This window comes from Odontesthes bonariensis, chromosome 9 (genome assembly GCF_027942865.1).
Source record: "Odontesthes bonariensis isolate fOdoBon6 chromosome 9, fOdoBon6.hap1, whole genome shotgun sequence".
Taxonomy (NCBI): Eukaryota; Metazoa; Chordata; class Actinopteri; order Atheriniformes; family Atherinopsidae; genus Odontesthes; species Odontesthes bonariensis.
Window position 1 is genome coordinate 713,051 of NC_134514.1, and position 142,489 is coordinate 855,539.

General features: G+C 46.4%; 5 protein-coding genes across 13 annotated transcripts in view; all 5 read left to right on the top strand.

Annotated features, from left to right (window-relative positions):
- Positions 1 to 12,792: 12,792 nt before the first annotated feature.
- On the top strand, positions 12,793 to 36,338 carry ece2b (endothelin converting enzyme 2b). 2 transcript variants are annotated; one of them, XM_075472700.1, is made up of 18 exons: positions 12,793 to 12,879; positions 14,386 to 14,521; positions 16,194 to 16,409; positions 16,559 to 16,683; positions 16,784 to 16,930; positions 17,406 to 17,471; positions 17,550 to 17,738; positions 20,424 to 20,566; positions 22,111 to 22,225; positions 25,306 to 25,416; positions 25,521 to 25,619; positions 26,215 to 26,292; positions 26,371 to 26,474; positions 27,185 to 27,295; positions 28,084 to 28,151; positions 31,026 to 31,216; positions 31,800 to 31,895; positions 33,500 to 36,338. In XM_075472700.1, the coding sequence occupies exons 1-18, from the start codon at positions 12,793 to 12,795 to the stop codon at positions 33,674 to 33,676; spliced, it is 2,259 nt and encodes a 752-aa protein (XP_075328815.1). In that variant the 3' UTR covers positions 33,677 to 36,338. The 2 variants fall into 2 exon arrangements, with proteins under 2 accessions (XP_075328815.1, XP_075328814.1); XM_075472699.1 differs by having other exon boundaries at positions 22,111 to 22,224; positions 25,302 to 25,416.
- A 1,021-nt stretch (positions 36,339 to 37,359) lies between these two features.
- Positions 37,360 to 67,267, top strand: ano7 (anoctamin 7). Of its 3 annotated transcripts, XR_012770279.1 has the most exons (24): positions 37,360 to 37,506; positions 40,443 to 40,555; positions 42,202 to 42,259; positions 43,523 to 43,650; positions 45,455 to 45,699; positions 45,811 to 45,868; positions 49,402 to 49,512; positions 49,639 to 49,804; positions 49,876 to 49,966; positions 50,095 to 50,191; positions 54,881 to 55,024; positions 55,107 to 55,244; positions 55,332 to 55,430; positions 55,522 to 55,624; positions 56,893 to 57,004; positions 57,158 to 57,212; positions 57,537 to 57,634; positions 59,024 to 59,172; positions 59,298 to 59,503; positions 61,114 to 61,259; positions 61,344 to 61,434; positions 62,162 to 62,281; positions 62,383 to 62,586; positions 66,689 to 67,267. XR_012770279.1 is itself a non-coding variant. In XM_075472701.1 (23 exons), the coding sequence occupies exons 2-23, from the start codon at positions 40,466 to 40,468 to the stop codon at positions 62,533 to 62,535; spliced, it is 2,658 nt and encodes an 885-aa protein (XP_075328816.1). In that variant the 5' UTR covers positions 37,361 to 37,506; positions 40,443 to 40,465; the 3' UTR covers positions 62,536 to 67,267. The 3 variants fall into 3 exon arrangements, 2 of the variants coding, with proteins under 2 accessions (XP_075328816.1, XP_075328817.1); XM_075472701.1 differs by having other exon boundaries at positions 37,361 to 37,506; positions 62,383 to 67,267; XM_075472702.1 differs by having other exon boundaries at positions 37,361 to 37,506; positions 40,446 to 40,555; positions 62,383 to 67,267.
- A 2,313-nt stretch (positions 67,268 to 69,580) lies between these two features.
- On the top strand, positions 69,581 to 92,772 carry eif4h (eukaryotic translation initiation factor 4h). Of its 3 annotated transcripts, XM_075472704.1 has the most exons (8): positions 69,581 to 69,691; positions 75,378 to 75,565; positions 79,892 to 79,956; positions 80,246 to 80,342; positions 84,224 to 84,307; positions 85,239 to 85,421; positions 88,613 to 88,728; positions 92,593 to 92,772. In XM_075472704.1, exons 1-8 carry the CDS (start codon positions 69,627 to 69,629, stop codon positions 92,596 to 92,598), a joined length of 804 nt encoding a protein of 267 aa, XP_075328819.1. In that variant the 5' UTR covers positions 69,581 to 69,626; the 3' UTR covers positions 92,599 to 92,772. The 3 variants fall into 3 exon arrangements, with proteins under 3 accessions (XP_075328819.1, XP_075328818.1, XP_075328820.1); XM_075472703.1 differs by lacking the exon at positions 92,593 to 92,772 and having other exon boundaries at positions 88,613 to 88,767; XM_075472705.1 differs by lacking the exons at positions 84,224 to 84,307; positions 92,593 to 92,772 and having other exon boundaries at positions 88,613 to 88,767.
- Positions 92,773 to 99,619: 6,847 nt separating this feature from the next.
- rffl (ring finger and FYVE-like domain containing E3 ubiquitin protein ligase) lies at positions 99,620 to 115,985 on the top strand. Of its 2 annotated transcripts, none has more exons than XM_075472707.1 (8): positions 99,620 to 99,912; positions 103,062 to 103,242; positions 103,323 to 103,520; positions 105,286 to 105,552; positions 107,229 to 107,433; positions 109,718 to 109,741; positions 109,820 to 110,030; positions 113,707 to 115,985. In XM_075472707.1, the coding sequence occupies exons 2-7, from the start codon at positions 103,063 to 103,065 to the stop codon at positions 110,002 to 110,004; spliced, it is 1,059 nt and encodes a 352-aa protein (XP_075328822.1). In that variant the 5' UTR covers positions 99,620 to 99,912; position 103,062; the 3' UTR covers positions 110,005 to 110,030; positions 113,707 to 115,985. The 2 variants fall into 2 exon arrangements, with proteins under 2 accessions (XP_075328822.1, XP_075328821.1); XM_075472706.1 differs by having other exon boundaries at positions 99,622 to 99,912; positions 109,820 to 110,020.
- Positions 115,986 to 124,521: 8,536 nt separating this feature from the next.
- wdr62 (WD repeat domain 62) overlaps positions 124,522 to 142,489 on the top strand; it is a 53,535-nt gene continuing 35,567 nt past the window's right edge. For all 3 annotated transcript variants that reach the window (XM_075472708.1, XM_075472710.1, XM_075472711.1), the window contains exons 1-4: positions 124,522 to 124,778; positions 127,152 to 127,243; positions 127,325 to 127,445; positions 141,551 to 141,718. In XM_075472708.1, coding sequence (XP_075328823.1) covers positions 124,674 to 124,778; positions 127,152 to 127,243; positions 127,325 to 127,445; positions 141,551 to 141,718 — 486 coding nt within the window. In that variant the 5' untranslated portion in view covers positions 124,522 to 124,673. The remainder of the gene's footprint in view (positions 124,779 to 127,151; positions 127,244 to 127,324; positions 127,446 to 141,550; positions 141,719 to 142,489) is intronic.

The following is a 142,489-nucleotide window of genomic DNA, read 5'->3' on the forward strand; positions in this document are numbered from 1 at the left end:
CAGGGCAAAACTTCATTTTCATGTGCATTTTCTTTTTTAATGACGTGGAAAACTAAAGTATTTCCATTACACTCTATTCTACACTGACATTTTCTACATTTCAAAGAGAAAATGTTGCACTTCTCTGCCCTTACAGTCGTTTGAATGCTGCTACTGATTACTTTGCTGTTATTATTATTTAAAAACCAAATATGGGATCAAAATATTATTTGGAGGAGTCTTTTCTATATTGTGGCTCTGCACATCAACGCAGCAACATTTCAGAGACCACAACCCCAGTTGGAAGTAAATGCAACCACATTCCACAAAGGGCAATAACATTTAGTTTTTTTAGGCAAAAGGGAGAGAGGGCAGCTCTTTAATAAAAGTGGGACCGAGATGTTGTGTGTGTGTGAGGTGTAACTAATGATGGAAAAAGAAGTAAAAACAATTAACTAAATACATAGAATCCTATAAAATGTGTGTTTGTGTGTGGAAAAGGTACTCCTTGTACAGTATGTGTCTTTGTTAATAATAAAATTGCATCAAGAAATTTTTGCTCCTAAATTTTTTCACTAGGAGCACCTGTGCTCCAAGTGAAAAAGCTAAGCGTACAGCCCTGCTTAGCCACTACATCATCAGAAAGGTTCTGTTTTCTGCGTTAAATAAGATCATATTTTATCCTTCGGTAAGAACAACAAGACCCATTAGTTGTGTTCTGTTTAGTGTTTGTAATGATCTATAAAAAGTAAAGGAACTATTTCAGTCTTTATTGAACCAGGATGTGTTCAAACATTTCTTTTGCAAAACCGACAAATTATTCAAAGTTTACATGAAACCAAAAGTTAAATAAGAACTTCTTAACAAAACCTAAAAGCACAAAGATAAATACAGCAGGTTAAAAATGCCAAGTTAAAGCTGATCACTCCAAACATTTTAAAGTTTCTCCTAACCCCTTAACGCCTGAATTTATATAGCTGCATATAAAAAAATGTTTTGTGTGTGTTTTAGCCTTTAAGTAGATGGTAAATAATACTGAGATTATTAATTTCACTTTTGCACAAAAAATAAATAGAAATTTTGGTATGACAACAGGCATCCTGGTCAATTTGGTATGTTGGGTATGTAATTTGGTATGTTTGGTATGTAATTTGGTATGTTTGGTGTGTAATTTGGTATGTTGGGTATGTAATTTGGTATGTTGGGTATGTAATTTGGTATGTTGGGTATGTAATTTGGTATGTTTGGTATGTAATTTGGTATGTTGGGTATGTAATTTGGTATGTTGGGTATGTAATTTGGTATGTTTGGTATGTTTGGTGTGTAATTTGGTATGTTGGGTATGTAATTTGGTATGTTTGGTATGTTTGGTGTGTAATTTGGTATGTTGGGTATGTAATTTGGTATGTTGGGTGTGTAATTTGGTATGTGTAATTTGGTATGTTGGGTGTGTAATTTGGTATGTTGGGTATGTAATTTGGTATGTTTGGTGTGTAATTTGGTATGTTGGGTGTGTAATTTGGTATGTTTGGTATGTTTGGTGTGTAATTTGGTATGTTGGGTATGTAATTTGGTATGTTGGGTGTGTAATTTGGTATGTTGGGTGTGTAATTTGGTATGTTGGGTATGTAATTTGGTATGTTTGGTGTGTAATTTGGTATGTTGGGTGTGTAATTTGGTATGTTGGGTATGTAATTTGGTATGTTGGGTGTGTAATTTGGTATGTTGGGTATGTAATTTGGTATGTTGGGTGTGTAATTTGGTATGTTGGGTATGTAATTTGGTATGTTTGGTGTGTAATTTGGTATGTTGGGTATGTAATTTGGTATGTTTGGTATGTAATTTGGTATGTTGGGTGTGTAATTTGGTATGTTGGGTATGTAATTTGGTATGTTTGGTGTGTAATTTGGTATGTTGGGTATGTAATTTGGTATGTTTGGTATGTAATTTGGTATGTTTGGTGTGTAATTTGGTATGTTTGGTATGTAATTTGGTATGTTTGGTATGTAATTTGGTATGTTTGGTGTGTAATTTGGTATGTTGGGTATGTAATTTGGTATGTTGGGTGTGTAATTTGGTATGTTGGGTGTGTAATTTGGTATGTTTGGTGTGTAATTTGGTATGTTGGGTGTGTAATTTGGTATGTTGGGTATGTAATTTGGTATGTTGGGTGTGTAATTTGGTATGTTGGGTATGTAATTTGGTATGTTGGGTATGTAATTTGGTATGTTGGGTGTGTAATTTGGTATGTTGGGTGTGTAATTTGGTATGTTTGGTGTGTAATTTGGTATGTTGGGTGTGTAATTTGGTATGTTGGGTATGTAATTTGGTATGTTGGGTGTGTAATTTGGTATGTTTGGTATGTAATTTGGTATGTTGGGTATGTAATTTGGTATGTTGGGTATGTAATTTGGTATGTTTGGTGTGTTTGGTATGTTTGGTATGTAATTTGGTATGTTGCTTATTTGCAACACCAGGCATAATGGTCAATAATAAGATAACAACAACACAGTAATATAACAGTGAAAAAACAATGTTTTTTTATTCACCCTTTTTTTTTTTTTACATATTTATTTATATAAATCTGCAACAGGAAATAAGTCCGTCACTTTGCGGTCGTAGTGAATCTGGACTAACCGGCATCGGGGGAATAAAGATGCTATCTCAGCTGGTTGATTGAGTCAAACGGTTTGTAGCATATATGCGACAATAGGCGTTAAGGGGTTAAAAATCTAAACTGTTAAATATATTTCTGATTTATCTTTCACTGTTGCTAACGTTAACACCGCGTGCTTTGGATCTCTGTTTGTCTCCGAGCCGACCCGGTTTGGAGGCTGCGGGCAGCAAACTGTGGCTGCTTCAGGTTCCTTCCTCAGAACAACTGCGCCGCCTGTTTCTGATCACAGAGGATGAACTCCAGTGTCTGCAGGCGGTTTTCTGCAGTCGTTATTTCATCATCAGTGCAGCTTAAAGGGGTCGGCTTAAAGGAAATTAGAAATAAAAGAGTTGTTTTTCTCCAAAAGTCACGAGGAAGTTACAGACGAGCTGTTCTGACCTCCTGAGGAGAGGCTGCGAGTTCAGGCTGCTCAGGCTGAATCTGGACCGCAGAGCGCCTGAGGAGACGAGCTCAGGGGACAGAAAAGCCCTGAGGTTGGGTTTGATGCTGATATGTCCGAACGGAATCGGTTCACAGAAAAAAGATGATGACGGTGCAGCTCCGACCCGACATGTGGAGCAGTTTGTCCCGAAGCAGCAGACGTTCAGAGAGACTCTGAGAGTTTGAGTCTTCCTTCAGCGTCGAGTGACACATCAGAGCAAACGTTCCTCTGAGGTCGGCAGAGTCCGACCAGACGCTTTCAGGCCTGTCGATTGGTCTGAAGTTCAGACACAAATCAGAGAGAAATCAGACACAAATCAGAGAGAAATCAGAGAGAAATCAGACACAAATCGGACACAAATTTACAAAATTCAGACAGAAATCAGATACAAATCAGAGAGAAAAGCCGAGAAAATTCAGATAGAAATTCAGAGAAATCAGAAGCTTTCTGATGGAAAACCGACTGAAAGTCATCAGAAACATAAAGAGTGTGTGTGTGTGTGTGTGTGTGTGTGTGTGTGTGTGTGTGTGTGTGGGCTGGGCAGGGTTTACCATTTCCTGTCGGCAGCTCTGTGACTTCCTGTCTTAAGACGCCCAGTTTCCATCTGAGCAGCAAAACAAACCAAAGAACCAGAGAACGTCCCAGCTGACCTTCAGCTGACCTTCAGCTGACCTTCATCCTCCTCCTCTTCCTCTCCGTGGGTTCACCTCCATCTTTTCCATCTCTCCTTCCTCTGGTCTGTTCATCATCCGCCTCATCAGATGTGATGCCTTTAGGCGTCTTTAGTTCCGTCTGACTCTGCAGTGACGCATACTCATCGATCAGACAGTATGCAGAGCGTTTACCCACAATGCATCTCGCTCCTGCCCGAGCCGAAATCAGCCGGCCTGAAGCTGATTTCCCTTAAGCTCTAAACTCTGTAAACTTTAGCAACATTTGAAACATTTTCAGGTGAGAAAGTAGTCGTTTAGATCCCCAACGTGTTGAAAACCTGACAAAATACCGGCTATTTACCATTTAGTTCCCACGAATTCGGCGCTACTAAAGCTAGCCGCAGTGAGCTAACGCACTTCCTGTTATTTTCACAAAATAAAATACCCGTTGCCTTTTATCATAGGGAAAGCCATTACCATACAATTGGTGCTTTTGTTTTGAAAACAGGAAGTGAACCTACCCTCGTTGTAGCTAGCTTGAAACTGCCGTTTTGACAGGAAATGACGATCGGCGACGTCACGTTACGTTGCATCTTGGGTAGTTTGAGTATGAGTAGTAACCTCATGATGCATACCCAACATTTAGGAGAATCTAGTACGCATCCGGGAACTTAAAAAAAGTTAAAGTTAGTAGGAGTAGTAGGAGAAGTAGGAGAAGTATGCGGTTTGGAACACAGCCAAAGGGCCGGATCTCAGCTTAGATGTGATGCCTTCAGGTGTCTTTAGTTAACATTACTCAGACTGTGTTCTCAGCCTCAGACTCAGGAGGAGCTGTAATAACTTCCTAACGCCATCACCGGGTCAGCAGGTTAATGTGTTCAGCTCGGGGGGGCACAGGGAGGTTCCTGCTAATCAAAGTCTTTGTTCCCAACGGGAAATGAAACTTCCACCTCAAACCGAAGCATCAGAAACACCTTCAGGCTGGGATGAAGAGTCTGAGCGCGAGTCCAGGTTCTTTGTCAGAGGACTGAATCCCCCACAGAGTTAAAGGTGAGGACGTTTACAGGGTGAAACGTCTCTGAGGTGAGTTCAGGAACTCCATCCCAGAAACCGGCTTCATCCATTCGCTGTGGCTCTCAGAGTCTGGATGTGACATCGATGTTTTCTGCAGAGTTTTAATGAGAAACAACAAAGGATTCAGTTAAACACAGAAAGGAGTAACTGAGGAAACAGCTCATAGAGTAAGATGAGTAACAGTTAAAGGGTTCAAACTGAGGCTGAAAACAGCAGAACTGTCAGGTTATGTCTCATAATTAACTTCCTTTGTTTCTGTGGACGCCCGGTGTCTGTTTGGACTTCCTGGTTCTGGTGATGGAGCTTCTCTGTGGCAGACTGGAGCAGCCTCCCGTTGGCTGTCAGCTCCTCTCTTTTCCCAGGCCTTCCACTCGCTCAGCGGTGGCCAACCCGCGGCTCTTTGTCTGCTTTCATGCGGCTCTTACGTTCATATCAAAATTTGTGTTTGTGGGTTTTTTTATGTTCGCTTCGTTCGAGCGGTCTCCAACCTTTTTTGCTCCATGGACCGGTTTAACGTCAGCCCATATTTTCACGGACCGGCCTTTCAGGCGTGGCAGATAAATTCTACAAAATAAAATGATACGACTGTTACGTCCACTTGGTGACCCAGTCAGCAGACAATAACACGACAACCAATGAAATCAAACAAGTCTCAGTGAAAGTGAACAACGTGGTTTATTAAAACAAAAAGACACACTGACGTGGGGGAGGATGGGATAAAGAGATTGTGCCAAAACAAATGAAATTAATATAAAAAAAGGAGGCCTACCTAAACTACCTCTGAAGAAAACAAAGTGCAAACAAAATGGCTAACTGGCTTCTCTAGCAAAAGAACATCTCAAAACATTACAGGAGTGGCACAACCAATAAACCTAGTGAGGGAACAATTTTCACCTACGTGCATGAGCAAATGTAAAGGGTTCCCCAACTTACCCAGACCCAAAACCTCCCACCACACACAGTCCAAATTAAGAGTCAGAGACACCACTTAGCCAGACGAGGACAGCAACAAGCACAAGCAAAAACCAAAAAGGGACCAAAGGTCTGGGATGTCCTCCATTTTAAGGCCTCTCCTGTCACCATAGGCCAGCTGGCGAGGTAGAGAGCCAATGAGCAGCCGAGCCTGCTTGCACAGGTGAGCTGTAAGCACCTAAAAGACACACACACACACACACACACACACACACACACACACACACACTCACACTCACACTCACACTCACACACACACACTCACACTCACACACACACACACACACACACTCACACTCACACACACACACACACACACACACTCACACTCACACTCACACTCACACACTCACACTCACACACACACACACACACACACTCACACTCACACTCACACTCACACACACACACTCACACTCACACACACACACTCACACTCACACTCACACTCACACACACACACTCACACTCACACACACACACACACACACACACACACACACACACACACACATGCCTGGCATGTAACAGACTCTGTGGTATTTAGTAAATATAATAATAAACTTGAATCCACTGTGTACTGGTATGTAACTTTATTAGCAGCGTCCTCCTGACGTAACATCCTCTCTGGTCGCTATGGTAACGCTTAAACACGCAGCTTTCTTTTTCTTAGTGGTCACAGCCTCTTCTTCTGTCTCCTCGCTGGGAAGAAGCTTTCCAAACACGTCTGTTTTTGACTCATTTTGCTCGGTTCGTGGGTTTAATATCAGCGCTGATGTGACCGAGACGAGAGTTTAGAGTCAAGAACAGACGGACGGAACGGACAGAATTTGGTCATTTTTCTGAATAATGTGGCTCTTTGTGGTAAACAGTAAAAAATGCGGCTCTAAAGGCTGAGTTATACTTCTTTTAACTGCCCTTGTGCTTGCGTTTATACTTCATTTTGCTTTGTCGGCGGTTGCGTGTGCTGCGTGGCGATTCACCGCCAGGACAGTAGGTGGAGCAGCGGGTTTTTTCAATGACAAGCCTACTATGATGAAAGCAAATTCACCGCCAGGACCTCTTCAGCAAGTCTCTCTTCAACTGGATTCATCACAGACATAATATATAATATATTATATATATTATGTCTATGGGATTCATGCTTCTTCTTCTTCTTCTTCTCTTTCTACCTTGGCGTTTGAAAACAGCGGTCTTTTTTTAGGGGATGAAACCGGAAGATGAACACGCCGCCGGATGTGATGTAGATAGTGGCTTGTGCACGCGTCTTGCATGAAGTTTAGAAAATTGAGGTGACACACTCAACCGCGCCAGGGCTTGGGTTGCGTCTTGCGTTACCGACTATAAACCAGGCTTTAGTCTCTGACCGGTTGACCCCCCCTGCACTCGCTGAAATGGAGTTTACCTTGGCTTACTACTTTTATTGTTATTTTATTGTTATTTTATTGTTATTTTATTGTTATTTTATTGGTAATTTTATCTCAAATTGTATTTTTTATCCGTGATGAAGTTGTTCTTTTTGCTATTTTATTGACGACTCTCTTAATCTGTGATGCAGCTGAGGCTGTTTTAAGCTGCTTTAGAAATACATTTTTTTATTTAATTTAATTGAATGGAAGGGGTGGGGCCGGGAAACGTGACGTCACTAAGGACGTCAGCCAATGAGATGAATGAATGAATAAATGGGAGTCCCTGTTGCTCAAAGTGGTTTGTTTCACAGCCACAGAGTGCACGCCAACACACGCGCGCAGCAGTGTCCCGGTGTGTGAGTATCTCCTCTGCAGGTTCAGTGCGTGCGTCCGCCATGCGCGGAGAGGCGCGAGGCTCACGCACAGCTGAGCTCAGCACCACGCGCTGAATCTTTCAGGTTGTTTGTTCTGAGATAAGTTGTTGTTCTTGTTGTTTTCATGCCTGAACAATCCGAGCTGATTAATGAACGCGCACAGCCGCGTGTCACGTGGACGCAAACGGGTCAGAGAGCAGCTGGAATATGATTGGAAATATGGTGGTTTCCATCTTCTTTTCTGTTTCCATCTTCTTTTCTGTCGCTTTCTTTCACGTTTTAGATCCAGATAAGTGTTTGTATGGAAGTTTTTCTGTGCCATCAGAGTTTGAATACGAATTTCTAATATAAGAATCTTTACAACATCAAAATCAGACAAACCAACAGCGGAAAATTAAATTCAGTGGAAAAACAACCAGACTTAACATCCGGGTAAACAGGGAGAATCCCCTTCTTCAAAGATTCAAAGTCTGATTTTCATGCTGTAAAAATTCGATATTAGAAATTCGTATTCAAACTCTGACGGCACAGAAAAACTTCCATATGTTTGGGACAGATTTATTGAAAGAAGATTTAATCTCCGGTCAGAAATGTGCAAAAACAGCTCATTTCTTCATGGCTGTGACAGGAAAACAGGAAATAGGTGCAGTGATTCAAGAGGAAACTCTCCTCCAATTTAAACACGATTAAAGTTTAAAAACTGTGTGCCCTCCTATTGGTCGAGGCAGGAACTGCGTTTAAAAAAACAAAGTTTCTTTTAGCTCTGACCATGATCCTTTTTTACCTTTAAACAAGTCATTTTACTGCCTGAAGTCATTAGAAAATGACCAAATTCTGTGATAAGTTGTGTTTAATCATGAGAAAAGGAAACTGTATTTCAGCTCAAACCATAAACTTCCATCTGCCCCTCCTTCCTCCCCGTGAAGATGTTTTAACAAACATCTGGAGTAACAAACATCTGCTCTTAAATCAGGTGTTTTTCCTTCGTAGAGTTGGAGCTTTACAGGTTGGATCATCAGTCTTGTTTTCTGTTGGGCTGCCCAGATGTTTTTCGACTTTGCAACTACTTTTCACCTGATTTTTTTTTTTTTTTTTTTTTTTTTTTTTTTTTTTTTTTTTTTTTTGAGGATCAGATTTTCTCTTTTATTGGTGTCCTCATAATCGTAAATTTCTGGATTAATTTCTGCTGAAGTCAGAATGTTATACCTGGTACTGATGTAACTTCCTGTTTTACTCCTAAAACACTCACAGAAAGTGTTAAATTAGCATTTGGTCCCGTTTTAAGTCGCTCGTGGTCGTCACAGGTATTTATCGGCTACAGCTCTGATCAGCATTGAGGGGAAATGTTCACTGAGGAGGCTGCATGGTCCATGCATGGAGTTTGTGCCTCCATTTTTCTGCAGGCGCTGTGCGACCCCACCCTGTGGGGGTCCACGGGCCCCCTCTGGTTGGCCCGTGGACACATGCGGACACCAGACAAAAAAAGACGAGCAGAAGAGCAACATCATTTTGAGGAGGCTTACGATACAAAACAGGATTTTTCAGGCGATTTCAAAGTTGTTCCAGCGTCGGAATGAAATCAAGGAGAATCCCCGCGTTCCCTGGGCTCTCGTGGTCATTAAACTCAGTCCAGGCTGCTTTAAGGCGGTTTTTATCAGATCAAAGTCCAACATGTTTAATTTCAACACGTCTTTAGAGACTCATGTTGGAAGGTTTCCTGCTCGGTAACAGCAGGTTTCCACGCTGCCGTCTGGTTCTGGACAGATGGAGGATTCGGTCAATGTTTGAGCGGTTTTCAGCAGCCGGTGTGTTTGGGGTTTGAGCGGTTTTCAGCAGTCTGTATGTTTGGGGTTTGAGCGGTTTTCAGCAGTCTGTATGTTTGGGGTTTGAGCGGTTTTCAGCAGTCTGTATGTTTGGGGTTTGATCGGTTTTCAGCAGTCTGTATGTTTGGGGTTTGAGCGGTTTTTAGCAGCCGGTGTGTTTGGGGTTTGAGCGGTTTTCAGCAGCCGGTGTGTTTGGGGTTTGAGCGGTTTTCAGCAGCCGGTGTGTTTGGGGTTTGAGCGGTTTTCAGCAGTCTGTATGTTTGGGGTTTGAGCGGTTTTCAGCAGTCTGTATGTTTGGGGTTTGATCGGTTTTCAGCAGTCTGTATGTTTGGGGTTTGAGCGGTTTTCAGCAGTCTGTATGTTTGGGGTTTGAGCGGTTTTCAGCAGTCTGTATGTTTGGGGTTTGAGCGGTTTTCAGCAGTCTGTATGTTTGGGGTTTGAGCGGTTTTCAGCAGTCTGTATGTTTGGGGTTTGAGCGGTTTTCAGCAGCCGGTGTGTTTGGGGTTTGAGCGGTTTTTAGCAGCCGGTGTGTTTGGGGTTTGAGCGGTTTTCAGCAGCCGGTGTGTTTGGGGTTTGAGTGGTTTTCAGCAGTCTGTATGTTTGGGGTTTGAGCGGTTTTCAGCAGCCGGTGTGTTTGGGGTTTGAGCGGTTTTCAGCAGCCGGTGTGTTTGGGGTTTGAGCGGTTTTCAGCAGCCGGTGTGTTTGGGCTCTCTGTGTTGGGCGTACGGAGGCTGAGAGCAGACAAAAGAGCAGCCTGACACACAGACAGATGTTATATAAGCTGCAGTGAACTCCATTAGAGCTGAATGGAGATGATTCACACACATTATCTAATTACACACAGTGACATCACCCTCCACTCGGAGATATAACACACACTCCCGTCTCTTGGCAACAGCTCGCCGACTCCCCCTTCCTCCCCCTCTGCGTGCGTCATCAATTAAAGAGAAAGCAGCCGGGCGAGAGGCGCTGACGGAGGCCGAGGCAGCCGGAGAGGGAGGCGGGTTTCAGAGGGTCCTGAGGAAGGAAACAGTTGGAAACCTTTAGTTTCCTGCAGGACACTGAGACTCTGCGGGCGTTTCCACTCTCTGCACGGCTCTGAGGCCGAGCTGCAGAACCATCAGAACCGGCCCGAGCTCAGGAGGTCCAGCTGTTTGAATCTGGTCAATGTGAAACGGTCTGACAGCTGAGCGCTCTGATATCTGACGGAGTCTCAAAGTTTCCACGAAATTAGATTTTTGTGATCTGTGTTGGACCAAACGGCACCAACTACAGCTTACAGCGCCCCCTCTGGTGACGCCACACAGCCGAGTTTATTCACTTCAAACCATCGACGGAAACGCGTTTGTTTTCCAGAAAGATTGCTTCAGATTTCTGAGAAAGAAATCATAATTAAATCACCCAAAAAAAGTGTTAAATTAGCATTTGGTCCCGTTTTAAGTCACTCAGATATTTATTGGCTACAGCTCTGATCAGCATTGAGGGGAAATGTTCACTGAGGATGCTGCATGGTCCATCACAGCGAAATGACACAGTGTTCAAAGTTTGTGCCATTTTATAACATTTTTGTTGTAAATCATCTGTCTCCCAAAACGCTGACGGACAGTTTCTGTTCATTTTGTGGCTTTTCTACAAGCTGAATTGTGATTTTAATAGCGGTAATCTATCTTTGTGATGTGTGGCAGCTGTTAATCTGTGTTTTCTTTATCGGACGTCCTCCTCAGTTGTTCCCCTTCAAACGCCGAGTCATCAAAACGCTTCTGAAAACCTAAATCTCTTATTTTTCAGAGATAAAAAGCATTTAGGAGCTGAAACATTTGACTTCTGCCCTCGTGTTGGTGGTCTGAAACATGATTAAATCATTTAGAACTGCGACACATCTGCTCTAAATGAGTGAACCCCGGCTTCAGGATGAGATGTTGTTTGTGTGTTCATTTGTAAAGTTTTCCTTTGTTTGGACTCATTAAGGCTCCTGAAGCCTGTTTTCCCAGGACTGTTGGGGGGCTTTGTTAAAGCCGTATTTCTGAGCACAGAAGTCCGAACTGAACACAGAACTGCTGGTTGTGGTGAAGCTGCTGTGTTTATGCGGCTGCCCCACGGGGGCAGAAAGACAGCCCTGCAGGGGCATTAAACAGGAAGTTCAGGTTTATTTGGTCACAGTGACGTTTGTCCTCACGCTGAGCCGAGGCTCAGAGCCTCGCCGTCTGCATCTCTTCCAACCTTCCTGCTGTTGGTAGGAGGCTCTCAGACAAAGATGCCCTCCTGATTTTAAAAAGGCTGACGGACCCCCAAACCTGTCGTTTCATGTTTGCTTTGTGAAAGAAATGTTCTCAGTTTGGGTTTCAGACTCGTGCATGAAAGCATCACGGTGTGAAGATGTGGAGGCTGCTCATCCTTCTCTGAACGGGTGCTGTGATGGAGCAGACCCCCACGGGTCTGAACCGATCCCCGAGGGTCTGAACCGATCCCCGAGGGTCTGAACCGCCCCCCCGAGGGTCTGAACCGATCCCCGAGGGTCTGAACCGATCCCCGAGGGTCTGAACCGCCCCCCCCGAGGGTCTGAACCGATCCCCGAGGGTCTGAACCGCCCCCCCGAGGGTCTGAACCGCCCCCCCGAGGGTCTGAACCGATCCCCGAGGGTCTGAACCGATCCCCGAGGGTCTGATTTTTACACCAAACAAACCAGCAGGGTTGTTCTGTCTCCGGCCCAGAAAAAGGGATATTTTTCTGACTGTTTTCACCTGCAGAGTACAGCTGTGGGGGGGGACTGATGGAGGATAAGAACATTTGAGCTGCTGTGGACCCGGGTCGGTCTCAGTTCTGCCTCTCAGACACAACATGATGAATAATGGATGCAGAGAGATCGATGGAGTTATTGCTGTCACAGTCCTCACTTTAGCTCAGAGCCCCCAGAGAGCAGCAGAACCTTGTCCTGCTGCTGGTTCTGATGGTTCTGGTCCTGCTGCTGGTTCTGATGGCTGTGGCTCTGGTTCTGGTCCTGCTGCTGGTTCTGATGGCTCTGGTTCTGGTCCTGCTGCTGGTTCTGATGGCTGTGGTTCTGGTTCTGGTCCTGCTGCTGGTTCTGATGGCTGTGGTTCTGGTTCTGGTCCTGCTGCTGGTTCTGATGGCTCTGGTTCTGGTCCTGCTGCTGGTTCTGATGGCTCTGGTTCTGGTTCTGGTCCTGCTGCTGGTTCTGATGGCTCTGGTTCTGGTCCTGCTGCTGGTTCTGATGGCTGTGGTTCTGGTTCTGGTCCTGCTGCTGGTTCTGATGGCTGTGGTTCTGGTTCTGGTCCTGCTGCTGGTTCTGATGGCTGTGGTTCTGGTCCTGCTGCTGGTTCTGGTCCCGATGGTCCTGAAGCCCTGCTGGGTCTCCAGATGTGTCCCTGACTTGTGTCTGTTTCTGTCTGCAGATGTCCAGCTACAAACGAGCTACGTTAGAGGAGGACGAGGGGTCCGACACCCCAGCTGAGGCGGCCTCGTCTCCCGACAGAGTGGAGGTCAGTGAACGCAGCACACACAAGTTAAACTCTCTAAGTCATCCCAGGTGGCCCCAAGCCGGGGGGGCCCCTCAGTGGGGGTCCACCACCAACAGAGAGCAGCAGCCGGGGGGTCTGGGGGGCTGCCAGGTGGGCTGAGGGGGGAGTCGGCTGCACAATAACACATCTAACCTTACTCTCTGAGACGCCTGCAGCTGGAAAGACGAATATTAAACGTGTCTGATTAATGCAAAGTCAGCAGGAAATGAAACCCGTAAAAGCAGAAAGACGAGCAGCAGCTCAGGACAGATGTGGACATATGTGGACAGTAGCTGTTATTATACACCAGTTTCAGCTTCTCTTTACACTGAGTTTTATTTGTTTTATTTATTTTATTCATTTATATTATTTATTTTATTTATAAAGCGCTTTTCATACATTAAAATGTAGCACAAAGTGCTAACCACCCTGCCCATTTGCCCTTTGACCCAAAATGGCCGCCTCCTACATTTTAGAGCATACCTCCAAGAGACTTTTGTTCTTGATTTGAGGCGATCTACATGCACACCGAGACATTCTCTGAGTGGACTTTCCTTTGGGTGGACTATCCTTTGGGTGGACTTTCCTTTGGGTGGACTATCCTTTGGGTGGACTATCCTTTGGGTGGACTTTCCTTTGGGTGGACTATCCTTTAGGTGGACTTTCCTTTGGGTGGACTTTCCTTTGGGTGGACTTTCCTTTGGGTGGACTTTCTTTTGGGTGGACTTTCCATTGGGTGGACTTTCCATTGGGTGGACTTTCATTGGGTGGACTTGGACTTGGACTTATCTTTGGGTGGACTTTCATTGGGTGGACTTGGACTTATCTTTGGGTGGACTTTCATTGGGTGGACTTGGACTTGGACTTATCTTTTGGTGGACTTTCCATGGGTGGACAGCTTTTTATTTAGTAAATAATGACACAGTGTAATGTGTTGTTGATCTGAGGTTGTATTTACTGAGTTTTGACACCTGCTGGTTTCATCATGTCCTGATGCATGAAACGAGCAGAAAGAAAGCGCATCTTCTCTTCCACAGATGTCCAAATGGAAGTGACTCAGAGTATTTGCAGTCCTGGATCCAGGCTGCGCCCTGTTTCCCAGCAGGAAATGTGTCGGTAGACCATAATGAGTCCCATAATGAGTCCCGTTTGGTCAGTTAACGCTGTCCAAATGATCTTAATTTGATTATTGCTGCTGCCTTAAACGCTTCTCATGAATTCTGCTTCGTCAAACTCAATTTGAAGGTTTCCTGTTTTTCCGTTTGAAAGGAGAGGACAAACAGTTTGTTCCAGATGTTGACCCTGACTGCCCCGGTTCAGTCCACATTTGCCCCCTCGTGGACCATAAATCCATCTTCCACCCATCCATCGGAGGCTGTAAATGTGTTCATGAAACCGGTTTAAAACCAGAGTTCTGAGGGAGGGTTTTACAGAACCAGGTTCTGGTGGGACCCGGTTCTGGTGGTCTGAGGTGTCTCTCTGTCCCAGGTGGGCTTCAGGAAGGGGGGCGTGGACATCCTGGGCCGGAGGACTCAGCTGGAGGTTCTGCTCTCCGTCATGCTGCTGGCTGCCCTGCTGGCTCTGCTGGCCTGCCTGGTGCTGCTGGGCCTGGGATTCAGTTCAGGTAACTCCTCCCCTCTTCTTCCTTGTCCCTCCATCCCTCCTCCCCTCTTCTTCCTCTTCTCCAGGGTTTCCGCGGAGTCATAAAAAGTCATAAAACGTCATAAATTTAATAATAAGTCATAAAAACATCCAGATTTTCCATACAAGGTCATAAATTACATTTCGCCACGTCTTAAATTTAAATGCTCGTTCATTCATTCATTCATTCTACCATCGCCTCTCCACCTCGAGCCCATACGCTGGTGGTGGAATTCATTCGTTTCGCCTGTTGCAGTAGCCTACTGTTGCAGTTCTGCCTGAGGAATCTGGGTGGTATCGCGTGAACTTCAAGATCCATGCGCCAGTGTAGCACTTCCATAGAAACCCCCGCGAACTTCAGAGCTTCACTGCCGGTGTTCTGATCATGTAGCCTTGGTCTATGGTCGCAAGGTCTACTTAGCCTAGCTCGTATTGTGTCTTATCTTTGACTGTCTTAGTGGATTAGTGAACCTATCGGCGTATCACAATGGGAAAGTGCACATTTAACGTGTTATGGCTAGAAGACGGTGCGTTTAAGAATTAGCTTAAGCCCGTCGCGAACAATAGATAGCAAGCCTATTGCACTCTGTGCAAAAAGACATTGGAGCTCTCCAGTTTAGGCATTAAAGCCTTGAACTCGCATGCTAAATCAGAGCAGCATAAAGTCTGTGTACAAGGTTTGCAGCGGGTGCAGGCCATCACTCAGTTTTGTTCTCCGTCACTACCCGGTCCAAGCTCAGCACAGCATTCCGTTAGTCTCGCTCCAGCCGCCACACACGGTGCTTTCGGATCAACATCCACGTCGAAAGCGGAGGTCCTGTGGGTGTTGAACACCGTTATGTCGTACAGCGGGAACGAAGACATTGCCGAACTTTTCCGAACAATGTTCCCGGACTCAGAAATAGCCAAGACCTTTACGTGTGGGAAAGATAAGACCTCGTACATCACACGCTTTGGCTTGGCAGAGTACATTAAAAAAGACCTCGTCTCCAAAATCACGGGGCCTTACGTCCTCATGTTTGAGAGCTTGAATCAGACAAGCAAGAAAAAACGCGTTCGGTTTTGGGATGAGGACAAGGTGCATTCTCGCTACCTGGGTCCCCACTTCATTGGCCATGCCACAGCCCAGGATTTGCTACAGCACTTTAAAGTAAGTAGTTGTAACAGTTATTACAGCTGTACATGGTACAGTGGTTTACAGTTGTTAAGTGAATAAAAAAAAGATTTTTCAAAGGAATCGACTAAAGTTATTTCTTGTAATTCGTGTAGGTCATAAATTTAAATTATCATGGTCATAAAAAGGTCTTAAATTTGACTGACTAAACCCTGCAGAAACCCTGTCTTCTTCCTCATCCCTCCTTCCCTCACTGCTTTTACTTTCCCTCCTGATGTCGTTCTCATGAACTCTTTTCTTTCTTCGCCGCTCGCCCACTTTTAGCTCTTCCTTTCCTTCCTCTCTCCTTTCCTTTCCTCTCAGACTTTCCTTTCTTGTTTTCCTGTCTCCACCTTTCCTCTCCATCTGCCCTCCTCGCCTCGACTTGTTTTCCTTCTCTCCCAGCTTTTCATATCTCCTTTTTATTCTCAGCTTCCCTTTCTCCCTCTTTTCCTCCCCCTCTCCTCTCCTTTACACTCTTGTTTCTCCCTGTTGTCTGCAGACAGTGGGCGTGGCCTGTGCCTGTCGGAGGCGTGCGTCACGGTGGCGAGTCAGATGGTGGAGGCGATGGACCGCGGCGCCGACCCGTGCCAGGACTTCTACCAGTTTGCCTGCGGCGGCTGGATGAGGAAGAACCCGCTGCCCGATGGGCGCTCGCGCTGGTCCACCTTCAACAGCATCTGGGAGCAGAACCAGGCGCTGCTGAAGCACCTGCTGGGTACGGAGGGAGTTAGGGAGGAGGCAGGCGGGGGGAGGGACGGACGGGTGGAGACACAGACGGGTGGAGACACAGACGGGTGGAGACACAGACGGGTGGAGACACAGACGGGTGGAGACAGCACCAATGCTTCTTCTTCTTCTCCTCAGAAAACGGCACATTTAACGGCAGCAGCGAGGCGGAGAGGAAGACGCAGTCCTACTATCTGTCCTGCCTCAACACGGCCCGGATCGAAGAGCTGGCGGCGCAGCCTCTGATGAACCTCATCGCCAAGGTAACCGCCGGTCTCTCTCTCTCTCCCCCCCCCCCCCGGGATGTTTCGTGCAGCAGCACAAAGATCCCAAAGATGGACTCGTGTGATCGTGTGTCCGCAGATCGGCGGCTGGAACATGACGGGTCCCTGGGACAAAGACAACTTCCTGGAGGTTCTGATGGTGGTCTCGGGTCCGTACAGAGCTCAGCCGTTCTTCAGCGTCGGAGTCAGCGCCGACCCCAAAAACTCCAACAGCAACGTGATCCAGGTAAACCAGAACCAGAGGAGGGGCATCCAAAGCTTGGTCATTAGAGTTTAATACCAGAGTTTATCCAGGGGGAAAGAACTCTGCTCCCTCAGATTAATCCAACAGTTCTGTTCAGGCAGAAGAAATTAAAAGTTTATGAAATATGAAACTTCAGAAAAGATAAAAAGACCATTTTCAAACAGTTTCTGAACGCATCAAATGTGAAACCTTAAATCTTTTAAAGTTCTACACCTTTAAAAAAGGGTAAGGTAGGGGTTTAGGTTAGGGTTAGGGTTAGGTAAGGGTTATGGGCTAAGGGGGTTAGGTTAGGGTTGGGGTAAAGGTTAGGGTAAGGGTTATGAGGTAAGGGGGTTAGGTTTAGGGTTCCTGCAGACCTCAGCAGGAACATCCTGTGACTGAGTCATCAGATGTTTGTTGGAGTGAGTTTACTCCTCATGGTCCTCAGCTGTGACCCACCTGTCGATCTCCTCTGCAGGTGGACCAATCGGGGCTCTTCCTGCCGTCCAGGGACTATTACCTCAACAAGACAGCCAATGAGAAGGTGAGAGGCGGGTGTTGGTTTGTGTTGGGGAATGACCCGGCTGCCTGCGGGTCCGGACTCACGGGGCTCTGGTTCCAGGTTCTGGTGGCCTACCTGGACTACATGGTGGAGCTGGGGATGCTGCTGGGCGGCGAGCGGAGCTCCACTCAGCTGCAGATGCAGCAGATTCTGGACTTTGAGACGGCGCTGGCCAACATCACCGTCCCACAGGACCAACGGCGGGACGAGGAGAAGATCTACCACAAGGTCACCATCGCCGAGCTGCAGGTGAGCAGGAGCTTTAACAGCGCCACCACACACCTGTCCTCAGTTTAGGCCCACGCATCATCTGCACCATAACCACGTTCACCCTCATACGCACATCTGGATCATCTGGGGGTTCCAATCAAATTTAATCTGTTAAATTCCAAAGTAAAACAACAGGTTGCTCTGAAACTTCTCTCTGATCCTGAGCTGCACGAGGCGACTGTGGGGAGAAAAAACTCCCTTTGAACAGGAAGAAACCTCCATCAGAACCAGGAACCATCTGCCTGGACCAGCTGGGGCTGAGAGGACAGGAAAGAGGGGACAACAAGCAGCGTAACACCAGGCCAGAGATGCCTGTGCTGTGTTCGAAACTGCATACTGCGTACTACATACTGCATATTGTATACTGCATACTGTATACGACATACTACATACTGCATACTCATGGATCAGACAGTATGCAGAGCGTTTACCCACAATGCATTTCGCTCCTGCCCGAGCCGAAATCAGCCGGCCTGAAGCTGATTTCTCTTAAGCTCTAAACTCTGTAAACTTTAGCAACATTTGAAACATTTTCAGGTGAGAAAGTAGTCGTTTAGATCCCCAACGTGTTGAAAACCTGACAAAATACCGGCTGTTTACAATTTTGTTCCCACGAATTCGGTGCTACTAAAGCTAGCCGCAGTGAGCTAACGCACTTCCGGTTATTTTCACAAAATAAAATACCCGTTGCCTTTTATCATAGGGAAAGCCATTAGGATACAATTGGTGCTTTTGTTTTGAAAACAGGAAGTGAACCTACCCTCGTTGTAGCTAGCTTGAAACTGCCGTTTTGACAGGAAATGACGATCGGCGACATCACGTTACGTTGCATCTTGGGTAGTTTGAGTATGAGTAGTAACCTCATGATGCATACCCAACATTTAGGAGGATCTAGTATGCATCCGGGAACTTAAAAAAGTTAAAGTTAGTAGGAGTAGTAGGAGAAGTAGGAGAAGTATGCGGTTTGGAACAAAGCCCTGCTGAGAGGGAGAGAAACACAAGTTAATGACAACAAAGATGTCACATGTTCATGGAGACGTGCATCATGGGAGCTCCCCCAGCAGCCTATAGCAGCTTTAAGAGCTTTATATGTGAGGAGAGATGGTGACTGAATCCTCCACATGAGGAACCATCAGAGTGATGAGTCAGCCGGCTCAGGTCCAGGTTTTAAGGTTCAGAGAAGCTTCGTGTTTTAATCTGTTCTGATGGAAACGTCTGAGAATAAAACCAGAACCAAAGCGCCACAGACTCGTTCAGGTGTGTGAGCAGCATCCTCTCTGCTGCAGCTCTCTGTCCTTCAAGCCTGCGGATGCTTCAGGGGTCACCATGGCGACGGTTGCCATGAGCTTGTTGCTATGTGCCTGCATCTCTGAGCGGTGGTTAGATAACAGGTTGTTATATAAACATGGAGGCAGATAGGAGGAGGATGCAGCACCAGTACTCTTCCTCAGGTTTATTCTTTAAAGTGTCACATGTGGCTGTTGCCACGGTGACGGCACCAGCTGAGGGTGGCGTTTCCTCACCTTTAAAACGCCGAACCAGACGCACATCGGGTGGAACGATCACATCGGATTAATCCTCAGTGGGGAGGGTGCTCTTTGCTGCCCCCTGCAGCTGTGAAAGGCAACTACACTGCTGCATAAACAGATGTTCCTCTGGGCCGTGCACAGCCGTGCACGTGGAGCTGTGGTCGTGCTTCAGAGGCTGACAAAGACGCCATCAGCAGCCACCAAAGTGTCAAGAGATAACAAGATTGAGACGGCGTATATTTCTGCTCTGATATCAGTGAGGAGCCAACATGAAATGTTCTCATTTATCTGGGAAACAGCTGGATGAACTCTGACCCGAGTTCTGCTGAGTCATGAACTCTGACCCGAGTTCTGCTGAGTCATGAACTCTGACCCGAGTTCTGCTGAGTCATGAACTCTGACCCGAGTTCTGCTGAGTCATGAACTCTGACCCGAGTTCTGCTGAGTCATGTCCACATTGGTCTATCCTGGCCTGGGTAATTTAACTCTTCCTGCTCTGGTGAAAGGAGAAGCTGGAGGTAGAGGTGAACTGGGGGTAGTACCACCAGCCTCTGGCTCTGAGCCAGTCAGGCTCTGTCTCTCATGATTTCATCTAAATGTAATGCCTGAGAAGGCATTCATTTAACCTTAACCGTTACTAACAGCAGCTTTTACAATCAGGCAAATGGCGCTAACATGATAGGCAGTGTTTGTTAGTTAGTTAGCTGCAGTGTTAGCCGAGGACATGCTAACGTTGCTAACGTTGCTGGGTTCAGATTCACCGACGTTAATCATTCATTCATAGTTATTGCATGTTGGTAGTATTTCCTCCCTTTGGTGAAATATTCACTTTGCAAGTTGCCCTGTTGTCGTCTTTTTTAGGGATGTGCAACCAAACTTTCGAGCGTTTGTACCGCTTGGGCGCCATGTTTACTGTTGGCTGCTGGCTGCGCTGGACTCGCCACGCAACGTTGCGTGGTGACGTCATTCGCACCCGCTGGAATCGATAAGGGAATCGTTTGCAAAATCGCCAAAACGATTCCAAGGAATTGAAACACTGGGAACCGGTTCTCCATTCCCATCCCTAGCAATCAGGTTCTGGTTCCTGCTGCTTTAGAGGCTCACGGGTCTTGTCTCTTCCTGTTTGTCGTTGCAGCTGCTGGCGCCGGCCGTAAACTGGTTGGAGTTCCTGACGTTCTCTCTGTCTCCTCTGGAGCTGAACGACACCGAACCCGTCGTCCTGTACGCCAGAGAGTACCTGCTGCAGGTGTCCGAGCTCATCAACAAGACCGACCGCAGGTGAGCCGCCAGCTTTAGTCCGACAGCAGAAATGTTCCTGCCGGCGGGCAGAGGAACGCCTTTAAAGGGACAGTTCGCCTCTTCTGGCATGAAGCTGTGTAACATCCCATATCAGCAGCATCATTTCTGAACATCTTCTTACCCCCTGCTGCGTCCTGTGAGCAGAGTTCCAGCCTCGTTTTGGTGTTGATGAAGGTAGTCCGGCTAGTTGGCTGGGGTTTAAAAAATAAAGCGTTTTGCTTCTCAGAACAAAATGCGTTCAACAGAGTAATACATTTGCATCACAAAATGGTTCTCCAGGAAAAAGTCAGAGCTCACAATCTCTTGGCCCTATTTTCTCTCCCTTCGTATCACTGCCTGCTGTGCAGACCGAGCAGCAAACACCGTAACAGGCGCGGCTGTGGGCAGGCGGCAGCAGGCAGTGATACGAAGGGAGAGAAAATAGGGCCAAGAGATTGTGAGCTCTGACTTTTTCCTGGAGAACCATTTTGTGATGCAAATGTAAGAAAATGTTCATAAATGATGTTGCTGATATGGGATGTGTAGCATATACGCTAGTAAAATATGTATTGTATTAATAACGTATGGCTGATATGTATACCCAGGCTAGTATCAGAAGGTTAGATTCTACTCAAGGAGAGAGGAGACGAGACTGGAGATAGGTTGCAAATAAAAGGTACCATGTATTGAGACAAAACAACATTAAACATTTAGAATCATTGAATAAATGAATGAAATGGCCATTCATAATAGATAGTCAGTTCACTGGACAAAACAAGATCCAACGTATAATTACAAATAAATAATGGTGTAAATGTTCAACAACATGTGGCTGTGGCGTGACACCACATGCCAAAGAGTCCAGCCTTTGCACAGCTCTGAATGAGCTAAACTGTTCATACAAGCCCCAAAATCCAAGGGAAGGGTTCGTGAGGGAAGTGTGTGTTTGTGTGTTGGGGCTGTAGAACAGTGTAAGGTGTGAGAGGGGACAAGTTTGCTGCAAGAGCCTCCTACCAGCCCACGGAGGTAGGTGCAAGTCGGTTGAGCTCAGAGGCTAGTTCAGGTTCTTTTAGCTCGCCATCAGGGACCTGGTCAATTCCACGCGTTTTGTTAAACCAACACTCCTAAACAGCACTTTGGGACATGGTAGCTCGGCTCCTGCAGCAAACAAATCAAGGCTTCTCTCGTATTTCCCGGCACTTCCTGACTGAGGTAATATAGCCGGCTAATTGGCTGGCTACGGTCACGTGACCGGTACGCAGAGCACGGGGGAAAACAAAGATTGTGTAAACAGGATGAATCACTTGGTTGAAAAATATAATTGAGTAAAATGATATATACACTACAGATTTTTACCTGTTACAGATGTCATACAGCTTCATATCAAAAGAGGCGAACTGTCCCTTTAAATGAGGGAAGCTGCTCCCTGTGAGGAGGCCCAGCTCTGAGCTGAGGCTCTGAGAGAGGGAAGCAGTCAGAGAGCATCATAAATCAGGGATTCCTGGGCCTGGTTTAATGTTTAATGCCTCCATGTTGTCTCTCAGTCTGCTGAACAACTACATGATGTGGACGCTGGTTCAGAAGAACGTCGCCACTCTGGATCAGCGCTTTGAGAACGCTCAGGACAAGCTGCTGGAGAGTCTCTACGGGACCAAGAAGGTACTTCCTGTTCTGCTCCAAGTGTTACAGACTCTGATCCAGATGTTTCTGCTGATCCAGATGTTTCTGCTCACAGCAGGTACAGCTCCTGTGGTCGGTAGTCCTCCCTCAGCTGGTTCGGACTCCAGTATAACCAGTGTGAATGTTTTCCACCCGGCTGTAATGGTTCTGGGTTGGTGGTACCAACTGGTCTGCTGTTACTGGTTTTACTGGTTCTTTATGCTCCTGGGTGGCCTACAGTGGGTTTGGACCAGATGTAAACCATCATCCTGGTTCTGATTTAAATCTTTCTCTGTCCCGGTTTAACTCTTCTGCTAACTCTCGCTGGTTTTACCAAACCGTGTCTGGTTAATGTTAACTGGTTCTAACCGGTTGTGACTGGTTCTGGATCCTGGACGGCTGCATGTGATGTGTGTTGATGGGTAAACTGGTTCTTACTGGTCTATCTGGCTCTGGCCTGCTGTAACTGGTTCTAGCCAGCTGTAACTGGTTCTAGCCAGCTGTAACTGGTTCTAAATTGCTCTAACTGGTTCTAACTGGTTCTAACCGGTTGTAACTGGCTGTAACTTGTCTGGACTGGTTCTAGCTGGCTGTAACTGGTTCTAGCCGGCTGTAAATGGCTGTAACTGGTTCTAGCCAGCTGTAACTGGTTGTAACTGGTTCTAGCCGGCTGTAACTAGCTGTAACTGGTTGTAATTGGTCTGGACTGGTTCTAGCTGGCTGTAACTGGTTCTAAATTGCTGTAACTGGTTCTAAATGGCTGTAACTGGTTATAACTGGTTCTAACCGGTTGTAACTGGCTGTAACTTGTCTGGACTGGTTCTAGCCGGCTGTAACTGGTTCTAAATGGCTGTAACTGATTCTAACTGGTTCTAACCGGTTGTGACTGGTTCTGGATCCTGGACGGCTGCATGTGATGATGGGTAAACTGGTTCTTACTGGTCTATCTGGCTCCGGCCTGCTGTAACGGACCCTTTTTGTAACGGGTTTTAAACGGTTATCCCAAGTCGGAACTAGTTCAGATCGGTTCTAACTGGTCAAAGCAGGTTGTAATTGGTTTAAACTGGTTTGTATGATGGCTACCCCAATCGTACAGACTTTCATTACTGGCTTAAACTTGGTAAAACTAGTTCTAACTGGCTAAAGCTGGTTCTACTCATGTGGAACACTGGTTCTTACTCCATGAAATGGTTTTAACTGGTTTTGAACCCAATGCAGCTACATTTCCAGTGACAGTGGGTAACGTGCTTCATGTTGGTTGTAATCAGCTCTTTGGTGAACTGGTTCTAACTGTCTGACTGGTTATTTGAACCCCGGTTGACTATCTAATTTGGTTCTTAAGGGTGTACCACAGCCCAGAGCTGCTCTACTTTTGGTCTTCTTTAAAGGAGTTTACCTGCTTTGGGTTTCAAGATGTTGGACTAAAACAGAAGTAGGTTCTTCTTTCCATGCTTTAAACAAGTTGTAACTGGTAATAACTGGATAAAACTGGTGGGATTCATTATTCCAGTGCTGAAGGACCTGCTGCTTCGCCTTCAGCACGGGAAGAAATCCAACTTCTTATTGGTGAGCTGTTCCAGCTGGTGTGGACACCCTTAAACTGTCTCTGCTTCTTTCTTACTGGTCTGGACTGGTTCTAGCCGGCTGTAACTGGCTGTAACTAGCTGTAACTGGTTCTAGCCGGCTGTAACTGGCTGTAACTAGCTGTAACTGGTTCTAGCTGGCTGTAACTGGGTGTAACTTGTCTGGACTGGTTCTAGCCGGCTGTAACTGGTTGTAACTGGTTCTAGCTGGCTGTAACTGGTTCTAGCCGGCTGTAACTGGTTGTAACTGGTTCTAGCCGGCTGTAAATGGCTGTAACTGGTTCTAGCCAGCTGTAACTGGCTGTAACTGGTTGTAACTGGTTCTAGCCGGCTGTAACTGGTTGTAACTGGTTCTAGCCGGCTGTAACTGGCTGTAACTGGTTGTAACTGGTTCTAGCCGGCTGTAACTGGCTGTAACTGGTTCTAGCCGGCTGTAACTGGTTGTAACTGGTTCTAGCCGGCTGTAACTGGTTGTAACTGGTTCTAGCTGGCTGTAACTGGTTGTAACTGGTTCTAGCCGGCTGTAACTGGTTGTAACTGGTTCTAGCCGGCTGTAACTGGCTGTAACTGGTTGTAACTGGTTCTAGCCGGCTGTAACTGGTTGCAACTGGTTCTAGCCGGCTGTAACTGGCTGTAACTGGTTGTAACTGGTTCTAGCTGGCTGTAACTGACTGTAACTGGTTCTAGCTGGCTGTAACTGACTGTAACTGGTTGTAACTGGATCTAGCCGGCTGTAACTGGTTCTAGCCGGCTGTAAATGGCTGTAACTGGTTCTAGCCAGCTGTAACTGGCTGTAACTGGTTGTAACTGGTTCTAGCCGGCTGTAACTGGTTGTAACTGGTTGTAACTGGTTCTAGCCGGCTGTAACTGGTTGTAACTGGTTCTAGCCGGCTGTAACTGGTTCTAGCCGGCTGTAACTGGTTGTAACTGGTTCTAGCCGGCTGTAACTGGCTGTAACTGGTTCTAGCCGGCTGTAACTGGTTGTAACTGGTTCTAGCCGGCTGTAACTGGTTGTAACTGGTTCTAGCCGGCTGTAACTGGCTGTAACTGGTTGTAACTGGTTCTAGCTGGCTGTAACTGGTTCTAGCCGGCTGTAACTGGTTGTAACTGGTTCTAGCCGGCTGTAACTGGCTGTAACTGGTTCTAGCCGGCTGTAACTGGTTGTAACTGGTTCTAGCCGGCTGTAACTGGTTGCAACTGGTTCTAGCCGGCTGTAACTGGCTGTAACTGGTTGTAACTGGTTCTAGCTGGCTGTAACTGACTGTAACTGGTTCTAGCTGGCTGTAACTGGTTGCAACTGGTTCTAGCCGGCTGTAACTGGCTGTAACTGGTTGTAACTGGTTCTAGCTGGCTGTAACTGGCTGTAACTGGTTGTAACTGGTTCTAGCTGGCTGTAACTGACTGTAACTGGTTCTAGCTGGCTGTAACTGACTGTAACTGGTTGTAACTGGTTCTAGCCGGCTGTAACTGGCTGTAACTGGTGATGTTTCGTTGCAGTCCTGCACCCCACGCTGGCAGACCTGCATCGGGAACACTGATGACACTCTGGGCTTCGCTCTTGGGGCGCTGTTTGTGAAGGCAACGTTCGACAAACGCAGTAAAGAGATTGTAAGCCGCCGCCTCTGTGCATAAACATGAATCCCATCCAGGACCCCCAGCTGGTCCTGGATCTGCTCTGCTTAACTTCAGCTCACCTGTCTACCTTTCATCAGGCCGAGGAAATGATAAATGAGATCCGCTCGGCGTTTAAACACGCTCTGGACCGGCTCAGCTGGATGGACGACCAAACGAGACAAGCTGCGAAAGACAAGGTACGTGAAACCAGCTGCTCGTGAACCAGAACGGTGGCCTGCACCAAACACCGTTTTATAGACTGAAACTATCAGCCACATCATTAAAACTACTGTCAGATGGTGGGGGTATCCGTGGCAGCTAGAGTTATTCTAACCCACTGGAAAACACAAACTGCTCCAAAAATTAAGGAATGGGCTAATAAAATGACAAAAATGGCTTCTTATGAATGCATGCTCAGCAAGCTTAAAAATAGGGACAAAACTATAGTATCAGTGTGGGATCATTTCTGGTCATATATCACAATAAATAGTTATTAGATTGGAAAATAAGCCTAACAAAATGTTAAATATGTGTTGAATATATTGTTACTGGTACCTGGGAGGTGCATTTAATGATGTATGTTTTTTTTTTGTTTGTTTTTTTTTGGACATGCACTTGGTTTTTCATGTGGCAGCCCCGGTTCCAACTGACTTTTTCTTTTCATCTTCAGAATGTAAACATGTGGTCTGTGATACTGTATTTGTGTTGTACCAACTAAAACACTAATAATAAATATTTGAATTTAAAAAGAAAAACTACTGTCAGATGCTGATTTTCCTCTTTGGTCTTCAGGCAGATGCGATATACGACATGATCGGCTTCCCTGAGTTCATCCTGGATTCCAAAGAACTGGATGATGTTTATGACGGGGTGAGTGACGGCTATGTTGTTGTTCTGCTGCCCCCTGCTGTCCAACAGCGTCACTACAACGTCTCCCCTCTGTTTCAGTACGAGGTGTCGGACGACAGCTTCTTCCAGAACATGTTGAACTTCTACAACTTCTCGGCCCGAGTGATGGCCGACCAGCTGAGGAAGACTCCCAACAAAGACCAGTAATCCACCCGAGCCGCTGACACCAACACACACCTGATCAGGGGTCCTATTCACATAGCTGTCTGTGAAATGTGCCGGTTCAGTTCAACTTCAGATAAAGAAAACGCATTCTGTAATTTATGGTTTTACTCACAAAACAAAGTGTTTGAGGACACGAGTACAGAAACTACACCTGGAGTGGTGTTTTCCATCAACTTGGGCTCCACCTATGTCGGGTCCTGACTCCACCCTAACCCAGCGGTCGGGTCCTGACTCCGCCCTAACCCAGCGGTCGGGTCCTGACTCCACCCGGGCCGGTTATATGGTCGGGTGGAGCCTGGTGATATGGGGGGGTCTTCTTGCTTTCTTGTAACCCGTGTTAAAGATGTTGTGTACAGGCAGTATTTGTGGGTCGGACCCCTGAATGTTTGGATGCTTTGTTGAGACCTCATATTAACTCCTCTCCTCCCCTCCTTGTCTCCTCTCCTCCCCTCCCCTCCTTGTATCCTCTCCTCTCCTCCCCTCCTTGTCTCCTCTCCTCCCCTCCCCTCCTTGTTTCCTCTCCTTGTTTCCCCTCCTTGTTTACTCTCCTCCCCTCCTTGTTTACTCTCCTCCCCTCCTTGTTTACTCTCCTCCCCTCCTTGTCTACTCTCCTCCCCTCCTTGTCTCCTCCCCTCCCCTCCTTGTTTCCTCTCCTTGTTTCCCCTCCTTGTCTCCTCTCCTCCTGCAGGTGGAGCATGACTCCCCCCACAGTTAATGCCTACTACATGCCCACTAAGAACGGCATCGTCTTCCCTGCTGGGATCCTACAGGCTCCTTTCTACGCCCACGACCACCCCAAGTCCGTTTACCTCCACCCGTCTGCCTGTTTCACTCGCTGACTCCATTATTTAACTCCTTTATGTCAACAATAAAGCCTGGTTTATAGTCGGTGACGCAAGCCGCAACGCAAGCCCTTGCGCGGTTGCAAGCCCCCCCTTGCGTGCTTGCGTGTGTCACCTCAATTTTCTAAACTTCACGCAAGACGCAAGCACAAGCCACTGGCTGTGTTCGAAACCGCCTACATACTGATCGATCTGACAGTATGCAGAGCGTTTACACACAGTGCACTTCACTCCTGCCGAGCCGAAATCAGCCGGCCTGAAAAGCTGATTTCCCTTAAGTTATAAACTCTGTAAACTTTAGCAACATTTGAAACATTTTCAGGTGAGAAAGTAGTCGTTTAGACCCCCAAGGTGTTGAAAATCTGACAAATTACCGGCTATTTACAAGAAGAAGAAGCATGCATCTATGGAAGAGAGACTTGCTGAAGAGGTCCTGGCGGTGAATTTCCTTTCATCGTAGTAGGCTTGTCATTGAAAAAACCCGCTACTCCACCTACTGTCCTGGCGGTGAATCGCCACGCAGCACACGCAAGCGCCGACAAAGCAAAATGAAGTATAAACGTCTCGAGCCATTAACATACGCGCAAGACGCAAGCGCAAGGGCAGTTAAAAGAAGTATAACTCAGCCTTAACTCTGCTGTTGCACCACCGTGTGAACCAGGATGTTAGATTCAGGGAACCCGTCTTCATGATGTTCAGTCTGAAGCTTCGAGTTTAAACCAACGGTGTGCTGTTGTGTTTTCAGGGCGCTGAACTTTGGTGGCATCGGGGTGGTGATGGGACACGAGCTCACGCACGCCTTCGATGATCAGGGTGAGTCCAAACCTCTTTCCTGTTTCCTGTCACATGATCAGTCCTCTCTGGACGTCCTGATGAGACCGTTTGAAAGAACAAGGTTCTAGCCGGTGTTCGAAACTGCATACTGCATACTGCACACTACATACTGCATACTATATACTGCATACTGCATACTATATACTGCATACTATATACTGCATACTATATACTGCATACTGCATACTATATACTGCATACTATATACTGCATACTGCATACTATATACTACATACTGCATACTACATACTGCATACTACATACTGCATACTACATACTGCATATACTATATACTGCATACTGCATACTACATACTGCATACTGCATACTACATACTGCATACTGCATACTACATACTGCATACTGCATACTACATACTGCATACTACATACTGCATACTACATACTACATACTGCATACTACATACTGCATACTATATACTGCATACTATATACTGCATACTATATACTACATACTGCATACTACATACTACATACTGCATACTACATACTGCATACTACATACTGCATACTACATACTGCATACTGCATACTGCATACTGCATACTATATACTGCATACTGCATACTATATACTGCATACTACATACTGCATACTACATACTGCATACTATATACTGCATACTATATACTACATACTGCATACTACATACTACATACTACATACTGCATACTACATACTGCATACTACATACTGCATACTGCATACTACATACTGCATACTATATACTGCATACTGCATACTACATACTGCATACTACATACTGCATACTACATACTGCATACTACATACTACATACTGCATACTACATACTGCATACTATATACTGCATACTATATACTGCATACTATATACTACATACTGCATACTACATACTACATACTGCATACTACATACTGCATACTACATACTGCATACTACATACTGCATACTGCATACTACATACTGCATACTATATACTGCATACTGCATACTACATACTGCATACTATATACTGCATACTGCATACTACATACTGCATACTATATACTGCATACTATATACTACATACTACATACTGCATACTACATACTGCATACTACATACTGCATACTACATACTGCATACTGCATACTACATACTGCATACTATATACTGCATACTGCATACTACATACTGCATACTACATACTGCATACTACATACTGCATACTACATACTGCATACTACATACTACATACTGCATACTACATACTGCATACTATATACTGCATACTATATACTGCATACTATATACTACATACTACATACTGCATACTACATACTGCATACTACATACTGCATACTACATACTGCATACTGCATACTACATACTGCATACTATATACTGCATACTGCATACTACATACTGCATACTACATACTGCATACTATATACTGCATACTATATACTGCATACTATATACTACATACTGCATACTACATACTACATACTGCATACTACATACTGCATACTACATACTGCATACTACATACTGCATACTGCATACTACATACTGCATACTATATACTGCATACTGCATACTACATACTGCATACTACATACTGCATACTACATACTGCATACTGCATACTGCATACTATATACTGCATACTATATACTGCATACTGCATACTACATACTGCATACTACATACTGCATACTGCATACTACATACTGCATACTATATACTGCATACTACATACTATATACTGCATACTATATACTGCATATACTACATACTATATACTGCATACTACATACTGCATACTATATACTGCATACTATATACTGCATATACTACATACTATATACTGCATACTACATACTGCATACTATATACTGCATACTACATACTTCCATACTACATACTTCCATACTACATACTCATCGATCAGACAGTATGCAGAGGGTTTACCCACAATGCATTTCGCTCCTGCCCGAGCTGAAATCAGCCGGCCTGAAGCTGATTTCTCTTAAGCTCTAAACTCTGTAAACTTTAGCAACATTTGAAACATTTTCAGGTGAGAAAGTAGTCGTTTAGATCCCCAACGTGTTGAGAACCTGACAAAATACCGGCTGTTTACCATTTTGTTCCCACGAATTCGGCGCTACTAAAGCTAGCCGCAGTGAGCTAACGCACTTCCTGTTATTTTCACAAAATAAAATACCCGTTGCCTTTTATCATAGGGAAAGCCATTACCATACAATTGGTGCTTTTGTTTTGAAAACAGGAAGTGAACCTACCCTCGTTGTAGTTAGCTTGAAACTGCCGTTTTGACAGGAAATGACGATCGGCGACGTTACGTTGCATCTTGGGTAGTTTGAGTATGAGTAGTAACCTCATGATGCATACCCAACATTTAGGAGAATCTAGTATGCATCCGGGAACTTCTCGCTTACTCAAACTCGCATACTAACTCAGAAAGTTAGTAGGAGGAGTATGCGGTTTGGAGCGCAGCACAAGTGTTCTTCCTCTGAAGGAAGCAGACACCAACGGCTTTATTTTACCCCACAGCTCCATCTGGTGGCCGTAGTGATGATGTTCCAACAGCAGACTTCCTTTAGTGTGTGTAGTATCAAATCAAATTTATTTATATAGCACATTTCATGTACAAACAATTCAAAGTGCTTTACATAAAATAAAAGCATTGCAGCAGGGAGTGTAAGAAGCATTAAAAATACATAAAAGAATATAAAGTAAATGAGAAGCAGCTCCTAAACATAAACATTGGACCCTCCGTTCTGTCCTTTGAGTCGGCAGCTCTCAGGTTGATCGACTTTTTTGTTCCTGACGTCTTCTTTCCGTCCGACAGGTCGTGAGTACGATAAAGAAGGCAACCTGAGGCCGTGGTGGCAGAACTCTTCGGTGGAGGCGTTCCGTCAGAGAACGGAGTGCATGGTGGACCAGTACAGCCACTACACCGTCAACGGGGAGCATGTCAACGGCAAACAGACGCTGGGCGAAAACATCGCAGACAACGGAGGCCTGAAGGCGGCGTACCATGTGAGCGCGCACGCCAGCCGCCCTGCTCACACTGCAAATTATTTGGTTCTTACCAAGAAAAAAAACCTTACATTTAGAAGTGCTAGATATTTTAAGTCTTCAACTTAACAGTATAATCTTATATCAAGCAAAACTTTACTTTTTTGTCTCAAACAGGCAGGGAATCATAAAATGAGACAATTAACACTTAAAATAAGATGTAATTACGTTTCTCCTCCAAAGTCTCATCAAAATAAATCTTTGTTTTAAGATTCAATAACAAGCTCAACATGCTTGATTCAAGAGTCACAGAAAATATCTGAAAACGCACTTTATTGCTTGGATTTTAAGCATATGACACATGTTTGTTCACAAAACTGCCTTTGTTAAATCTAGAAACCAGACTCCTACAATCTTAATTTAAGAAATCTTGCCGAGTCAAATTATCTTGCTGCATGGACAGATGTTTTCACTTGTTTTGAGTACCTTGTCCCTTAGTTTTAGTGTTTTTTTTATCTTGTTTGAAGACCCCTATTTTTTGCAGTGCACTGCTGCGGCTTCATTAAACCACAAACGTGTTGATGTTTGGATGTTTGTCCTGCAGGCGTACCGGTCCTGGATGCAGAGGAACGGGGACGAGAAGAGACTCCCTGCTGTCAACCTGACCAACGATCAGCTCTTCTTCGTGGGATTTGCCCAGGTGAGCTGACACAGACAGCAGCTGAACTACCTTTTATTTATGACGAGTTGTTAAAGGGACAGTTCGCCTCTTTTGACATGAAGCTGTGTAACATCCCATATCAGCAGCATCATTTCTGAACATCTTCTTACCCCCTGCTGCGTCCTGTGAGCAGAGTTCCAGCCTCGTTTTGGTGTTGATGAAGGTAGTCCGGCTAGTTGGCTGGGGTTTAAAAAATAAAGCGTTTTGCTTCTCAAAACAATATGCGTTCAACAGAGTAATACATTTGCATCACAAAATGGTTCTCCAGGAAAAGTTAGACCTCACAATCTCTTGGCACTATTTTCTCTCCCTTCGTATCACTGCCTGCTGCCGCCTGCCGACAGCCGCGCCTGTTACGGTGTTTGCTGCTCGGAAGCAGGGGACTGCTCGCTCTGCACAGCAGGCAGGATTAAAGGGATTGAAGCTCGCCTTGAGCTGAGGCTCTTAGCCTCGAGGCTAGCTTCCATCCAGCTCAGCTTCTTAGCCTCGAGCTAGCTTCAATCCAGCTCCGGCTCTTAGCCTTGAGCTAGCTTCCATCCAGCTCAGGCTCTTAGCCTCGAGCTAGCTTCAATCCAGCTCAGGCTCTTAGCCTCGAGCTAGCTTCCATCCAGCTCAGGCTCTTAGCCTCGAGCTAGCTTCCATCCAGCTCAGCTTCTTAGCCTCGAGCTAGCTTCCATCCACCTCAGGCTCTTAGCCTCAAGCTAGCTTCAATCCAGCTCAGGCTCTTAGCCTCGAGCTAACTTCAATCCAGCTCAGGTTCTTAGCCTCGAGCTAGCTTCAATCCAGTTTAGGCTCTTAGCCTCGAGCTAGCTTCAATCCAGCTCAGGTTCTTAGCATCGAGCTAGCTTCAATCCAGCTCAGGCCCTTAGCCTCGAGCTAGCTTCGATCCAGCTCAGGCTCTTAGCCTCGAGCTAGCTTCAATCCAGCTCAGGCTCTTAGCCTCGAGCTAACTTCAATCCAGCTCAGGTTCTTAGCCTCGAGCTAGCTTCGATCCAGCTCAGGCTCTTAGCCTCGAGCTAGCTTCCATCCAGCTCAGGCTCTTAGCCTCGAGCTAGCTTCCATCCAGCTCAGGCTCTTAGCCTCGAGCTAGCTTCAATCCAGCTCAGGCCCTTAGCCTCGAGCTAGCTTCCATCCAGCTCAGGCCCTTAGCCTCGAGCTAGCTTCCATCCAGCTCAGGCCCTTAGCCTCGAGCTAGCTTCCATCCAGCTCAGGCTCTTAGCCTCGAGCTAGCTTCAATCCAGCTCAGGCTCTTAGCCTCGAGCTAGCTTCAATCCAGCTCAGGCCCTTAGCCTCGAGCTAGCTTCCATCCAGCTCAGGCTCTTAGCCTCGAGCCTAAACCTCTGAGCCAATAAAAACCCTGGCCCTGGATTATTGCCCTAAAACCTGCCCAGAATACACCGTGTGGGTGTGAACATCAGCCGACCCGTGCATCCCACATCTGTGAGCAGCTGTTCGCCACATCGTACAGTTGCAGATGTTCGTAGAATATGAAGCTTTGGCTAACACCAACCAGGTTACAACTGGGCTGCTGACCTTCCCTGTTGCTAGGCAACCAGTCCTCAGAACTCTCCCGTCTCTTCCAGGTGTGGTGCTCCGTCCGGACGCCAGAGAGCGCTCACGAGGGCCTGGTGACCGACCCCCACAGCCCCCCCAGGTACAGAGTCATCGGCACGCTGGCCAACTCTCCGGACTTCAGCCGCCACTTCAACTGTCCCGAGGGGACGCCCATGAACACCGGGCGGCGCTGCGAGGTCTGGTAGACGAAGAGGACGGGGTCTTCCCTGGGGGGGACGGGGGGGTGATTAGGTCCGGCTGCTGATTGGCTGGTTTGTTAATTAGTGACGATCAGACTCACTTCCTGTCTGGAAACCAAACGGACTCAGTGGACTTCTGACGTGGCGAGCTGGTGATGATGATGGCGTGACGCCACAGTGTCGCTGATTTCTGTTTTCACCGTTATTGATTATTAATATTAATGGGCTTTAGTGCGTGTGAGTGTGTCAGAGCTCTGTAACTTTGTCTGTCCGATGACATCACTGTGATGACATCACTGTGATGACCTCATACCACCTGTCCCCACCCCCCCGTGTGTGAGGACGCCAACTCGGTTAAGGTGGAATATTAAAGATTAAATTTAAAGGTTTAAACTGATTATTTGCTTGGTTCCATGAAGGTTTTATGTCTTAAACCTCTGATTATTCTCAGTGATGACCAGCGACAGGTTAATCAGGGTCAGAACCGCTGTGATCTCTGGATGTATTCCCACATTTCTCCGGTCCCCGTGCTGTAGATGTTACGGCCCTTTAATCCACCTTAAACCCATGTTCGTGTTGTCGTTAAAACCGAGAGAAGAAGCAACTAAATCATTCAAATTCGACTTTATTTTCAAACTGAATAAACAATTTTTTTGCCTTAAAACCTGAAAACTGGAACATTTTTAAAGAGTTTATTTCATAGAATAACAGATTAACCTTTAGAGCGTGCCATAAAAAACCAAACCTGGCGCCAGAACTGAACCAAACCCTCAGACTCAGAGCCTGGAGAGCTTTAATTTTCAAGCGCTAAACAAATTGTACGGGGGGGGCGTAAACGAGTCGAGGCTGTTCGAGGACTCAAAGTAAACATATTAATAAAGGAACCTGCATTTCACCCTGGAATCACCATGACAACGCTGTGTAATGTGTGTGTGTGTGTGTGTGTGTGTGTGCGCGCACGCTTGGCCTCCTGATGACATCACTGCTCAGTACCTGCAGCTTCCTGTGTTTTGGTGTTTGAAGAAGCTGCTTCCTGCCAAAGATGTGTGTGTGTGTGTACATAGGTACAGGTGTCTTTGTGAGGACCGTGTGCATCACCCACAGGGGCGCCGAAAAGTGGGCTAAAAGGAGAAGGATTCTAGGGGCCCATGATTAAGAGGGGCCCTAATAAAATTATAATACTGACAAAAAATAATGACGCTAAGTTATTAACTAACTTATAATCACAAATATATTTTATTTACAATTTACTGGTAACAATAACTTTATTTGTTTTGGAAACATTACGTTTATGTTTTGTATTTTTCAGGTAGCCTAATTTAGAGTTTAGACTCAGAGTATCAGTGTTGCAGCAAATAAATTAATTCCATTGGATTCCTCGTGCTCAGTGTTACCTACCTCAACTGTCATGTTTTTCTTTTTTCACAAATATGGGAACGATAGTCAGAAATACCATTAAAAGTAAAATAGCATCAGAAATTTTCGCCGACCTCCTGGCCGGCTGTTTGGGGGCCCAAAATCCCGAGCGGCGCCCCTGATCACCCAGCATGTCAGGACTTTGTCAAAGTGGGGACATTTCATCCGGTCCCCACTTTGAGTCGGCCTCTACAACCAGGTTTACTTCAGGGTCCTGAGGATGCTTCGGTTTCAAAAGGGTCCTCAGAAAGGCAGTAAAGCAGTGTGTGTGATCCTGTGTAGGACGGACATCTTTGTGAGGACCCGTTTGAGCTTTAAAGGGTTAGTTCGCCATTTTGCACATTAAGCCCTGTTTTTAGGTAGTCTGGGGTGAATTATAGATGTTCTGATCACAATTTGGACATTTGGTGCTGAACGGAGCATTTAGGTATCCACTGCTGCAGCCCCCCCACCTTTGCATTGAGTCAATGACCACTCAAGCAAACAATCATAAAACGGCATTAAACTTTCGTTTGCAGAGACATGGAACTCACCGTGTGGTCTGTGGCGAAAATCGCAGCGAAATGTGCCTTCTAACAGTTGTTTTAGCATTTGGTGGACCTATTTTTCCGGACACCGTTGAATAGCAGCAGCAAGACATCCAGCCACTAGGTGGCGATAGTGCGTTGTTTGTGTACAATACAAATCAATGAAGACGGACAATAATGGTAATATAACTTCTCTGGAAGCGTATTTCGCGGTGATTTTTCGAGCCAACGTATCGCTGTCCACCACTGACCACACGGTGAGTTTCATGTCTCAGGGCTTAATGTGCAAAATGGCGAACTAACCCTTTAAACCACCCTGGAAGCGTTTCTCAGGAAGGTGAAAGTTCAGTTTCATGCGAGGCTTCACGTCGGTGACGGTCCTCACAGGTACAGACAAACGTGTGCGGTCAGAGCTGTGTAACTGTGTGTGTGTACAGTAGAAATGATGTAGAATAAAACCTAGTTCGTTGTAATCTGTGTTCTGTCCTGAAGGGGGCGTCGGCCCCCTCCTGCTCGTCCAATCAGAGAGCTGCGCTGCAGACGGCTGTCAGAGGTTTTATGGTTTAATTTTCATGTCAGAGAATTTGTAGAAATCAGATGTTTTCTATCAGAATGAAGATAAACAACGAACCCCTCAGTTCTGCTCCGGTTATAAAAACTACACGTCCCATGATGCACTTCACTTAATGTCAATGGTATTTTAATAAAAATACAAACTGCTTTCAGCTGAATGTTTGTTTTTGTAAAGTCAGAATATTATAACTGTTTTATTTTCTGTTTAATGGGATAAAGAAGCTGCTGCTAAAGATGAATCTGTTCGGTCCAGAACTCATTAAAGATGAATCTGTTGGGTCCAGAACCCATTAAAGATGAATCTGTTGGGTCCAGAACTCATTAAAGATGAATCTGTTGGGTCCAGAACTCATTAAAGATGAATCTGTTGGGTCCAGAGCTCATTAAAGATGAATCTGTTGGGTCCAGAACTCATTAAAGATGAATCTGTTGGGTCCAGAACCCATTAAAGATGAATCTGTTGGGTCCAGAACCCATTGAAGATGAATCTGTTGGGTCCAGAACCCATTAAAGATGAATCTGTTGGGTCCAGAACTCATTAAAGATGAATCTGTTGGGTCCAGAACCCATTGAAGATGAATCTGTTGGGTCCAGAACTCATTAAAGATGAATCTGTTGAGTCCAGAACTCATTAAAGATGAATCTGTTGGGTCCAGAACCCATTAAAGATGAATCTGTTGGGTCCAGAACCCATTAAAGATGAATCTGTTGGGTCCAGAACTCATTAAAGATGAATCTGTTGGGTCCAGAACTCATTAAAGATGAGCCATCTTTTTTTACTCATGCAGACGAGCTCCAAGCTCAAACTTCCTCCTCCTTTTTCCTCCATTTTGTTCCCGTCCATCTTGATTCGGCCGCTCCAACAGGTTAACGACTCACTTGTTGCCATGGTTACTCATCATAACAGATGTAAAAAAAAGTCCTTCCAGCAGCAAAGCACCCAAACCAGCTCAGAGAAAGGTTTCATAAATCTGAGTTTTCACAGAAAAAAGCTCTAAAGAAGAAGCAGTAGAGACTCAGGATGTGCACAGGTCATCTGGACCTGCAGCTGCGGTCAGAACCAGCAGGGGGCAGCATAGCCTGCGGCATCAGCTGACTGTGCTGTTCTGTAACAGCAGCCACAGCTTTAGTTTACTGTTGGTCTGAACTTTACTGTGAAGGCGGGACCAACACTGTCCAGGTACACTGGGGGCGCGGCTTAGCAGAGGGGCGTGGTTTGCCCAAGGGGCGTGGCTTCAGCCTGAGCCTGCACACTCGGAAGCTCCACCAGCTGCAGCAGAGCCGGAGCTGCACCTGAACCGGCACCGTCTGCACGCGCAGGTGAGTCAAACCGCACGGGACGCGCGCACGCGCGCAGTGACTCTGCCACGGAGGCTGTTTGGATTCTGTGAGATAAATAATGAATTATTTTATTTTACTGGATTAAAACTTCCACAGAAAGTTTCGGTTTGTTCTCCTGTTCAGGATCAAACTGCAGAAAAAGTTTAACTTTGTTTTATTCTGTTTCTGTTCCGTGAACCGAAGTTAAAATGTAGAAAATCCCATCAGCAAACTGAAGGATCAGTGTTATTAATCATTATTATATTTGATCTTATGTTATCTTATTTGGTTTTGTTGTATTTTATTGCTTTCACTGTTCTTTTATTGTTTTTATTCGTTTTTACTTCTTCTCTTTATTTATTACCTGCTGTAAAGCACTTTGGTACATTGTAAGGATAAAGGGCTGAATAAATAAAATATATTTACATTAATAATTTATCTGTGATGATAAACCTTATTGATCCAAACAGCTGATTCAGCTTCAAACCGACTCATGCAGAACATTTTAGGCAAAAAATTAATCTAAAAACCATAAAAGGATGAAAACAAGAATGATCCAGAAACGGTGAAAGGAATAAAGAAATATATCAATATATGAAATATTTATAATAAAATAAAATATATGGAATATATATAATAAAATAAAATATATGAAATATATATAATAAAATAAAATATATGAATATATGAAATATATATAATAAAATAAAATATATGAAATATATATAATAAAATAAAATATATTAAATATATATATAAAATAAAATATAAAGAACTGATGGAAGCAGAGGGAAAATGAACCTTAAAGGTTAGAAATGTTTTCTTCTTTATATCCAGTGATGGGGATCTATTGATCAGTCTTGATTTATTGATCAAGTCTTCAGCTCAAAGAAGCTCACAGAAAGATTTCTGTCTGATGGAAATATGAACTTTGAACCCTTTAAACACACAGTTCATAGCTTTAATGGCTCCATCAGTTCATTCAGACTTTTCCTCCAACACGCTGAGGCTGAGCTCTGATTGGCTGCTTCTCATCCAGGACTTCATCACCTGTTCACACCTGAAGACTCTGCTCCTCTTCAGGTTCCTGATCAGGTTCCTGATCAGAGATCCATACCTGTGAGAGCTCTGCTTCCTGAGCAGCCGGTTCCTTTAGGAAACGTTCCTTCAGCCTCAAACAGGAAACTTTCAAACCAACAAGAATCATTCTTATTGGTCAAAAGGTTTCAGCGTATCAGACTCCATCAGGTGATGTTTAACACCACTCAGAGGAGAACCTGAACACAGAAAATGATCTGAAAACGATTCATCCCGACCGCAATATCAAGTAAATTTTACTTACCATAAAACAACAGTTTTGAAGATATTAAGTAACATTTACTTAATTACATCTAAGTTTTAATAGAATAGAAGTACTTTATTCATCCCAGCTGGGAAATTACTTTGCAGTTGCAGCATACAGACAAGGTTATAAATAAAATTAAATAGAATATAAAAATGCTATAAAACGTTAAAATGCCGTAAAATATAAATGCAACTTAAAAATTATATTTATATATTTAAGTTATATTTATTTAAACAAATGAAGTAAAGTCTACTTGTTTTTCATAGGCAGGAACATCATTTTACTCAAAATGTTAAGTAAATGTTACATATCTGTAGTATTTGCTGTTATGAAGTAACTTAGTACAGTGGTTCCCAAACTGTGATACGCGTCCCCCTAGTGGTACGCGGAGGTACTGCAGGGGGTACGCAGCAGAGTTTTTTTTTTATTTATTTTTTTATTTATCAAGGCGTCACACTTTTATGGAGGACTGTTTATGAAGGAGACTCCAGTTTTGTGATGAATTTTACATGAGTTGGGCCTGTTAATGTATTCTTAAAAAGAGAGAGAAATGAGTTATGTTCATGTATTCTTAAAGGGATATGCCACCCCCAGGCCAAATTAAGTGTATCCCCGCATTCCCGAGACGTAAATAAGTGTGTGGGAGCGTTTTCCTGGCGACCCAGGCATTGTCCGAATCTCACTGACCACTGCTTGGTTGCACGTAATACATACATGCTAGCGTCGCCAGCGTCGCCAATCGAAATATTTCGCCCAACGTGAATTATTTTACTTGATTTACCTTCTAATTACTGTGTGAGTGGTGTACTTTCACATCGAGTGCAAATGACTGTGTAAATCTACACGCAAGGCTTGGTTTGCTCATGTCGGTTTGGGAACTAGTTTCCAGTGCGGTAAACACAGCCGAAGCACACTCCCCGCTACGTCTTTGGGAATCCCCCGGCTGCTTCACGCTGGTTTGTTTGAGGAAGTCGGGCCTGGGGGTGGCATATCCCTTTAAAAAAAAGAGAAATGTTACCTGTTTAAGTTAGATAACAAAGGAAGATTATTTTGATTTAGTATTTATGCTATTTTGGTTAATTATTTATATTTCAAGAAAATGTTTTTTATTCTTATGTTGAAGTCAACTGATTTAAAAAAAAAAAAGAGAGAAAGCCTGAGAATTTTATGTTCAAGTTAAGGATATTAAATAAAATGATTTTCATGTAATAACCACTGTGTTGCTCTACTTTTGGAGAATCATCGCACGCGTTGTATGTGTGAGGGGAACTCAGGCCAAAAAAGGTTGGGAACCACTAACTTAGTAGATTTTAACGATACACTTTCAGAGTAAAGTTCATGTAGTATTTCTATGTTTATGTACATACAACTATTAAACATTTAAATTGTATGAGGAGACCTAAGTAAAACTTACTCTTCCCCCATAATTCATGTATTACGTTAATAAAATATTTAATTTTACTTAAGAAGCTCCAGTTCTTACTGAATATTAAAAATACAAGTTAGAAATTATGACATTTACTCTAATAGAGTTTACTTCACCAAAAAGTCCCTTTTTGCTGAGGAACACGTTTGAGTTTGTGTGTCCCAGCAGAAGGACGAAGGTGGGGGAGGATGAGGAGGAGAGGGGAGCCGGGCGAAGACGGCGCTACGCTCATCGCCATGGAAACCAACCTGGAAAACGACTACGGCAGCATCACCGAGGTACCCCCGACCCTACAGAGTAAAAAACTACTCGAGTACTGAGTAACTGTTGAGTAACGTCTGATTTATTTGTTAACACAAGCATTCAATCAGACAGACAAAAATACTAAATAATCATCTTTAGGCAAATTAGAGTTCATCCCATTGATCAAATAAATTAAAATGAATTCATTAATTACAAAATAGCTTAAATTAAAATAATCCAGGTAAATTCAAGAACTTGAATAACAAATAAAAGAGACTTAGGAAATGTTTAAAACATATGGAACCCATATGTAACCTAAAAAACAAACATTCACCTATCCATGGGGGGAAAACGAGTTTAGGAAACTTAGCGCTACATGTTTCCTCAAGTTAGATGTTGAGTTTCTGCTGAAATGTGCGTTTGTTTTGGTTGCCACAGAAGACACATAATGTAGCTGCTGTTTCTCACTCTTTGTAAGGTAAACATGCTTTCAGTATGAGGCCTCGTCTGCGTCTTCATTTCCCACCGTTGGTTCTGACATTTTTCATCTGTTTCTTTCTTTGTTTGCTACGACTGCTAATGCTAAAGCTAACCCGTCCCGCCGCTGAGATCGAGTACGGTCACGTGACCAGACTGCACGGCTGCGTCTGATTGGTGGAACACAGTCAGGTGGTAGAGCCTTTGGCGGAAGTCTCTCTCTCTGTCAGAATAAAACATTAAAATGAGGCGTACGCGGGGGGATAAAAATAATGAGGCGTAGAATACCAAAGAGGTAAGAAGAAAAGTAACCAGCTCATTGTAGCCTAATGTAGCGGAGTAAGAGGACAGTTTCTGCTGCACACATCTACTCAAGGAAAAGTAAAAAGTATAGAGATTTAAAACTACTCCTAAAAGTATAATTATTTCAAAAACTTACTCAAATGTAACTCGTTACTACCCACCTCTGTCTAACATCCAAGCTTCTGGATTCTGTTTAATTACTAATACAAATAATATGGTTGGATGTAAAAACAGTGAAGCAGACGGTAAAGTTTCACAGAAAATGACCAAATTTAAGATTCAAAGATTCAAAAAGCTTTTACTAAAGTAAAATAAAATAAATTAAATTAAATAAAATAAAATAAAATAACTGAAAAGTTTGAAGAGATTAAATGATTGAAACATATTTGGTAAAAGTTCTCCATAAAGACTGAAACAGCTCGTTATCAGTGCAGCTGGGAGGCTGGGAGACTGAAACGGTTTCTTTATGTCACATCTGAAGGAAGATGATTGATTTTGTTTGGCTGCCGCGGGAAACAGGAAGTGTGTGAGGACGGGAGACATGGCGGCTCCAGATGTTTGTTCTGGGCTCCCTCCCTTCATCGTCCCCGTGTTTGTCGTCAGCCTCATCAGCAACAATGGAGGCATGAAGTGGCAGGAAGAGTGAAATCTGCCCTCATTAGCTGCACAAACACTCAGAAACACACCAAATGTTCTTGAAGGCAGAGCAGATACAGGGATGATGACATCATCAGCCATTAAACCGAATGTCTGATTTCCATCTCAGGAAGGACAGAAACAGTAATGAGACGGGAACGATCACACATGCATTCAAAGGGGCAAAAAGGGTAATTTTCAGCTGTTTCTGTGTTGGTCTTTAGTCTGGGGGAGGTTCATGTTGTTGTTTGTTGTTGTTTCCCAGAATGCACCAGCTCAGCCTCGGGACAGGAACGTGTTCAGCGATGGAGCGACTAAAGTCGGTGAGGCTGAACTCGTTGGTTCCTCAACTGCGTTCCCACTGACTTGTGGGGCCCCTCAGGGCTCCATTTTGGGCCCCGTTCTCATCTCATTGACTGTGTTCAAAACCGCATACTTCTCCTACTTCTACTACTCATACTAACTTTCTGAGTTAGTATGCGAGTTTGAGTAAGCGAGAAGTTCCCGGATGCATACTAGATTCTCTGAAATGTTGGGTATGCATCATGAGGTTACTACTCATACTCAAACTACCCAAGATGCAACATAACGTGACGTCGCCGATCGTCATTTCCTGTCAAAACGGCAGTTTCAAGCTAGCTACAACGAGGGTAGGTTCACTTCCTGTTTTCAAAACAAAAGCACCAATTGTATGGTAATGGCTTTCCCTATGATAAAAGGCAACGGGTATTTTATTTTGTGAAAATAACAGGAAGTGCGTTGCTCACTGCGGCTAGCTTTAGTAGCGTCGAATTCGTGGGAACAAAATGGTAAACAGCCGGTATTTTGTCAGGTTTTCAACACGTTGGGGATCTAAACGACTACTTTCTCACCTGAAAATGTTTCAAATGTTGCTAAAGTTTACAGAGTTTAGAGCTTAAGAGAAATCAGCTTCAGGCCGGCTGATTTCGGCTCGGGCAGGAGCGAAATGCATTGTGGGTAAACACTCTGCATACTGTCTGATCGATCAGTATGTAGTATGCAGTATGCAGTATGTAGTATGCAGTATGCGGTTTTGAACACAGCCATTTGCTGTGTCTTTGCTTCCTCTGTGGTTAAAAAGAATAAAAACTTTCTTTATTTTGCAGATGATTCACAGGTTTATCTTCCATCTTTTATCTCTGTAAACTGTCTTGGAGATCATGGATGGAGCCCAGTTTCCTTTACGTGAACACGAACACAAAGGAAATAATTGTTTTTGGGTTGTGCCTCAGGTGTAAAGAACCTTTAAATGTGACAAACCAATCAGAACAAGCTTTTCAGTTCATCCTCCTACGTGACTTTCAGATGGTTGTTCATGCTTTTATCAGACAAAGACACAAACTGTTCTTCACTGGAACAAGTCAAAACTGGTTTAGAGTTTCTGTAAGTCAAATCTGACAAAAGTGGTCCAAATAAACTAAATATTAGTGCTTAATGACTAACTTCATGGTAAAATCCCTCGGAAATACATTCAGCATTTGAGACAATGTTTGATATTTTATGAAGAATGTTTATGGAAGCTGTAAAATAATCGATTCTGAGTGGAATTGGTGCTATTTGCTCAGATTTTGTGTTGGTGTGGGAGGAGCCTCGGAGCTCAAAGGAGGACGGCTCTGGTGTTAGCCCCGCCCACAGGAAATGGAGGGAGGAGTTTCTGAAGAGACTGAGACATGCTGGACTCCTGCAGGAGAAGGTGAGGAAAACAAACTAACCTGAAAGTGAAGTCAAACATTCAATGATCACTTCTTCCTTCTGTTGTTAAAGCCAGCAGTTGTGTGACAACAGGTGTGTTTACTCAGGTAATCGAGGGGAAGAAGCGTTTACCTCGATTACACATCAGTGCTGCAGAGTTTGTTTCAGGTGAAAACACAGAACTCAGAGGTTTAACATTTCAAAACAAACACGAAGAAGGGCTCAACTGTAAGAGTTGGAGTCTGAGGACAAACAGGACGAACAGGTAAGGCTGAACCTGGAAGTCCTGTCAGAAAACTTAGTCTGCAAGACATGTCTGCTGAAGACAGTTATGTCATTTTTATCAAGGTCCTGTTTAAAATACAGCTTTTATGGCATTTTCAAAATGGCCTCGTTAAGTGCTTTTCAATGCATTGTCCCATTGCATTGTGGGTATTTTCAAACTTCCCCTCACTATCAGTTTAAAGGAGAAAAGCAATCAGATTTATAACATGAAGCTGTTATAACAGGGCAGCCATCTTGGCTCTGCCCTCATAAGCAGTCTTAGAACAGAGCAGGCTAACAAGGCGTTGCCCCGGTAACAGGAGCAGGTGCGGCTCGTTGCCCCGGTAACAGCAGCAGGTGTCTGTGTCTCTGACATGTACGCTCACTATGGCTTCTTAAAATTGCACTTTAATTTTGACTGCACTCGACTGTCTCGAACAAACGGTCGCTGTTCGAAAAGTAAAAGTCGTTTCCGAATAATTCTTGAACCGTCAGCGCCCCAAGAGACGGCAGAAGCCAGCGGTGTGATTTTCATTCGGCTACTATGTGTGGCTCGTTTTTTATGGCAGTTTTAAAATGATTTTTTCACATTAATTTTATGATTTTAGGCGTTTATAATGGGTGGGATGTCAACTGGAGGGACGACTCTCTGCGCTCAGAGGCAATTTGTAAGAAACATGTGTGGCAGAGCTCAATGAGTGTGACTTTGTGTGAAAGAGGACAAAAATACCTACGTTTTGAAGTCAAATTTGTCCAAATCGGGCAGATATTTTGGACATGAGACATTTGTTCGAGGAATTGGTGCAGTATCAATTTTTGAGCGAGGGTTTGAGTGAGAGAGACACCTCAGCTGAGATGTAGTCTTCTTAAAACGTAAACTGCCGTTGTGTCAAAGCTGTATAATGTATTAACAAACCCTTTAGTTCAGTTAAAGCCGAGAGTTGCCTGTCACATATAAACTTTGAATGAGGTCTGTGCGATGCTGTCTGGCTGTGCCAACTGCCAAAAACTACCCTATTTTCTCATTTTCAATGCATTTTCCCATCCACAATTTTCCCACTTTTTCCCATTTTGCCAGAATTCCTTTTGACTAATGAGAGCCAAACGTTGTAGCACACTGATTGAGGTCATTGTGCTACAGTGTAAGCTAACGGTTGCTAACGCAGGCTTTTATTATCCGCGTTATGACGCTTCCATTGACGACACTCATCTCCCAATCAGTGGAAGGCAATCGGCTGACGTCACGTTTTTAGTAACGCTTCGGCCCGCTTTGAACCAGGGCTGAGGTGGTACGGAAAATCTACCCGGTTGCAGGTACGGCGTGCTAGTGGAAACACGCAATAGCGCACCGAGCCGAAGCGAGCTAGTGGAAAGGCGCCACAAGGCCTTCGGCTTCGGCATCGGCACCCGTCATTAAGGAGGAGCAGATGGAGGCGGTTTCAGGAGAGGATCGACTCGCTGTTGGAGGGTCTTCAGGGCTCCTTGGAAACAGATGACAGCTGGTGAAGCCTGTCTGTGATGGTCTGTCTTTCTGCCCACAGAGGGAGGTCCTCCAGGCGAAGAAGAGGGTCTGCTTCGTCCTCCTCAGCGCTCCGTGGGGGGTCCTGTGTTACTACGCTGAGGAGATCAGCCTCCGGGTGCCTCTGCAGGTGGTCCACGCTTCCATCGTGAACTGGTCCGCGCACCTGCTCTCCAGACTGTCTCTGCCCAACCTGCTGTCCCAGGACGTCCCCGCCCCCCCGCCCGACTACTACACCTGTCAGTTCAGGGCCAGCAAGCTGCAGAGGTGCGCTGCCCCGTCCAGATGTGTCCAGCTGCTGCTACGTCCAGCTGCTGCTACGTCCAGATGTGTCCAGCTGCTGCTCCGTGGTTATTCTCACCTGCTCTCTGTCTGTAGGTTCCTGGGCAGCGACGACAGAGAGACCTTCTTCAAGACCACTCAGAGACACCAGGTGGTGAGTTCAAGCGCTGTACGACATCTCAGTTATTTACCTGCTCAGAGAATCTGATGGAGGACGGAGGCGTGATGTCAGCTGGTTCAGGGCCCTGAGGCACACAAGTCCGTACACTCTGAATATGTTTCACCTGAAGGAACCAAAACAAAACAAAACAAAACAGAACCAGAACAAAACAAAACCAAACCAAACCAAACCAAACCAGAACAGAACCAGAACAGAACCAGAACAGAACCAGAACCAGAACCAGAACCAGAACCAGAACAGAACAGAACAGAACAGAACAGAACCAGAACCAGGCGAGGTTCCTGAGAGGAACTCAGAGGTCCAGAAGGAGCATCAGCCGGTATGACTGAGTTTAACCAGCTGCTGCAGACCCAGGAGTGTGTTCCCCTCCGTTCAGGTTCAGGTCTGGTTCTGGTTCTGGTTCTACCATCCCTCAGTCTTAGTCCAGACTGCTCTCACTGGTGGTTCCGTGATGGTGGAACCAGCTTCCAGATGCTGTTAACAAAGTGAAGAAGCTCCACTTACCATCCCCGAGGTCTGTGTGGGTGAACAAACAAGAAGAAGAAACTCTCAGAACCATGAACCCAACAGATGAGTTCTGAACCCATCAGCTGACCTCTGGTCCAAACTCTGGAAGTCGCTTCATCTTCCTGAAACCATCGTTTTTATGTCCAGAAAACACAGAAAAATATTTATTCTGTAAAAGGGACGAACCCAGAAACAGTTATAATATAGTTATAATAATATATATAATATATATATATATATATATATTAATATATAACATCCTGAACCTGACAGAAAATGATGATCAGATATTAATGGTGTTCTGATCTGAAGACGTGACGTCATGTTCCAGCAGAGCTTCAAACAGGATGTTTCAGGATGTTTCAGTCAGCAGGCGGATGCTGCCGGAGCCGACGCCTCCAACTCAAACACACTCTGCAAACACAGTGTGTAAGCAGTAAGAACTGTTCAGGACTCCTGATCCAGATCTCATTTCTTTATGTTTTATATAAAAACAGGAAGCAGCTGATTCACTGGAACATGTTCCAACATGAACATAAACCCAGAATCTGAGGCAGAACCAGAGTTAGTTCAGTTTTGAGCAGCTTTGACGTGAATATCTTTCTGTCCTTTCTTTAAAGAGTCTTCAGGAATAGTTCTCCAGGCTTCTTGAAGGACATCCCAAAGCTCTTCTTTGGAATTTGGAAACTTAGAACAGAGCAGGCTAACAAGGCGTTGCCCCGGTAACAGGAGCAGGTGCGGCTCAAGGCGTTGCCCCGGTAACAGGAGCCGGTGCAGCTCGTGTGTCTGACATGTACGCTCACTATGGCTTCTTAAAATTGCACTATAATTTTGACTGCACTCGACTGTCTTGAACAAACGGTCGCTGTTCGAAAAGTAAAAGTTGTATCCGAATAATTCTTGAACCGTCAGCGCCCCAAGAGACGGCAGAAGCCAGCGGTGTAATTTTCATTCGGCTACTATGTGTGGCTTGTTTTTTTTATGGCAGTTTTAAAATAATTTTTCACCCGAATTTGATGACTTTAGGCCTTTATAATGGAAATGGAGAGGCGACCTCTGGCCTCAGAGGCAATTTGTAAGAAATCTGTGTGGCAGAGCTCAATGAGTGTGACTTTGGGTGAAAGAGGACAAAAATACCTACGTTTTGAAGTAAAATTTGTCCAGATCGGGCAGATATTTTGGACATGAGAGACATTTGTTTGAGGAATTGGTGCAGTATCGAATTTAGAGTGGGGATTTGAGTGGGAGAGACACCTCGGCCGAGATGTAGTCTTCCTAAAACGTAAACTGCCGTTGTGTCAAAGCTGTATAATGTATCAACAAACCCTTTGGTTCAGTTAAAGCCGAGAGTCTCCTGTCACATAAACTTTGAATGAGGTCTGAGTTATGCTTTATGGCACCCTTCCATGGAGCCCATTTCTGATCAGGCTTCTTGACAGCCACCCTTCCATGGAGCCCATTTCTGATCAGGCTTCCTGACAGCCACCCTTCCATGGAGCCCATCTCTGATGAGGCTTGGGCCAACAGCAGATGGATCAGCTGAAGGTCCAGATGCATCTCTCAGCTCCTGTGTCAGGTCTTTGCTGGATGTTTTCCTCTTTCTTAAGGACATCACTTTCAGATCCTGTTCATCTGCTGGAGATAGTTCTTTAGGCCTGACACTTCTTCTTCTGTCCTCCACTTGTCCAGTTTCCTCAAATGTTTTAAGGACACACTGCACACCATGCTGAGATATGCCAAGTTTTCAGCTAACAGCTCTTTGGGAATCACCTTGTTGCTGCAGAAATCCTGTTTTCTGTCTGTCACACTGTGTTATCTTTGCTGTTTTTCACACATGCAGCTAAAGAAATGGGAACAAATCTTAATTCCAGTCTAAAACCCACAAAGAGCTTCTAGATTATTCATTTCTGGTGGCATAAAACAGTTTAATCATTTAATTTATATTAATTGTTCCATAATTAGTCATTAGATTATATCTTATATTCCTTTTTAAGCTTTAAATTTAATCTTATTTACTTTTTCTTAATGTTGAATAACATATAATTCTTATTATTGTCTGTTTTTTTTCCTACTTTTCTACTTTTAGACGTGATAACATTCATTATTTTGGGATTAGGGTTTTTTATAAAACTGAATTTCTTATATTAATTTGACTCTTTTGGTAACTGAAAGCAGTTTTAATGTAAATGTACAAAAAAGTTGAAACTATGAAGCTGTTTTTCACAGATGCAGCTAAAGAAATGGGAACAAATGATGTGTCTCTGAGACAGGCTGCTGGGAACAAAGTGCCTAAAGATCCAGTTTAAAACGGCTTCTTTGCTAAGTTGGACACAACACTGGTTCATCCCTTGAGTTAGGAGCCTTTTTCCTGCCTGAATGGTTCATAGCTCAGAGTTAAGTGGCTTAACAGAGAAAAACACATTCCATAAACACGTTGCAGAGCTGCAACATTAGTTTTTTAAGACTTTTATCTTCATAAATGATAAAACTGAACAGTTTTCTTCTTTAATCAGGCTCGTTTCCACGGGATTTTATAAAGTGAATAACAGCAGATTCCCCCAAAGGAACGTTTAACGGGTTGATTTCAGTTTTTAAGAGTAAAATCATGAATATTTAACTTTATCTAAAGGCTCATTTCACCTTTTTTACATTTGTCCCTTTAAGTTCTCTGATAATTAATCTATTTTATCACATATTCTGATGTCCTGCTGTTTCTAAATGTTTCTATATATTATTATTATATATATTTCTGTTTCTGAAGCACAGAACTGTTTGAATCCCCAACAAACCGTAGAAATAAGCAGAAAACATTGTGTTTAACACTGAACATCACAGCTTTACTGACTGTTGTTGTTTTAACTGGAGAAAAAGGAATAGATGTGGAGCTCCTTTAAAGGGACAGTACAAAGGTTCTGTCAGAGACACTTTTAGCATCACTCACAGGACCGTGAGGTCCCTGAACGAAGGAGCCGGTCTCAGGTCTCCTTTCTGTCCCCCAGCTGTACGAGATCCTGGCCCGGACCCCCTACGGCTCGGTGAAGAAGGGGCAGGTGGGAGTGGACCGGCTGGTGTCCGAGCAGGTCTTCAGTGCTGCGTACCCGCTGCATGAGGTGAGACCTGGATCCTGGACCAGATCTGGACCCTGAGCCCTGATCCGGTCCCAGATCTGGACCCTGAGCCCTGATCCGGTCCCAGATCTGGATCGGGTCGGCCTGATGCTCCAGCTCTGTCTGCAGGGTGCCTTCCAGCTGCCCCCGCCCCCGGTCTGCCCCCAGTCTTTGGGTCTGAGGCAGATCCTGTACTCGCACTGGGCCAAGTGGTCCTGCTGGAGACGCTACCAGCCTCTGGACCACATCCGGGAGTACTTTGGGGAGAAGATAGCGCTCTACTTCGCCTGGATCGGTAACTATGGCAACGCCTCTGACCTGTCAGCTTCCTGCTTCTCTGTTTCTCAGTAAAATGTTCGGCTGCAGGTTTCTACACCGGCTGGCTGCTGCCGGCCTCTCTGGTCGGGACTCTGGTCTTCCTGGTCGGCTTTTGGCTCGTGGCCACCGACGTTCCAGCGTACGTACGAACCTTTAAAACCACATCCGATCACCATGACAACGTGCTTCATATTTCTCTCTTACTGATGACACTAATCAAACACCTGCAGAGGTCACCTGAAAGCTTGTGCTGGTTCTGTGTTGCAGGAAGGAGGTGTGTGAAAGTGGAGACTCCTTCATCATGTGTCCTATCTGCAACATCTGCTCCCACTGGAACTACTCCAGCATCTGTGTCACCTATAAGGTACCTGTCATCTGTCATCTGTCATCTATCACCTGTCATCTGTCACCTGTCACCTGTCACCTGTCCCCTGTCACCTGTCACCTGTCACCTGTCATCTGTCATCTGTCACCTGTCACCTGTCCCCTGTCCCGTCATCTGTCATCTGTCATCTGTCACCTGTCATCTGTCACCTGTCATCTGTCATCTGTCATCTGTCACCTGTTATCTGTCATCTGTCACCTGTCACCTGTCATCTGTCATCTGTCACCTGTCATCTGTCATCTGTCATCTGTCACCTGTCATCTATCACCTGTCATCTGTCACCTGTCACCTGTCATCTGTCATCTGTCATCTGTCACCTGTCATCTGTCATCTGTCATCTGTCACCTGTTATCTGTCATCTGTCACCTGTCATCTGTCATCTGTCACCTGTCATCTGTCACCTGTCACCTGTCACCTGTCATCTGTCATCTGTCACCTGTCACCTGTCCCCTGTCACCTGTCATCTGTCATCTGTCACCTGTCACCTGTCCCCTGTCCCGTCATCTGTCATCTGTCCCCTGTCCCCTGTCCCCTGTCACCTGTCACCTGTCCCCTGTCATCTGTCACCTGTCATCTGTCATCTGTCACCTGTCACCTGTCACCTGTCATCTGTCATCTGTCACCTGTCACCTGTCCCCTGTCCCGTCATCTGTCATCTGTCACCTGTCACCTGTCATCTGTCATCTGTCATCTGTCATCTGTCACCTGTTATCTGTCATCTGTCACCTGTCATCTGTCATCTGTCACCTGTCACCTGTCACCTGTCCCCTGTCACCTGTCACCTGTCATCTGTCATCTGTCACCTGTCACCTGTCCCCTGTCCCGTCATCTGTCATCTGTCACCTGTCCCCTGTCCCCTGTCCCCTGTCCCCTGTCACCTGTCCCCTGTCACCTGTCCCCTGTCACCTGTCACTTGTCCCCTGTCACCTGTCCGTCATCTGTCACCTGTCATCTGTCACCTGTCACCTGTCACCTGTCACCTGTCACGTCATCTGTCACCTGTCACCTGTCACCTGTCCCGTCATCTGTCACCTGTCACCTGTCACCTGTCCCCTGTCACCTGTCACCTGTCCCGTCATCTGTCACCTGTCACCTGTCACCTGTCATCTGTCATCTGTCACCTGTCACCTGTCCCGTCATCTGTCACCTGTCACCTGTCATCTGTCACCTGTCCCCTGTCACCTATAAGGTACCTGTCACCTGTCATCTGTCACCTGTCATCTGTCACCTGTCACCTGTCACCTGTCCCGTCACCTGTCACCTGTCCCCTGTCACCTGTCATCTGTCACCTGTCACCTGTCACCTGTCACCTGTCATCTGTCATCTGTCACCTGTCCCCTGTCACCTGTCATCTGTCACCTGTCATCTGTCACCTGTCCCGTCACCTGTCACCTGTCCCCTGTCACCTGTCATCTGTCACCTGTCATCTGTCACCAGTCACCTGTCACCTGTCCCGTCACCTGTCACCTGTCCCCTGTCACCTGTCATCTGTCACCTGTCACCGGTCACCTGTCACCTGTCACCTGTCCCCTGTCACCTGTCCCCTGTCACCTGTTATCTGTCATCTGTCATCTGTCACCTGTCCCCTGTCACCTGTCATCTGTCACCTGTCCCCTGTCACCTGTCCCCTGTCACCTGTCATCTGTCACCTGTCCCCTGTCCCCTGTCCCCTGTCACCTGTCATCTGTCACCTGTCCCCTGTCACCTGTCCCCTGTCACCTGTCATCTGTCACCTGTCCCCTGTCACCTGTCATTTGTCACCTGTCATCTGTCACCTGTCATCTGTGACCTGTCACCTGTCACCTGTCACCTGTCATCTGTCCCCTGTCACCTGTCATCTGTCACCTGTCACCTGTCCCGTCATCTGTCACCTGTCACCTGTCATCTGTCACCTGTCCCCTGTCACCTGTCATCTGTCACCTGTCACCTGTCCCGTCATCTGTCACCTGTCACCTGTCACCTGTCCCCTGTCACCTGTCACCTGTCCCCTGTCACCTGTCACCTGTCACCTGTCACCTGTCCCGTCATCTGTCACCTGTCATCTGTCCCCTGTCACCTATAAGGTACCTGTCATCTGTCACCTGTCACCTGTCACCTGTCCCGTCATCTGTCACCTGTCACCTGTCATCTGTCACCTGTCACCGGTCACCTGTCACCTGTCCCCTGTCACCTGTCACCTGTCACCTGTCCCCTGTCACTTGTTATCTGTCATCTGTCACCTGTCATCTGTCACCTGTCACCTGTCCCGTCATCTGTCACCTGTCACCTGTCATCTGTCACCTGTCACCTGTCACCTGTCCCCTGTCACCTGTCACCTGTCCCCTGTCACCTGTCACCTGTCACCTGTCATCTGTCATCTGTCACCTGTCACCTGTCCCCTGTCACCTGTCATCTGTCATCTGTCACCTATAAGGTACCTGTCACCTGTCCCTTGTCATCTGTCCCCTGTCACCTGTCACCTGTCACCTGTCCCCTGTCATCTGTCACCTGTCACCTGTCACCTATAAGGTACCTGTCACCTGTCCCCTGTCACCTGTCATCTGTCACCTGTCATCTGTCACCTGTCACCTGTCATCTGTCATCTGTCACTTGTCATCTGTCATCTGTCATCTGTCACCTGTCCCCTGTCACCTGTCATCTGTCACCTGTCACCTGTCACCTGTCACCTGTCCCCTGTCCCCTGTCACCTGTCGCCTGTCATCTGTCACCTGTCATCTGTCACCTGTCACCTGTCACCTGTCATCTGTCATCTGTCACCTGTCACCTATAAGGTACCTGTCCCCTGTCACCTGTAATCTGTCATCTGTCACCTGTAATCTGTCATCTGTCACCTGTCACCTGTCATCTGTCACCTGTCACCTGTCATCTGTCCCCTGTCACCTGTCACTTGTCTCCAAAGGTGTCATTATATCTCTCAGAACCGTCCTTTGTCCACACCTGTTTGATAGGGTAGGGTTGGGTTAGGGTAGACTTAGTGTTTTGTCTTGAAGACAATCCTGCTGAAAATGTGTATGTTTGGTCCAGATTTCAGCAGGATTGTGACATGCAAAGAGCCTTTACTGCTTCCAGCCTTCATCAAACAGCTGCTAGTCACAGCTCAGTCAGCATGCAGCGCCTCCACAGCTGGGACATATAGAGCGAATCCACCTGGAATAAAGGTGGTCCAACATTAGCAGGACATGCTCGTGGCTAAATGAGGGTCACAAGCTAACGCCTCAGAATGATGTCATCAGGTTGGTTCTCCGGGTTCTGGTGACGGTCAGTGGATGTGACTCTAACGCAGCCAGGATGAACCCCCTGAAGAACAGTGTCAGTCTGAGCTTCACTTACAGATAAAACCTGAGGGAACATCTGTCAGCAGGCAGCGTAAAAAGGGCTCGTATCTCTAAACCAGACTCTGGCCCACGGCTCAGGATCCGGTCAGATGTTTGCAGGTGTGAAAGTGGACAAATTCAGCAAGTTTCTGTCAGCTATATTCTCAGTTTGTGGTGTTTTCCAACAGAATTCCTTGTATGAAACAGTTGTTTCCAGATGTTTTGAATCATTTGGTGGTTTCTCCATTTCTGTCAGCTCCACCGTTTGATAATGACGTGTGTTTTCCAGTGTTGTGGTTCTTGTTACTGTGTTGGATACAGAAGAGGAGAGCAGCCACTCTGACAGCTCAGATCACATCTTGGTGCCGAATACCACAGACACTGTTAAAGGTCTGGGAGAGCCGGGTGGGTCGGAGGCATTTTAGCTCCACGTGGCAGCTCTGTGGATCAGCTAAATCTTAGATATCTCTATACTAGGGCTGGGCAACGATTAACATGTTTAATCTAATTAATCACATGATTTCCCTGATTAATCGCGATTAATCGCATTTGTACGCAGAATCCAAAAATGAATCTAAAAGTAGCGTATAGCTTTTAGCATTTAGCTTTATTTTAAATGTGCTGCCATATGAATGAAAGTGCCATAACATTTGTTGTGCAAACACACTTTTAACATCAGCATCTTTCTGTAGTTTTTATGTAGAAGCCTCGCTCCACTGTCTGTTTCCTTGAATGACTTGCTGCTATCAGTTGTGTGTTTTGCCTTTAAGTGATATTTTAGACTGGAACTACTACGCTGAGAAGACAATTCAACTTGGCAGTGTTTACAGATGACTTTGGTTCTGTCGACTCCGCCGTCTGGAAGAACTTTAACATGAAAACGGCCGAGTAAAAGTTCCGTACCCTTCTCCATGTTTGGTGGATCCGCCGATTACTTTCTTTTCCTGTTCCACAGCAGACAGCAGCAGACTTTTACAAAATAAAAGCCTGTGAGCAGCAGACTTTTACAAAATAAAAGCCTGTGAGCAACAGACTTTTACAAAATAAAAGCCTGTGAGCAGCAGACTTTTACAAAATAAAAGCCTGTGAGCAACAGACTTTTACAAAATAAAAGCCTGTGAGCAACAGACTTTTACAAAATAAAAGCCTGTGAGCAGCAGACTTTTACAGAATAAAAGCCTGTGAGCAGCAGACTTTTACAAAATAAAAGCCTGTGAGCAGCAGACTTTTACAAAATAAAAGCCTGTGAGCAGCAGACTTTTACAAAATAAAAGCCTGTGAGCCATGTCTTTGTATGGCTCCCAGCTTCCTCGGACCTTCTGGATGTTGCAGTAAATTGGGTTCTTGTCCGCAGGCGGGTCTCCTCTTCGATAACGGAGGGACGGTGTTTCTGAGCGTCTTCATGTCTCTGTGGGCCGTCACCTTCCTGGAGTACTGGAAGAGGACCTGCTCGGCTCTGTCCCACCGCTGGGACTGCTCCGACTTCCAGGACATCGAGGTGACGTCCGACCTGCCACCCGCGGTTAAACTCACGCCGTTTTCTGTTTTCTGCAACTTCATGAGAGTTCTTCCTCCAACAGGAGCGTCCTCGTCCAGAGTTCACCGCCATGGCGCCGATGACCATGAGGAACCCAGTGACCGGCGCAGAGGAGCCTTACTTTCCTGAGAATAAACGGTTGAACAGAACCGTGACTGGCTGCATGGTCATCATCATCATGGTGAGTCTCCTGAGGATAGAAATCACTAAAAGGGTGAGAAAAGTTTGTATTTATCCATTTATTTTAAGTTGGCCTTTCTTTGTGCAGCTTGCTGTGGTGCTGATGTTCCTCATCGCCATCATTTTATATCGCACAATCCTCAGCATCATCATCTATAAGTCTGAATTCAGCTTCTTCAGCTTCTCGGTGAGTAACTAACAGCGGCTCCAGCACGCTTCCCTGAGGGACGCCGCATGGTTTCTCCTGGTTTTGTGACTGATTCTTCTGTGTGTTTCAGGCTGGGAGGATAGCCAGTATTTCAGGATCAGTGTTGAACCTGCTGGTCATCCTCATGTTGTCCAGAGTTTACATCGCGCTGGCCCACGTCCTCACCCGCTGGGGTAACTCACCCCTTTCCTAAGTTAGTTTAATAGATATATTATCTCCAGCAGGTACTCTAATCGTGTGAAGCATGAAGGATGAAAATTATCTCCTCCAAGTCTGAGGCCAGGGTCCTCAGCTGGAAAAAGGTGGACCGCTACATCTAGGGTTGTGCTTTTTGGGGAGTTTTACACCTGCTGGTGACCTCAGACGCCCTGATATATGCTCCCAGGAACAGGAAGAAGGAGTTTTACACCTCAGACGCCCTGATATATGCTCCCAGGAACAGGAAGAAGGAGTTTTACACCTCAGACGCCCTGATATATGCTCCCAGGAACAGGAAGAAGGAATTTTACACCTCAGACGCCCTGATATATGCTCCCAGGAACAGGAAGGAGTTTTACACCTCAGACGCCCTGATATACGCTCCCAGGAACAGGAAGAAGGAGTTTTACACTCAGACGCCCTGATATATGCTCCCAGGAACAGGAAGAAGGAGTTTTACACCTCAGACGCCCCGATATATGCTCCCAGGAACAGGAAGAAGGAGTTTTACCCCTCAGACGCCCTGATATATGCTCCCAGGAACAGGAAGAAGGAGTTTTACACTTCAGACGCCCTGATATATGCTCCCAGGAACAGGAAGAAGGAGTTTTTCACCTCAGACGCCCTGATATATGCTCCCAGGAACAGGAAGAACGAGTTTTACACTTCAGACGCCCTGATATATGCTCCCAGGAACAGGAAGGAGGAGTTTTACACTCAGACGCCCTGATATATGCTCCCAGGAACAGGAAGAAGGAGTTTTACACCTCAGACGCCCTGATATATGCTCCCAGGAACAGGAAGGAGGAGTTTTACACTCAGACGCCCTGATATATGCTCCCAGGAACAGGAAGAAGGAGTTTTTCACCTCAGACGCCCTGATATATGCTCCCAGGAACAGGAAGAAGGAGTTTTACACCTCAGACGCCCTGATATATGCTCCCAGGAACAGGAAGAAGGAGTTTTACACCTCAGACGCCCTGATATATGCTCCCAGGAACAGGAAGAAGGAGTTTTTCACCTCAGACGCCCTGATATATGCTCCCAGGAACAGGAAGAAGGAGTTTTACACCTCAGACGCCCTGATATATGCTCCCAGGAACAGGAAGAAGGAGTTTTACACCTGCTGGTGACCTCAGACGCCCTGATTTGCCCAGATTTTTCCGTCTCTTGGTTGTTTCTGAGTGTGAACTATAAACGTGTTTCATATGTAAATGAGTCTGTTCTCCGTGTTTCCTCTCAGAAATGCATCGCACTCAGACCAAATACGAAGACATGTTCATCCTCAAAGTTTTCATCTTCCAGTTTGTAAACTTCTACTCGTCTCCAGTTTACATCGCCTTCTTCAAAGGCAGGTGAGAGCCTCTCCGGCCAATCAGAACGGTCCTCACGGTTTGGGGGTCCGAACTCATTTTTCATTATTTTCTCCAAATTAAACGTGTCGTGTTTGTTCTTTATGAAGATGTATCTCGTGTCTTAACCGGCTGTTTTTGTTTGCGTCTGACCAGGTTTGTTGGTTACCCCGGCAACTACAACACTCTGTTTGGCGTTCGCAATGAAGACGTGAGTGTGTCCCTGATGATGATTAGTTTTAGTTTTATTATTATAATATAATATAATAAACTAATATTTATATATCAGTTTCATTAGTTTATTATTTTAAGAAGAAGAAGAACAGAGCAGATATATTCAGGTCCTAACTTTAAAGGGAGAAAGTTTTTATTTATTAAAGTAACTGTTTGGTCGTTCTGATTGTGGGATTTAAAAAGGTTTATATTCTTTATTTGACTCTGAACAGGGAGATTTTATGTCTTTTGGTCAGTGTAAATGATGAAGATGTAATTATGTTAATTAATTAAGCATCTTTCCACCTGATTGTGCGTTCAGTGTGGAGCAGGTGGGTGTCTCATCGAGCTGGCTCAGGAGCTGCTGGTCATCATGGTGGGAAAACAGCTGATCAACAACATCCAGGAGTTCATCTCCCCGTAAATATACAACACAATCACACACATACATCCAGTCAAACAAGTAGAACTGGTTCAGAAGTCCAAAGTCGGTGTTAGTTAGGTGTGTTCAGAGAGGAGGTGTTCTGCTCTGATAGCATCTGGTAGCTGGTTCCACCATCGTGGAACCACCAATGAGAACAATTTGGACTGAGACTGAGGGATGGCAGAACCAGAGGAGGTTCCTGAGGGGAACTCAGAGGTCCAGCCTGGATGACTGAGTTTAAACGGCTGCTGTAGACCCAGAAGTCTCTCTGTAGGCAGCATCAGGGCCTGGATCTGAAAAGGAGGAAGTTTAAACCATTTCTTCCCCTGATCATAGTGGGAAATGTGAGATCTCTGGTGGATAAAATGGACGAGCTTGGAGCCCTGATGAGGACACAGCAGGAATATCAGGCAGAGACCTGGCTGCAGGAACAGCTCTAACAGCTCTCTGCTCAGCTTTGAGACTATCCGGGCAGACAGAGACTGCAGACAGAGCGGTAACAGGAAAGGAGGAGGATCACAGAGCTGTTACTAAGCTACGAAAACAACACCACTGATGGAGACCTGTGAAGGTTTCTACATGGTTGTCAGCTGGTTTATATTTTATTCGTATCTATCTATAACAACAGTGTAAAATTCATAATAAGCTATAATTTGGCAATATAATTTCCGTTTTACGATTGATTAAGTGTTATTGAATTTGGTTTAGTTGAAAGAGATTCCTTACAGATGCAGGAGGTGTTACCTGTGGTGGTGTGTGTTTTTTTTAAATATTTTTTGGGGCTTTTTATGCCTTTAATGATAGGACAGTTGGAGAGAGACAGGAAGCAGGGGGCAGAAAGAGGGGGAAAAACATGCAGCACTGGGCCGTCCGATGCGGGACTCGAACCGGGGCTAGCTGCAGCGAGGACCGTAGCCTCTGTACATGGGGCGCCTGCTTAACCCACTACGCCACGGACCGCCCCACCTGTGGTGGTGTTATTGTAGACAGAAAGGGGCCCCAGCACTGAGCCTTGGGGAACCCCTGCAGAGAGGAGATGGGATGTTTGTCCTTCACACACTTGGAAAAAATACCCATTTAGTAGGTAATTCAAAGTGCTTTACAGCTACATAAAATCACAAGAAGGCAAAAAAATCATTAAAAAAAATGAATAAAAACAAACAAAAAAAAAAAACATAAAAAAAAAACATTAAAAAAAACATTAATTAATTTATTTAAAAGTGGATGGGCTGCACCTCTGGCTGGCTTTCAGACCATCTCAGCTCTTAGATTCAGACTGATTTAATCTGAGAAATCTGTCAACAGTTCTCAGCCTAACCAGGAATGATCAGATGTTTGACTTACCTTCCCCACAGTCTGCTGTAATCAGGATCATTATTTGGCAGGAAAGTCCGGTCGTGGTGGCAGAAGAGGAAGATGAATCCTTCGCTGAAAGAGCAGAAAGAGGAGGCAGCAGAGGAGGAGGTTTCTCCCTGGGAGGCGGACTACCAGCTGCTGCTCTGTGAGGGACTCTTCAGTGAATATCTGGAGATGGGTGAGTCCTTTCCCTTCAAACTTTAGGTTTTAAACTCCTGAAACTAGTTTTACAGAGGGCAGCGCAGAGCTGTGGGGTGAGGCATGCTGGGAAATTAAGTGTTTTATCTCCAAACTGCCTCTCAGTGCTCCAGTTCGGCTTCATCACCATCTTCGTGGCGGCCTGTCCTCTCGCTCCTCTCTTTGCTCTCATCAATAACTGGGTGGAGATTCGTTTGGACGCTCAGAAGTTTGTGACTGAATATCGCCGCCCGGTGGTGGAGCGGGCGCAGGACATCGGCATCTGGTTCTCCATCCTGCAGTTCATCACGCACATGGCTGTCCTCAGCAACGTAAGCCTCTATAACCTATAATGTTTGACCTCTATAACCCTATAAAGTAACCAGAGATGGGGACCCGAGTTGCTGTTTTGATGACTTAATCAAATCAAATCAAATGTATTTATATAGCACATTTCATGTACAAACAGTTCAAAGTGCTTCACATAAAATAAAAGCGTTGCAGCAGGGAGTGAAAGAAGCATTAAAATACATAAAAGAATATAAAGAGAAAGAAATAAAATAATTTAAATGAATTTAAAAACAAGCAACAGTCCAGATAAGTTCAAAGATATCGTGCAGATTTCATGCATAGACACATGAGAACAGAAATTGTGTGTGACTTGTGACTCGACTCGGACTTGGAAGTTAAAGACTCGGCACTTGACTTGACTTGAGACACGATGACTTGAATGACTTGAGAGTTATTCAGTTCATGTTTTCAGTTTGAATGTAAAATTAATTAATTAATTAAAAAAACAACATGGATTACCCGGTAGGAGCGCAGGCTGAGAATGGCGTCCTGATTGGATCCCTACCCTGTCAGTCAGCCATGCCCTCTCTGCATACCTTAGTGTTTATTGGAGAGAATAAACTCATATCAGATATGCATCAACATGTCAGCGGGACAGAGAGTCGTTGTCTTCGGCTTTCATAATCACCATTTTGACGGCAAAAGACGAACAGCTCAGTGCAAGACATGCGGCATCAACATCTCAGACAGCCAGACGACAACTTCCAACTTTGTTCGTCATTTAAAGATCCATTCTGACCAGTAAGCAGAGATGGGACCAAGTCACACATGTGCAAGTCCCAAGTCTTAGCTTTCAAGTCTCAAGTCATTTTTTCTTGGTCAGCTCACCTTATTATTGCAGTTTCACCTGCAGAATCTGATCTTAATAAAGTGAAAACACAAAGATATAAGTAACTGTCAGTAAACATCATTGGCCAATGTGTCCAACCTGTCCCCCCCGTATCATATCAAGCTAACGTTAGCTAACTACCGGCTAGGCTAACAGGATAATATTAGCTAATTTGACAGCACTTACTGGTCAGAATGGATCTTCAAATGACGAACAAAGTGCGAAGTTATGCTAGATGCTTAACACTCAAATCATTCAAGTCATCGAGTCTCAAGTCAAGTGCCGAGTCTTTAACTTCCAAGTCCGAGTCGAGTCTCAAGTCTTTTGTTTTTTGTCAAGTCACAAGTCATCAAAACAGCGACTCGAGTCGACTTGAGTCCAAGTCACAGCGACTTTAGTCCCCATCTCTGCCAGTAAGTGCTCGTCAAATTAGCTGATATTATCCTGTTAGCCTAGCCGGTAGTTAGCTAACGTTAGCTTGATATGATACGGGGTGGACAGGTTGGACACATTGGCCAATGATGTTTACTGACAGTTACTTATATCTTTGTGTTTTCACTTTATTAAGATCAGATTCTGCAGGTAAAACTGCAATAATAAGGTGACTTGACTTTGACTTGCCCAAGAAAAAATGACTTGGACACACTTGAGACTTGCACATGTGTGACTTGGTCCCATCTCTGGATGTAACCCTCCACATGTCCATCCTGATGACTGACAGCAGAAAACATAGACTTTACTTTAACTCGAGTCTGTTTCCAGGCCTTCCTCATAGCCTTCACCTCCTCCTTTGTGCCTCGGCTGTACTACCGCTACACCAGGGACAGCAGTCTGAGCGGCTTCATCAACTTCACTCTGGCTACGTCACCGCAGAGCTCCAGCCAGCAGCACCACAACACCTCCTGCAGGTGGTTCCCCCGCCCACACCGACAGCACCAATGATCTCCACTGTGGATCCGTGACTTTATCTTTCTTGTTCTGGTCCTCTGAAGGTATCGGGGCTTCAGAGATGAGAAAGGTGCATACCTGCCGGAGTACTTCCACCTCCTCGCTATACAGCTCAGTTTTGTTATCATCTTTGAGGTCAGTGTCAAATTATCAGTGTGATGACTTTGAGAAAACTTCCTCATATTAAAGGGACAGTTCGCCTCTTCTGACATGAAGCTGTGTAACATCCCATATCAGCAGCATCATTTCTGAACATCTTCTTACCCCCTGCTGCGTCCTGTGAGCAGAGTTCCAGCCTCGTTTTGGTGTTGATGAAGGTAGTCCGGCTAGTTGGCTGGGGTTTAAAAAATAAAGCGTTTTGCTTCTCAGAACAATATGCGTTCAACAGAGTAATATATTTGCATCACAAAATGGTTCTCCAGGAAAAAGTCAGACCTCACAATCGCTTGGCCCTATTTTCTCTCCCTTCGTATCACTGCCTGCTGTGTAGACCGAGCAGCAAACACCGTAACAGGCGCGGCTGTCGGCAGCAGGCAGTGATACGAAGGGAGAGAAAATAGGGCCAAGAGATTGTGAGGTCTGACTTTTTCCTGGAGAACCATTTTGTGATGCAAATGTATTACTCTGTTGAACGCATATTGTTCTGAGAAGCAAAACGCTTTATTTTTTAAACCCCAGCCAACTAGCCGGACTACCTTCATCAACACCAAAACGAGGCTGGAACTCTGCTCACAGGACGCAGCAGGGGGTAAGAAGATGTTCAGAAATGATGCTGCTGATATGGGATGTTACACAGCTTCATGTCAGAAGAGGCGAACTGTCCCTTTAAACAGGTTTGGGTTTTACCATCTTTGTCTCTCAGCATGTGGTCTTCTTCATCGGCCGCCTGATCGACATGATGGTTCCAGACATCCCTGAAGAGGTGGAGATGAAGATAAAGAGGGAACACTACATGGCTAAGGAGGCGCTGGCTGAGAACCAGGTTTGAGAAAACAGAGTCCAACAGAGTGTTACCCTGACAGGTTTCTTCTGTTTCAGCAGCTCCTGTTTGCTTTGCTCCAGTGTTGTGTTCTGTGTTTTCAGTCTTTGGGGAAAACCATGATCCCAGGTAATAAGGACGCCGTGTCATGTGACCTGCGACAGCGTGGACCCAGAATCTCGCCTCCATGGAGCGACGACTCTTCACCAAATCTGAAGGAGATCCCGGAGGAAAAAGACCCAATGGGCAGCAACTGATGAGGCACAAGTCCAGCTGACTGAGGCCCAACACTGCCCCTTCAAAAATAAGTAAAAAAACAACAAATAAAAGACGTTTTTGCTTGAAATAAGCAAAAAAATCTGCCAATGGAACTAGTGAAAATCGGCTTGTCAAGATTTCTTGAAATAAAATGTGATATTTAGGACTTTTGAGATAAAAGTGATCTTGAAATTAGCTTAAAAACCTCTTCAAATGTAAAAATAAAGCTTGATTCATAGGAAATCCGACTCAAAACAATTTGTTTTCAAGACTTTTTCATTTAACAAGATATTCCAGATGTATTGTCTTCAAACAAGTCCCTATATCTGGCTGAAATGGTGCTTGTTAGGCAGTTGTGTCTCATATTAAGTGTAATGAGATATTTTTTTTTTTTTTTTTTTTTTTTTTTTTTTTTACAGTTTTCAAAATTCACATGACTTCTCTGATTTTTTATTTTGTTTTTCTCCATCCCCATCTACCTTTCCCTGTATAAAACATACATCACCATACTGTCATAACAAAAATGAGACAAAACAAGTACAGAAAAAAATAAAAATAGAAAAAAAAAAAAAATTAAAAAAAAAAAAAAAAAAAAAAGGTAAAAAAAAAAAAAAATTAAAAAAAAAAAAAAAATTAAATAAAAAGGGGGGGGGGGAGCAGCGATCGGACGGCATTGATAAGCTAAAAGGCAATAGTATTTTACTTATTTATTCTGTAAATTTTTGTCACATGATGACATAATAAACCAATCACATCAGTCTACGTATTATGAAGGCAGAGATTTTATGTATGTCACGAAAGGTGCCCACTTTTGAGTAAATTTTGCCGAACTACCTTTAACTGTTAATAAAATCTTCTCCATCTTCAAGAAAGACCTTACAGTATTAAGCCATTGTGAAGTAGATGGAGGTGTAGGAGATTTCCAGCAGAGTAAAATACAGCGCCTGGCAAGGAGAGAACAGAAAGCCAAGACCTCCCCCTGCAGGGTGGACAGGTTAATTGAGGTCCCTGGAACTCCAAAAATGGCAATTAGTGGATCGTTTTGGATCCGGACTCCAAAAACCCCTGAGAGTACGGAAAATACATATTCCCAAAATTTTTGTAAGCTTGGGCAAAAAAAAAACATATGACTTAAGTTGCAAGGTGAAGTCTGGCATCTGTCACACTGGTCCAAAATTGAAGGGAAAATTTTAGATAGACGGGATTTTGAGAAGTGGACTCTATTTATCACTTTAAATTGTATAAGCTGTAACCTGGCACATGGTGTATTTTGGCGTATGCTGAGGACAACTTTATCCCACCACGAATCCGACAGTTTAACACCCAATTCACGTTCCCAAATAATTCTGGTTTTTCCCGATGAATCGGGCTCAATTGTCATAAGTTTCCCATATATATTAGAAAGGGGTGATTTCAGATTAGGTGTCAAAACTAGAAGGTCGACCCATGGTGGGTCAGCAGGAAGAGCTGGAAAATTTGGGAACAGCGAAGAAACACAATGTCTAATTTGGAAATAGAGAAACAGATGGGAAGTAGGTAGATTAAGTTTTGAGGACAATTCTGAAAAACTACGAAATGCACCATCTTTGTATAGATCTCTTACTGTTCTAATGCCCCTCTCATGCCAAATTCTGTAGGCAACATTAGTAGTCGCAGGAGAAAATATGTGATTTTTTAATAGCGGAATTTTATATGAGGGAGACATAAATTTAAAATGGGACCTAAATTGTGACCAGATCTTGAGTGTAGAAAGCACTATAGGGTTTGTAGTAACATGGGATAATTTAATTGGTAGTGAAGAATAGATGATTGAGGCAGGCGACAAAGATGTAGAGATCGATTGAATTTCAAGTTTACACCAGATCAGGTTAGGTGAATTTAGCCAAAAAATTAATTTATGAATATGTGAAGACCAGTAATACATTGCAAAATTGGGTAATGAAAGACCACCACTCGCGGTGAACTGTTGCAGTAGAGAAAGCCTCAGTCTGGGGGCCTTTCTGCCCCACAGAAAGGAAGAGATCATCTGATCCAGGGACTTGAAGAACTTTTTAGGCAAATATAAAGGAATACATTGGAATAAAAAAAGAAATCTAGGTAGAACGTTCATTTTAATAACATTAATTCTGCCAATTAGTGAAAGAGGGAGAGAGTTCCACCTCTGAAAGTCTGATGCGATTTGAGAGACTAGGGGGGCAAAATTCTGAGAGAACATTGAGGGCAAAGTACGTGCAATATTAATTCCCAGATACCTAAACCCTGAGGGGCTGAGTCTGAAAGGAATGTCAGTTTGCCCAAGTTCTAAAGCTAATGAATTTACTGGGTAGCATTCACTTTTAAGTAAATTAATTTTGTAGCCAGAGAAAGATCCAAATTTTTCAAGAATATCCAAAATTGGAGGAAGACTATGTAAAGGGTCTGAAACATATAAGAGAAGGTCGTCTGCATATAAGGACAGTTTAAGCTCAACACCAGAGCGGCCAATTCCATGAAAAGAAGAGAGGGATCTTAGCGCAGCAGAAAGAGGTTCAATAGCTAACGCAAACAGGAGGGGAGAAAGAGGGCACCCCTGTCTCGTACCACGTCCTAACGGAAAATAATCAGATTGGACGGAATTAGTAACAATACAAGCCTGAGGAGATGTATAAAGTAGCTTGATCCAGTCCACAAACCTTTTTCCAAAACCAAACCTATTGAGAACAGCAAAGAGGTATTCCCATTCCACTCGATCAAAGGCTTTTTCGGCGTCAAGAGAAATGATCACCTCTGGAGACGTGGGGCAATGAGCTGAAAAGATTGCATTCAATAATGTACGAATATTGAAAAACAAATGGCGACCTTTAATGAATCCATTCTGTTCATGCGAAATAATCTGAGGAAGCACCGTCTCAAGCCGAGTTGCGAGTAATTTAGCCAAAATCTTAAAATCCACATTTAAAAGCGACAGGGGTCTGTAAGACTCGCAAGCAGTGGGATCTTTACCCCTCTTCAACAGGAGAGAAATTGAAGCCTGAGCTAAGGTGGGGGGCAACAAGCCACACCCCAGGGACTCATTATAAACCTGAAGAAGAAGAGGGGCTAACTTGTCTTTAAATTTCTTGAAAAATTCGGCAGGAAATCCGTCCGAACCGGGGGCCTTACCACTCTGCATATTTTTGATAGATGTAAAAATTTCTTCCAATTTAATGGGAGCATCTAGTTGATCAGAGACCAATTTATTTATCTTAGGAATGTCAATATTCTGAAGAAAGGCAAATAACTCATCCGAGTCGGATTGTAGTTCAGATTTGTACAGATCACTGTAAAATTTCTTAAAACTGTCACTGATGGAGACGGGATCGGAAACGAGATTGCCCAACTGATCCTTGATTTGTAATATTGTGCGAGAGCTAGCTTTTCGTTTCAGTTGGTGTGCCAGGAGCCTACTTGGTTTTTCTCCATGCTCATAATAAGAAGCTCGAGATCGAATCAAGAGACGCTCCGCATCAGATGTTGTTAGGAGATCAATTTCCGTTTGGAGATCCTGTCGTTGCTTCAGTAAAGCATGTGATGGATTGATCGCATTTTGCCTGTCAACAGTCTGAATTTTTGTTGATATTTCTGATATCTTAGCATGTAGATTTTTATTAACCTTAGCTGAAAAAGAAATAATCTGACCCCGAAGATAAGCTTTTAATGTTTCCCATAATAAAGAGAAAGAAACTGTGTCGCTCTTGTTAAACATAAGGAAATCATCAATCTCTGAGAGCATGAACTTATTGAATGACTCATCTGATAACAGGAGACTATTAAATCTCCAACAAGGGCGAGAATGAGGTTTATTCATGAAGTTTATATCAAGGCTTAAAGGGGAATGATCTGAAATAATAATTGGGTAGTATTCAGAAGAAGTGACTCTGTGCATTAAAGAGCCATCAACAAAAAAGTAATCTATACGGGAATAGGACTGATGTACATGAGAGAAAAAAGAGTAAGTCTTTGTTAGTGGATTATGTGCCCTCCATGGATCTATATACCCATTTTGAGTCATAAAATCCGAAACTGACTTAGACATATTTGACCGTGTAAAGGCCCGAGGTGAGGAGCGTGTAATGAGATATTTTGACTAGAAATGAGACAAATATACTGGGTAAGACTTTGATTTTCTTCCAGTGCAGCTGCTCTTTACAGTGTTCCCAGAAATCTGGAAGAGCCACCAAACCTCCCCTGAGTCCAACCAGACAGAGGCCCCCCGGTGCTCTGCAGGGAAACAGCACCTTTATAAGAGCTGAATACCCTTCAAAAGGTCTGATAAACTACCTCAGGGGGCACAAACAACTGCCCGAAGCCTCTGAATGAGAACAAACTGCATAAAATCCTAAACTGAGCTCAGATATGTTCATTTAGGGCTTCTGTTTGGTTCTGGAAGCTTTTTCTAATGTTTTGTTGGAAGGTTTTTGAACAAAATGTTTATCCTGTAGTTTAGTTTAGTTTCTCACCATAACTGTTTCCCGTTGATGCCGATGTTTTGGTTCTTAATTCCAACCTCAGTTTGAGGATCTATTGAAACGACACCACAGTCCTGCATCACCCAGTTATTCCCCAACAAGACACAGAAAGAGACACAGTTTCATCACCTATACATTTATAGTTGTACTAAAAAAATTAAACAGATATATCTTGTTAAAATAATGTCAATGTTTTCTGTAAAATGTTGAATATTTACTGTAAATAAATTTCTTACCGAAGTCAGATGTGTTGGTTCTTTCTTTTCCATCAGCGGGTTTCAGCTGGAGAAACAGAAAACTTAACAAACACAACCGCTTTGGATCTTTAATCCGGACGGGAGGCTCGCTGTGGCGTTCAGGCGTCTCCTAAAGACGCTTCAACATGCAGACCGGAGACGTTTGGGATCTGAGCAGAAAGCTTCCAGCTGAAAAGCTCGACTGAGCTTCAGCTTCCAGTAAAAAGTAGAAAATAATAAAAAACAGAGGTGTTCAAAGAACTTTTTAAAAAAAAAAATAGGATTTTAATACATGTTGTTACAACAGAACGAGAGGAAAATCATAACCAACTAGGGATGGGAATCGAAAACCGGTTCTTGTTGAGAACCGGTTCCCAGTGTTTCAATTCCTTGGAATCGTTTGGCGATTTTGCAAACGATTCCCTTATCGATTCCAGTGGGCGCGAATGACGTCACCACGCAGCGTTGCGTGGCGAGTCCAGCGCAGCCAGCAGCCAACAGTAAACATGGCGCCCAAGCGGTACAAACGCTCGAAAGTTTGGTTCCACATCCCTAAAAAAGACGACAACAGGGCAACTTGCAAAGTGAATATTTCACCAAAGGGAGGAAATACTACCAACATGCAATAACTATGAATGAATGATTAACGTTGGTGAATCTGAACCCAGCAACGTTAGCAACGTTAGCATGTCCTCGGCTAACACTGCAGCTAACTAACAAACACTGCCTATCATGTTAGCACCATTTGCCTGATTGTAAAAGCTGCTGTTAGCAAGGGCGAAACCATAGTGTAGATATTGGGGGGGTCCAAATTAGAACTGTAGACCATATTCCAGCGGAGGGTCTGGGGGTCCTCCCCCAGAAGATTTTTTATTTCTTAGATGCCATTTCCTGCATTCTAGTGCATTTTAGGGTGACCTGTACAAATCCTAAACCCATGGAATATATACTGTAAAGAAGAGTAGATTTCAGCCCGAAAATATTTATATTGAAAATGTTGTACAATTTTCATATAGGTGTATTGATAAAGATGTGCTTGTATAGAATATAGTTTTTAAGAAATGCAGTATAATGACCAATTAACAAGTTACAATTCAAAGCTCGTTTGCACAATATCACATGCTCTTCCAGGATCTGACGATACACCACACAATTCCCAATTTGTGTTTTAAGCAGTAGCTTACTGTCTCTTCCACAGAAATACATGTAAATAAGAAAAAAAAACCTTGTTATTGTTGTTGTTATTTGTAGTAGTAGTATTAGTAGTAGCAGCAGCATTTTAATTCATTATCTGTTTTGTTTGGTCCTCAAAACTGTGGTGCTTGGAGTGACAACCGTTCAAACGAATCCGCAACTTGACATTCTGGGCTAAACCAAGTTCACAACGGGGGAAGGGGCTCGCAATGTTTTTTCCCTTGATTGTTTGGTTGATTCGTTCTCGTTTCCCACATTGAAAGTAAATCTAGAACAGCAAGGGACTGATCTAGGAAAGAAGGAGGACTTTTATATGTCACATACTAGACAAAATATTGGAGGGGGGGGGGCGGTCTGTGGCGTACTGCAGATGCCCTATGTACAGAGGCTATAGTCCTCGCTGCAGCTGGCCCCGGTTCGAATCCTGCATCGGACAGCCCTTTGCTGCGTGTTATTCCCCCTCTCTCTCTGCCCCCTGCTTCCTGTCTCTCTCCACTGTCCTATACAATAAAGCAGGGGTATTCAACTAAAATTGAAAGAGGTCCAGTTAGAGAATTTCTTGAAGCAAAGGTCCGGAAGATCATAATGTCTAACTATTTAGTGTGATATATATTTAAGTAGCCAAGTAGTTGTATCAACATCTGCATGTAATCAAAACCTGATGGTTAAATCAAATGAATTCAGTACAATTCAAAAACTTTTTGACAATATTTATTGTCACGTAACATAGAACTGAACATGTATGTATGACTGCAGATAAGTATAATGTTCTCGATCATAGCAGGGGCTTTTTTTTAAATATATTTAAAATGATCATTTTCAAATCATAAAAAAGTGAGCATCTCAATGAAATTCTATTTGATTAATTCCAAGACAATAAAACAAACTCCTGAAATAACAGTATACATTGCTGTATCATAGTCTAAATATCTTGCTTTTCCCCCTATAGATAATAACAGTTTTGCTGTAATTATCAGTAAAAGATTTTAATTCTAATCATTTTAATTTTATTTCTCTGAGACTGTAAAGCCTGTGAGATGCTTTGGTGACATTGTGATTGTTTCTTAACAATTTTTTGTGATTGTGGGTATTCCCGGTCAGGCGCTCTATGGGGCAGCTAAACCCGCTCTGTTGTGACGTGCAGGACCTCCACCATCCGACACAGCAGCAGTAATGGCGGACTACGAATCCTACGAGGAGCGGGACCGGGCCTACGGTAGTTTTGGCGGCGGTAGAGGGTGAGTGTCCGCTCCGTTCCGCGGCTAAACATTGCCCCCCTAACAGAAACCCCAACCCGGCGGTCGTCGGGATCCCCGCCGATGTCCTCTCCCGAGTCTCGGTAGCAGGGCGGTTAGGCCCCGGAGGTCGGGCCGCGGAGTGGTGTGGGAAGCCCGGGGAGAGCGGCTGGGAAACACCGGGGTCTGAAAGCTAACAGGCTAGCTGCTAGCCTGTTAGCTTTCAGGCTGTGGCAGAAACGCGCCCATGTGGCGCGGATCGTTCCTCTGTCCCGTCACGGAGCCACGTTGGTCTGTTTGGTGGGTGTAATGGCGTCCCGGCCCCGGCCAGAGGCGGGACAGGGGGGGCCGCGGCAGGTGGAGGCGGAGCGGGGCTGCGGCAGGACGCTGCCCGCATGGCTGCATCATGTGTCCGCTGCAGACTCATCCAGACATGAGGCTGCGCATCCATTAGCATTCACAGAAATAAATCTGTGAGCTCAGCCTGCCGGGTTCTGCTCTGTTTTCATGTGTTTGGGTGAATCCAACTGTAAAAACCTGTTTTTTTTCATGTGTTTGGGTGAATCCAACTGTATAAACCTGTTTTTTTTCATGTGTTTGGGTGAATCCAACTGTATAAACCTGGTTTTTTCATGTGTTTGGGTGAATCCAACTGTATAAACCTGGTTTTCTCATGTGTTTGGGTGAATCCAACTGTATAAACCTGTTTTTTTCATGTGTTTGGGTGAATCCAACTGTATAAACCTGGTTTTTTCATGTGTTTGGGTGAATCCAACTGTATAAACCTGGTTTTCTCATGTGTTTGGGTGAATCCAACTGTATAAACCTGGTTTTTTCATGTGTTTGGGTGAATCCAACTGTATAAACCTGGTTTTTTCATGTGTTTGGGTGAATCCAACTGTATAAACCTGGTTTTTTCATGTGTTTGGGTGAATCCACCTGTAAAAACCTGGTTTTTCGGCATGTTTGCAGCTCCGGTTAAAAAAGACTAATTTATGTCCTGAGCCGGTCAGCCGGATGCTACGGAAGAGTATTAGGGCCAGGCATAAGAAAAAATATTTATATTTTGCCTGTCGAGAATAAAGTCATGTTGAGAATAAAGTCGACTTTATTCTCGACAGGCAAAATATAAATATTTTTTCTTATGCCTGGCCCTAATACTCTTCCGTAGGATGCTCGGCTGGAACACCTGAGGCTGAGTTATGGATGTTAATGTTGGGAATTAAAGATTACAGTTATAATATGATGCTGATGGAAGCTTTGATGTGGAAGGAAAGCAGAGCGGTGAGTTTTGGACGATGTCTTTAGATGGTTTGTTCCGCTGACTGCCCAGAGCTTCCAGTCTGCTGGCAGGGATTCTTCCAGTTGAATTGAACTGGTCCGCTGATGAATCGATGAGGAAATCATTTGAGCTGAAACCCGAGGAGGTCTGCAGCTGTTTGAACTTATGGAAAAGCTTTTAGTGGATCTCTGCTTTCTCACCACGAGCCACCGAGGAGCCTCGGCTGGATCTGGATTCACTCAGAGGTCTAAAGGTCTAAATAACGTTAGAGTCTTTTAGCTCCTCGTGCTTCAACGATTGGGGTGTGAGCATGAGGCCGAGCACGTCAGGCTCAGAGGGTGTCGAGTCAGCAAAGCTTTCAGGGTTGAGGCTGCTGAAAAAGTGAGCAAAGCTTTCAGGGGTGAGGCTGCTGAAAAGTGAGCAAAGCTTTCAGGGGTGAGGCTGCTGAAAAGTGAGCAAAGCTTTCAGGGGTGAGGCTGCTGAAAAAGTGAGCAAAGCTTTCAGGGGTGAGGCTGCTGAAAAAGTGAGCAAAGCTTTCAGGGGTGAGGATGCTGAAAAGTGAGCAAAGCTTTCAGGGTTGAGGCTGCTGAAAAAGTGAGCAAAGCTTTCAGGAGTGAGGATGCTGAAAAGTGAGCAAAGCTTTCAGGGGTGAGGCTGCTGAAAAAGTGAGCAAAGCTTTCAGGGGTGAGGCTGCTGAAAAAGTGAGCAAAGCTTTCAGGGGTGAGGCTGCTGAAAAAGTGAGCAAAGCTTTCAGGGGTGAGGCTGCTGAAAAGTGAGCAAAGCTTTCAGGGGTGAGGCTGCTGAAAAAGTGAGCAAAGCTTTCAGGGGTGAGGCTGCTGAAAAGTGAGCAAAGCTTTCAGGGGTGAGGCTGCTGAAAAAGTGAGCAAAGCTTTCAGGGGTGAGGCTGCTGAAAAAGTGAGCAAAGCTTTCAGGGGTGAGGCTGCTGAAAAGTGAGCAAAGCTTTCAGGGGTGAGGCTGCTGAAAAAGTGAGCAAAGCTTTCAGGGGTGAGGCTGCTGAAAAGTGAGCAAAGCTTTCAGGGGTGAGGCTGCTGAAAAGTGAGCAAAGCTTTCAGGGGTGAGGCTGCTGAAAAGTGAGCAAAGCTTTCAGGGGTGAGGCTGCTGAAAAAGTGAGCAAAGCTTTCAGGAGTGAGGATGCTGAAAAGTGAGCAAAGCTTTCAGGGGTGAGGCTGCTGAAAAGTGAGCAAAGCTTTCAGGGGTGAGGCTGCTGAAAAGTGAGCAAAGCTTTCAGGGGTGAGGCTGCTGAAAAAGTGAGCAAAGCTTTCAGGGGTGAGGCTGCTGAAAAGTGAGCAAAGCTTTCAGGGGTGAGGCTGCTGAAAAAGTGAGCAAAGCTTTCAGGAGTGAGGATGCTGAAAAGTGAGCAAAGCTCTCAGGGGTGAGGCTGCTGAAAAGTGAGCAAAGCTTTCAGGGGTGAGGCTGCTGAAAAAGTGAGCAAAGCTTTCAGGGGTGAGGCTGCTGAAAAAGGGAGCAAAGCTTTCAGGGGTGTGGCTGCTGAAAAGTGAGCAAAGCTTTCAGGGGTGAGGCTGCTGAAAAGTGAGCAAAGCTTTCAGGGGTGAGGCTGCTGAAAAAGTGAGCAAAGCTTTGCTTAAAAAGTGAGCAAAGCTTTCAGGAGTGAGGATGCTGAAAAGTGAGCAAAGGTTTCAGGGGTGAGGCTGCTGAAAAAGTGAGCAAAGCTTTGCTTAACATTTCACTGAAATGGATGCAGATGTTGCACTAATGATGAGCTTATTTTGGATGATGCTGACATCATCGGAGCAAGCGCTGATGTCACCGTGACTCAACGCTCCTGCTCTGGTTCGCTGCCTCAGATCCTGAAATGACTCATTTTAAACCATTTAAAGCTTCAAGTTTTTACCTGAACAGTGACTGACAGGATATTGGTTTTTACCTGAACAGTGACTGACAGGACGATTGGTGGTTTTTACCTGAACATTGACTGACAAGACGAATCGTGGTTTTTACCTGAACAATGACTGACAGGACGATTGGTGGTTTTTACCTGAACAGTGACTGACAGGACGATTGGTGGTTTTTACCTGAACATTGACTGACAGGACGATTCGTGGTTTTTACCTGAACAGTGACAAAAATCCTGACTACGCGACAGACGCACGCAGACCACCAACGGAAGTGCGCAGACAAAAGCGGCTGTGATTGGTCCTCGGTGTGCCTTTCCGGTTGTCTGTGTGGCTTCCTCCTTTGCATTTTCGCCATCTCCAATAAAAGAAGCTGTTCTTCTTCGATGTCGAGCAACTCCAGATCCATATCTTGCATACACTTTTTTTTTTTTTTTTTGAAAAATAAACACTTCTGCCGGCGCCCCCGAAGTTCTCGTCACCGCCCACCGAAATTCTCGCGAGGGGAAACTGCTGTGCGTCCCGAGAAATTCCAGACCGAGGTTGCAGAACCATAACATGAAAAGTGGTTCGCGACCAGAGCAAAGCAACACGTCAAGACGATAGACGCAGAACTATAATCTGACCTTTATGAACAGTGACTGACAGGACGATTCGTAGTTTTACCTGAACAGTGACTTACAGGACGATTCGTGCTTTTTACCTGAACATTGGTTGACAGGACGATTCGTGCTTTTTACCTGAACAGTGACTGACAGGACGATTCGTGCTTTTTACCTGAACAGTGACTGACAGGACGATTCGTAGTTTTACCTGAACAGTGACTGACAGGACGATTCGTGCTTTTTACCTGAACATTGGCTGACAGGACGATTCGTGCTTTTTACCTGAACAGTGACTGACAGGACGATTCGTGCTTTTTACCTGAACAGTGACTGACAGGACGATTCGTGCTTTTTACCTGAACAGTGACTGACAGGACGATTCGTAGTTTTACCTGAACAGTGACTGACAGGACGATTCGTGCTTTTTACCTGAACATTGGCTGACAGGACGATTCGTGCTTTTTACCTGAACAGTGACTGACAGGACGATTCGTGGTTTTTACCTGAACGGTGACTGACAGGATTCGTGGTTTTTACCTGAACAGTGACTGACAGGACGATTCGTGGTTTTATGAACAGTGACTGACAGGACGATTCGTAGTTTTACCTGAACAGTGACTGACAGGACGAATCGTAGTTTTACCTGAACAGTGACTGACAGGACGATTCGTAGTTTTACCTGAAGAGTGACTGACAGGACGATTCGTGGTTTTTACCTGAACGGTGACTGACAGGATTCGTGGTTTTTACCTGAACAGTGACTGACAGGACGATTCGTGGTTTTATGAACAGTGACTGACAGGACGATTCGTAGTTTTACCTGAACAGTGACTGACAGGACGAATCGTAGTTTTACCTGAACAGTGACTGACAGAATTCGTGGTTTTTACCTGAACAGTGGCTGACAGAATTCGTGGTTTTACCTGAACAGTGACTGACAGGACGATTCGTTGTTTTTACCTGAACTGTGAATGACAGGACGATTTGTGCTTTTTACCTGAACTATGACTGACAGGATTCGTAGTTTTTACCTGAACAGTGGCTGACAGGACGATTCGTGGTTTTTACCTGAACGGTGACTGACAGAATTGGGGTTTTTACCTGAACAGTGACTGACAGGACGATCTTGGTTTTTACCTGAACAAAGACTGACAGGATTCGTGGATTTTACCTGAACAGTGACTGACAGGACGATTCGTGGTTTTACCTGAACGGTGACTGACAGGATTCGTGGTTTTTACCTGAACAGTGACTGACAGGACGATTCGTGGTGTTATGAACAGTGACTGACAGGACGATTCGTAGTTTTACCTGAACAGTGACTTACAGGACAATTCGTGCTTTTTACCTGAACATTGGCTGACAGGACGATTCGTGCTTTTTACCTGAACAGTGACTGACAGGACGATTCGTGGATTTACCTGAACAGTGACTGACAGGACGATTCGGGGTTTTTACCTGAACTGTGACTGACAGGACGATTCGTGCTTTTTACCTGAACTGTGACTGACAGATTTTGTAGTTTTTACCTGAACAGTGGCTGACAGGATTCGTGGTTTTTACCTGAACTGTGACTGACAGGACGATTCGTGGTTTTTACCTGAACAGTGACTGACAGGACGATTCGTGGTTTTTACCTGAACAGTGACTGACAGGACGATTCGTGTTTTTTTTACCTAAACAGTGACTGACAGGACGATTCGTAGTTTTTACCTGAACGGTCTTTGTGTTATTGGACCAATCGGACTCTCCAGTGTGGTTCTGATGTCAGAATCCACAGGCTGATCATCAGGAACAGAACCAGCTGTTTACAGAACCTTCAGTGGATCCTCAGAACCAGCTGAGAACCTGTGCTTTAAGAACCTGTATTGATCCTGTTATTGATCCTGTGATTATTGATCATTGAGCCTGCGTGTCGCCCCTCGCAGGCCCCGTGGCGGCGGCGGCCCCGGAGGCCCCAGGAAGCAGAAGGAGCTGCCCTCGGATCCCCCGTTCACGGCGTACGTGGGAAACCTCCCCTTCAACACGGTGCAGGGAGACATCGACATCATCTTCAAAGAGCTCAACATCCGCAGCGTTCGATTGGTCAGAGACAAAGAGACAGACAAGTTCAAAGGTCAGAGGATTTTGTTGTTCTGCTCCACAGGAAGTCGGGTCATTGTCAGACTTCTGGAGCTTTATGATTGTCATCGTCAGCTGCTCCGCCTCTAAACGCCGGGTCAGTAGGGGCTGTGGGCGGGGCTTAATACTCCTAAAGGACAGTAAAAATGTGTGAAATAATTGTGCTAAGAGTTTGACTCTAGATTTTAAACCATTTGATTAAAGCTCAGCTGTTGATTCAGTTTAAACATTCAGAACCTTTGCAGGTCAAAGTGTGTTTAAGGTGTGTTATTCACAGGTAAAAACCCATTCCAGCATCAACCTGAACATGAACCCGACTCTGTTTTCTGTCGTGACTCTCTGAGTTTTCCGTCGTGACTCCCTGAGTTTTCCGTCGTGACTCCCTGAGTTTTCCGTCGTGACTCCCTGAGTTTTCCGTCGTGACTCTCTTTGTTTTCTGTCCTGACTCCCTGAGTTTTCTGTCCTGACTCCCTGAGTTTTCTGTCCTGACTCCCTGTGTTTTCTGTCCTGACTCTCTTTGTTTTCTGTCCTGACTCTCTTTGTTTTCTGTCCTGACTCTCTTTGTTTTCTGTCGTGACTCCCTGAGTTTTCTGTCCTGACTCCCTGAGTTTTCTGTCGTGACTCCCTGAGTTTTCTGTCCTGACTCCCTGAGTTTTCTGTCCTGACTCCCTGAGTTTTCTGTCCTGACTCCCTGAGTTTTCTGTCCTGACTCCCTGAGTTTTCTGTCCTGACTCCCTGATTTTTCTGTCCTGACTCCCTGATTTTTCTGTCGTGACTCCCTGAGTTTTCCGTCCTCTCCCTGAGTTTTCTGTCGTGACTCCCTGATTTTTCTGTCCTGACTCCCTGAGTTTTCTGTCCTCTCCCTGAGTTTTCTGTCGTGACTCCCTGAGTTTTTTGTCGTGACTCCCTGAGTTTTCCGTCGTGACTCCCTGAGTTTTCCGTCCTCTCCCTGAGTTTTCTGTCGTGACTCCCTGATTTTTCTGTCCTGACTCCCTGAGTTTTCTGTCCTCTCCCTGAGTTTTCTGTCGTGACTCCCTGAGTTTTTTGTCGTGACTCCCTGAGTTTTCTGTCGTGACTCCCTGAGTTTTCCGTCGTGACTCCCTGAGTTTTCCGTCGTGACTCCCTGAGTTTTCCGTCGTGACTCCCTGAGTTTTCCGTCGTGACTCTCTTTGTTTTCTGTCGTGACTCTCTTTGTTTTCTGTCGTGACTCTCTTTGTTTTCTGTCCTGACTCCCTGAGTTTTCTGTCCTGACTCCCTGAGTTTTCTGTCCTGACTCCCTGAGTTTTCTGTCCTGACTCCGAGTTTTCTGTCCTGACTCCCTGTGTTTTCTGTCCTGACTCCCTGAGTTTTCTGTCGTGACTCCCTGAGTTTTCTGTCGTGACTCCCTGAGTTTTCTGTCGTGACTCCCTGAGTTTTCTGTCGTGACTCCCTGAGTTTTCTGTCGTGACTCCCTGAGTTTTGTCGTGACTCTCTTTGTTTCTGTCGTGACTCTCTTTGTTTTCTGTCGTGACTCTCTTTGTTTTCTGTCGTGACTCTCTTTGTTTTCTGTCGTGACTCTCTTTGTTTTCTGTCCTGACTCTCTTTGTTTTCTGTCGTGACTCCCTGAGTTTTCTGTCCTGACTCCCTGAGTTTTCTGTCGTGACTCTCTTTGTTTTCTGTCCTGACTCCCTGAGTTTTCTGTCCTGACTCTCTGAGTTTTCTGTCGTCACTCCCTGAGTTTTCTGTCGTGACTCCTTGAGTTTTCTGTCCTGACTCCCTGAGTTTTCTGTCCTGACTCTCTGAGTTTTCCGTCGTGACTCCGAGTTTTCTGTCGTGACTCCCTGAGTTTTCTGTCCTGACTCTCTGAGTTTTCTGTCCTGACTCCCTGAGTTTTCTGTCGTGACTCCCTGAGTTTTCTGTCGTGACTCCCTGAGTTTTCTGTCGTGACTCCCTGAGTTTTCTGTCGTGACTCCCTGAGTTTTCTGTCGTGACTCCCTGAGTTTTCTGTCGTGACTCCCTGAGTTTTCCGTCGTGACTCCCTGAGTTTTCCGTCGTGACTCCCTGAGTTTTCCGTCGTGACTCTCTTTGTTTTCTGTCGTGGCTCCCTGAGTTTTCTGTTGTGGCTCCCTGAGTTTTCTGTCCTGACTCCCTGAGTTTTCTGTCCTGACTCCCTGTGTTTTCTGTCCTGACTCTCTTTGTTTTCTGTCGTGACTCTCTTTGTTTTGTCGTGACTCCCTGAGTTTTCTGTCGTGACTCTCTTTGTTTTCCGTCGTGACTCCCTGAGTTTTCCGTCGTGACTCTCTTTGTTTTCTGTCGTGACTCTCTTTGTTTTCTGTCCTGACTCCCTGAGTTTTCTGTCCTGACTCCCTGAGTTTTCTGTCCTGACTCCCTGAGTTTTCTGTCCTGACTCCGAGTTTTCTGTCCTGACTCCCTGTGTTTTCTGTCGTGACTCCCTGAGTTTTCTGTCGTGACTCCCTGAGTTTTCTGTCGTGACTCCCTGAGTTTTCTGTCGTGACTCCCTGAGTTTTCTGTCGTGACTCCCTGAGTTTTCTGTCGTGACTCCCTGAGTTTTGTCGTGACTCTCTTTGTTTCTGTCGTGACTCTCTTTGTTTTCTGTCGTGACTCTCTTTGTTTTCTGTCGTGACTCTCTTTGTTTTCTGTCGTGACTCTCTTTGTTTTCTGTCCTGACTCTCTTTGTTTTCTGTCGTGACTCCCTGAGTTTTCTGTCCTGACTCCCTGAGTTTTCTGTCGTGACTCTCTTTGTTTTCTGTCCTGACTCCCTGAGTTTTCTGTCCTGACTCTCTGAGTTTTCTGTCGTCACTCCCTGAGTTTTCTGTCGTGACTCCTTGAGTTTTCTGTCCTGACTCCCTGAGTTTTCTGTCCTGACTCTCTGAGTTTTCCGTCGTGACTCCGAGTTTTCTGTCGTGACTCCCTGAGTTTTCTGTCCTGACTCTCTGAGTTTTCCGTCGTGACTCCGAGTTTTCTGTCGTGACTCCCTGAGTTTTCTGTCCTGACTCTCTGAGTTTTCTGTCCTGACTCCCTGAGTTTTCCGTCGTGACTCCCTGAGTTTTCCGTCGTGACTCCCTGAGTTTTCCGTCGTGACTCCCTGAGTTTTCCGTCGTGACTCCCTGAGTTTTCCGTCGTGGCTCCCTGAGTTTTCTGTTGTGGCTCCCTGAGTTTTCTGTTGTGGCTCCCTGAGTTTTCTGTCCTGACTCCCTGAGTTTTCTGTCCTGACTCTTTGTTTTCTGTCATGACTCTCTTTGTTTTGTCGTGACTCCCTGAGTTTTCTGTCGTGACTCTCTTTGTTTTCCGTCGTGACTCCGAGTTTTCTGTCGTGACTCCCTGAGTTTTCTGTCGTGACTCCCTGAGTTTTCTGTCGTGACTCCCTGAGTTTTCTGTCGTGACTCCCTGAGTTTTCTGTCGTGACTCCCTGAGTTTTCTGTCGTGACTCTCTTTGTTTTCTGTCGTGACTCTCTTTGTTTTCTGTCGTGACTCTCTTTGTTTTCTGTCGTGACTCCCTGAGTTTTCTGTCGTGACTCTCTTTGTTTTCTGTCGTGACTCTCTTTGTTTTCTGTCGTGACTCCCTGAGTTTTCTGTCCTGACTCCCTGAGTTTTCCGTCGTGACTCCCTGAGTTTTCTGTCCTGACTCCCTGAGTTTTCTGTCGTGACTCTCTTTGTTTTCTGTCGTGACTCTCTTTGTTTTCTGTCCTGACTCCCTGAGTTTTCTGTCGTGACTCCCTGAGTTTTCTGTCCTGACTCCCTGAGTTTTCTGTCGTGACTCCCTGAGTTTTCTGTCCTGACTCCCTGTGTTTTCTGTCCTGACTCTCTTTGTTTTCTGTCGTGACTCTCTTTGTTTTGTCGTGACTCCCTGAGTTTTCTGTCGTGACTCTCTTTGTTTTCTGTCGTGACTCCCTGAGTTTTCTGTCGTGACTCCCTGAGTTTTCTGTCGTGACTCCCTGAGTTTTCTGTCGTGACTCCCTGAGTTTTCTGTCGTGACTCCCTGAAATTTCCGTCGTGACTCCCTGAGTTTTCCGTCGTGACTCCCTGAGTTTTCCGTCCTGACTCCCTGAGTTTTCTGTCCTGACTCCCTGAGTTTTCTGTCCTGACTCCCTGAGTTTTCTGTCCTGACTCCCTGAGTTTTCTGTCCTGACTCCCTGAGTTTTCCGTCCTCTCCCTGATTTTTCTGTCCTGACTCCCTGAGTTTTCTGTCCTGACTCCCTGAGTTTAACCCGTGTTTGACGGGACCGGCTCACGGAGGCCGGTTCAGTCCGAAGCATCAGTGCTGGGATTGGACCCACCGGGGCTAAATGTTTTTCCTGCTGACGGTTTTTCTCTCTTTCAGGTTTTTGTTATGTTGAGTTTGAAGATGTGGAATCTCTAAAAGAAGCTTTGACGTATGACGGCGCTGTGAGTATCTGCTTCTTAAACTCTTTCTGTTCCCGGTTGGGAACATTTCGGGCCAAAGGTTCTGAGAATGACACGAATATTCTGTGTTGTTAGATCGGTCAGAAGAAGAGTTACAGAGTCGGTATCTGACCCGGCAGCTCTCAGTTAATGTTTGTCATTCACAAAGTTTTTGGCCACAACTGAACACAGTAAACGGACAGAGCGCCGATCCAGGCTGATGTGACCTCTGACGTGACCTCTGATGTGACCTCTGACCTCTGACGTGACATCTGATGTGACCTGTCTGCAGTTGCTAGGTGAAAGGTCACTGAGGGTGGACATCGCAGAGGGACGAAAGCAGGAACGAGGAGGCAGTGGCTTCGGCTTCAGGAAAGACGACGCCAGAGGTAGGAACCCCCCCGGGTGGGGTTAGGGTTAGATTAAATCCAGTGTTGACCTGAAACTGTCTGACCTCTGACCTCTGGAGGAGGACTCTCCATCTTTCATCTCATCCTCACCTGCATAGCCCCGCCCCTTCCTTAGACAGGTGGAGGTCACCTGGTGTTTCAGCTGCTTCTTTCTAACGCCTCCTCTAGTTGGCTGATGTTCGACTAACAAGCTCCGCCTCCTTTCTGATCTCCTATTCGCTGCTTCCAGAAGGAGGCTCCGCCTCCTGCTTATAGCCCCTCCTCTTCTTCGCTTCCTCTTTCAGCTCTTCGTCTCCCCCCCTCGGTGTTAAACTCCTCCCCCTTCTTCTTCCTTCCCCCCCTCGGTGATAAACTCCTCCCCCTTCTTCTTCCTTCCCCCCCTCGGTGATAAACTCCTCCCCCTTCTTCTTCTCTCCCTAACCCTGTTAAACTCCTCCCCCTCCTCCTTTTTCTCTCCCTAACCCCGTTAAACTCCTCCCCCTCCTTCTTCTCTCCCTAACCCCGTTAAACCCCTCCCCCTCCTTCTTCTTCTCTCCCTAACCCCGTTAAACCCCCCCCCCCCGTGTTAAACTCCTCCCCCTCCTCCTTCTTCTCTCCCTAACCCCGTTAAACTCCTCCCCCTCCTCCTTCTTCTCTCCCTAACCCCGTTAAACTCCTCCCCCTCCTTCTTCTCTCCCTAACCCCGTTAAACTCCTCCCCCTCCTCCTTCTTCTCTCCCTAACCCCGTTAAACTCCTCCCCCTCCTCCTTCTTCTCTCCCTAACCCCGTTAAACTCCCCCCCCTCCTCCTCCTCTCCCTAACCCCGTTAAACTCCTCCCCCTCCTTCTTCTTTCCCTAACCCCGTTAAACTCCTCCCCCTCCTTCTTCTCTCCCTAACCCCGTTAAACTCCTCCCCCTCCTTCTTCTTTCCCTAACCCCGTTAAACTCCTCCCCCTCCTTCTTCTCTCCCTAACCCCGTTAAACTCCTCCCCCTCCTTCTTCTCTCCCTAACCCCGTTAAACTCCTCCCCCTCCTTCTTCTCTCCCTAACCCCGTTAAACTCCTCCCCCTCCTTCTTCTCTCCCTAACCCCGTTAAACCCCTCCCCCTCCTTCTTCTTCTCTCCCTAACCCCGTTAAACTCCTCCCCCTCCTTCTCTCCCTAACCCCGTTAAACTCCTCCCCCTCCTTCTTCTCTCCCTAACCCCGTTAAACTCCTCCCCCTCCTTCTTCTTTCCCTAACCCCGTTAAACTCCTCCCCCTCCTTCTTCTCTCCCTAACCCCGTTAAACTCCTCCCCCTCCTTCTTCTTTCCCTAACCCCGTTAAACTCCTCCCCCTCCTTCTTCTCTCCCTAACCCCGTTAAACTCCTCCCCCTCCTTCTTCTTTCCCTAACCCCGTTAAACTCCTCCCCCTCCTTCTTCTCTCCCTAACCCCGTTAAACTCCTCCCCCTCCTCCTTCTTCTCTCCCTAACCCCGTTAAACTCCTCCCCCTCCTTCTTCTCTCCCTAACCCCGTTAAACTCCTCCCCCTCCTTCTTCTCTCCCTAACCCCGTTAAACTCCTCCCCCTCCTTCTTCTTTCCCTAACCCCGTTAAACTCCTCCCCCTCCTTCTTCTTCTCTCCCTAACCCCGTTAAACTCCTCCCCCTCCTCCTTCTTCTCTCCCTAACCCCGTTAAACTCCTCCCCCTCCTCCTTCTTCTCTCCCTAACCCCGTTAAACTCCTCCCCCTCCTCCTTCTCTCCCTAACCCCGTTAAACTCCTCCCCCTCCTTCTTCTCTCCCTAACCCCGTTAAACTCCTCCCCCTCCTTCTTCTCTCCCTAACCCTGTTAAACTCCTCCCCCTCCTTCTTCTCTCCCTAACCCCGTTAAACTCCTCCCCCTCCTTCTTCTCTCCCTAACCCCGTTAAACTCCTCCCCCTCCTTCTTCTCTCCCTAACCCCGTTAAACTCCTCCCCCTCCTTCTTCTTTCCCTAACCCCGTTAAACTCCTCCCCCTCCTTCTTCTCTCCCTAACCCCGTTAAACTCCTCCCCCTCCTTCTTCTTTCCCTAACCCCGTTAAACTCCTCCCCCTCCTTCTTCTCTCCCTAACCCCGTTAAACTCCTCCCCCTCCTTCTTCTCTCCCTAACCCCGTTAAACCCCTCCCCCTCCTTCTTCTTCTCTCCCTAACCCCGTTAAACTCCTCCCCCTCCTCCTTCTTCTCTCCCTAACCCCGTTAAACTCCTCCCCCTCCTCCTTCTTCTCTCCCTAACCCCGTTAAACTCCTCCCCCTCCTTCTTCTTTCCCTAACCCCGTTAAACTCCTCCCCCTCCTTCTTCTCTCCCTAACCCCGTTAAACTCCTCCCCCTCCTTCTTCTTTCCCTAACCCGTTAAACTCCTCCCCCTCCTCCTTCTTCTCTCCCTAACCCCGTTAAACTCCTCCCCCTCCTTCTTCTTTCCCTAACCCCGTTAAACTCCTCCCCCTCCTTCTTCTCTCCCTAACCCCGTTAAACTCCTCCCCCTCCTTCTTCTCTCCCTAACCCCGTTAAACTCCTCCCCCTCCTTCTTCTTTCCCTAACCCCGTTAAACTCCTCCCCCTCCTTCTTCTCTCCCTAACCCCGTTAAACTCCTCCCCCTCCTTCTTCTTTCCCTAACCCCGTTAAACTCCTCCCCCTCCTTCTTCTTCTCTCCCTAACCCCGTTAAACTCCTCCCCCTCCTCCTTCTTCTCTCCCTAACCCCGTTAAACTCCTCCCCCTCCTCCTTCTTCTCTCCCTAACCCCGTTAAACTCCTCCCCCTCCTCCTTCTCTCCCTAACCCCGTTAAACTCCTCCCCCTCCTTCTTCTCTCCCTAACCCCGTTAAACTCCTCCCCCTCCTTCTTCTCTCCCTAACCCCGTTAAACTCCTCCCCCTCCTCCTTCTTCTCTCCCTAACCCCGTTAAACTCCTCCCCCTCCTTCTTCTCTCCCTAACCCCGTTAAACTCCTCCCCCTCCTTCTTCTCTCCCTAACCCTGTTAAACTCCTCCCCCTCCTTCTTCTTTCCCTAACCCCGTTAAACTCCTCCCCCTCCTTCTTCTCTCCCTAACCCCGTTAAACTCCTCCCCCTCCTTCTTCTCTCCCTAACCCTGTTAAACTCCTCCCCCTCCTCCTTCTTCTCTCCCTAACCCCGTTAAACTCCTCCCCCTCCTCCTTCTTCTCTCCCTAACCCCGTTAAACTCCTCCCCCTCCTTCTTCTCTCCCTAACCCCGTTAAACTCCTCCCCCTCCTTCTTCTCTCCCTAACCCCGTTAAACTCCTCCCCCTCCTTCTTCTCTCCCTAACCCCGTTAAACTCCTGCCCCTCCTTCTTCTCTCCCTAACCCCGTTAAACTCCCCCTCCTCCTTCTTCTCTCCCTAACCCCGTTAAACTCCTCCCCCTCCTTCTTCTCTCCCTAACCCCGTTAAACTCCTCCCCCTCCTTCTTCTCTCCCTAACCCCGTTAAACTCCTCCCCCTCCTTCTTCTTTCCCTAACCCCGTTAAACTCCTCCCCCTCCTTCTTCTCTCCCTAACCCCGTTAAACTCCTCCCCCTCCTTCTTCTCTCCTCCCCCTCCTTCTTCTCTCCCTAACCCCGTTAAACTCCTCCCCCTCCTTCTTCTCTCCCTAACCCCGTTAAACTCCTCCCCCTCCTTCTTCTCTCCCCCCCCCCGGTGTTAAACTCCTCCCCCTCCTTCTTCTCTCCCCCCCCCCGGTGTTAAACTCCTCCCCCTCCTTCTTCTCTCCCTAACCCCGTTAAACTCCTCCCCCTCCTTCTTCTCTCCCCCCCCCCGGTGTTAAACTCCTCCCCCTCCTTCTTCTCTCCCTAACCCCGTTAAACTCCCCCCCCCCCCCCCCCCCCCCTCGGTGTTAAACTCCTCGTGTCGTCTGCAGGACGCGGCGGTTCTCGAGGAGCTCCCAGAGGAGGAGGAGGAGGACGCGACTCGCGGGAGGACTTCAGCGACCATTCGGGAGGAGGTGCGGTCAGATAATTCAGCAGCCGATTCCAGCCAGCCAATCGGAGAGCAGCTGGCTGGGTTGCAGCCAATCAGAGCGCAGAATGGTGTTCCAGAACTTAAACTAGTTTAAACAAACTTTGACTGTTTCAGTCGAATGTAAAATACATTTAATCTGACCGTCTGTAGCAGTTCTTCTTCTCTGTTTTTGTAGCAGTTCTTCTTCTCAGTATCGACTCTAACGTATCATCTGCTGAGGTAACAGTGAGAGACGTTGAACTCGGGTTTAATACCTCATCATAGATCCAATGATTCACCAGTAGGATTAAAACTGGTTTAACCAGCCTGAGAAACTGACATTAAAATCTGAGGGAGGCAGCAGATGAGCATCCAGATGTGGCCCAAAATGTCCTCCATTTTGTTTCCATGGAACTCATTTTTTTTTACTCTGATTCATTTGAATCATTCAGAAGAAGCCGGACCTGAAACAGACCGAAGGTGTCTGCTCCTTAAACACGTTTTAAAGATTATTAACATTTTAAAAGCTTTGCAGGTTTGTTTCTATAGAAACCAAACAAAGAAACATTCCACGTATTTAACTGAAGGAGGAACATCGATTTACCTTCAAACACTGAAAGCTGATTTACTGATGAAAGAGGTTTTAATCTCTGGTTAACAGGATCGTTCCGGAAGCTTAGTTCAGCATAAATTACCCATAATTCCACACGGCTGTACGGTCCTGACGGGTCAACACTCCTATGAAACAGAGAGGTTTCCAGGTGCCCAACCAGCTGAAACCGGCAGCCTTGGCTCCGCCCCCTGCAGCTCCAGGGCCCCCCCCTGTTTTTCCCATCATGCCTTTCACCTCAGTCATCTCACCTCACAGGTCGCGACAGGTCACCTGAAAGCTGCGACCGGCCGGCTCACCTGTCCGTCCGTCCTTCTTTCTGCAGGTTTCAGAGATGACGACTTCATGGGAGGGCGGGGTCGAGGTGGCAGCAGTCGCCCCGGTGACAGACGGGGAGCCGCGGGCGGCGGCGGTGGTGTCGGCGGCGGCAGCGCCGGAGGAGGAATGGGTCGCTTCAGAGACGGCCCGCCCCGCGCTGGAGCGACAGACTTTAGGGAACTATCTGAAGGTGACATCACTTCCTGTTCGACCAGTTATTCATTGTTAAGGTGACATCACTTCCTGTTTGACCTAAACGTAAAGATTCATAGTTAAGGTGACATCACTTCCTGTTTGACCAGTTATTCATCATTAAGGTGACATCACTTCCTGTTTGACCTTCAGTTATTCATTGTTAAGGTGACATCACTTCCTGTTTGACCTAAACGTAAAGATTCATAATTAAGGTGACATCACTTCCTGTTTGACCTTCAGTTATTCATCGTTAAGGTGACATCACTTCCTGTTTGACCTTCAGTTATTCATAGTTAAGGTGACATCACTTCCTGTTTGACCAGTTATTCATCATTAAGGTGACATCACTTCCTGTTTGACCAGTTATTCATCATTAAGGTGACATCACTTCCTGTTTGACCTAAACATAAAGATTCATCATTAAGGTGACATCACTTCCTGTTTGACCTTCAGTTATTCATCGTTAAGGTGACATCACTTCCTGTTTGACCTAAACGTAAAGATTCATAGTTAAGGTGACATCACTTCCTGTTTGACCTAAACGTAAAGATTCATCATTAAGGTGACATCACTTCCTGTTTGACCTTCAGTTATTCATCGTTAAGGTGACATCACTTCCTGTTTGACCTAAATGTAAAGATTCATAGTTAAGGTGACATCACTTCCTGTTTGACCAAAACGTAAAGATTCATCGTTAAGGTGACATTACTTCCTGTTTGACCTTCAGTTATTCATCATTAAGGTGACATCACTTCCTGTTTGACCTTCAGTTATTCATTGTTAAAGGATAAGAGCGTTTTTTTTACATTGGGCCCTTGATTTCACATTATAACATGATGTTCTACTCACCCCTGCTTGTTGTTGGTCATTTGGAGCTGTTCCGAAGATATTCGAGAGGCGTCTGGCTGCTCTCTTGAGATATTTGGCCATGAAACGGTTTCCTATGGGCAAGCTTATACAGGCACAAACTATGCTGTTTATAATTTATTAATTACTGTACATTAGCACTGATAACGTGGAGGTGCGTCGCTTACTTAAAAAAATCCAGGTTATTGTAATTTTGAATTTTTGTCGTAAAGTGGGTGTTACTGACGTCATTGTCGTGCTACTGCCACAGACAGCCCACAGACCTGCTGCCTATTTATTCATTCGGCTAAAATTCAAAATTATTAACCCGGATTTTTTTAAGTAAGCGACGCACCTCCACGTTATCAGTGCTAGTGTACAGTAATTAATAAATTATAAACAGCATAGTTTGTGCCTGTATAAGCTTGCCCATAGGAAACCGTTTCATGGCCGAATATCTCAAGAGAGCAGCCAGACGCCTCGCGAATATCTTCGGAACAGCTCCAAATGACCAACAACAAGCAGGGGTGAGTAGAACATCATGTTATAATGTGAAATCAAGGGCCCAATGTCAAAAAACCGGTCTTATCCTTTAAGGTGACATCACTTCCTGTTGGACCTAAACGTAAAGATTCATCGTTAAGGTGACATTACGTCCTGTTTGACCTAAACGTAAAGATTCATCGTTAAGGTGACATTACTTCCTGTTTGACCTTCAGTTATTCATCGTTAAGGTGACATCACTTCCTGTTTGACCTAAACGTAAAGATTCATCGTTAAGGTGACATCACTTCCTGTTTGACCTTCAGTTATTCATCGTTAAGGTGACATCACTTCCTGTTTGATCTAAACGTAAAGATTCATTGATAAGGTGACATCACTTCCTGTTTGACATAAACGTAAAGATTCATCGTTATGGTGACATTACTTCCTGTTTGACCTTCAGTTATTCATCATTAAGGTGACATCACTTCCTGTTTGACCTTCAGTTATTCATCATTAAGGTGACATCACTTCCTGTTTGATCTAAACGTAAAGATTCATCACTAAGGTGACATCACTTCCTGTTTGACCTTCAGTTATTCATCATTAAGGTGACATCACTTCCTGTTTGATCTAAACGTAAAGATTCATCACTAAGGTGACATCACTTCCTGTTTGACCTTCAGTTATTCATCGTTAAGGTGACATTACATCCTGTTTGACATAAACGTAAAGATTCATCGTTAAGGTGACATCACTTCCTGTTTGACCTTCAGTTATTCATCGTTAAGGTGACATCACTTCCTGTTTGACCAAAACGTAAAGATTCATCGTTAAGGTGACATCACTTCCTGTTTGACCTAAACGTAAAGATTCATCGTTAAGGTGACATCACTTCCTGTTTGACCTAAACGTAAAGATTCATCGTTAAGGTGACATCACTTCCTGTTTGACCTTCCGTTATTCATCATTAAGGTGACATCACTTCCTGTTTGACCAGTTATTCATCATTAAGGTGACATCACTTCCTGTTTGACCTAAACGTAAAGATTCATCGTTAAGGTGACATCACTTCCTGTTTGACCTAAACGTAAAGATTCATCGTTAAGGTGACATCACTTCCTGTTTGACCTTCCGTTATTCATCATTAAGGTGACATCACTTCCTGTTTGACCTTCAGTTATTCATCATTAAGGTGACATCACTTCCTGTTTGACCAGTTATTCATCATTAAGGTGACATCACTTCCTGTTTGACCTAAACGTAAAGATTCATCGTTAAGGTGACATCACTTCCTGTTTGACCTAAACGTAAAGATTCATCATTAAGGTGACATCACTTCCTGTTTGACCTTCAGTTATTCATCATTTCGGTGACATCACTTCCTGTTTGACCTTCAGTTATTCATCATTAAGGTGACATCACTTCCTGTTTGATGATCAGGGGAAGAAATGGTTGAAACTTCCTCCTCCTTTTCCTCCATTTTGTTCCTGCTTTACATCCTGGACGTCTCCTCTTCAGCTCATCTTGATTTGGGGTCTCATTAAGTCTTATTAGCTGAGCTCAGTTGGCTCCTCCGACAGGATAACAACTTTCCTGTTTCCATGGTTACGCATCATAACAGATGAGCAGCTCAGAAACATGTTTTCACAGGAATAAGCTCAGTGGACTATAATTAATAATGAATAATAATAAACATTTTTATTTTTGTTTATTTATGTTTTTATAATTATGTATTTCTTCCATCTAAATGAATGATTTAGATCTCAATATTCTGTATATTTCATTTCCCCGTTGGTGTGAACCGGCTTCCTGCTGTGCTGACTTGTTTGTTCGTTTGTTTGTTTGTTTCTGCAGAGGAGCGTGCACAGCGACCCCGGCTGCAGCTGAAGCCTCGAACGGTCTCCGAGCCGCTCAACCAGGTCGCCAACCCCAACTCCGCCATCTTCGGCGGAGCCAAGCCGCGAGAAGAGGTGATCCCGAGAGAAAAACCTTAAGAGACTGATGGGCACGAGGGCCAGAGGGGAGGGGGCGGAGTTAAGGGAGGGGGCGGAGTTAACGTATGATCGAGAACTTTAACTAAAAAAAAAAAAAAAAGACGGGGATGGTTGAAGCGCCACTTTTAGCATTCCTTCCTTCCTTCCTTCCTGATGGTGAGCGAGCAGACTCCTCCCCCTCCTCTTCTTCTTCTTCTTCTTCCTGTTCGAGCAGACTCCTCCCCCTCCCCCTCCTCTTCTTCCTGTTCGAGCAGAATATTTCTTCTTCGTGGGAACGCAGCGCACTCCGACACTCTGATCAATCATAAACGTGTAAAACACCAACACGGCGAGCAGCGAATGCATGCCCCAACTTTGGGTTTCTCTGCCCCGCCCTCTCACCTTCGCTTACTGTGACGTCATGCCCGCTCAGCCCCGCCCCCTCCCTCTGCCGGGTCAAAGGTCGCCCACCAGATTGGCCGCAGCGCTCTCTCACTCTTCTTCTTTTTGTACTTGGATTGTTCAGCTATGGCCCCGCCCCCTCTTCCTCATTGGTCGAGCCAGACGGACCACTTCTTCCCTTCTTTATTTGCTCGTTGCTCGTTTCCATGGTGACTCATCAGTTTCTTCAGCTTTAATCAAAACAATCTTTTGTCCTCTGATTGGTTGACATGAAGCGGCGATCAATAGGAAATAGGACGGCTATCAGCAGGCCCCGCCCCCTCAGGTACACCTGGGCCGTTTCTCAGTATGCGTACTTTTGTGTACTTTTGTGTACTCGTGTGTACTCGTGTACTTCTAAAACATCACCACGAAAGGACCAAGTACTGTTCCAATTCAAAGTACGCTCCACATTCCCGGAAGTCCCTACTTGTAAGTACACAAGTCCCTACTTGTAAGTACACAAGTCCCTACTTGTAAGTACACAAGTCCCTACTTGTAAGTACATGAGGCCCTACTTGTAAGTACACAAGTCCCTACTTGTAAGTACACCAGGCCCGTACTTGTAAGTACACAAGTCCCTACTTGTAAGTACACGAGTCCCTACTTGTAAGTACACAAGTCCCTACTTGTAAGTACACAAGGCCCTACTTGTAAGTACACAAGGCCCTACTTGTAAGTACACAAGTCCCTACTTGTAAGTACACGAGTCCCTACTTGTAAGTACACAAGTCCCTACTTGTAAGTACACAAGTCCCTACTTGTAAGTACACAAGTCCCTACTTGTAAGTACACGAGGCCCTACTTGTAAGTACACGAGTCCGTACTTGTAAGTACACGAGTCCGTACTTGTAAGTACACAGGGGTGTACTGAGGGGTGCTGAGGGGCGTGGCCTAGCGTGAGGCCTCTCCTGTCCAATCAGATTTCAGAATGAGACATGATCCACACTGGACACACAGAAGAAGCCCTCTGATTGGTCGGTTGATCCACACTGAAAGCAGATTCAGAGTTTTTATTAGATATTCCTGCTTTGCCTCCTGATGGAAACAGTGTGAGGATGCGTTCTATTGTGGCAGATTTTTCTGTTCCTCCAGATGTTAGCAGCTGTGGCAGATTTTTCTGTTCCTCCAGATGTTAGCAGCTGTGCCGAGGTTCTGTTCCTCCAGATGTTAGCAGCTGTGCTCAGTTTCTGTTCCTCCAGATGTTAGCAGCTGTGCCGAGCTTCTGTTCCTCCAGATGTTGGCAGCTGTGGCAGATGTTTCTGTTCCTCCAGATGTTAGCAGCTGTGGCAGATGTTTGTTCCTCCAGATGTTAGCAGCTGTGCTGAGTTTCTGTTCCTCCAGATGTTAGCAGCTGTGCTGAGTTTCTGTTCCTCCAGATGTTAGCAGCTGTGCTGAGTTTCTGTTCCTCCAGATGTTAGCAGCTGTGGCAGATGTTTCTGTTCCTCCAGATGTTAGCAGCTGTGCCGAGCTTCTGTTCCTCCAGATGTTAGCAGCTGTGCTCAGTTTCTGTTCCTCCAGATGTTGGCAGCTGTGGCAGATGTTTCTGTTCCTCCAGATGTTAGCAGCTGTGGCAGATGTTTCTGTTCCTCCAGATGTTAGCAGCTGTGGCAGATGTTTGTTCCTCCAGATGTTAGCAGCTGTGGCAGATGTTTGTTCCTCCAGATGTTAGCAGCTGTGCTGAGTTTCTGTTCCTCCAGATGTTAGCAGCTGTGCTGAGTTTCTGTTCCTCCAGATGTTAGCAGCTGTGCCGAGTTTCTGTTCCTCCAGATGTTAGCAGCTGTGGCAGATGTTTGTTCCTCCAGATGTTAGCAGCTGTGGCAGATGGTTCTGTTCCTCCAGATGTTGGCAGCTGTGCTGAGTTTCTGTTCCTCCAGATGTTGGCAGCTGTGCTGAGTTTCTGTTCCTCCAGATGTTAGCAGCTGTGCTGAGTTTCTGTTCCTCCAGATGTTAGCAGCTGTGCTGAGTTTCTGTTCCTCCAGATGTTAGCAGCTGTGCCGAGTTTCTGTTCCTCCAGATGTTAGCAGCTGTGGCAGATGTTTGTTCCTCCAGATGTTAGCAGCTGTGCTGAGTTTCTGTTCCTCCAGATGTTAGCAGCTGTGCTGAGTTTCTGTTCCTCCAGATGTTAGCAGCTGTGCCGAGTTTCTGTTCCTCCAGATGTTAGCAGCTGTGGCAGATGTTTGTTCCTCCAGATGTTAGCAGCTGTGGCAGATGGTTCTGTTCCTCCAGATGTTGGCAGCTGTGCTGAGTTTCTGTTCCTCCAGATGTTGGCAGCTGTGCTGAGTTTCTGTTCCTCCAGATGTTAGCAGCTGTGCTGAGTTTCTGTTCCTCCAGATGTTAGCAGCTGTGCTGAGTTTCTGTTCCTCCAGATGTTAGCAGCTGTGCCGAGTTTCTGTTCCTCCAGATGTTAGCAGCTGTGGCAGATGTTTGTTCCTCCAGATGTTAGCAGCTGTGCTGAGTTTCTGTTCCTCCAGATGTTAGCAGCTGTGCTGAGTTTCTGTTCCTCCAGATGTTGGCAGCTGTGCTGAGTTTCTGTTCCTCCAGATGTTAGCAGCTGTGCCGAGTTTCTGTTCCTCCAGATGTTAGCAGCTGTGCTGAGTTTCTGTTCCTCCAGATGTTAGCAGCTGTGCTCAGTTTCTGTTCCTCCAGATGTTGGCAGCTGTGGCAGATGTTTCTGTTCCTCCAGATGTTAGCAGCTGTGCTCAGTTTCTGTTCCTCCAGATGTTAGCAGCTGTGCTCAGTTTCTGTTCCTCCAGATGTTAGCAGCTGTGCTCAGTTTCTGTTCCTCCAGATGTTGGCAGCTGTGGCAGATGTTTCTGTTCCTCCAGATGTTGGCAGCTGTGCCGAGTTTCTGTTCCTCCAGATGTTAGCAGCTGTGCTCAGTTTCTGTTCCTCCAGATGTTAGCAGCTGTGCTCAGTTTCTGTTCCTCCAGATGTTGGCAGCTGTGCCGAGTTCAGGAGTAACCGGTTTAGATCAGGTATAAATCAGGTTTACAGCTGGTTTAGATCAGGTATAAATCAGGTTTACAGCTGGTGGACAGTCTCTGGTGGTTTCGCATCCGTCACAGAAGGTCGGGTCAACAAACCGCCGTGTTGCGTTGAGGCGTCTTCAGTCCAGTTTATCCGGCTGAGTCTCTCAGAAGAGCTGATGTTGGATGAGGAACTGGTTCAGAACCAGAACTGGAGGAATCAGAAAGCTGAAAAACAAACGCAGACAGAACCTTTTTTCTTTCCGCCTTCATTTCCTGATCACTGATGCTCTTTCCTTTCACATAAATCTGTTTTTAGTCCGACTGTGGGGCTGATGGAGGGGAAGGAATAAGTGACTGAAAGTGTTTTGTTTAAATTGATTTCTCCCTTCTTTCCTCTCTTCCTGTGTGGCGTCCCTTTGACTCTGCTTCCATCTGTCTCTGAATGCAGAACTGACCGGACCGCGGCGCCGACACAGAGGAAGAATTCGAAGGTTTTCGCGCCCTTTCCTTGTTTCAGTGTGGATCAGATGCCGAGCTCCACCCAGAAAATGTTGTAACATGAATGATGACCTGCAAAGTCCAAACTCTTACTGTCCAATAAAGCTGGAACTTTAGTTTGTAGCCGAAACTCTGACGTGTGCTTCTTTTGATTTTAAAAAACCTTCCGAGAACCGAAACCAGGTCCGGGTTTTCAGGTCTGTGTGTCGGTGTGGATCGGGTCTGGGTCAGGTGGGCAGCACTAGGTTTCACTCTGAGAGATGTTTTGTTTCCAGGACACTGAATGGAGGAACTTTTTCTTAATCTACAGAAGAGAAGCGGCTGTTTTTACCTGTTTTTGTTAATATTTTGCCCGTCTCTGTTTACTGCAATAAAACTGTCATCATCGATCACCAAGCAGAATGTGTTTACTTTCAGGGTGGGGGGGGCGATATTCCTGGCTTTATCCAGCTCTGCCTGAGGTTCCTCTTCCACCTTTATTGGGCTCCAAGCAGCGAAGGAACCCATTGTGTTAGTAGCTTTTCTTATTATTGATCCGTTTCCGCTGCGATTGAAGTCTATGGCAGCCCCATGATGGTAAAAAGTTGTGAAATTTGGCACACGTAATCCAAAGTCAAGAATTTCCATGCCCCAAGGGCTTACTCTCTAGCGCCACCAACACGTCAAAGTTCAAAGTGCATTCAGCCTAATAACTTTGGACTACTTGGTCCAAATTTCACAAATGAGGCATCGTAGGAATCCTTGGATCATGACGAGTGCTATGACGTCAAATTGCGTATACTTAGATATTCCGCCATTTTGAATTTTTATCCAAAACCTTCAAAAAGCATTTCAGGTCACAGAGATTGTCTGGTTTTCACCAGACTTGGCACATAGACTCTTAAAGGGGAACTGCGGTATTTTCAACATTAAGCCTCTTTTCTGAGTCGTCTGCAGTGTTTTAGAACCCCCCTCACCGCTTTTTTGATGTTTACTGCTGTCTCCGGTATTTGCCTAATTTTGATTCATCTCAACCTGCTTCAGAACGGCAAGTCATGTGCATGTCCACAAAGGTCCGTAAAAGCTCCATAAACGTCCGTTTTCAAACTAATCAACTCACCGGAGTGGTTACTGGTGTGCACTTAGCCTAGCAAGCCAGACCCGAACAGCAAACAGCTGTACAGGGGTCTGGTGACGCTGGATAGCAGTGTGGGCGGGATAAACGGCTGTCTGTCAAGTTCAACGCCATGCAATAGGATGGCGCAACAACCAATCAGAGCGATGAAGAAGTGTTACGTAGTCAACGCGACGGAATGTACATTGTGGTCAGTAGTCTATGCCCTGAAAAGCTGATTTCCCTTAAGCTCTAAACTCTGTAAACTTTAGCAACATTTGAAACATTTTCAGGCGAGAAAGTAGTCGTTTAGATCCCCAACGTGTTGAAAACCTGACAAAATACCGGCTGTTTACAATTTTGTTCCCACGAATTCGGCGCTACTAAAGCTAGCCGCAGTGAGTAACGCACTTCCGGTTTTGCCGTTTTGACTGCTCTCGTCCCGTTAACGGAATTTGACCGTTCAAATGCCTTACCGGAGAGTTTTGTCAGCTCTGAGACGAAGATCGGCCCGCCGTCTTCGGTACATCATGCTCGCAATTGACTGGGGATTGCTCTCAGATGTAAGTTTACTTCGTTTCCCTATAAATCTAAAGAGAGGTTTTTTTTACCTCTCTCTGGAACTACACACTGAAACGTCGCACCTCTGTCGTCACCAGGTAGCCCGGCCTCCGACCCCGCTCCTCACGATTTGATTGGCCCGATTAAGTTTTGATTTGGAACCTCGCAAAACAACCACAACTGACTAGACTGGCCCTGGAGCGAATTCCATTTGCGGCCGCAAGGGGCGTCTAGATTTCTAGGCTAGTGTGCACTGGTTTTCCATATCAAATTTCGTGGCGAAAAGTTGCTTCTGTCGTGTTTTATTTGGCAGCTCGTTCATGCTCGCACTATTTTCTTAGCGGTAGCGGAGTAATATCAACGAACATCCAGTACAAAATGTCAAATAAAACACGACAGAAGCAACTTTTCGCCACGAAATTTGATCTGGATTACCAGTGCACACCAGTAACCACTCCGGTGAGTTGATTAGTTTGAAAACGGACGTTTATGGAGCTTTTACGGACCTTTTAGGACATACACATGACTTTCTGAAGCAGGCTGAGAAGAATCAAACTTAGGCAAATACCGGAGACAGCAGTAAACATCAGAAAAGCGGTGAGGGGGGTTCTAAAACACTGCAGACGACTCAGAAAAGAGGCTTAATGTTAAAAATACCGCAGTTCCCCTTTAAGACCAAGCTGCACAAAAGTTATCGTGTGGAATTTTTAATCACGCTTCCGATTTTCCATAAAAGCCAATTAAACTCGAGGCTGACGCCGCCACACCGGAAGTGAGCTCATATCTTGGCAACCGATTAATATTATGACGTCAAACTCCTAAAGCGGACTCATGACTACATTTGTGAAAGGCCCAAGAAGCTTGGAGACGCTTGGCCTATAGGGGGCGCTATATCTATCAAAAAGGCTACTTTGCTCATATCTTTGGACCCAAATTTCACAAATGAGGTACCGTTGGAATCCCTGGACGCAGACGAGGTTGTCGCAACCCATGACGTCATCTGCGCCATATTGGATTGTCCGTCATATACACTCGGCACGTAGACTCTTCAGACCAAGCCGCACACATAAGTTATCACGTGGATTTTTACATTTCGCTTCCGTTTAACCGTGGCAGCCAATCAAACGCCAACAAACAGGACGTTAGGCCGTGTCTCTGCGATGCATTGATGGACTCACGGCGCCGCCCTGAGCGGCCGTAGCCTTCCATGTTGTGCCGTTCTGCTAGCACCCCCACAGCGCTGCTTGCAGCTATATTTATTATTGATCTGGTTCTTTCCTGATCAGTTCCTCACTTTATCAAACCATTCATTAAAGGATTAAACTCAGGAAGCTGCTGCTGAAGCGGCCTGAAAGGGACTCAAGTCTTCGGTTTTATAACGGCAGTTTCCTCAGATCTTTACTTGCCTACTTTAGCTTTTCAGATGCATCTCGTTTCCCGGAATAATTCTGGATCTGTTTCTGAAGAAACTCCAGATGAAGTTTGTTTTTACGGAGCCAGAAATCAGCTTTAAATCCAAAGTAAACACCCAGAACAGGACCAGAACCAGGAGGAAACCTCCATCAGAACCAGAACCACAACCAGGAGGAAACCTCCATCAGAACCAGAACCAGGAGGAAACCTCCCATCAGAACCAGAACCACAACCAGGAGGAAACCTCCATCAGAACCAGAACCACAACCAGGAGGAAACCTCCATCAGAACCAGAACCAGGAAGAAACCTCCATCAGAACCAGAACCAGGAGGAAACCTCCATCAGAACCAGAACCAGAACCAGGAACAAACCTCCATCAGAACCAGAACCAGGAGGAAACCTCCATCAGAACCAGAACCAGAACCAGGAGGAAACCTCCATCAGAACCAGAACCAGGAGGAAACCTCCATCACAACCAGAACCAGGAAGAAACCTCCATCAGAACCAGAACCAGGAGGAAACCTCCATCAGAACCAGAACCAGGAAGAAACCTTCATCAGAACCAGAACCAGGAGGAAACCTCCATCAGAACCAGAACCAGGAAGAAACCTCCATCAGAACCAGGAAGAAACCTCCATCAGAACCAGAACCAGAACCAGGAGGAAACCTCCATCAGAACCAGAACCAGAACCAGGAACAAACCTCCATCAGAACCAGAACCAGGAGGAAACCTTCATCAGAACCAGAACCAGGAGGAAACCTCCATCAGAACCAGAACCAGAACCAGGAACAAACCTCCATCAGAACCAGAACCAGGAGGAAACCTCCATCAGAACCAGAACCAGGAGGAAACCTCCATCAGAACCAGAACCAGAACCAGGAACAAACCTCCATCAGAACCAGAACCAGGAGGAAACCTCCATCAGAACCAGAACCAGAACCAGGAACAAACCTCCATCAGAACCAGAACCAGGAGGAAACCTCCATCAGAACCAGGAACAAACCTCCATCAGAACCAGAACCAGGAACAAACCTCCATCAGAACCAGAACCAGAACCAGGAACAAACCTCCATCAGAACCAGGAAGAAACCTCCATCAGAACCAGAACCAGAACCAGGAACAAACCTCCATCAGAACCAGGAAGAAACCTCCATCAGAACCAGAACCAGGAGGAAACCTCCATCAGAACCAGAACCAGAACCAGGAACAAACCTCCATCAGAACCAGGAAGAAACCTCCATCAGAACCAGAACCAGGAAGAAACCTCCATCAGAACCAGAACCAGGAAGAAACCTCCATCAGAACCAGAACCAGAACCAGGAACAAACCTCCATCAGAACCAGAACCAGGGGGAAACCTCCATCAGAACCAGAACCAGGAGGAAACCTCCATCAGAACCAGAACCAGAACCAGGAAGAAACCTCCATCAGAACCAGGAAGAAACCTCCATCAGAACCAGAACCAGGAAGAAACCTCCATCAGAACCAGGAAGAAACCTCCATCAGAACCAGAACCAGGAAGAAACCTCCATCAGAACCAGAACCAGAACCAGGAGGAAACCTCCATCAGAACCAGAACCAGAACCAGGAACAAACCTCCATCAGAACCAGGAAGAAACCTCCATCAGAACCAGAACCAGGAACAAACCTCCATCAGAACCAGGAAGAAACCTCCATCAGAACCAGAACCAGGAGGAAACCTCCATCAGAACCAGAACCAGAACCAGGAACAAACCTCCATCAGAACCAGAACCAGGAAGAAACCTCCATCAGAACCAGGAAGAAACCTCCATCAGAACCAGAACCAGGAAGAAACCTCCATCAGAACCAGGAAGAAACCTCCATCAGAACCAGGAAGAAACCTCCATCAGAACCAGAACCAGGGGGAAACCTCCATCAGAACCAGAACCAGGAACAAACCTCCATCAGAACCAGAACCAGGAGGAAACCTCCATCAGAACCAGAACCAGAACCAGGAAGAAACCTCCATCAGAACCAGAACCAGGAAGAAACCTCCATCAGAACCATAACCAGGAACAAACCTCCATCAGAACCAGGAAGAAACCTCCATCAGAACCAGAACCAGGGGGAAACCTCCATCAGAACCAGAACCAGGAGGAAACCTCCATCAGAACCAGAACCAGGAACAAACCTCCATCAGAACCAGAACCAGGAGGAAACCTCCATCAGAACCAGAACCAGAACCAGGAAGAAACCTCCATCAGAACCAGAACCAGGAAGAAACCTCCATCAGAACCATAACCAGGAACAAACCTCCATCAGAACCAGAACCAGGAGGAAACCTCCATCAGAACCAGAACCAGAACCAGGAAGAAACCTCCATCAGAACCAGAATCAGAACCAGGAAGAAACCTCTATCAGAACCAGGAAGAAACCTCCATCAGAACCAGAACCAGGAAGAAACCTCCATCAGAACCAGAACCAGAACCAGGAGGAAACCTCCATCAGAACCAGAACCAGAACCAGGAACAAACCTCCATCAGAACCAGAACCAGAACCAGGAGGAAACCTCCATCAGAACCAGAACCAGAACCAGGAGGAAACCTTCATCAGAACCAGAACCAGGAGGAAACCTCCATCAGAACCAGAACCAGAACCAGGAACAAACCTCCATCAGAACCAGAACCAGGAACAAACCTCCATCAGAACCAGGAAGAAACCTTCATCAGAACCAGAACCAGAACCAGGAAGAAACCTCCATCAGAACCAGAATCAGAACCAGGAACAAACCTCCATCAGAACCAGAACCAGAACCAGGAGGAAACCTCCATCAGAACCAGAACCAGGAACAAACCTCCATTAGAACCAGAACCAGAACCAGGAAGAAACCTCCATCAGAACCAGAACCAGGAGGAAACCTCCATCAGAACCAGAACCAGAACCAGGAACAAACCTCCATCAGAACCAGAACCAGGAACAAACCTCCATCAGAACCAGGAAGAAACCTTCATCAGAACCAGAACCAGAACCAGGAAGAAACCTCCATCAGAACCAGAATCAGAACCAGGAACAAACCTCCATCAGAACCAGAACCAGAACCAGGAGGAAACCTCCATCAGAACCAGAACCAGGAACAAACCTCCATCAGAACCAGAACCAGAACCAGGAAGAAACCTCCATCAGAACCAGGAAGAAACCTCCATCAGAACCAGAACCAGGAAGAAACCTCCATCAGAACCAGAACCAGAACCTGGAGGAAACCTCCATCAGAACCAGAACCAGAACCAGGAACAAACCTCCATCAGAACCAGAACCAGAACCAGGAGGAAACCTCCATCAGAACCAGAACCAGAACCAGGAGGAAACCTTCATCAGAACCAGAACCAGGAGGAAACCTCCATCAGAACCAGAACCAGAACCAGGAACAAACCTCCATCAGAACCAGGAAGAAACCTTCATCAGAACCAGAACCAGAACCAGGAAGAAACCTCCATCAGAACCAGAATCAGAACCAGGAACAAACCTCCATCAGAACCAGAACCAGAACCAGGAGGAAACCTTCATCAGAACCAGAACCAGGAGGAAACCTCCATCAGAACCAGAACCAGAACCAGGAACAAACCTCCATCAGAACCAGGAAGAAACCTCCATCAGAACCAGAATCAGAACCAGGAGGAAACCTCCATCAGAACCAGAACCAGGAAGAAACCTCCATCAGAACCAGAACCAGGAGGAAACCTCCATCAGAACCAGAACCAGGAGGAAACCTCCCATCAGAACCGAATCCGGACCTGGGAAACTTGAACCCAGAACTTTAACTTTATCCGTTTTATTGTTTAAATAACCCTCATTATAAAGCTGCTGGTGGCCATCTTTGGATGTTTCTGAACCGTTGGACCTGAATAATCAGGCTGCACTTTGTTCTCAGAGGGAAAAGGTGGCCTGGATCACCTGGATCACCTGGATCACCTGGACTGTGTTTCCTGCCCGTGTTTCTGTGTGTTTGTGTACTTTCTGTGTGTGTTTTCTGTGGGTGTGTGTTGGCTGGTTGAAACTTCCTGGTTCGGTTCTGCTCGGATCCTTCTTCTTCTTCTCCTCTCAATGTCTCCGGTTCCGCCTCCAAACCAACTCGTCATGCCGATAAACCGACAGCTGCGGGGTTAAACCGCTGGTTAACGCTGGTTAACTTTAACTTAGCACTGGCTCGTCGGTGAGTTAGCTGCCTGCTAGCAGCTTAACAGGTAAGACGGGCTCATTTAAGTGGTTTATCGGGCCGGTTGGTTCGGGGTTAAACGGTTAAAGAAGTCACTGTAAGCCGGTCTAACTGTTGCTGAGGTTGTCTTCTCTGTCGGTTTGTATTGTTTGCTTCTTCTTCGGTGTTTTTAAACTTTACCAACTAGCCTTGATGTTAGCCTATGTAGCCTGCTAGCAGCGCAGGGTACTTTCCGGACTCCACACAGCGGACTCCATTCACATATTGTTGGATTTAAAGGTTTTAGGGCTCCTTGACCAACTCAGTCCAACTAAAACTAAAAAAAAAGATTATTCCCTTATGATCTGAAATATGTTTAATCATTCGGCTAAGGGATAATAAGAAAAGTGATAGTTTTAATTAGATTTAAACTTGACTTGTTATGGCTGAACCTGTGTTTGAGGTATTTTGTTTTTTTGGGAAAAATGTATTTTTCCATATGAAACATAACGCCGAATTAACCAGAATATCTTAGTTATATATTTAATACTATATATGATTGAATCAAATACTTGTTTGACGTCAGAATTGTTGAAGAAAACTTAAATACGAGAGATTTTGCACAGCAGTTTGGTTCAAAGTAGTTTCTGTTCAATCACAAGTTGTGGTACAGAAATTTGACACTTTTGGTTTCACTGTGGAACTCTAATTGTACTCAAAGTTAAAAGTTAATCGCATATCTCTTGTAAAATCAAGTTTTCTGGACTTGTTTTAAGTCTGTAAGTCAGTAGTTACTTAAGTTATAAAAGCTTGAGGCAGCCGCAGGAACCTGTTTCCACTCAGGTTGGTTTATTGTGTGCAGGAAACCAAAGAGGTCAAAGATAAATGTTATAAATATTTGAGAGACGCATTGAATAAATTCAGTCTATGAAATGATTAAGAAATAATAAATTGAGGAAACCTCAAGATGTAGGTAAGATTATACTTTATTCATCCCACAACGGGGAAATTCACTTTCCACAGCAGCAACAACAGACATGAAGAAGAAATTAAAAAAAGAGAAATTTAAAAAAAGAGAATTTAAAAAAAGAGAAATTTAAAAAAAGAGAAATTTTATAAAAGAGAAATTAAAAAAGAAATTTAAAAAAAGAGAAAAAGCAAGTACTACAAAGTAAAGTGACCAAAAAATAAAGTGACTAGTATAAAGTAGTATAAACAATATTGCATAAATAAATAGTATAAATTTATAACTAGTATAAATAATATTTCACATTATGAAGTTGAAATGAATAAAATATAAATAAATATGGATAAAGAAAAATCTCTATGCGAGTGGTTGTCATGGCAACAACATGATCAGTGGGTGCATGTGTTAATGTCTGACACACTGTTGTGGTTTGTAATTTCCCCTCGTATGGAAATAGAGAAATCTGTATCTCCAGTCATGTGAAAAAGAAAGTGCACCCTCTCTGAGTTCTTAAGGTTCACATATCAGAACATAATAAAATCATCTGATCCACCTCATCTTTAACCTCAGACGGACACGTCACACCGTCTCATTATTTACGGAAGAAAAACTGAAACAAAACACAGAAGAAGAAGAGTGAGAAACTAAGTGAACCCTTCCTGAGCTACATCTCAAACTCTGCGGGCCTCAGTTAGCATGTTAAAGGTTAAAGGTCACCCCAAGGTCAGAAACCCAAGAGCTACATCTCAGACTCTGCGGGCCTCAGTTAGCATGTTAAAGGTTAAAGGTCACCCCAAGCTCAGAAAAAAACTCCAGGGGTTCGCTTAGTTTCTCACTTACTCAGTGGGGTCACATGGCCCTGAAAGGATCGGATTATTGGCTAAATTACAATCAGCCTGAGTTATTAAGTGCATGTAGACACCTTAATCTGACTAAGAACTGGATCGGATCGGATTCAGACCCCGAGATAACTGGGTTGAAAGTCACTCTAAACCTGCTTGTAGACGCTGAAGCACGTGGTGAATCAGACTTTGCGTTCTGCGCATGCTCCAGATGTTTTCCCGGGGTCGTGACCCGGAAGTCAAAGGAGACGATATTCCTGTTGTTGTCGGCGTCAGAAAGAAACAAACAACGCGATGGAGAATGCTCCGTTGGGCATCGAGTTTGTGCAACAAGCAGCTCATCACAGAGCAAATGTAGAGGGACGTAGCTTCATCTGGCTCTGCGTTCTCCATCTTTCTCCAATGCCTGAGTTTGTTGTTGTTGTTGGTGGTGAAGAGGTCAACAGGAAGTGGCTCTATTAGCAACAGCTGGAATGGGTACAGCGCCACCTATCATACCGGGGTATGACACGCTTTGTGCCTCTGATCCCATTCATTCACCGCCAGATATCTAAGGAGAATTTCATTTCATTTCATTTATTAGTTTATTTGACAGGGACAATACAGTCGGACATAGCTACAAATCCAAGCTTGTAGCTGATGTGATGCATATAGAGTACAGCAACAAGTGCTAATTTACAACTCCCGTCCCTGGTTAGGCTTTTCTATGCTGACACAAAATTAAAATAGACATTAAAATAAACCTAAAATATAAACCTAAAAATAAACCTAAAATATAAACCTAAAATAGACATTAATTTACATAAGAACATTAATCTATAAATACAACAGTGCAGTTCAAACTTTCATCTCATTCATTCACTCTCACATTTTTACAAGTGAGTACAGTTTTGGTTTGTTTTAAGCCAACATTTAAGTTTAAAGGTGAACAATTTAAACTCACTGATGCACTTGATATCTGTGGGCAGTGAGTTCCAGAGTTTACAGCTTTTGAAAGAAAAGACCGACTGTCCAAACGATGTTCTGCACTCAGGGAGTGTACAGTTGTGGTTGGAGCTGCTGCTGTTTGGTCTCTTTATAAATTCCCTGAGTGGTTCTGGAGCCAAATTGTGATTTAAGCATTTAAAAAATAATTTGAGAAAACACAAATTGCTAAAACTGTCAAAGCTCAACAAATTATGTTTGTAGAGGATTTGACAATGGTGCCCTTGCTCAACTCAGTCTGACTGTAATTTAGCCAATAATCCGATCCTTTAGGGCCATGTGACCCCACTGAGTGCTGCTCTGTGTCTGGTCAGTAGATAATGACTCGGTGTGACATGTCATGTGTTGTATTATCTCTTTTTATCTCGATCTGGTCTGATCTCTCTGATCCTGTATCTCTGTCAGCATGTTTGCCTCCTGCTGTAACTGGCTGTGCGTCGACTCCTCTGACGTGGATCCGTCCTCTGGAGGTGAAAGACGGCATCAGTCCTACACCAACTCGGCCTTCAGCAGCCAGCCGACTCCCCCCCCACCCGAGCTCACCTGTGAGGCCTGCGGGGGGGCGTTCGACACGCCTGCCAAGAAGGTGAGTCTGCTGTCCTTCGGTGTGAGTCTGCAGCATCGAGCTTCTCCTGAACAAAGCTGAACCGGTTTCTGTCTCCGCAGCACGTGTGCGTGGACTGTCAGAAGAACTTCTGCAGCCGCTGCTCCGCCCAGCGGGAGCTCCGCCCCCGACTCTGTCACACCTGCCAGCGTTTCTACGGAAACCTGCTGGTGAGGGCGGAGCTGATGAAGCTGAAGGTGAAGGAGCTCCGGGACTACCTGCACCTGCACGAGGTGCCCACACACCTGTGCAGAGAGAAGGTGATATTTAATATTATTAAATATTCCGAAAATGAAATATAAAAAGACAGGTGAAGCTGCTTTCTGTTTTTATGCACCAAAAATCTGGAACTCTCTACCAGCGTATATTCGCCAGTCAACAGATGTTACAAACTTTAAAAAGCAGCTAAAAACACATCTATACACCCTCGCCTTCTACTAGTTTTATAAATTATATTATTATTATTACTATTACTAATTATATATTATTATACATTTATTGTTCCTCTATTTTATTGGTAAATTCATTTTTCTATTTTTATTACTTTATCTTTAATTTATATCCGTTTCCTCCTCACTACCCCCCCCCCCCCCGAGTAACATGTTCTATTGTCTATTTTGTTCTTGTAGTTTTTACTTTATTTACTTTGTATATTGATCTTATTTGTAAAGCACTTTGAGCTACATTTTGTGTATGAAAGGTGCTATATAAATAAATTATTATTATTATAAAATTATTATTAAGGTGACGTGTCATCGGTTCGCTGAGACGTCGGCTAATTGTTTTTCTGGCTGATTGTTCTCACCTCAGACGCAGCAGAAGTCTGAGTTTCAGGTGTCTGACGCTGGAAAATGAGGAAGAATCAGTTTTTATCAAACATTTGTAAAAAGAAAATCATCCAAAACTACAATCAGAGAATCAGAAAAAGTTTAAGCTCATCAGCTTCATTTCATCAGTTAATCTTCACCCACTTCTCTGGACTCGGAGGCATCTGGGATGGGTTAGTTAGCCTGATGTTAGCCTGGTGTTAGCCTGGTGTTAGCCTGATGTTAGCCTGGTGTAAGCCTGGTGTTAGCCTGATGTTAGCCTAATGTTAGCCTAATGTTAGCCTGATGTTAGCCTGATGTTAGCCTGGTGTTAGCCTAATGTTAGGCTGATGTTAGTCTGATGTTAGCCTGATGTTAGCCTGGTGTTAGCCTAATGTTAGGCTGATGTTAGTCTGATGTTAGCCTGATATTAGTCTGATGTTAGCCTGATGTTAGCCTGATATTAGCCTGATGTTAGCCTGATGTTAGCCTAATGTTAGCCTGATGTTAGCCTGGTGTTAGCCTGATGTTAGCCTGATGTTAGCCTGATGTTAGGCTGATGTTAGCCTGATGTTAGTCTGATGTTAGCCTGATGTTAGCCTGATGTTAGCCTGATGTTAGCCTAATGTTAGCCTGGTGTAAGCCTGGTGTTAGCCTGATGTTAGCCTGATGTTAGCCTGGTCCAGAGGCGGCGTCCACTTCTCTGGGCTCGGAGGCGTCTGGGATGGATTAGTTAGCCTGATGTTAGCCTGATGTTAGCCTGATGTTAGCCTGATGCTAGCCTGATGTTAGCCTGATGTTAGCCTGATGTTAGCCTGATGTTAGCCTGATGTTGGCCTGATGTTAGCCTGATGTTAGCCTGAGGTTGGCCTGATGTTAGCCTGATGTTAGCCTGATGTTAGCCTGATGTTAGTCTTATGTTGGCCTGGTGTTAGCCTGATGTTAGCCTGATGCTAGCCTGATGCTAGCCTGATGTTAGTCTGATGTTGGCCTGGTGTTAGCCTGATGTTAGCCTGATGCTAGCCTGATGCTAGCCTGGTCCAGAGGTCACCTTTTATGGGACGTGTTGCAGGTCTGAGATGCAGAAATGATGTTTGTTAACAGATGAAATGAAGCTGAACAGGAAACATGTTGAGTTCAGACTGACAGGAAGTAGAATCAGTTTCAGTTTCAGATCATTAAACACCTGAACCCCCCAGTTAAACTTCCTGTCCCCCAGGAGGAGCTGGTGGAACTGGTCCTGGGTCAGCAGCCTTCCCCCTCCGGCGGCTCTGCCCCCGACACCCCGATCACTGCCCCCCCCTCGGTGGCATCTGACCCCCCTGACCCCGACGAGACGCCTCACATCTCCACCTCTGACCCCCCGACGCCCACTCAGACGTCCATCCCTGACCTCCCCGCTGAGGAGCCTGAAGCCCCGCCCCCTGCCTCAGAGACGCCGCCCGCTGAGCCCGACCTGCAGGATGAAGACCAGATAACAGACCAGGTGCTGTTTTCCTCAGTTTAGCAGGTTCTGCTTTCTGTATGAGACAAACCGGAACCGGTTACCTGGTTTACCTGGTTTACCCGGGACACATTTAACCAGGTCGACTCGTCTCAGATTCTTTATTCTGGAAGTTTCTTCCTGACATTTGAACAACTTGGTCATAGAAATCAAACTGTCTGAAATAAGGAGCATCAGACGGTTAACTGGTTACCTGTTTAATAATTAATTGGTTAATGATTACCTGTTAACTGGTTAACCGGTTACCTGTTTAATGATTAATTGGTTAATGATTACCGGTTAACCGGTTACCTGTTTAATGATTGCTGGTTAACTGGTTGATTATTGCTTATTAACTGGTTACCTGTTTAATGATTAACTAGTTACCCTTTTAATTATTACTGGTTAACTGGTTACCTGTTTAATGATTGCTTGTTACCCGGTTAACTGGTTACCTGTTTAATGATTGCTTGTTACCCGGTTAACTGGTTACCTGTTTAATGGTTGCTGGTTACCTGGTTAACTGGTTACCTGTTTAATGATTGCTGGTTAACTGGTTACCCATTTTAATGATTGCTTGTTACCCGGTTAACTGGTTACCTGTTTAATGATTGCTGGTTACCTGGTTAACTGGTTACCTGTTTAATGATTGCTGGTTAACTGGTTACCCATTTTAATGATTGCTTGTTACCCGGTTAACTGGTTACCTGTTTAATGATTGCTTGTTACCCGGTTAACTGGTTACCTGTTTAATGGTTGCTGGTTACCTGGTTAACTGGTTACCTGTTTAATGATTGCTGGTTAACTGGTTACCCATTTTAATGATTGCTTGTTACCCGGTTAACTGGTTACCTGTTTAATGATTGCTGGTTACCTGGTTAACTGGTTACCTGTTTAATGATTGCTGGTTAACTGGTTACCCATTTTAATGATTGCTTGTTACCCGGTTAACTGGTTACTTGTTTAATGGTTGCTGGTTACCTGGTTAACTGGTTACCTGTTTAATGATTGCTGGTTAACTGGTTAACTTGTTACCTGTTTAATGATTGCTTGTTACCCGGTTAACTGGTTACCTGTTTAATGGTTGCTTGTTACCCGGTTAACTGGTTACCTGTTTAATGATTGCTTGTTACCCGGTTAACTAGTTACCTGTTTAATGATTGCTGGTTAACTGGTTACCCGTTTTAATGATTGCTGGTTACCTGGTTAACTTGTTACCTGTTTAATGATTGCTGGTTAACTGGTTACCCGTTTTAATGATTGCTGGTTAACTGGTTACCTGTTTAATGATTGCTGGTTAACTGGTTAACTGGTTACCTGTTTAATGATTGCTGGTTAACTGGTTACCTGTTTAATGATTGCTGGTTAACTGGTTAACTTGTTACCTGTTTAATGATTGCTGGTTAACTGGTTACCTGTTTAATGATTGCTGGTTACCTGGTTACCCGTTTTAATGATTGCTGGTTACCTGGTTAACTGGTTACTGTATCTTTTAGGGCCATTTCAGGGAAATGAGCTGCTTTTTAGTTCTGTGGAGTAAAATTTGGATCCGTTTTCTTCATCCTGCTGTTAATGTTTCTGCTGATGAAGAATCTGTTCAGGGAACCTTTTACTGGGTTTTACTGGGTCTGGTTCTGGTTCTGATGACTGAGCCCTGTGTTTTCGTCCCCCCGGTTCAGGCCTGGGACCCCGAGGAGGCCCCGGTGTCCGGGCGCAGGGCCTCGCTGTCCGACCTGAGCTGCCTGGAGGACATCGAGGCGCTCAGCGTGCGGCAGCTGAAGGAAATCCTCGCCAGGAACTTTGTTGACTACAAAGGCTGCTGTGAGAAGTGGGAACTGATGGAGAGGGTGAGGCGGCTGTACCAGGACCAGCAGAACCTGCTGGGTGAGTCCGTTCAGAGGAATATTCTCTTACTTTGAAGTTTAAACTTTGCATTGTTGTTTCTGAACCTCCTGAACAACAATCTACAGCCATCATGTTTACAGGAAACCACCAGAACAAACAAACATTCCTCACAGAGTTCATGACAGATTTTAGAGACGTGGTGCAGAAACATCAGAGCTCAGAGTCTGTGAACTCAGTAGCTGCAGCCGGAGCTGCTTAGTTTCCTTTAAATCCTTCATATTGTGTAAAACTCCTTCTTCCTGTTCCTGGGAGCATATATCAGGGCGTCTGAGGTGTAAAACTCCTTCTTCCTGTTCCTGGGAGCATATATCAGGGCGTCTGAGGTGTAAAACTCCTTCTTCCTGTTCCTGGGAGCATATATCAGGGCGTCTGAGGTGTAAAACTCCTTCTTCCTGTTCCTGGGAGCATATATCGGGGCGTCTGAGGTGTAAAACTCCTTCTTCCTGTTCCTGGGAGCATATATCAGGGCGTCTGAGGTGTAAAACTCCTTCTTCCTGTTCCTGGGAGCATATATCAGGGCGTCTGAGGTGTATAACTCCTTCTTCCTGTTCCTGGGAGCATACATCAGGGCGTCTGAGGTGTAAAACTCCTTCCTGTTCCTGGGAGCATATATCAGGGCGTCTGAGGTGTAAAACTCCTTCTTCCTGTTCCTGGGAGCGTATATCAGGGCGTCTGAGGTGTATAAACTCCTTCTTCCTGTTCCTGGGAGCGTATATCAGGGCGTCTGAGGTGTAAAACTCCTTCTTCCTGTTCCTGGGAGCAGATATCAGGGCGTCTGAGGTGTAAAACTCCTTCTTCCTGTTCCTGGGAGCGTATATCGGGGCGTCTGAGGTGTAAAACTTCTTCTTCCTGTTCCTGGGAGCATATATCAGGGCGTCTGAGGTGTAAAACTCCTTCTTCCTGTTCCTGGGAGCATATATCAGGGCGTCTGAGGTGTAAAACTCCTTCTTCCTGTTCCTGGGAGCATATATCAGGGCGTCTGAGGTGTAAAACTCCTTCTTCCTGTTCCTGGGAGCATATATCAGGGCGTCTGAGGTGTAAAACTCCTTCTTCCTGTTCCTGGGAGCATATATCAGGGCGTCTGAGGTGTAAAACTCCTTCCTGTTCCTGGGAGCATATATCAGGGCGTCTGAGGTGTAAAACTCCTTCTTCCTGTTCCTGGGAGCGTATATCAGGGCGTCTGAGGTGTATAAACTCCTTCTTCCTGTTCCTGGGAGCATATATCAGGGCGTCTGAGGTGTAAAACGCCTTCTTCCTGTTCCTGGGAGCGTATATCAGGGCGTCTGAGGTGTAAAACTCCTTCTTCCTGTTCCTGGGAGCATATATCAGGGCGTCTGAGGTGTAAAACTCCTTCTTCCTGTTCCTGGGAGCATATATCAGGGCGTCTGAGGTGTAAAACTCCTTCTTCCTGTTCCTGGGAGCATATATCAGGGCGTCTGAGGTGTAAAACTCCTTCTTCCTGTTCCTGGGAGCATATATCAGGGCGTCTGAGGTGTAAAACTCCTTCTTCCTGTTCCTGGGAGCATATATCAGGGCGTCTGAGGTGTAAAATCCCTTCTTCCTGTTCCTGGGAGCAGATATCAGAGCGTCTGAGGTGTAAAACTCCTTCTTCCTGTTCCTGGGAGCGTATATCAGGGCGTCTGAAGTGTAAAACTCCTTCTTCCTGTTCCTGGGAGCATATATCAGGGCGTCTGAGGTGTAAAACTCCTTCTTCCTGTTCCTGGGAGCAGATATCAGGGCGTCTGAGGTGTAAAACTCCTTCTTCCTGTTCCTGGGAGCATATATCAGGGCGTCTGAGGTGTAAAACTCCTTCTTCCTGTTCCTGGGAGCATATATCAGGGCGTCTGAGGTGTAAAACTCCTTCTTCCTGTTCCTGGGAGCATATATCAGGGCGTCTGAGGTGTAAAACTCCTTCTTCCTGTTCCTGGGAGCATATATCAGGGCGTCTGAGGTGTAAAACTCCTTCTTCCTGTTCCTGGGAGCATATATCAGGGCGTCTGAGGTGTAAAACTCCTTCTTCCTGTTCCTGGGAGCATATATCAGGGCGTCTGAGGTATAAAACTCCTTCTTCCTGTTCCTGGGAGCATATATCAGCCTTAAAGAGTATAAAATGTCACCTTTTATGACGTCTGAAGAGCTTCATCATCCTTTAGTGGGAAGTCTCAGGAGGCAGAAACAGGAAGTGTCCCAACACTTATGCCTTAACGTGTTTTCTGATGACATCATCAGACAGGAAGTAACCTTTCGGTCGTTTCTGTTTCAGCCGCGAACGCCGTGAACGCTGCAGGTGAGTCCGTTTCCTCCGAACCTTCCAGTAAGTCAGTCCTGACGGCGTCTCACCGCTCATGTTCTGGTCCTCCTGCAGACCACGGCGGCGGCGGCGGCGGCCCGGAGGAGAACCTGTGTAAGATCTGCATGGACTGCCCCATCGACTGCGTCCTATTGGAGTGCGGTCACATGGTCACCTGCACCAAGTGCGGCAAGAGGATGAGCGAGTGTCCCATATGCCGCCAGTACGTCATCAGAGCCGTGCACGTGTTCCGGTCCTGAGGTCCCCAGAAACCAGGTGAGCCCAGGTAAACCAGAACCCAGGTAAACCAGAACCCTGGTAAACCCGAACCCAGGTAAAGCAGAGCCCAGGTAAAGCAGAGCCCAGGTAAACCAGAACCCAGGTAAACCAGAGCCCAGGTAAACCAGAACCCAGGTAAACCAGAGCCCAGGTAAACCAGAGCCCAGGTAAACCAGAACCCAGGTAAACCAGAGCCCAGGTAAACCAGAGCCCAGGTAAACCAGAACCCAGGTAAACCAGAACCCAGGTAAAGCAGAGCCCAGGTAAACCAGAGCCCAGGTAAACCAGAACCCTGGTAAACCAGAGCCCAGGTAAAGCAGAGCCCAGGTAAACCAGAGCCCAGGTAAAGCAGAGCCCAGGTAAACCAGAGCCCAGGTAAACCAGAGCCCAGGTAAACCAGAGCCCAGGTACACCAGAGCCCAGGTAAACCAGAACCCAGGTAAACCAGAACCCAGGTAAACCAGAACCCAGGTAAACCAGAGCCCAGGTAAACCAGAACCCAGGTAAACCAGAGCCCAGGTAAACCAGAACCCTGGTAAACTAGAACCCAGGTAAACCAGAACCCAGGTAATCCAGAACCCAGGTAAACCAGAACCCAGGTAAACCAGAACCCGGGTAAACCCGAGCCCAGGTAAACCAGAGCCCAGGTAAACCAGAGCCCGGGTAAACCAGAACCCTGGTAAACCAGAACCCAGGTAATCCAGAACCCAGGTAAACCAGAACCCAGGTAAACCAGAGCCCAGGTAAACCAGAGCCCTGGTAAACCAGAACCCAGGTAATCCAGAACCCAGGTAAACCAGAACCCAGGTAAACCAGAGCCCGGGTAAACCCGAGCCCGGGTAAACCCGAGCCCAGGTAAACCAGAGCCCAGGTAAACCCGAGGCTCCCGAGCCCAGGTAAACCAGAGCCCAGGTAAAGCAGAGCCCAGGTAAACCCGAGCCCAGGTAAACCAGAACCCAGGTAAACCAGAGCCCAGGTAAAGCAGAGCCCAGGTAAACCAGAACCCAGGTAAACCAGAACCCTGGTAAACCAGAGCCCAGGTAAAGCAGAACCCAGGTAAAGCAGAACCCGGGTAAAGCAGAACCCAGGTAAACCAGAACCCTGGTAAACCAGAGCCCAGGTAAAGCAGAACCCAGGTAAAGCAGAACCCAGGTAAACCAGAGCACAGGTAAAGCAGAACCCAGGTAAAGCAGAACCCAGGTAAAGCAGAACCCAGGTAAAGCAGAACCCTGGTAAACCAGAGCCCAGGTAAACCAGAGCCCAGGTAAAGCAGAACCCAGGTAAAGCAGAGCCCAGGTAAAGCAGAGCCCAGGTAAAGCAGAGCCCAGGTAAACCCGAGCCCAGGTAAAGCAGAGCCCAGGTAAACCCGAGCCCAGGTAAAGCAGAGCCCAGGTAAACCAGAGCCCAGGTAAACCAGAGCCCAGGTAAAGCAGAGCCCAGGTAAACCAGAGCCCAGGTAAAGCAGAGCCCAGGTAAAGCAGAGCCCAGGTAAACCAGAACCCAGGTAAACCAGAGCCCAGGTAAACCAGAGCCCAGGTAAAGCAGAACCCAGGTAAAGCAGAACCCAGGTAAACCAGAGCCCAGGTAAACCAGAACCCAGGTAAACCAGAGCCCAGGTAAAGCAGAACCCAGGTAAAGCAGAACCCAGGTAAACCAGAGCCCAGGTAAACCAGAACCCAGGTAAACCAGAACCCAGGTAAACCCGAGCCCAGGTAAACCCGAGCCCAGGTAAACCAGAGCCCAGGTAAACCAGAGCCCAGGTAAACCAGAGCCCAGGTAAAGCAGAACCCAGGTAAACCAGAGCCCAGGTAAACCAGAACCCAGGTAAACCAGAACCCAGGTAAACCCGAGCCCAGGTAAACCAGAACCCTGGTAAACCAGAACCCTGGTAAACCAGAGCCCAGGTAAACCAGAACCCTGGTAAACCAGAGCCCAGGTAAACCAGAGCCCAGGTAAACCAGAACCCAGGTAAACCAGAACCCAGGTAAACCAGAACCCTGGTAAACCAGAACCCAGGTAAACCAGAACCCTGGTAAACCAGAACCCAGGTAAACCCGAGCCCAGGTAAACCCGAGCCCGGGTAAACCAGAACCCTGGTAAACCAGAACCCGGGTAAACCAGAACCCAGGTAATCCAGAACCCAGGTAAACCAGAGCCCAGGTAAACCAGAGCCCTGGTAAACCAGAACCCAGGTAATCCAGAACCCAGGTAAACCAGAACCCAGGTAAACCAGAGCCCAGGTAAACCCGAGCCCGGGTAAACCCGAGCCCAGGTAAAGCAGAGCCCAGGTAAACCCGAGCCCAGGTAAACCAGAACCCAGGTAAACCAGAGCCCAGGTAAAGCAGAGCCCAGGTAAAGCAGAGCCCAGGTAAAGCAGAGCCCAGGTAAAGCAGAACCCAGGTAAACCAGAACCCAGGTAAACCAGAGCCCAGGTAAAGCAGAACCCAGGTAAAGCAGAACCCAGGTAAAGCAGAACCCAGGTAAAGCAGAACCCAGGTAAACCAGAGCACAGGTAAAGCAGAACCCAGGTAAAGCAGAACCCAGGTAAACCAGAACCCTGGTAAACCAGAGCCCAGGTAAACCAGAGCCCAGGTAAACCAGAACCCAGGTAAACCAGAGCCCAGGTAAACCAGAGCCCAGGTAAACCAGAGCCCAGGTAAAGCAGAGCCCAGGTAAACCCGAGCCCAGGTAAACCAGAGCCCAGGTAAACCAGAACCCAGGTAAAGCAGAGCCCAGGTAAAGCAGAGCCCAGGTAAACCAGAACCCAGGTAAACCAGAGCCCAGGTAAACCAGAACCCAGGTAAACCAGAGCCCAGGTAAACCAGAACCCAGGTAAAGCAGAGCCCAGGTAAAGCAGAGCCCAGGTAAACCAGAACCCAGGTAAACCAGAACCCAGGTAAACCCGAGCCCAGGTAAACCCGAGCCCAGGTAAACCAGAACCCAGGTAAACCAGAGCCCAGGTAAACCAGAGCCCAGGTAAACCAGAACCCAGGTAAACCAGAACCCAGGTAAACCAGAGCCCAGGTAAACCAGAGCCCAGGTAAACCCGAGCCCAGGTAAACCCGAGCCCAGGTAAACCAGAGCCCAGGTAAACCAGAACCCAGGTAAACCAGAGCCCAGGTAAACCCGAGCCCAGGTAAACCCGAGCCCAGGTAAACCCGAGCCCAGGTAAACCAGAGCCCAGGTAAACCCGAGCCCAGGTAAACCAGAGCCCAGGTAAAGCAGAGCCCAGGTAAACCAGAACCCAGGTAAAGCAGAGCCCAGGTAAACCAGAACCCAGGTAAACCAGAGCCCAGGTAAACCAGAACCCAGGTAAACCAGAGCCCATGTAAACCAGAGCCCATGTAAACCAGAGCCCAGGTAAACCAGAACCCAGGTAAACCAGAGCCCAGGTAAACCAGAGCCCAGGTAAACCCGAGCCCAGGTAAAGCAGAGCCCAGGTAAAGCAGAGCCCAGGTAAACCCGAGCCCAGGTAAACCAGAGCCCAGGTAAAGCAGAGCCCAGGTAAAGCAGAGCCCAGGTAAACCAGAGCCCAGGTAAACCAGAACCCAGGTAAACCAGAGCCCATGTAAACCAGAGCCCAGGTAAACCAGAACCCAGGTGAGCCCAGGTAAACCGAGCCCAGGTAAACCACAACCGTCCCAGAGATCGGCAGCTGCTCACGCTGTGTTCTTCCTCTGCAGGACCCACCGTCTCCACGGCAACGAGTCCAAACCAACCTCTGGACCCACTGTCTCCACGGCAACGAGTCCAAACCAACCTCTGAAGGGAACCTTTTTATCTTCTGTTTTTCTACTTTTGAATAAAACTTTTTGAGTCGAGCTCAAAGTCCTGAATGTAGAGACTCCAGACGTGGACCGGCGCCTCGCCAGAACCCCCCAACCGGTCCCAGAACCCCCAAACCGGTCCCAGTTCCCCCCCAAACCGGTCCCAGAACCCCCCAAACCGGTCCTGGGTGGTTCCTGGGGCGTTCAGAGTCCCGCGTCTCACCGCGTTGCCTTTAACCCTCCGCTCAGCTGGGTTTGTTTACAGCCTGCAGAAGTGGGCCCACAGAACCAGAAGCAGAACAGAAACAGAAACAGAACCAGAACCAGAACAGACACGGAACTGGAACAGAACCAGAAACAGAACCAGAAACAGAAACAGAACCAGAACAGAACAGACACGGAACCAAACCGGAACAGAACCAGAACTAGAACAGAAACAGAAACAGAAACAGAACCAGAACCAGAACAGAACCAGAACAGAACCAGAACAGAAACAGAACAGAAACAGAACCAGAACCAGAACAGACACGAAACTGGAACAGAACCAGAACCAGAACAGAAACAGAACCAGAACAGACACGGAACCAAACCGAAACGAACAGAACCAGAACAGAACCAGAACAGAAACAGGAACAGAACCAGAACAGAACCAGAACAGAAACAGAAACAGAACCAGAACCAGAACCAGAACCAGAACCAGAACAGAACCAGAACAGAAACAGAACAGAAACAGGAACAGAACCAGAACAGAAACAGAACCAGAACAGAACCAGAACGTCTCACTGCAGCACTCCCAACAGGTTCCCGGTCCCATCAGGACCGGCTCCTCTGACATAGAGCTGCATCGGTCCAGCAGCCGGTCTGAGCCCACGTTCTGGTTCTGGTTCTGGACCCAGACCTCAGCAGAACCGTGTTTATCTGGTCTGAAGGGGAAATGGTCTAATCGTGTTTTCTTTACTTCTTTTAACTCGAGTAACGACTCGATGAACTCTGATCGTCCCCGTTCGTGAGGTGGAAATGTCTTAAGCTCCTCCCACTCTGCTGGAAATGTCTTAAGCTCCTCCCACTCTGCTGGAAATGTCTTAAGCTCCTCCCACACTGCTGGAAATGTCTTAAGCTCCTCCCATGCTGCCCGTCATCACTCTCAGGTGGAGGCGGCGGCGGCAGAACGAGCCTCTGATGCCTCTTTGTTCCCCCAAAGTGCCTTCTCTTCCCTCTGCACGCTTTCTGAGAGAACCAGACCTGGTTCTGGTTCTGGTTCTGGTTCTGGTTCTGGACCTGTTGTGTTTGCCCCGCCCAAAGCTTCTGCACCTGGTCGGTGCCTCAGAAAGATGAACGCCGTCGGATCCTCGTTTTTCATTGGTCGTCCACGTCTCACAACTGAAGTCAAACTGTCGACTTTCTGAAGAAAAAGCGGAATAAATTCAGGGTGTTTTGAAAGTCTTCACGAATCACGGACGTGCTCAGATTTAATTTATCTACTGGGAAATAAAGTGATGATTGTTTAAATTTTGTAGTTTGTGACCTCAGAACTACGGAAGAGTATTAGGGCCAGGTATAAGAAAAAATAATATTTTGCCTGTCGAGAATAAAGTCGACATGTATACTAATACTCTTCCGCACAGAACAAAAATGGAGCTGAAAGGAAAACTTTGACCAAACTCTGCAGCCAGCAGGGGGCAGCAGAGAGACGGAGGGAGGGTTTAATCTACCAGCAGGCTTTTTGATGTGCGTTTGATGTGCGTTTGATGTGCGTTTGATGTGTGTTTGTGTGTTTGATGTGTTGGGTGAGTCTTCTTGTAACTGTTTGCACTAAAAACTGTTGATAAAACATTTTAAAGTTTGAGATTTTGTGATTTTGAAGTTGATCTTTTCGTTGGGAATCTTTGGGATCAGCGGAGCTTCGGGAGCTTGAAACGGTTCTTTTGATTTCTCCGCTCAGTTTAAAAACGGTCTGTAAGGTTCGTTCGGACCAATCGGAGAACGGGAAGCTCGACCCGCAGACCGCCGACATATCAGTGGAACAAAAAGGTGAAGAGGTCCTGTAGGTTTTTTGTTTTAATGACCTTTGACCCCCCCTCGGAAACTGTTTCAGATGTTTTTATCTTTTTCAAACTTTCCTGAAATCAGATATTTTTGAAAATGATGTTGTAGATGTTTGATTGAACTTTGTAATAAAACTGATGTGGAATCAGCTCCGTGACCCGGTTTCTGTGCTTTACTCTCACCTGGATCAGTGCCACCTCAGGTGCATCTGGAGCTGAGGACTGAAACGTTTAAGAGTTTAACAGTTTGGACTGAGCCTGCCCTGTTTGTGGGGCAGAACCAGACCAGGTTCCTGAGCAGAACTTGGAGGTCCAGAAGGAGCCAGAAGTCTCCGGCTTTGATTCGGTGGTCCAGCGGAGGTCGATGAGTTTAACAGCTGTTAGAGGAGCTGGGTTTCACTCGCTGAGGGGAAAAGGAACATCGGAGGCCATGAACTCTGAGATTTCCACGAGGAGAGCTGGGGCGGCAGGTCAAGCGGTGCTGACCCGAGGAGGGAGGCGGGTACCTGGTGGAGGTAAGATGGAGCATCTGGCAAATTCAGCTTCACCCAAACACGTTCCTCAGGGAGTCAATCCGAGGTTCAATGCTGATGGCAGCAGCTGCTGTTTGCTTTAGGCTGTACAGATGTACGTGGTTACAGATGTATGGGGGTACATGTGTACGGGGGTACAGATGTACGTGGTTACAGATGTACGAGGGTACATGTGTACGGGGGTACAGATGTACGAGGGTACAGGTGTACGGGGGTACAGATGTACGTGGTTACAGATGTACGAGGTTACAGGTGTACGGGGTTACATGTGTACGGGGTTACAGGTGTACGAGGTTACAGGTGTACGGGGTTACAGGTGTACGGGGTTACAGATGTACGGGGTTACAGATGTACGGGGGTACATGTGCACGGGGTTACAGGTGTACGAGGTTACAGGTGTACGGGGTTACAGGTGCACGGGGGTACATGTGCACGGGGTTACAGGTGTACGGGGTTACAGGTGTACGGGGTTACATGTGTACGGGGTTACAGGTGTACGGGGGTACATGTGCACGGGGGTACATGTGTACGGGGTTACAGGTGTACGGGGTTACATGTGTACGGGGGTACATGTGCACGGGGTTACAGGTGTACGGGGTTACAGGTGCACGGGGTTACAGGTGCACGGGGGTACATGTGTACGGGGTTACAGGTGTACGGGGTTACATGTGTACGGGGTTACAGGTGTACGGGGTTACAGATGTACGAGGTTACAGGTGTACGGGGTTACATGTGTACGGGGTTACAGGTGTACGGGGTTACAGATGTACGGGGTTACAGATGTACGGGGGTACATGTGCACGGGGTTACAGGTGTACGAGGTTACAGGTGTACGGGGTTACAGGTGCACGGGGGTACATGTGCACGGGGTTACAGGTGCACGGGGTTACAGGTGTACGGGGGTACATGTGTACGAGGTTACATGTGTACGGGGTTACATGTGTACGGGGTTACAGGTGTACGGGGGTACATGTGTACGAGGTTACATGTGTACGGGGTTACATGTGTACGGGGTTACAGGTGTACGAGGTTACATGTGTACGAGGTTACATGTGTACGGGGTTACAGGTGCACGGGGGTACATGTGCACGGGGTTACAGGTGCACGGGGTTACAGGTGTACGGGGGTACATGTGCACGAGGTTACATGTGTACGGGGTTACAGGTGTACGAGGTTACAGGTGTACGGGGTTACAGGTGTACGGGGTTACAGGTGTACGAGGTTACAGGTGTACGGGGGTACATGTGTACGAGGTTACATGTGTACGGGGTTACAGGTGTACGGGGTTACATGTGTACGAGGTTACATGTGTACGGGGTTACATGTGTACGGGGGTACAGGTGTACGGGGGTACAGATGTACGGGGTTACAGGTGTACGAGGTTACAGGTGTACGGGGTTACAGGTGTACGGGGTTACAGGTGTACGGAGGTACATGTGTACGAGGTTACATGTGTACGGGGTTACATGTGTACGAGGGTACAGGTGTACGTGGGTACAGGTGTACGGGTTACAGCGGTATAAGGTTACATGTGTACGAGGGTACAGGTGTACGGGGTTACAGGTGTACGGGGTTACATGTGTACGAGGTTACAGGTGTACGGGGGTACAGGTGTACGGGGGTACAGGTGTACAGGGTTACAGGTGTAAGAGGGTACAGGTGTACGGGGTTACAGCGGTATAAGGTTACATGTGTACGGGGGTACAGGTGTACGGGGTTACAGGTGTACGGGGTTACATGTGTACGAGGTTACAGGTGTACGGGGGTACAGGTGTACGGGGGTACAGGTGTACAGGGTTACAGGTGTACGAGGTTACATGTGTACGGGGTTACAGGTGTACGGGGGTACATGTGCACGGGGTTACAGATGTACAGGGTTACAAATGTACGGGGTTACAGGTGTACGGGGTTACAGATGTACGGGGTTACATGTGTACGAGGTTACAGGTGTACGAGGTTACATATGTACGGGGTTACAGGTGTACGGGGTTACATGTGTACGGGGTTACAGGTGTACGAGGTTACAGGTGTACGAGGTTACATGTGTACGGGGGTACATGTGTACGGGGTTACATGTGTACGGGGTTACAGGTGTACGGGGTTACAGGTGTACGAGGTTACATGTGTACGGGGGTACATGTGTACGGGGTTACAGGTGTACGGGGTTACAGATGTACGAGGTTACAGGTGTACGAGGTTACATATGTACGGGGTTACAGGTGTACGGGGTTACATGTGTACGGGGTTACAGGTGTACGAGGTTACAGGTGTACGAGGTTACATGTGTACGGGGTTACATGTGTACGGGGTTACAGGTGTACGGGGTTACAGGTGTACGGGGTTACAGGTGTACGGGGTTACAGGTGTACGAGGTTACAGGTGTACGAGGTTACATGTGTACGGGGGTACATGTGTACGGGGTTACAGGTGTACGGGGTTACAGATGTACGGGTTACAGGTGTACGAGGTTACAGGTGTACGAGGTTACATGTGTACGGGGGTACATATGTACGGGGTTACAGGTGTACGGGGTTACAGATGTACGGGTTACAGATGTACGGGGTTACAGGTGTACGGGGTTACAGATGTACGGGTTACAGATGTACGGGGTTACATGTGTACGGGGTTACATGTGTACGGGGTTACAGGTGTACGGGGTTACAGGTGTACGGGGTTACATGTGTACGGGGTTACAGGTGTACAGGGTTACAGATGTACGGGGTTACAGATGTACAGGGTTACAGATGTACGAGGTTACATGTGTACGGGGTTACAGGTGTACGGGGTTACAGATGTACGAGGTTACAGATGTACGAGGTTACAGATGTACGAGGTTACAGGTGTACGGGGGTACATGTGTACGGGGTTACAGGTGTACGGGTTACAGGTGTACGTGGGTACAGGTGTACGGTTAATGGTGTACGTGGGTACAGGTGTACGTGGGTACAGGTGTAAGAGGGTACAGGTGTACGTGGGTACAGGTGTAAGAGGGTACAGGTGTACGGGGTTACAGCGGTACAAGGTTACATGTGTACGGGGTTACAGATTTACAACGTTACATGTGTACGGGGTTACAGGTGTACGAGGTTACAGGTGTACGGGGGTACAGATGTACGGGGTTACAGATGTACGGAGTTACAGGTGTACAGGGTTACAGATGTACGGGGTTACAGATGTACGGGGTTACAGCGGTACAGGGTTACATGTGTACGGGGGTACAGGTGTACGTGGGTACAGGTGTACGTGGGTACAGGTGTAAGAGGGTACAGGTGTACGGGGTTACATGTGTACGGGGTTACATGTGTACGGGGTTACATGTGTACGAGGTTACAGGTGTACGGGGGTACATGTGTACAACGTTACAGGTGTACGGGGTTACATGTGTACGGGGTTACAGGTGTACGGGGGTACATGTGTACGAGGTTACAGGTGTACGGGGTTACAGGTGTACGAGGTTACAGGTGTACGAAGGTACATGTGTACGAGGTTACAGGTGTACGGGGTTACAGGTGTACGAGGTTACAGGTGTACGAGGGTACATGTGTACGGGGTTACAGATGTACGGGGTTACAGGTGTACGGGGGTACATGTGTACGGGGTTACAGGTGTACGGGGTTACATGTGTACGAGGTTACAGGTGTACGGGGTTACAGGTGTACGAGGTTACAGGTGTACGAGGTTACAGGTGTACGAGGTTACATGTGTACGAGGTTACAGATGTACGGGGTTACAGGTGTACGGGGGTACATGTGTACGGGGTTACAGGTGTACGAAGTTACATGTGTACGGGGGTACATGTGTACGAGGTTACAGGTGTACGGGGTTACAGCGGTACAGGGTTACATGTGTACGGGGGTACAGGTGTACGTGGGTACAGGTGTACGGGTTACAGGTGTACGGGTTACAGGTGTACGTGGGTACAGGTGTACGTGGATACAGGTGTAAGAGGGTACAGGTGTACGGGGTTACAGCGGTACAAGGTTACAGGTGTACGGGGGTACAGGTGTACGGAGGTACATATGTACAACGTTACATGTGTACGGGGTTACAGGTGTACGAGGTTACAGGTGTACGGGGTTACATGTGTACGAGGTTACAGGTGTACGGGGGTACAGATATACGGGGTTACAGATGTACGGAGTTACACGTGTACGGGGTTACAGATGTACGGGGTTACAGCGGTACAGGGTTACAGGTGTACGTGGGTACAGGTGTAAGAGGGTACAGGTGTACGGGGTTACAGCGGTACAAGGTTACATGTGTACGTGGGTACAGGTGTACGTGGGTACAGGTGTAAGAGGGTACAGGTGTACGGGGTTACAGATGTACAACGTTACAGGTGTACGGGGTTACATGTGTACGATGTTACAGGTGTACGGGGGTACATGTGTACGGGGTTACATGTGTACGATGTTACAGGTGTACGGGGGTACAGGTGTACAGGGGTACAGATGTATGAGGTTACAGGTGTACGGGGTTACATGTGTACGGGGTACAGGTGTACGGGGGTACAGGTGTACGGGGGTACAGGTGTACAGGGGTACAGATGTATGAGGTTACAGGTGTACGGGGTTACATGTTCACGAGGGTACAAGTGTATGTGGGTACAGGTGTATGGGGTTACAGCGGTACAAGGTTACATGTGTACGAGGTTACAGGTGTACAGGGTTACATGTGTACGGGGGTACAGGTCTATGAGGTTACAGGTGTACGGGGGTAGAGATGTATGAGGTTACAGGTGTACCGGGTTACATGTGTACGGGGGTACAGGTGTACAGGGGTACAGATGTATGAGGTTACAGGGGTACGGGGTGACAGGGGTATAGGGGTACAGGGGTACAGGTGTACGGAGGTACATATGTACAACGTTACATGTGTACGGGGTTACAGGTGTACGAGGTTACAGGTGTACGGGGTTACATGTGTACGAGGTTACAGGTGTACGGGGGTACAGATATACGGGGTTACAGATGTACGGAGTTACACGTGTACGGGGTTACAGATGTACGGGGTTACAGCGGTACAGGGTTACAGGTGTACGTGGGTACAGGTGTAAGAGGGTACAGGTGTACGGGGTTACAGCGGTACAAGGTTACATGTGTACGTGGGTACAGGTGTACGTGGGTACAGGTGTAAGAGGGTACAGGTGTACGGGGTTACAGATGTACAACGTTACAGGTGTACGGGGTTACATGTGTACGATGTTACAGGTGTACGGGGGTACATGTGTACGGGGTTACATGTGTACGATGTTACAGGTGTACGGGGGTACAGGTGTACAGGGGTACAGATGTATGAGGTTACAGGTGTACGGGGTTACATGTGTACGGGGTACAGGTGTACGGGGGTACAGGTGTACGGGGGTACAGGTGTACAGGGGTACAGATGTATGAGGTTACAGGTGTACGGGGTTACATGTTCACGAGGGTACAAGTGTATGTGGGTACAGGTGTATGGGGTTACAGCGGTACAAGGTTACATGTGTACGAGGTTACAGGTGTACAGGGTTACATGTGTACGGGGGTACAGGTCTATGAGGTTACAGGTGTACGGGGGTAGAGATGTATGAGGTTACAGGTGTACCGGGTTACATGTGTACGGGGGTACAGGTGTACAGGGGTACAGATGTATGAGGTTACAGGGGTACGGGGTGACAGGGGTATAGGGGTACAGGGGTACAGGTGTACAGGGGTACGGGTGTACGGGTTTACGGGTTTACGGGGGTACGGGGGTATAGGTGTACAGTAGTACAGGTGTATCGGTGTACAGGGGTACGGGTGTATAGGGGTACAGGGGTACGGGTGTACAGGGATACGGAGGTACAGGGGTACGGGTTTACAGGGGTACTAGTGTACGGGGTTACAGGTGTACGTGGGTACAGGTGTACGGGGTTACAGGTGTACGAGGGTACAGGTGTACGGGGTTACAGCGGTACGGGGTTACATGTGTACGGGGGTACAGGTGTACAGGGTGACAGCGATACGAGGGTACAGGTTTACGGGGTTACAGCGGTACAAGGTTACATATGTACGGGGGTACAGGTGTACGGAGGTACATATGTACGAGGTTACATGTGTACGGGATTACATGTGTACGGGGTTACAGATGTACGAGCTTACATGTGTACAGGGTTACATGTGTACGGGGTTACAGATGTACGGGGTTACATGTGTACGGGGTTACATGTGTACGGGGTTACATGTGTACGGGGTTACAGGTGTACGGGGTTACATGTGTACGAGGGTTACAGGTGTACGGGGTACAGGGGTACGGGGTACAGGGGTACGGGGTTGCAGGTGTACGAGGGTTACATGTGTACGGGGTTACATGTGTACGGGGTTACATGTGTATGAGGGTTACATGTGTACGGGGTTACAGATGTACGGGGTTACATGTGTACGGGGTTACAGGTGTACGGGGTTACATGTGTACGAGGGTTACATGTGTACGGGGTACAGGGGTACGGGGTTACATGTGTACGAGGGTTGCATGTGTACGGGGTACAGGGGTACGGGGTACAGGGGTACGGGGGTATAGGTGTACAGTAGTACAGGTGTATCGGTGTACAGGGTTACGGGTTTACGGGGTTACGGGTTTACAGGGGTACGGGTTTACAGGGGTACGGGGGTACATGGGTACGGGTTTACAGGGGTACAGTAGTAGGGGTGTACAGGGATACGGAGGTACAGGGGTACGGGTTTACAGGTGTACGGGGGTATAGGTGTACAGGTGTACAGGGATACGGGGGTATAGGTGTATAGGTGTATAGGTGTACAGGTGTACGGGGGTATAGGTGTACAGGTGTACAGGGATACGGGGGTATAGGTGTATAGGTGTACAGGTGTACAGGGGTACGGGGGTATAGGTGTATAGGTGTACAGGGGTACGGGGGTATAGGTGTACAGGGGTACGGGGGTATAGGTGTATAGGTGTACAGGGGTACGGGGGTATAGGTGTATAGGTGTACGGGGGTATAGGGGTACGGGTGTACAGGGGTACGGGGGTATAGGTGTACAGGGGTACGGGGGTATAGGTGTACAGGTGTACTGGGGTATAGGGGTACGGGTGTACAGGGGTACAGGTTACATCTAATGATTCTTTTACCGACGACTCTGTGCTTTCTGTTTCTGCTGATTCTGCTTCAGTTTCAGTGTTTACACCAGTGCTCATCTTCACTCTGGTTTTCCTGGTGCTGAGTCTGACCACCTTCGTCGCCGCCCTTGGTTTCAGGCAGCAGCCGTCGGGCGGACGCTGAGCTGAAAACACTCCAACAGGCCTGAGTTCTCCTGCAGACCGTGTTCGGGGTTTACTGTGATGCTGCTCTCTGACCTCGTTATGGAAAGTTCTGCTGACATCAGTAACCAGGTGTGAGTCCAGCTGAACAGAAAGTAGCAGAGTGTTGATGTGTGAATACATGAGGAGGCATCACTTTGATCTTCACTGCTCATGGAGCACTGAAACAACGCTTTGTACAATAAACAGTTAATGTTTGAAACCCCAAGGAGTGAAACATGTGGCTGTAACAGCGTTTTTAATCCTACGTAATCCTCCTGCTATAATTATTCATGATAGTTGTTATTACTATTATTATAATAATTATAACAATTATTATTATTATAATATATAATAATAATTATTATTATTTATAATTAATTATAGAATAAAAATTATAATAAATTCATTATAGTTATTATTATTATTATTGTTATCATTATAACAATAATTATAATAATAACAATTATTATTATAATATATATAATAATTATTATAAAAATAATAACTATTATTATTATAATATATATAATAATTATTATTCATAATGAATTATAAAATAATAATAATAATAAATTCATGATAGTTTTTATTATTATTATTATAACAATGATTATAATTATAACAATTATTATTATTTTTATAATTATTATTATCAAACCGAATGTTTTTATATAATTTTTTTGAACGTGCTTTAATTGCCTGGACATTGATTGGATGTTTCGCGGTTTGTGGGCGGGATATGAATTCTTTGCAGGCTGTTTATTTGCTGCTTTGGTGACGTCAGAACAATCCCTTGGAGCCCATTGGTTAGATTTTCAATGAGTGGGCGGGGCTCAATTTGAACCAGAGTCCGCCGCAGTTATTAAAGTATCAGATTTCTTCCGGCTACAGTTAGCATGAAAGCTAACTGTTGTCCCCGCTTTATCAGTAACATCAGCAGGTAGTTTTAACCAGCCGATCCGCTCATGGTTCACAGCAGCGGGTCATCATTCAGATAAATTAAGTTTTAAACTAAAGTGAGACCGGTGTCATGGCTGAGGGAGCGGGCCGTGGTTCTGCCATCACCGCCAAGAGGAGGCAGCCAGCGGGCAGGAAGAGCCGCCAGAGCCAGCCGAAGAGGAGCTCCAGCAGCCGGGTAAACACTCCGAGCTAACCGTTAGCACCTTGTTCCGTTAGCACCTTGTTCCGTTAGCCCGGCCCGAGTTTGTGGGAGTTTGTGGAAGTTTGACAGCAGAGCTCACTTTTATCTACCTAAAAACTCAAGTTAACGATCGTTAAAGTAACTTTAATCTGATCTTTTGGGCTCTGAATTAAGTTCTTTAAATCATAAAATCATCAAGTTTTCTCAAGCTAACGTTTAGACAACAGAAGGGAAAACAAGTAGGCCACCGGTGTAAAGAGGAAATCTGTGACCCTGCACTTTCTGTGTCGCTTTAAACCGTTAAAACCCACAAACTGAGCAGCAGGTTGGCTCTCTGCTTAATGTAAGATGGCGTGTTTCTGTCTTTTCTAATAAATCTTACATCATTAACACGAAGTTAAGGCCTCATAAAACCTTAAATATTGATTTTAAAGGTTCATTTTGAGCCCAACATCTGGGCCCAGGTGTGTGTTTCAGGTGGTGTCTGATGCAGAATGTCAGGTTTTTTTAATGGACTCTGGTGTGTGTTTCAGGTGGTGTCTGATGCAGAATGTCAGGTTTTTTTAATGGACTCTGGTGTGTGTTTCAGGTGGTGTCTGATGCAGAATGTCAGGTTTTTTGAATGGACTCTGGTGTGTGTTTCAGGTGATGTCTGATGCAGAATGTCAGGTTTTTTGAATGGACTCTGGTGTGTGTTTCAGGTGATGTCTGACGCAGAATGTCAGGTTTTTTGACTGGACTCTGGTGTGTGTTTCAGGTGATGTCTGATGCAGAATGTCAGGTTTTTTTTGTTTTTTTTTTAATGGACTCTGGTGTGTGTTTCAGGTGATGTCTGATGCAGAATGTCAGGTTTTTTTAATGGACTCTGGTGTGTGTTTCAGGTGATGTCTGATGCAGAATGTCAGGTTTTTTTAATGGACTCTGGTGTGTGTTTCAGGTGATGTCTGATGCAGAATGTCAGGTTTTTTTAATGGACTCTGGTGTGTGTTTCAGGTGGTGTCTGATGCAGAATGTCAGGTTTTTTGACTGGACTCTGGTGTGTGTTTCAGGTGATGTCTGATGCAGAATGTCAGGTTTTTTTAATGGACTCTGGTGTGTGTTTCAGGTGATGTCTGATGCAGAATGTCAGGTTTTTTTAATGGACTCTGGTGTGTGTTTCAGGTGGTGTCTGATGCAGAATGTCAGGTTTTTTGACTGGACTCTGGTGTGTGTTTCAGGTGATGTCTGATGCAGAATGTCAGGTTTTTTTAATGGACTCTGGTGTGTGTTTCAGGTGATGTCTGATGCAGAATGTCAGGTTTTTTGACTGGACTCTGGTGTGTGTTTCAGGTGATGTCTGATGCAGAATGTCAGGTTTTTTTAATGGACTCTGGTGTGTGTTTCAGGTGATGTCTGATGCAGAATGTCAGGTTTTTTTAATGGACTCTGGTGTGTGTTTCAGGTGATGTCTGATGCAGAATGTCAGGTTTTTTTAATGGACTCTGGTGTGTGTTTCAGGTGATGTCTGATGCAGAATGTCAGGTTTTTTTAATGGACTCTGGTGTGTGTTTCAGGTGATGTCTGATGCAGAATGTCAGGTTTTTTTAATGGACCCTGGTGTGTGTTTCAGGTGATGTCTGATGCAGAATGTCAGGTTTTTGTTTTTTTTTTGTTTTTTTGAATGGACTCTGGTGTGTGTTTCAGGTGGTGTCTGATGCAGAATGTCAGGTTTTTTGAATGGACTCTGGTGTGTGTTTCAGGTGATGTCTGATGCAGAATGTCAGGTTTTTTTAATGGACTCTGGTGTGTGTTTCAGGTGATGTCTGATGCAGAATGTCAGGTTTTTTTAATGGACTCTGGTGTGTGTTTCAGGTGATGTCTGATGCAGAATGTCAGGTTTTTTTAATGGACTCTGGTGTGTGTTTCAGGTGATGTCTGATGCAGAATGTCAGGTTTTTTTAATGGACTCTGGTGTGTGTTTCAGGTGATGTCTGATGCAGAATGTCAGGTTTTTTTTGTTTTTTTTTTAATGGACTCTGGTGTGTGTTTCAGGTGATGTCTGATGCAGAATGTCAGGTTTTTTTAATGGACTCTGGTGTGTGTTTCAGGTGATGTCTGATGCAGAATGTCAGGTTTTTTTAATGGACTCTGGTGTGTGTTTCAGGTGGTGTCTGATGCAGAATGTCAGGTTTTTTGACTGGACTCTGGTGTGTGTTTCAGGTGATGTCTGATGCAGAATGTCAGGTTTTTTTAATGGACTCTGGTGTGTGTTTCAGGTGATGTCTGATGCAGAATGTCAGGTTTTTTGACTGGACTCTGGTGTGTGTTTCAGGTGGTGTCTGATGCAGAATGTCAGGTTTTTTTACTGGACTCTGGTGTGTGTTTCAGGTGATTCTGGAGAAGGTTCTTGGCGTCAGCACCATCAGCAGCAGCAGTTTGACCTCTGACCCCAACTCTGGACTCATTGCTTATCCTGCAGGGTAAGCCCCGCCCCCTTTAAGCTGCCCATATTTGGGGTAACCCCCCCCTCAGAGAACTGAGGCCCCTGTTTTATGTTTCAGGTGTGTCGTGGTGCTGCTTCACCCGAAGAAGAACAAGCAGACGCACGTCATCAACGTCTGCAGGAAGCCCTTCACGGCTCTGGCCTTTTCTCACGATGGAAAACACCTGGTGACCGGTGAGGTGAGCCGAGCCCCAGCTGGGGAACAACACGCCGTGTTCCAACAGGGCTTCGGTTAAAGGGACAGTTCGCCTCTTTAAAGGGACAGTTCGCCTCTTTAAAGGGACAGTTCGCCTCTTTAAAGGGACAGTTCGCCTCTTTAAAGGGACAGTTCGCCGCTTTAAAGGGACAGTTCGCCTCTTTAAAGGGACAGTTCGCCTCTTTAAAGGGACAGTTCGCCTCTTTAAAGGGACAGTTCGCCTCTTTTGACATGAAGCTGTGTGACATCCCATATCAGCAACATCATTTAAGAACATTTTCTGATGGCGGCCAAAGCTTGAAGGTTTCTACTAAACCGTAGTTTTCAACCATCATGGGCATAACAACTTGTTGGCATCCAATTTCTTTGGTCATCAGTGGCATCATACGATGACGACCGCTGAATTATGCCGATATCATTGAAGCAGATGCAGATCCTGCCCTGTGCAGCTCACACAGCTGCATCCCACCATCATGGAGCAACCTTGGCACGTCCCTTTTCTATGGAGAGCAGCTTAGGCAATAGTTGCTGGATTTGTTGCAGGTCGCTTTTTTTGAAAGATTGCTGCTGGAAGTTACTGAGGGGATCTGAGAAGTAGTTCAATCTGGTGACAAACCAGACCAGACCAAACCAAACCAGACCAGACCAGACCAAACCAGACCAAACCAGACCAAACCAGACCAAACCAGACCAGACCAAACCAGACCAGACCAAACCAGACCAAACCAGACCAGACCAGACCAGACCAGACCAAACCAGACCAGACCAAACCAGACCAGACCAAACCAGACCAAACCAGACCTGACCAAACCAGACCAAACCAGACCAGACCAAACCAGACCAGACCAAACCAGACCAGACCAGACCAAACCAGACCAGACCAAACCAGACCAGACCAAACCAGACCAAACCAGACCAAACCAGACCAAACCAGACCAAACCAGACCAAACCAGACCAAACCAGACCAGACCAAACCAGACTAGACCAGACCAGACTAAACCAGACCAAACCAGACCAAACCAGACCAAACCAGACCAGACCAAACCAGACCAGACCAGACCAAACCAGACCAGACCAAACCAGACCAAACCAGACCTGACCAAACCAGACCAAACCAGACCAGACCAAACCAGACCAGACCAAACCAGACCAGACCAAACCAGACCAGACCAAACCAGACCAGACCAGACCAAACCAGACCAGACCAAACCAGACCAGACCAAACCAGACCAAACCAGACCAAACCAGACCAGACCAAACCAGACTAGACCAGACCAAACCAGACTAGACCAGACCAAACCAGACCAAACCAGACTAAACCAGACCAAACCAGACCAAACCAGACCAGACCAAACCAGACCAGACCAGACCAAACCAGACCAGACCAAACCTGACCAGACCAGACCAAACCAGACCAGACCAAACCAGACCAGACCAAACCAGACCAGACCAAACCAGACCAGACCAAACCAGACCAAACCAGACCAGACCAAACCAGACCAAACCAGACTAGACCAGACCAGACCAAACCAGACCAAACCAGACCAAACCAGACCAGACCAGACCAAACCAGACTAGACCAGACCAGACCAGACCAAACCAGACCAGACCAAACCAGACCAAACCAGACTAGACCAGACCAAACCAGACTAGACCAGACCAAACCAGACCAAACCAGACTAAACCAGACCAAACCAGACCAGACCAAACCAGACCAGACCAAACCAAACCAAACCAAACCAGACCAGACCAGACCAAACCAGACCAAACCAGACCAGACCAGACCAAACCAGACCAGACCAAACCAGACCAAACCAGACCTGACCAAACCAGACCAAACCAGACCAGACCAGACCAAACCAGACCAGACCAAACCAGACCAGACCAGACCAGACCAGACCAAACCAGACCAGACCAAACCAGACCAGACCAAACCAGACCAAACCAGACCAAACCAGACCAAACCAGACCAAACCAGACCAGACCAGACCAAACCAGACTAGACCAGACCAAACCAGACCAAACCAGACTAAACCAGACCAAACCAGACCAGACCAAACCTGACCAAACCAGACCAAACCAGACCAGACCAAACCAGACCAGACCAAACCAGACCAGACCAAACCAGACCAGACCAAACCAGACCAGACCAGACCAGACCAAACCAGACCAGACCAAACCAGACCAGACCAAACCAGACCAGACCAAACCAGACCAAACCAGACCAGACCAGACCAAACCAGACTAGACCAGACCAGACCAGACCAAACCAGACCAGACCAAACCAGACTAGACCAGACCAAACCAGACTAGACCAGACCAAACCAGACCAGACCAGACTAAACCAGACCAAACCAGACCTGACCAAACCAGACCAGACCAAACCAAACCAAACCAAACCAGACCAGACCAGACCAGACCAAACCAGACCAAACCAGACCAGACCAAACCAGACCAGACCAAACCAGACCAGACCAAACCAGACCAGACCAAACCAGACCAGACCAGACCAAACCAGACCAGACCAAACCAGACCAAACCAGACCAAACCAGACCAGACCAAACCAGACTAGACCAGACCAAACCAGACTAGACCAGACCAAACCAGACCAAACCAGACTAAACCAGACCAAACCAGACCAGACCAGACCAGACCAAACCTGACCAGACCAGACCAAACCAGACCAGACCAAACCAGACCAGACCAAACCAGACCAGACCAAACCAGACCAGACCAAACCAGACCAAACCAGACCAGACCAAACCAGACCAAACCAGACTAGACCAGACCAAACCAGACCAAACCAGACCAGACCAGACCAAACCAGACTAGACCAGACCAGACCAGACCAAACCAGACCAGACCAAACCAGACCAAACCAGACTAGACCAGACCAAACCAGACTAGACCAGACCAAACCAGACCAAACCAGACTAAACCAGACCAAACCAGACCAGACCAAACCAGACCAGACCAGACCAAACCAGACCAAACCAGACCAGACCAGACCAAACCAGACCAGACCAAACCAGACCAAACCAGACCTGACCAAACCAGACCAAACCAGACCAGACCAGACCAAACCAAACCAGACCAGACCAAACCAGACCAGACCAGACCAGACCAAACCAGACCAGACCAAACCAGACCAGACCAAACCAGACCAAACCAGACTAGACCAGACCAAACCAGACCAGACCAGACCAAACCAGACTAGACCAGACCAAACCAGACCAAACCAGACTAAACCAGACCAAACCAGACCAGACCAAACCAGACCAGACCAGACCAAACCAGACCAGACCAAACCAGACCAGACCAAACCAGACCAGACCAAACCAGACCAGACCAAACCAGACCAAACCAGACTAGACCAGACCAAACCAGACCAGACCAGACCAAACCAGACTAGACCAGACCAAACCAGACCAAACCAGACTAAACCAGACCAAACCAGACCAGACCAAACCAGACCAGACCAAACCTGACCAAACCAAACCAGACCAGACCAAACCAGACCAGACCAAACCAGACCAGACCAAACCAGACCAGACCAAACCAGACCAGACCAGACCAGACCAAACCAGACCAGACCAAACCAGACCAGACCAAACCAGACCAGACCAAACCAGACCAGACCAAACCAGACCAAACCAGACCAGACCAGACCAAACCAGACTAGACCAGACTAGACCAGACCAGACCAGACCAGACCAAACCAGACCAGACCAAACCAGACTAGACCAGACCAAACCAGACTAGACCAGACCAAACCAGACCAGACCAGACTAAACCAGACCAAACCAGACCTGACCAAACCAGACCAGACCAAACCAAACCAAACCAGACCAGACCAGACCAGACCAAACCAGACTAGACCAGACCAAACCAGACCAGACCAAACCAGACCAGACCAAACCAGACCAAACCAGACCAAACCAGACCAAACCAGACTAAACCAGACCAAACCAGACCAGACCAGACCAGACCAGACCAGACCAAACCAGACTAGACCAGACCAAACCAGACCAGACCAAACCAGACCAGACCAAACCAGACCAAACCAGACCAAACCAGACCAAACCAGACTAAACCAGACCAAACCAGACCAGACCAGACCAAACCAGACCAGACCAAACCAGACCAGACCAAACCAGACCAGACCAAACCAGACCAGACCAAACCAGACCAAACCAGACCAGACCAGACCAAACCAGACTAGACCAGACCAAACCAGACCAGACCAAACCAGACTAGACCAGACCAAACCAGACTAGACCAGACCAAACCAGACTAAACCAGACCAAACCAGACTAGACCAGACCAAACCAGACCAAACCAGACTAAACCAGACCAAACCAGACCAGACCAAACCAGACCAGACCAAACCAAACCAAACCAAACCAGACCAGACCAGACCAGACCAAACCAGACTAAACCAGACCAAACCAGACCAGACCAAACCAGACCAGACCAGACCAAACCAAACCAAACCAAACCAGACCAGACCAGACCAAACCAGACTAGACCAGACCAAACCAGACCAGACCAGACCAAACCAGACCAAACCAAACCAGACCAGACCAGACCAGACCAAACCAGACCAGACCAGACCAGACCAAACCAGACCAGACCAAACCAGACCAGACCAGACCAGACCAAACCAGACCAGACCAGACCAGAGACTAAACCAGACCAGACCAGACCAGAGACTAAACCAGACCAGACCAGACCAGAGACTAAACCAAACCAGACCAGACCAGACCAGAGACTAAACCAAACCAGACCAGACCAGACCAGACCAAACCAGACTAAACCAGACCAGACTAAACCCGACCAGACCAGACCAGACCAGACCAGAGACTAAACCAAACCAGACCAGACCAGACCAAACCAGACTAAACCAGACCAGACTAAACCAAACCAGACCAGACCAGACCAAACCAGACTAAACCAGACCAGACTAAACCAGACCAGACCAGACCAAACCAGACTAAACCAGACCAGACTAAACCAGACCAGACCAGACCAGACCAAACCAGACCAGACCAAACCAGACCAGACCAAACCAGACCAGACCAGACCAGACCAAACCAGACCAGACCAAACCAGACCAGACCAAACCAGACCAGACCAAACCAGACCAAACCAGACCAGACCAGACCAAACCAGACTAGACCAGACCAGACCAGACCAAACCAGACCAAACCAGACTAGACCAGACCAAACCAGACTAGACCAGACCAAACCAGACCAAACCAGACTAAACCAGACCAAACCAGACCAGACCAGACCAAACCAAACCAAACCAAACCAGACCAGACCAGACCAGACCAGACCAAACCAAACCAAACCAGACCAGACCAGACCAAACCAGACTAGACCAGACCAAACCAGACCAGACCAAACCAGACCAGACCAGACCAAACCAGACCAGACCAGACCAAACCAGACCAAACCAAACCAGACCAGACCAAACCAGACCAGACCAAACCAGACCAGACCAGACCAGACCAAACCAGACCAGACCAGACCAGAGACTAAACCAAACCAGACCAGACCAGACCAGACCAAACCAGACTAAACCAGATCAGACTAAACCCGACCAGACCAGACCAGACCAGACCAGAGACTAAACCAAACCAGACCAGACCAGACCAAACCAGACTAAACCAGACCAGACTAAACCAAACCAGACCAGACCAGACCAAACCAGACTAAACCAGACCAGACTAAACCAGACCAGACCAGACCAAACCAGACTAAACCAGACCAGACTAAACCAGACCAGACCAGACCAGACCAAACCAGACTAAACCAGACCAGACTAAACCAGACCAGACCAGACCAAACCAGACCAAACCAGACCAGACCAGACCAGAGACTAAACCAGACCAGACCAAACCAGACTAAACCAGACCAGACCAGACCAAACCAGACCAAACCAGACCAGACCAGACCAGAGACTAAACCAAACCAGACCAGACCAGACCAGACCAGACCAAACCAAACCAAACCAGACCAGACCAGACCAGACCAAACCAGACCAAACCAAACCAAACCAAACCAAACCAAACCAGACCAAACCAAACCAAACCAGACCAGACCAGACCAGACTAAACCAAACCAGACCAGACCAAGTTAGCAGCACTGGACACAGGTCACTGATACAAGTGAACATTACAGTAACGCAGCAGCTTCAGACCTTCTGCGTTACATTAATGCACAGTCTCTCTTTGTATCTATATCTAGATTCTATATATATATATATATAGTTATAGCTAGATTCTGTATATATATCTATATCGTCTGTACCAACCACACCAAGTCAGATTCCTTGTAAGTGCAAACCTACGACGATATAGATATATATTTATTTATTTATTAGGGCTATGACTCAATTAAAATTTTTAATCGCGTTAACTACAGGCTTTGAAATTAATTAATCGCATTTTAATCGCATATACTTTATCCTTTAGAAAATTAACATTTTCAACAATATTTCAACAAACACAGAACATATCCCTATTTGAAATCTGAATGTAGCATGAAAACACAGTATATAGAATCTGGGATGTTAAGCTGCGTTGGGCCCCCGTTAGCTTCCACGCTAGCTGCTACATGTTTAGCGTTGAGGTGATATTTGAGGCTTGATCAGCGGCGGCGCCAGCCATTTTTCGTTGGGGTTGCTATGCAGTTGCTGCATGAATGTGAGGGGTTGCATCAACGCAACAACGTTACTGACCCATTACTCCACCGTCTGCATGCAGCCTTGCATACTGTAAACTTTTAAGTTATCAGCGGAGCTTACTGCTCACAAGCAGACAGATGTCGCACTGTGCGTTGTGGTGGAACAGCTGCATAGGTCCAGGGGCAGACAGCCCCAGCCCGTGTACGCAACCACACGCACACACAGGCATACCTGTCCATCTCATTCATTCATAGCCCGTTCACTAAGGATAAAATAGCCAATCCACAAAGGCTACTTTGCCCACTGTGTTCCTCAAATAAGTTTTGATCAACTTCATCTTGGAAAAAAAGAGCTGGGAGTGAATGAGCTACAGTGCGGACTTTCTATTCCATCTTATCTGACGCACAACAGTTGTAGGCGACAACTTTCAAGAGATAGTTCTACCCGGCGGGCTTCCAACAGTAGCCTCGTACAGTGCTAAATCACACAGGCACAACATTACGTTCAAACTGGTTGCTCACACCAGTCTGTCCGCTGCCACAGCCGACACATAGCCGACTCAAGCCAATCTACTCGCATCACATTATGGCAGAGGAAGCACGCTGGCAACCTAACATAAAGTAAAAAGTGTGTCCGTTATTTTCAAAAGATGGTGCTAACTGCACTGACACTAGGCTACTTAGCAAGTAGCTCCAGATAGACTGCAAGCACCTAGAGTCGACTAACAAACCAAGTCACAAGAAGACTATTTGATAATAGTGTTTCGGCGAGCATATGAAAAACAACTGGGATTTCCTACCTTATTTGTGTTACTTGAAGAAGGACATTCTCAAAATCGCCAAATATCCATTTAGAATTGCAGTTTAGCTATGTTATGAGTGAATAAGGTGCTAAAATGAGAGGAAAACTGTAGACTATTCAAAAACAAATTAAACTGAGAATACAATTAAATAGGGTTTCTATTTATCTCATAAATCTGCTTTATGGAAATATTATTTTAGACCTCCGATTTCCCCGGGTAATTTAGAACAGACGTGATTGGCTGACTGTAGAATGACATCACCACAGCTACTGTAGATCTAGGAACAATGTGGATAGCCGTTTCACCAGTAAAGCTGGTGTTTTATACCTTTCATATGTATATTTATCAGCTAAAGAACGAAAAACGGGGATAGGCTACCACGCAGCAACATATGTGATTCTTTACTTCTTAATATTGTTGTCGTTGTTGCACTGCACTTCTGTTCTTTGTGAGCAGTAAACCTGCCTCTAGCCCCAAAGTTGGGGTAGCTGTGCACATTCTTGGGGTTGCTATAGCAACCACAAGCAACCCCTTAGCGCCGCCTCTGGGCTTGATACGCTGCGGTGATACGCGAATTCCTTGTTGCATAATCTGCACACAACCACGCTCTTGTCGACGCTTCCATCCGTCTGTATTTAAAAAAAAAAAAAAAAAAAAATTATAGTGTGCGATTAAAATGCGTTTTTTTTTTTTAACGCGCTAATATGTGTGTAGTTAATAAATCGAAATTAACGCACTAAAGTCCCAGCCCTAATATAAATAAATATATATATATATATACATACATACACACACACAAAGAGAGACTGTGCATTAATGTAACGCAGAAGGTCTGAAGCTGCTGCGTTACTATAATGTTCACTTGTATCAGTGACCTGTGTCCAGTGCTGCTAACTTGGTCTGGTTTGGTTTGGTCTGGTTTGTAATGATGTCACTTGCTTTGTGAGGTCATAAAGGACTATGATATTAGCTAGCAACACAGCAGAGTGGAGCAACCATAGCAACTTTCTTTCCTATGAAGTAGCTCAGGCAGTAGTTGTTAGATTTGTTGAGTGGCTTTTCTGTAAAAGAAAAAAAAAAAAAAAAAGAGCCAACGGGCTGAAAAGTCGACGAATCTGGCAGCAAATCGACCAAGTTGGCAACACTTTGTACACGTGCCTGATACGAGTGCAGATTCCATTCATTTTCAAAGGCATGTGTCCTGTGTGAGCACAAAGTGGGTCTCAGTGGTCATAACCACCAGGGAAAAGCAAATAATAAGAGTTTAAAAAAAGCTACTGTTTACAGAATGATTGTGAGAAAAGAATAAAAAGAGAATGTTAAAATTTGGTCCTTTCAACATAACTGAAAAGGTTGGACCTGCCAAAACCTGCCCTCCAGTGATGGACCCACTCAAACCCCTGATCAGGGATCTGCTGATGCTACATGCTAAGTGAGGCCGATCAGCGTCTGCGTCGGGCGACTCTCCGGCGTCTGCGGACACCAGAGGCCCTACGGACTCTCCGGCGTCTGCGGACACCAGAGGCCCTACGGACTCTCCTGCGTCTGCGGACACCAGAGGCCCTACGGACTCTCCGGCGTCTGCGGACACCAGAGGCCCTACGGACTCTCCTGCGTCTGCGGACACCAGAGGCCCTACGGACTCTCCTGCGTCTGCGGACACCAGAGGCCCTACGGACTCTCCGGCGTCTGCGGACACCAGAGGCCCTACGGACTCTCCGGCGTCTGCGGACACCAGAGGCCCTACGGACTCTCCTGCGTCTGCGGACACCAGAGGCCCTACGGACTCTCCGGCGTCTGCGGACACCAGAGGCCCTACGGACTCTCCTGCGTCTGCGGACACCAGAGGCCCTACGGACTCTCCTGCGTCTGCGGACACCAGAGGCCCTACGGACTCTCCTGCGTCTGCGGACACCAGAGGCCCTACGGACTCTCCGGCGTCTGCGGATGGGGCGAGAAGCCTGTCTGCGTCTGCGTCGTGGCATTGTTACAAAGGTGTGGCCCCCACCCTGAGGAGGGGGTTCTATTTATACTCTGGAGATATCATTCTGTGATGTCATGGACAGAAACTGGGACATTTTTCAGTAAAACTGAGCGACATGAAGAACGGATTCATTCTCAGGAAAATCAATAACGGACTGAAATAATGTTTTCAGCTCCACAATTATGTGATGACAACAGCACAGAAACGTTATGACATCACAAAAGCAATATTCACAAGTTGGAATGTCATCAGTGACATCACAGTGATGTCATCTATGATGACATCACAGAATGATATCTCCAGAGTTTATAAATAGAACCCCCTCCTCAGGGTGGTGGCCACTCCTTCCTTCCTTCCTTCCTGCCTTCCTTCCTTCCTTCCTTCCTTCCTGCCTTCCTTCCTTCCTTCCTTCCTGCCTGCCTGCCTGCCTTCCTTCCTGCCTGCCTTCCTTCCTTCCTTCCTTCCTTCCTTCCTGCCTGCCTTCCTTCCTTCCTTCCTTCCTGCCTGCCTGCCTTCCTTCCTTCCTTCCTTCCTTCCTGCCTTCCTGCCTGCCTGCCTTCCTTCCTTCCTTCCTTCCTTCCTGCCTGCCTGCCTTCCTTCCTTCCTTCCTTCCTTCCTTCCTGCCTGCCTTCCTTCCTTCCTTCCTTCCTTCCTGCCTGCCTTCCTTCCTTCCTTCCTTCCTGCCTGCCTGCCTGCCTGCCTGCCTGCCTGCCTGCCTTCCTTCCTTCCTTCCTTCCTTCCTGCCTGCCTTCCTTCCTTCCTTCCTGCCTGCCTTCCTTCCTTCCTTCCTTCCTTCCTGCCTGCCTTCCTTCCTTCCTTCCTTCCTGCCTTCCTGCCTGCCTGCCTTCCTTCCTTCCTTCCTTCCTTCCTTCCTTCCTTCCTGCCTGCCTGCCTGCCTTCCTTCCTTCCTTCCTTCCTTCCTGCCTTCCTTCCTTCCTTCCTTCCTTCCTTCCTGCCTTCCTTCCTTCCTGCCTGCCTTCCTTCCTTCCTTCCTTCCTTCCTTCCTTCCTTCCTTCCTGCCTGCCTGCCTTCCTTCCTTCCTGCCTGCCTTCCTTCCTTCCTTCCTTCCTTCCTGCCTGCCTTCCTTCCTTCCTTCCTTCCTGCCTTCCTTCCTTCCTGCCTGCCTGCCTTCCTTCCTTCCTTCCTGCCTTCCTTCCTTCCTTCCTTCCTTCCTTCCTTCCTTCCTGCCTTCCTTCCTGCCTTCCATCCTTCCTGCCTGCCTTCCTTCCTTCCTTCCTTCCTTCCTTCCTTCCTTCCTTCCTTCCTTCCTTCCTTCCTTCCTTCCTATCATAGGTAAAATCACAAAATGATATCTCCAGAGTTTATAAATAGAACCCCCTCCTCAAGATGGTTGCCACACCTTCTTTCCTTCCCTCCCTCCTTCCCTTCCTTCCTTCCTTCCTGATGGCGCCCTGATGGTTGATGGCGCCCTGATGGCGGCCTGTTACTGAACCGTCCTCTGACCGTGTGGTCGCAGGTTTGATGCTGCTTCAGTTGGACGTTGGGCTTCTCTTTGTGCTGCTCATGGTGCAGATGTTGGGCTTCAGTTTGGGTTCTTTCTCTCTGAGCGGTTGGTGGGGCTATCGTGCTAAGCTAACTGGCGCCGCGCAGCGTTTCCTCTGCAGTCGGGTGTTTCTGAGCCCAGCTGCTGTGATGTAGGGCAGCGAGCCGTGAGTCAGACGGCTGCTGACACCAGGCTGGTGTTTGGCTGTTTGGAGCGTCACATGAAAACAGTCAACATTCCTCCTCCTGTGACAGATGCTGCTTCACCAGCTGCTGAGTCTCTGACAAACATCATGAGATGGATTTAAATGTGCCCGAGTACAGCCTTCAGCGTTTAAGGGCCTTTAACAGCCTTTAACGGCTTTGTTTCATCAGAACTGGGACTGATAATTCCTGGTTTCTTCCACAGTGAACCCTAACCCACGGTGAACCCGAACCCTAAACCTAACCCAAAGTTAACCCTAAACTTAACCCTCAGTGAACCCTAAACCTAACCCACAGTGAACCCTAACCCACAGTGAACCCTAAACCTAACCCACAGTGAACCCTAACCCACAGTGAACCCTAAACCTAACCCTAAACCTAACCCACAGTGAACCCTAAACCTAACCCACAGTGAACCCTAAACCTAACCCACAGTGAACCCTAAACCTAACCCACAGTGAACCCTAACCCACAGTGAACCCTAAACCTAACCCTAAACCTAACCCACAGTGAACCCGAACCCTAACCCACAGTGAACCCTAAACCTAACCCACAGTGAACCCTAAACTTAACCCACAGTGAACCCGAACCCTAACCCACAGTGAACCCTAAACCTAACCCACAGTGAACCCTAAACCTAACCCACAGTGAACCCGAACCCTAACCCACAGTGAACCCGAACCCTAACCCACAGTGAACCCTAAACCTAACCCACAGTGAACCCTAAACCTAACCCAAAGTTAACCCTAAACCTAACCCTCAGTGAACCCTAAACCTAACCCACAGTGAACCCTAAACCTAACCCACAGTGAACCCTAAACCTAACCCACAGTGAACCCTAAACCCAACCCTAAACCTAACCCACAGTGAACCCGAACCCTAACCCACAGTGAACCCTAAACCTAACCCACAGTGAACCCTAAACCTAACCCACAGTGAACCCTAACCCACAGTGAACCCTAAACCTAACCCTAAACCTAACCCACAGTGAACCCTAACCCTAAACTTAACCCACAGTGAACCCTAACCCTAAACTTAACCCTCAGTGAACCCTAACCCTAAACTTAACCCTCAGTGAACCCTAACCCTAAACTTAACCCTCAGTGAACCCTAAACTTAACCCACAGTGAACCCTGAACCCTAACCCTCAGTGAACCCTAACCCTAAACTTAACCCACAGTGAACCCTACACCTAACCCACAATGAACCCTAACCCTCAGTGAACCCTAACCCACAGTGAACCCTAACCCTAAACCTAACCCACAGTGAACCCTACACCTAACCCACAATGAACCCTAACCCACAGTGAACCCTAACCCACAGTGAACCCTACACCTAACCCACAATGAACCCTAACCCTCAGTGAACCCTAACCCTCAGTGAACCCTAACCCACAGTGAACCCTAACCCTAAACTTAACCCTCAGTGAACCCTAACCCTCAGTGAACCCTAACCCTAAACTTAACCCTCAGTGAACCCTAACCCTCAGTGAACCCTAACCCTAAACTTAACCCACAGTGAACCCTAAACTTAACCCACAGTGAACCCTGAACCCTAACCCTCAGTGAACCCTAACCCTAAACTTAACCCACAGTGAACCCTACACCTAACCCACAATGAACCCTAACCCTCAGTGAACCCTAACCCACAGTGAACCCTAACCCTAAACCTAACCCACAGTGAACCCTACACCTAACCCACAATGAACCCTAACCCACAGTGAACCCTAACCCACAGTGAACCCTACACCTAACCCTCAGTGAACCCTAACCCTAAACTTAACCCACAGTGAACCCTAAACCTAACCCACAGTGAACCCTAACCCACAGTGAACCCTACACCTAACCCTCAGTGAACCCTAACCCTAAACTTAACCCACAGTGAACCCTACACCTAACCCACAATGAACCCTAACCCTAAACTTAACCCACAGTGAACCCTAAACCTAACCCACAGTGAACCCTAACCCACAGTGAACCCTACACCTAACCCACAATGAACCCTAACCCTAAACTTAACCCACAGTGAACCCTACACCTAACCCTCAGTGAACCCTAACCCTAAACTTAACCCACAGTGAACCCTACACCTAACCCTCAGTGAACCCTAACCCTAAACTTAACCCACAGTGAACCCTAAACCTAACCCACAGTGAACCCTAACCCTAAACTTAACCCACAGTGAACCCTAACCCACAGTGAACCCTAACCCTCAGTGAACCCTAACCCACAGTGAACCCTAAACCTAACCCACAGTGAACCCTAACCCACAGTGAACCCTACACCTAACCCTCAGTGAACCCTAACCCTACACCTAACCCACAATGAACCCTAACCCTCAGTGAACCCTAAGCCACAGTGAACCCTAAACCTAACCCAGCTCCTCTAACTGGACTGAAACAGTTCAGTTATGAGGCTGCATGTTATTAAAAGCTGGAGAAAAGTCTCACTGATGCTCCAGTTATCACAGCCACCGTCTGTTTGTTTGTTTGTTTGTTTACAGAGCGGTCACATGCCCTGTTTGTTTGTTTGTTTGTTTACAGAGCGGTCACATGCCCTGTTTGTTTGTTTGTTTACAGAGCGGTCACATGCCCTGTTTGTTTGTTTGTTTACAGAGCGGTCACATGCCCTGTTTGTTTATTGTTTACAGAACGGTCACATGCCCTATTTGTTTGTTTGTTTGTTGTTTACAGAGCGGTCACATGCCCTGTTTGTTTGTTGTTTACAGAGCGGTCACATGCCCTGTTTGTTTGTTGTTTACAGAGCGGTCACATGCCCTGTTTGTTTATTGTTTACAGAACGGTCACATGCCCTGTTTGTTTATTGTTTACAGAACGGTCACATGCCCTGTTTGTTTATTGTTTACAGAGCGGTCACATGCCCTGTTTGTTTATTGTTTACAGAGCGGTCACATGCCCTGCGTGCGGGTGTGGGAGGTGGGTGGAGGTCAGGTGGCCGAGGTGCAGTCCCACAAATACGGAGTTTCCTGCGTGGCGTTCTCCTCCAACAGCTGCTACATCGTCTCCGTGGGATACCAGCACGACATGACGGTCAGCGTGTGGGACTGGAGGGTGAGGACCGCACACGTGCACACACACGTGCACACACACACACATGCACACGTCTGGGATGGGAGCCTGCAGCATCCAGTTCTCAGCTGTGATGACCTTTGACCTCTGAGTTTTATCTGTGGCTGTGTTCGATACTACATACTGCATACTGCATACTACATACTGCATACTGCATACTGCATACTACATACTGCATACTACATACTGCATACTGCATACTACATACTGCATACTGCATACTACATACTACATACTGCATACTACATACTGCATACTGCATACTGATCGATCAGACAGTATGCAGAGAGTTTACCCACAATGCATTTGGCTCCTGCCCGAGCCGAAATCAGCCGGCCTGAAGCTGATTTCTCTTAAGCTCTAAACTCTGTAAACTTTAGCAACATTTGAAACATTTTCAGGTGAGAAAGTAGTCGATTAGATCCCCAACGTGTTGAAAACCTGACAAAATACCGGCTGTTTACAATTTTGTTCCCACGAATTCGGCGCTACTAAAGCTAGCCGCAGTGAGCAACGCACTTCCTGTTATTTTCACAAAATAAAATACCCGTTGCCTTTTATCATAGGGAAAGCCATTACCATACAATTGGTGCTTTTGTTTTGAAAACAGGAAGTGAACCTACCCTCGTTGTAGTTAGCTTGAAACTGCCGTTTTGACAGGAAATGACGATCGGCGACGTCACGTTACGTTGCATCTTGGGTAGTTTGAGTATGAGTAGTAACCTCATGATGCATACCCAACATTTAGGAGAA

Coding starts and splice junctions, on each gene's coding strand:
- ece2b (XM_075472699.1), top strand. CDS start 12,793: ATGTCCAGCTACAAACGAGCTACGTTAGAGGAGGACGAGGGGTCCGAC. Junction 16,410..16,558: donor GCTGCTGAAGCACCTGCTGG/GTACGGAGGGAG, acceptor TCTTCTCCTCAG/AAAACGGCACATTTAACGGC. Junction 16,931..17,405: donor CCAACAGCAACGTGATCCAG/GTAAACCAGAAC, acceptor TCTCCTCTGCAG/GTGGACCAATCGGGGCTCTT.
- ano7 (XM_075472701.1), top strand. CDS start 40,466: ATGAGGAGGAGAGGGGAGCCGGGCGAAGACGGCGCTACGCTCATCGCC. Junction 59,504..61,113: donor ACATGGCTGTCCTCAGCAAC/GTAAGCCTCTAT, acceptor GTCTGTTTCCAG/GCCTTCCTCATAGCCTTCAC. Junction 61,260..61,343: donor CACCACAACACCTCCTGCAG/GTGGTTCCCCCG, acceptor GGTCCTCTGAAG/GTATCGGGGCTTCAGAGATG.
- eif4h (XM_075472703.1), top strand. CDS start 69,627: ATGGCGGACTACGAATCCTACGAGGAGCGGGACCGGGCCTACGGTAGT. Junction 80,343..84,223: donor CAGGAAAGACGACGCCAGAG/GTAGGAACCCCC, acceptor TGTCGTCTGCAG/GACGCGGCGGTTCTCGAGGA. Junction 84,308..85,238: donor CAGCGACCATTCGGGAGGAG/GTGCGGTCAGAT, acceptor TTCTTTCTGCAG/GTTTCAGAGATGACGACTTC.
- rffl (XM_075472707.1), top strand. CDS start 103,063: ATGTTTGCCTCCTGCTGTAACTGGCTGTGCGTCGACTCCTCTGACGTG. Junction 105,553..107,228: donor AAGACCAGATAACAGACCAG/GTGCTGTTTTCC, acceptor CCCCCGGTTCAG/GCCTGGGACCCCGAGGAGGC. Junction 107,434..109,717: donor GGACCAGCAGAACCTGCTGG/GTGAGTCCGTTC, acceptor TTTCTGTTTCAG/CCGCGAACGCCGTGAACGCT.